This window comes from Cricetulus griseus (assembly GCF_003668045.3).
Source record: "Cricetulus griseus strain 17A/GY chromosome 1 unlocalized genomic scaffold, alternate assembly CriGri-PICRH-1.0 chr1_0, whole genome shotgun sequence".
NCBI classification, from domain to species: domain Eukaryota; kingdom Metazoa; phylum Chordata; class Mammalia; order Rodentia; family Cricetidae; genus Cricetulus; species Cricetulus griseus.
Genome location: NW_023276806.1, coordinates 135,536,711 through 135,680,889, shown reverse-complemented (window position 1 = coordinate 135,680,889; position 144,179 = coordinate 135,536,711). Strand labels below are relative to the sequence as shown.

The window sequence follows — 144,179 nt, the reverse complement described above, 5'->3', positions numbered from 1 at the left end:
CACATTACAGCGACATGATAACACTCAGCATGATAACAAGCAGCACAAATGGGCCTGGTTGTGGGACTCTGACCACAAGCAAAGTATGAGGACCAGCTGCTCTGACTCCAATAAGAGGTGAGGAGTTGCAGAGCTTCACTCACACACACACACACACACACACACACACACACACACACACCCTTTGGATTCCTTTGCTTCCAGCCACTAGGCTTAAACAGCCAAGAGAGGGTGTGGTGAACAGCAAAGCACACGGAAGTAAGATTTGTTTTTCGATAAGACCGGATGGAGCTGATCAGTTGCAGGCCCCAAGGAAACAGGCCTCACAAGTGCAGACACCATCTGCTGTGATGTAATTCAGATCTCTACACTCATCTTTGCCAGCCACTGTCCTCTTCCTGGCCTGTTCCTCAGGGTCACCTTAGTTCTTCTCCCAGGACTTGGGCTGGAAGCTCACTGTGCATGGTGCGGCAATCCCAAAACTTGTGAGAAGAGATACTCTTAATTTCTTTTTGGTCATTTAAAGCAAATGACATAGGGTCATTTGTACGTCTTCCCAAAGTACACAGAGCTTTTTCTTTTAAGCCACTCATAATCTACCATCCAGTCATACTGTGTATTTCCTTCAGGTCTTTGGTTTTAGACAAGTGAAGGCTATACTTGCAGTTTTGTTCTTCCCATTTAATGGTCCTTTATGAAGTTTCCCCAGTATCTTAAGTTTTCAAATTTTCCATTGTAGCTGCTTTAGAAGAGTCTGTCATTTACTCATTCTAGAATTGCACAGTGACTTCCTGGAAAATTTTGAGCAGCCTCGGGTTCTGCACTGACTGAGACAAGGACCTGAGTGGAATGGAACGTGACAGCAGCAACCTTCATCCTGAGAGTCCTTGTGACCATGAGAAGGGGAGAATCGGGAAATGCACATGTCATCCTGGAATCTTACCAAGTAGCTCTTCACAGCCTACTAGTTCATTTTCACCTACTATTGGGGAACTCTAGATGGTTCTAACACTGGGCCGGGTGCAAACAACTGTAAGCAAATCCGTGACAACCAATCAAGAGTTAAGAGAGAAAAACACACTCAGTACCTGAGCTCCTCCAACTCATGTTGTAGAGCAGTGGTTTTCAACCTTCCTAATGCTGCGACCCTTTAACACAGTTCCTCATGCTGTGCTGACCCCCAACCATAACATTATTTTCATTGCTACTTCATAACTGTCATTTTGCTGCTGTTATGAATCGTAATGTTAATGTCTGGTATTTCCCATGGTCTTAGGTGGCCCTTGTGAAAGAGTTGTTGACCCCCAAAGGGGACATGACCCACGGGTTGTAACTACTGCTCTAGAGTCTAAGTTTCCAGCACTGCCTCAGCCTCCAGTTTTGAACCATTCTGACCCTTGAAATAATCAATCAGGACAGTGTGCACATGAGGGAACTTCAGGACCATAATACAAGAACCAGAGTGCATGGTGGGATGGTTGCCCTGGGAGACTGGATGCTTTATCCCTAGTCCTCAAAGATTGCTGGTTAATAGTAGAGATAGATCGTGAGTTATTTGTATGGTTTTTGGTGTGTAAGTATTGTGTTACTCTTTTTGTTGCTTTATATTAAAAGTTTGTGTGAGTTAAGCTTGTGTCTTAGTTGATATATACAATCTATTAACTAAGAGTGGTTGCCATACTTTTAAAATGTCATAGGAATGGAGAGGAGGAGGGGAATGAGGAGGAGGAGAGGGAAGAGGGAGAGTACTCTCTGACACCTGCAAAGCCTAAAATACTTCTTACAACACACAAAGGACAGAGGACAACACTGGGTGTTGCTTCTCAGGATCTGTCCACCTTGTTTTGAGACAGGACCTCTCACTGGCCCAAAACCAGCCAGTTAGTCTCAGATACCCACCTGTCTCTGCCCTCCCCAGCACTGGGTTTGCAAGTACACATCAGCAGTCCAGCTTTTATTGTCTGTTCCAGGGTTAACAATCTTGCTTGTGGCAACAAACACTTTGCCACCTGAGCATCACCCCAGCTTTTGTTATCTGTCCTGTTTTGAAAAAGAAAAAATCTTTTCTGCCCCTGTAGTTAAAACAAGCCACAAATCATGGTGGCTTTGCACAATACAGGTTTTTTTTTTCTTTTTTTTTTTTTTTTTTTTTTTTTTTTGTCTTTTCTTACCATGTGACAATTCCATGTAGGTAGCCCTGGTTGACAGGAGGTTTTCCTCCACAGGGTGACTCAGGGAAATAGACTACTTAGAGCTTGAGGTTCCACCCTCCCCTGGAGCTCTGAAGTGCATTCCCTCTGTATCTATTAGCATCCCAGAGGGAAGGGCACCAGAGAAAGCACACATCTGCTTCTCAGAACTCCAGCCCACAAGTGGGACACACTGACTCACTTCCATCACCAAGAGGCAGTCACATGGCCACACACAGGGTAAAGGAGCCAAGAAATGTACTCTGTCTTGGTGGCTTTTCTGTGATGATTGCCTCACAATGCTGCAAGTCATCATGGGCCTCCTCTACAGAAAGGAAAGAATATGAGGTAAACAGATCTCTTGGCTAAGATTCATGCATATGTATATGTGTGTATATGGAGACACTTATTTTTTTAAGTGACTGTGCTGCTAATTTCAATTTTTTTTAAAAAAAAAAAAAGGTTAATTTACAAGGAGTTGGTCTATAAGGAGTTTTTCCCAGAAGCAAATTATTACTGGAGTGCTGGGAAGTGGGCTGTGACATCCCCAGTGAGGGGAAGTCAGAATCAGACAAAAATCTGTTGAAAACCATGGAGCCAGAAGATGCCCGCACAGTCTCTGTGGTCTCCCAAGCCTCCAAATAAGGTCACCTCCATGGTCTGCCCAAATGAGAGTCTACTCATCCTAAATTATGGGAGAAGATGAAAAAGATCCCCCGTGAAATGGCTCGATACAACCGCCACATCGCCGCAGCTCTGCACGCTTCTCTCACAAAAAGTGCAATTATGAAAAGCATTTGGTGAGGGCTTAGGAGAAGCCACGGTGCCTTAGCTACTCAGTGTCTTCCAGACTAAATACGATGTGCTGGTGAAGAAGCAGATGAGATTCCACGCACTCCTGAAGCACTACGGATCTCAACACCGTCATGCCTGCGCTGCGCACACTCTTCATTATTGAGCCAGGCTCAACGGAAAGGTCCCCCCACTGCAGCTGGACTGAGGTGGGAAGTACAGAACTGAAAATCTGTTCAGTGTGCTACCAATGAAGGGAATTAGCATGGGGATTCTTTCAGCTGGATTTGTAAAAAACATACTTACTTTATTCAGAGTGTCTACACATACCATGACGTGTGTGTGGAGGGCAGAGGACTATTTGCAGGAGTCTATTCTCTCTTTCTACCATGTGGGTCTTGAGGATCAAACTCAGGTCATCAGTTCTGGTGGCAAATTTCTTTGACTGCTGAGTCATCTTGCCAGCCTAGCATTTGGGATTCTTTTTAATGCAGAAAGTAGATGTTAGATGTGTTCAGGATAATCATAGTGCTTTATCTTGTGCCCATAGGTGCAGAAGTCATTTGCATTTTGCGGCCAAGAGCTCAGGAAGCAGAAGCCCAAGTACTTAAACCTACCTCTACTCTTGAAAGGTTTGAATTCAAAACACTAAAGAAGTGGCAGTTTAAAAGACAGAAAAAGGAAACCGAGTCACAAAGTGATCGAAATGTATAATCAAGTACCCTGGGTCTTCACAAAGCTTAATTAAAAAGTTTTGTTGTAGAACCTTTGATGGATCTGCTTCTGTGGTACTATTAAGTCTTAGAAAGTTAAGCAACATTCTACAGGGAAGACTAAAAAAAAATTTGAGTACTGGTGTTTTACAAATGCAAGGTGATTATCTATATATCATTTTAACTTCACTGTGACACCCTCCTACTCTTTGAATAGTTGTTTAGATATCAATTTTTCACATCTATTGCTCCCCAATTTCCATTCCCTACAGGTAACCCCAACTCTTGGACACCTGGGAAAACTCATAAATGCCACCTGGGTATTGATGTTCATTTGGTTTTAAATTCCTCATGATATCACCATGGTGGGGTTTATCCTGAATAATCTGGCAACCTCTTGTCTCCACTAGACATAATCTGAAGGCACCATGATCTCAGAAGCAGAGCAGCATCAGCACCATTCTGGTCTAGAATGAAGTTGTAGTGTGAATCAGTTGTGTTGGAGACCCTTCATCATTCCTCTATCCCCTTCTAGTGTTGTACCACTTCTCAGAACATCATATGCCCTGTATTACCACACCTTACCCAGACATGTCCTAGCCAAGTACCCTGCACCCCTAACCTCATCAAATCTGTCAGTGAGATAAGTCGGTTGATGCTAGATTGTGGATGAATGTTCTTTTATGGGGAACTGTCTTTTCTAAAGGGTTTCCATCTTAGGGGGAGGACTCTTGAGGGAGGCTGACGGGTCCTGAGGGAAAAAGAGTTACTCTTCATTGGGGTTGTGGTTGATGGTAAGTTCCCATGCCCCAGTGGATAGCCTCACATCTCTGCACATATGGGCAGCACTAATTGGACTCAGGGTTATTAATGAGTTAACCAAGAAATGGAAGACACAGTGTTGGGAAAGAAATGGGGTGGGGGAACTAGGGTGAGTGGGAGGGGGTAACAGTAAATGGTATGATCAAAATTCATTTTACAAATGTACAACATTTCAAGGCTGGGCGTTGGTGGTGCACACCTTTAATCCCAGCAGTCGGGAGGCAGAAGCAGGTGGATCTCTGTGAGTTCAAGAGCAGCCTGGTCTACAAGAGCTAGTTCCAGGATAGCCTCCAAAGCCACAGAGAAACCTTGTCTCAAAAAAAAAAACAAAAAAAAAAAAACCAAATGTACAACATTTCAAAGAATTAAAAAAAAATGCTTAAGGCTTCCATTGTATAAAAATAGTGGCTTAGTCAAAAAGAATCCGTCTGGATTAATAGTTCATAAACACGGCGGGTGGTTTCTGTCTGCCGAGCGCAGAACAATGGGACAGAAACTTTTAACTGAAAGGACAAATGTCTGCTAGGAATAGATCCCTAGGCTTGCAGCAGGAAGGCCTCATGTGACTAAGATGGTCACTTAAGAGTAGAAGAGAGAAGAGACCATCCAAATTGAAACTGTCACAAACTGAAACTTCTTGTGTCTTGTCATTGTTTTGGGTTTCTGTCTGGTGGAAAATTGTGCTATTCTTGCTGTCACAAAACAGATGGAAGTATAATTTATGAATCAGTTTAAGGGGCTAATTTAATAATTCTATCATGCATCATGCTCTATCACGTTTCCCTCATTTCCAATGTTTTTTTTCTTCTAGAACATTTGTCACAAAACATTACAATGCTGAGATGGAAGGGATTTGGGCATTGTAGAATATTGTTTGTGGTCTCTTACTGTGCCCAGACACTTCCCTGAGGACTAAGGATCCAGTGGACAAGTCAGAAATGTCTTTGATCTATGACAGAGAAAAGCTAAATAAATAAATAAATAAATAAATAAATAAATAAATAAATAAATAGAAATCGGTAAGCAGATAGGAAAACTTGATTCAGAGAGGCCCTTTGAAGATGAGCTAAGGTAGTTCATAAGATGGTTGGATTAGTCATGCCTTCCTCCTTCCAAGGGGCCTTTTAATTGACATGGAACTGGCTTATCAAAAGTCACAGGAAGTGTGTCCCAAGAAGAAAAATAGAAAGAACAGATGTCCTGAGCTGGAAACAAGATTGAGATGCACTCCATGTGAGAAGGAGGGATGTGTGCTACACTTTACTATCCCTCTATATGACCCTCCTGCCCTCCTCTCCATCCAGCTGCTGATGCTAATGCCTCTGGGACCATGGACCAGTGTGTTGGCATCATTTTGTTTAGTGCATCAGATAAAACCTGTCTGACTTCAGTTCAGAAGTCTTAGTGGGACTCTGGTAAATCCTGTTCCTTCCTTCATGTTACAGTTCTGAGGAAATGAACCAGCTGAGTGATTCCAACAGGGCACCAGGCTGGAAGTCTGGGGAAAAGAATGCAAATGTGACAACAGAGATCATGGAAAGTGTTTTGCCTGCTTGTATGTCTGTGTGCCATATTCATGGCTAGTGCCTGCTGAAGCCAGAAGAGGGCATCAGATCCCTTGGAAGTGGAGTTATAGACAGGTATGAGCCAGCACGTGGGTTCTAGGAATTGAACTCCAGCCCTCTGGAAGAACAGCCAGGGCTCTTAACCACTAAGCCATCTCTACAGCCACATCACTTCATAACTTTTTTTAAAATCATATATTAGTATGCCAGCAGAGCTGGAAAAGGCCACCTACATTGGTGTGTTGCCCTGTGAGAAAAGCTGCTAGAATGGGAAATCTGGAGGCTGTATGATAAGCAGCCTGAGGCACTGGATATCATGTTGGGTGTGGGAATGGATGAATATAAGAAGGAAGCCACTAAGAAGACTATCAAGTGACACTTTTGGTCTCCGACTTCTCTCGAAAACTCCAGGCCCATTTCTAGGAAGGCTTCTGGCCAAGACAAATAAAAGTCCAAGATCCTGGGTTAGAGTCTCTCATAGCCCAGAATGCAAAAACCTACAATAAAAAATTTTACCACCCTCAATAAAGACACGCCTCAAAAACTCATGCACATACATGCACATACACAGTTATAACGGCCAGCATTTTATCATTACCCAAACACCACAGATAGTACCAATTTGGGTAGCCCTCAGAATGCTTACAGTTTTCAACCACAGTCCTACAGTTTAAAATCAACTCTCTGGACACGTATGGTGGCACATGTCTGTCAATCCAGCACTTGGAAGGTAGAAGAAGAGACATCAGGAATCCAAGGCCAGCCTCATCTTACACAATGAGTTTGAAGCCAGCAGGAGCTGTATGAGACACTGTCTCAAAAGGAAAAAAGTGATCAGCACTCCACTTCACCGTACTGATGACATTGAGTAGTTACCGCCCCATCCCCAGGCAGAGGGAAAAAAAAAAAAAACTGGTCAGGTCCAAAAGAAAGTCCGGACATATGGCTAACTGGTGCCTATCAATCTATGAGAGTGACTGCTGGCCTTCAGGCTCATTCAGTACTGTGACTCTCTCAGCTCTTCTCACCCTACCTCCTCCCCTAAACTTCTCCAGCTCAAGGGCTTCCCTCCTTGCACCTTCTCATTCCTATTGAAAGACCCCACCCCTTGGCTCGTTCTCTCTCTCGGTGACACTCCCGTACGTGCGCGCACCCACACGCCTGGCGGCTGGCTCCCTCCCAAGCAGGTTCACCCAGGCAGGGCGACCCAGGCCCGCCCGCCTGGTGCCGCGCCCCGGGGCTGGGGCCGAGCAACGAGCACCAGGTGGGCCGGCACGAGAACGAACACCAAGTGAGCCGGCCTGGAGCCCTGCCCCTGAGCCCCGCCCGATGAGAAACACTCCGTCCCAAGGTCTCCGCCCCCAAGGTCAGCCATCTGGACGCGGAGGGGAGGGGAATTGAGTCTGCTGTACCAGACACCAGACACCAGACCTTGAGAATATGCTGATCTGGAATGGCTCTGTGTCTCATTTGAACCATCCAATAGAAATGATTCTGTATTTCGCCTCATTTGAAAGACTCTGTGTTTCACCTCATTTGAATAACTCTGTACTTTGCCTCATTTGAATAACCCTGTATAGCGCCTCATATACATTGACCAATGGGAATAGCTCTGTACAATGCCTCATTAGAATTATCCAATAGAATCCCTGCTCCTAGCTTGCGCCTTTTTCCCTATATAAGGACCCCTTTCCCTTGGCTCGGGGCGCTTAGCCACACAGAAGCTAAGTCGCCCCGGGTACCCGCGTCTCCAATAAAGCCTCTTGTTTTTGCATCCAGTTCGTGGCCTCGCTGATTCCTGGGTGTGGGTCTCCCTCTACGAAAGTACCTCTTCGGGGGTCTTTCACTATATAACCCTGCCATTTCAGCCATGTGCTGCCCTCTTGCTCTCCTCTCTCTTGGTCCGCTCTTTTGTCTTCCTCTCATGGGCCTCCTCTCTTGCTACCCCCTCCCCTCTTATGGTCTGGTTCAGTCTACTGGCCATGTTTGATCTACTTCTTTCTCTCCATGCTCTAGATTCTTCCAGACACCTCTGGCTGTATTTTCCCTCATATATAATAATAAAAACCTTCGTCCTCAACCATGCTTTGGAGCGGTCATGCCCTTTATACATGTGTCTCCCTATGAAGGAGGAAAGGCCGATGGTTGAGGCTCCCTCTCGTCAGAAAGTTCAGACTTAAGAGAAAGGCTCTATCCTAAAGCTGGGTACGTCCATACCCTAGTCCTTTCTTCAGGGTAAGCATGCGCCTTCATTTCTTTAAGCCTAGCCACTTCTGGTTGGAATTATTAAGACCATTACCAGGAACTCGAGGGGACTTCCTAACAGCATCCAAAGCCAACTATGTCCAGGAAGATGGAGAGTGCTCTGCAAAGACCCTGTGTCAGACATACCTAGTGAAGGCCAGCATCTGCCTCCACTGCTTCATGATGCTCCAAGGACAGCCTGGATTAGAAAGTTTCGATGAGGCTTCCTTGCCCAGAATTCCAGGAAAACCTGGGCGAAAGCAGGACTTGCTTCTAGTAAGTCTAGTACCTTTAGGCCTAAGCCTACCCCAAGACACAACTATAGCCAGTGCTGGTCACTCCTGTCCTGAGTCAGGGGGTGAAATCAGGACCGTGAGGGGTAAATGATATAATTTCCCTCCTGGGTAAACATGAGCGGTGTTCACAAGTTAGTAGAGAACAGAATTTGAGCTGAACTTTTCAGAAAAAATTATTCAGTATCACTCAGTGATTCCATGACCTTCATTTCCAACCCTGAGATTGCCAAAAGAAAACCCAAAAGGAAATCATTCATTCCACCATTTTTTCCTGTAGACACATGCTGGGCTGTCTGCAGGTAAGTGTGCCAAACTTGGCAGGTGCTCAGTTTCACCTGGCTTATTAATCAGCTCAGGTTTGCAGATCCTGATATAACTTCAAATCCAGTGGCTTCTCATTGAGCCCCCTGACCAATGAGAGTGATAAAATTATGCTGTTATCACAGAGCATGCATAATGTAAGTGATGTGAGTTATTTAACCAATTGCCTTCCTCTGAGTGAGCCATCATAGATCAATATTTATTAAGCATGAGACACACAGTAAACTACAGGGGCTAACAGAATGGCCTTATTTGTACTCATGGGTAGGTCTTCTGCTGTCTCAAAGGACTGCATTCTAGCTCTATCCAACACACTCTTCTCAGCTATGGCCTCATACTCACCGCACACACACAAAGCCAAGACAAACCCAATCACAATCACCCCCTCTCTTGGCAGCCATGGCTCCAGGCAGCAACAAGGCTCCCAGAGGCCTTTTGTCATTGAGTCCCCTGAAGAGAATATAAACATCTCCATGCTGCCATTCAGTGGACATCCTGTTTACATGGTGAATGGGGATCTTGCTTGCTTTTCCTCTTCTCTTTTTCAAGCCTGTAATTATGTTTACCCAAGTCCAACAGTAGGTGCCAGGAGGGCTATGAGTTGATTTCCCTGGCTAACACTGCAGACGACTGGCGGCAGCCCCACTGACCCTTGAATCCAGGCAGAGCGCCAGCCCTGCACACACCAACACTCCTCACACAAAGGAGCCATTCTCACCAGGCTGTTTTCTCTGTGGGCATGCTGGGATGCTCTGGGTAATTGTCTAGCAAATGTCCAAATATGCTGGTGCTATATACTTTCTGGTCAACTAGATGATAGAGGAAAGGGAAGAGAATGGCACTGGGCTCTATGGTATGCCTCCCACAAGCAATGCGGTGGGCTGCAGCCATCTTGAATATGCTGTTTGAGCCAATGCCAGCACCACCCAGAGAGTTCCGTATTTTCTTGGGTGAGGAAACTAGTCATATGAGCATTCTGTTAGTGTCTGGAAGATCCAGAATCTAAGCTTGATCCATCAAGCCTTATTATCCTTTTGGGGGGTGGGGGTGGAGGGTGTATGGGAAAGGATGAATTTTAGAATCCTTACAGTCCTTTATAGAAACACAAATAAATTGCTCTGAGTCAATGAATCATGAGTGTTTTCCTCCTCCCCCATCACCTACTCCAATGTATTTTCAAACAACAAACTTAGCAGGATAGACAGTTCTGCTTCTCGGGCGCCAAAACTGCCTACACTGACTAACCTTGGAGGTCACACCAGTGCCCTAAGTCAGTAAGAGCTACCCATCCTCAATAACCCCATTGAAAGAACCAAGCTAAAAGTGGAAAGCAGGGCCAGGCAGTGGTGGCACACGCCCTTAATCCCAGCACTTGGGAGGCAGAAGCAGGTGGATCTCTGTGAGTTTGAGGCCAGTCTGGTCCTTAGAGGAAAAACCTTGTCTTGAAAAAAGAAAAAAAAAAAAAAAGAGAGAAGTGGAAAGCAGAAATAGGAGATTTATCTAATGAGATCATATTGGGAAGATGGATTCAGAGAACCCCAGCCAAAGTCTCTATTCAGGGTATTGAAGTGATATCAAAAATTAAATAGAGGGTCAGGAATACACACATCTAAGCAGTTCTGATCAGTGTGACCCCGCCCACCACTGGCCCCACCACTGGCCCATCTTCTGGCCTTCAGTCCCATTCCCAAAAGGTGGGTTTGACAAGTTGTTAGAACTGTGTGGAATCACAAGTTCCACAAGTACTGGTGGTACCTTTACCTTTCCAGCATGAGATACCTAGGGAAATCCCTATTTCTTTGGGGTTCATTGTTTTCAATAGTTTGAGAAACAAATTGTTTCTTTCAAATATCTTTATTTCTGCCCAGCCACTTCCATACTGATAATACCTTAAAAGTCTAGACAAAATAATTTTTAAAAAATATGAAGATTTTGGAAGTAAACAGCAGATCAACTGTTCAGAATGAAGAAACTTGGAATCTGGAAAAGTGTTAGCATGGAGATGGGTTCTCCTTGGCTTGGTTTGTTGGTTGGTTGAACTGGCATAGTTGGTTTGTGTAAAGGTTTTATTTGTTGGATTAATTCAGTTGATTGGTTTATTTGATTTAGCTTATTGGCTGGTTAATTGGTGTGGTAGGTGGTTGGTTTGCTGGATTGGTTTAGTTGGTCAGGTGGGTTTAGTTGGTTAGTTGGTTGTTTGGATTGGCTTAGATTGATTAGTTGGTCTAGTTGGTTTGGTTGGTTACTTGCTTTGTTTGGCTGGATTAGCTTAATTGGTTGATTACTTGGTTGGTCTCATTGGTTGGTTTGGTCTGGGTGATCAGAGTTAGTTTTGGTTGGTTTTTTAGGTTCTTGGTTAGATTGGTTGGTTGATTTGTCAGATTGGTTATGTGGGGTTGATAATGAATTGGTTTGTTTAATTGTATGTGCAGGTGTCTGTTTTGGGTTAGTTGGTTGATTTAGTGTCTAGATTCTAACAGATGAAATAGACAGGGTGATAAGTGCCACTTCCAAGACTGGGTTATAAAAATATCATATTCCCTCAGTGTCTTAGTAAGGGCTTCTATTTCTGTGATAAAACACAATAACCAAAAGCAACCTGGGGAGGAAAGGGTTTATTTCACTTACAGCTCTCTGGTCACTGAAGGAAGTCAAGGTGGAACTAAAGCAGAAGCCACAGAGGAGAGCTGCTTACTGGCTTGTTCCTTGTAGTTTGCTCAGATTGTTTTCTTAGACTACCCAGGACCACCTGCCCAAGGTATCAGCGACCACAACGGGCTGAGCCCTTCCACATCAATCATTAATCAAGAAAATTCCCTACAGGCTTGCCTGTAGGGAAAGTCCTGTGGAGGCATTTTTCTCAATTGAGGTTTGTGTTGTTTATTAAAACAAAACAAAACCTAATAGTTTCTCTCTCCCCTCTCTCCTTCCATCCTCTCTCTCTCCCCCCTTCTCCCTCTGCTATCCTCTCTCTCTCTCCCCCCTCTCTCTGTCTATCTGTTGATATGTGTCTTCCTCCATTCCTCCCCTCCCTCACTCTGGGGAAAACAGGCTGCTGTCGTATTGTGAAGAGTCCTACAGAGACTCTTCACAAGAGATAAGCTTTTCCATACAGTGAGCATGTCTCCTAACAGACTTCTGGGTGAACCAGGAGCAGTTTCTCCTCTGGTTGAGCAGTGAGATGATCCCCACCCTGGATAACATCTTGATTATAGGTTTGTAAAAGGTGACAAGTCAGAGGCATTCAGCTAAACCACTGTACACAAATAGATTCCTAATCCACAGGGGCACTGAAACAACGTTTGCTATTTTAAACTACTATAGTTATAGCTAATTTATTTCATGGCAATAATTAACTGACACAGAGTAGGGACAGACCTTAAAGGAAAAGCTATGGGGGAATACCAAAGTAGCCTATCGCTGTCTCTAATTCTATAGACAGCCCCCCCCCCAGGGGGCTGGCTTTAACCTTCACAAAACTCTACAAAGTGTTTAAAAACATTAAACCTGTTTAAAGATATTGCCTAACAGGGCATTCACAATTGTGAGTTTGATTGGCCTTAGGGAAAAGGTGGGAGTAGCCTAATGAGGAGGCATGTGATAGAGACTAACACAAAGCAGAATAGAATCAGGTATGGCCACTATCCTCAAGGAAGAGTAACCAACAAACAATAATACTATCATTATAATGTGTCCAACAGTGTGTGGGAAGAACTTGGGCTGGGTAACAGGTTGTACCTACACCCTGAGATGTATTACCCATAATACATCATTGTGACTCTGAGAGTCAGTCCACAGGAAATACACTTCCCCCTTCCAATGTTAATGGTAAGACACCCATTGTATCCTGCCAGGGCTGGATGCTGCCAAGGCTATTCAACTGTGGACTTTATGGGGGAAGAAAAAAGAACCCAAGAAAAGTCTAATATGGGCCAACATGGCAGGTCCTAAAGAAGGACTGTGGTTTGCTGGGCATAGCAAGAGAATGCGTATTGCAAAACAGCAAACCTGGGCCTCATCAAAATGATTCCTTGCTGTGGTTAGGAACTGTGGCAAGTTGAATAATGGGTCCCCAAATACACCCACATCCACACCAGCAGTGTTACCTTGTATAGCAAAAGGGACTTTGCAAATATGATCACGTGAGGAAGGTAAGCCAGGGAGTAACCCTGAATTGTCTGGGTGAGCCTAGTATCACTACAAGGTTATGATGGGGGACCAGAAGACATAGTCCCTGCAGGAGTTGTGGTGGGGGTAGCAGATACTATAGTGATTCACTTTGAGGATGAGAGAGGGGAGTCACAAGACTAGATACACAAGCAGTTGCTAGCAGTGGAAAAGGGGCAAAAGGAAAGAGTGTCCCCTAGGAATCCCCAGAAGGAACCAGCCCTCAGGAAATGTTAACATTCACCCTGTGAAACCCATCTCAACAGTGCTGACCTCCAGAAGAATAATAGGATTAATTAGCGTTGTTTCCGCCACTAATGTGGCAAGAACTTGTTGCAGCAGCCACTGGAAGCTAATTCAAAAACCATCAGGAAGCAGTCAGAGCAAAGCACGGAGGCCAATTGCTGGAGCTTAAGCAAAAATTGCAGAAAACAAGGGCAAACCGATAATAAAGAACTCTGTCCTAGGGAACCCACACTTGAATCATGTCTGATGCTGGAGCTGAAGACTGTGAGCCACAGCTGTCATTTCCCTGGGCATCCTCCTCCAACCTCAAGAGCATTTCTCAAGAGCAGTTCATGATGGACGCATGAGAAAGGAATGACATGCAGCTCCAAAGATGCTGGCTGTTCCTTGGGGGCCAATGCTTGTCCCATTTCCATTCAAATGGGACCTCGTCTTTCCCCACAACAACGTCCATCCGCTGTGACTGACAGATGTCTACACAGACAAATATGTAAATGTAGAGCCTTTGCCTGTGCTTTGCTTGATAGCACAAGCAAACAAATAAGAATATTCTGTGACATACTTGACTATACAAATACCCCAGATTTACACAGATTAAAAAAAAAAAAAAAAAAAAAAAAAAAACACCTTAAACTAAAAAGCTAAGCAACAGAGTTAAAAGTATACATTTGTAGCTAGTATGAACTATATAATTGTAGTTTATTATTGTTTGTTGATACACTTTGTATAATATGGATAGTTCAACCAATTACAAAATTGTGATTAAAACAATGATCAGAAAAAAGTTAAATTTCATTGACAGATAGTCCTTTAAAAGTACAACTTTGGCTGGTAAATATATAAAGATATGTTATCCTCCCAGGATAACAGGAAGGTCCATTTCTTTCAAATCTCAATTGCAAGTCATATACGGAGGGCATGCTGAAAGACCCCCACCCCCGGGCTGTAGCCTTTCTACTCTGGTCGGCAGCTGGCGGGGCGCGCGAATACATCCTTCCCTCCTTAGCACTTCCCTCCTTAGCACTTCCCTCATTAGCACCCTCCCCGACCTTTTGATCTCTGCAGCTGCTGGCTCTCACTCCCCGCCCCACGCAAGGCCAACCCCCGCCGGATCGCTCGGTCCCAAGGCCAGCCATCTGGACCGGCAGGAGATAAGGCCATTTCGCCTGGCTATTAAACCTTGAGAAAATGCTGATTTGATGCTTTTCGCTTCTGTACTATGCCTGTTTTCCCTTATAAAAGGACCCTCCTTCCGGGGCTCGGGGCTTGGCAAAACAGAAGCTAAGCCCCGGATATCCGTGTTATTAATAAATCCTCTTGTTCTTACATCCAAAGTTCGTGGTTTCGCTGATTCCTGGGTGTGGGTCTTCTTCCACGAAAGAACCTCTCCGGGGGTCTTTCATTTGGGGGCTCGGTCCGGGATCGAGACCCCCGCCCAGGGACCACCGACCCACATTTGGGAGGTAAGTGTTATGTGGATCCACTGTCTTGTCTCGTCTGGTCCTGTCTTTCTGTCTGAAACCATTTCATGAACTGCGCGCCCGCGTTGGTAGTACACAGCTGCGTACATTTGTATTTGACGGGTTCGGACTCCCGACCCTGGCTCCAGGAGACGTCCTGGTAGCGATTGAAGCATTAGTGGGCTCACCTTTGTACTTTTGTTTTTGAGCTGAGATCTATGACTGGACAGCTTCCCAACCTCTTTGGAGAGGGTCCTCGGCTTGAAGGATTTGCAATCCTTACCGGGGACGAAGAAGGCTGGCCCCCTTCTTCAACGCCTTCTCAAATCTTACTATCGACTCTGTGTCGAAACCGCGCAGCGAAAGCCTGTTCTGTTTTGCTTAGTCTTTGTATCATAACCATTATCTGTGTTCTACTAAGTCTAGAAACTATGGGACAAACTATCACCACTCCCTTGTCCCTAACACTCTCACACTGGAGAGATGTGCAGGATTATGCTCATAACCAATCTGTTGATGTGCGTAAACGCAAATGGATTACTCTTTGTTCCTCAGAATGGCCAGCCTTTGACGTTGGCTGGCCGCGAGATGGTACCTTTAACCTCCAAACTATATTTCAGGTGAAAGAGAAGACTATGGATCCTGGACCACAGGGGCATCCCGACCAGGTGGCATACATAGTCACTTGGGAGGCCTTGGTTCAGGACCCCCCCCCCTGGATACGTCCTTTCCTACACCCCAAGGGCTCCCCCTCCCTTCCTCCCTCTAACCGCTCCAACCGGCCCATTCCCTCAACCCCTAGCCTTTCCAATCCCCAGCTCCCTCCCCACTCCAGCCTTTACCCTACAGCGGTAAAGGACGCTAAAGCTGAAGAGAAGAAGACGCCTGAGGTGCTTCCCCCGGGAGAAAACCTGTTGGCTGACCTATTGACTGAAGAACCCCCGCCATACCCGGCGCTGCCGCCCCCGCCAGAGGCAGAAGCGGCCCCCGCCGTCTCGGCAGAGACGGCTTCAGCTCCCCCACCTGACCCTTCCCCAATGGCTCACCGACTAAGAGGTCGTAGGGAGCAGCCCGCTCCAGATTCAACCGCCTTGCCCCTCCGAACTGGACCGAATGGCCAACCTCAATATTGGCCATTCTCAGCATCGGACCTCTATAACTGGAAAAATAATAATCCTTCCTTCTCTGCAGACCCTGTGAGGCTGACATCTCTCATAGAGTCGGTACTCACAACTCACCAACCTACCTGGGATGATTGTGAGCAGATTTTGCAGGTTCTTTTAACCTCGGAGGAGAAACAGCGTGTTCTACTAGAGGCACGAAAGAATGTCCCAGGAGCCAACGGGCAGCCCACCCAGCTGCCCAATGAAATCGATGCGGCTTGCCCTCTTGAAAGACCTGAATGGGATTTTACTACTGAAGCAGGTAGGACCCATCTGCGTCTCTATCGCCAGTTGCTGGTAGCGGGTCTCCGGGGGGCAGGACGCCGACCTACCAATTTGGCCCAGGTAAAGCAGGTAATACAGGGGGCGGAGGAATCGCCCGCCACTTTTCTAGAGAGACTAAAAGGAGCATATAGAATGTATACTCCCTATGATCCGGAAGATCCAGGGCAGGCCACCAGCGTTTCTATGTCCTTTATTTGGCAGTCAGCCCCGGACATAAGAAACAAGCTCCAAAGGCTAGAAAATTTACAAGGATATACGCTCCAAGACTTGTTAAAGGAAGCAGAACGTATTTTTAATAAGAGAGAGACACAGACAGAAAGAGAAGAACGTTGGAGAAAGGAAGCCCAGGAGAGAGAGGAAAGACTGAGAAAAGAAGCAGAGGAGAAAGAGGCTGCAAGAGACCGTAAGCGGAATAGAGAGATGAGCAGGCTATTGGCCACAGTAGTGACAGGTCAGAGACAGAATAGGCAGAGGGATGGCAGAAGGGGGCCCCACCTGGACAGGGATCAATGCGCTTACTGCAAAGAAAAAGGACATTGGGCAAAAGAATGCCCTAAGAACCCCCGGGCCAAGCCTCCACGGCCAAGAACCTCTGACCTTCTAAACCTAGAAGATTAGAGAAGTCAGGGCCAGGAGCCCCCCCCTGAGCCCAGGATAACACTGCAAGTCGGGGGGCATCCGGTCACCTTCCTAGTAGATACAGGGGCACAACATTCCATTCTGAATCGGTCACCCGGACCCCTGAGTCACCGGACTGCATGGGTACAGGGAGCTACAGGCGGAAAGCAGTACCATTGGACTACAAATCGGCAGCTCCAGCTCGCGACCGGTAAGGTTATGCATTCTTTCCTCCATGTGCCAGATTGCCCCTACCCCTTACTAGGACGGGACCTATTGACCAAATTAAGAGCTCAAATACACTTTGAGAGGTCAGAAGTCAAAGTCACAGGGCCAGAGGGAATTCCCCTTACCATCTTGACAATGTCCATAGAAGATGAATACAGACTCCATGAAAAGAGGACTAATTCGAACAATCAGGAAACCCTTGATCACTGGCTTGCGGAATTTCCCCAAGCCTGGGCTGAAACAGGAGGAATGGGCCTTGCCATCAACCAGGCCCCAATTATAGTAACCTTAAAAGCTGCCATCCTTCCTGCATCCGTCAGACAGTATCCAATGCCTAAAGAAGCCCGCGAAGGAATTCGGCCACATATTAAAAGGTTACTTGAACAAGGGATTCTGGTGCCCTGTAAATCTCCTTGGAATACACCTTTGTTGCCCGTCAGGAAGCCAGGAACCAATGACTATAGGCCAGTACAGGATCTGAGGGAGGTCAATAAAAGGATAGAGGACATACACCCTACTGTCCCCAACCCTTATAATTTGCTGAGCGGATTGCCACCCAACTATACCTGGTATACAGTCTTAGATCTTAAAGATGCCTTCTTCTGCCTCCGCCTGCATCCCACCAGCCAACCTATATTTGCCTTTGAATGGCAGGATGCCGACCTTGGAATCTCTGGGCAGCTAACTTGGACTAGGTTACCTCAAGGGTTTAAGAACAGCCCCACCCTTTTTGATGAAGCTTTACATCAGGATCTGGCAGGATTCCGGGTCCGGTACCCCGCGCTAATCCTCTTACAGTATGTAGATGACATCCTCCTGGCAGCCAAAACCAAGGAAGAATGCAAGGAAGGCACTCGAGCCCTCCTCCAGACTCTTGGGAGCCTAGGATACCGGGCATCCGCCAAGAAGGCCCAGATATGTCAGAAACAGGTGACCTATTTAGGATACAAGATAAAGGATGGACGGCGATGGCTAACGGAAGCCCGTATGCGAGCCATCTTAGACATTCCCACCCCACAAAATCCCCGCCAACTGAGAGAGTTCTTGGGAACGGCAGGCTTCTGCCGCCTATGGATCCCCGGGTTTGCCGAAATGGCGGCTCCCCTCTACCCCCTCACTCGGCCAGGGGTTGCTTTTAAATGGGAAGAGCCCCAAAAGAAAGCCTTCACCAACATCAAAAAGGCTCTCCTTGAATCACCAGCCCTGGGTCTACCGGACTTAGCTAAGCCATTTGAACTCTTTATAGATGAGAAAGGAGGCTATGCCAAGGGAGTCCTCACCCAAAAACTGGGGCCTTGGAGAAGGCCCACTGCATACCTCTCCAAGAAATTGGATCCTGTAGCATCGGGATGGCCACCCTGTCTCCGAATGATTGCCGCCATAGCCCTGCTAGTAAAAGATTCTTACAAGCTAACCTTGGGGCAGCCTTTGACCATACATGCCCCTCATGCGGTTGAGGCAGTCATCAGACAGCCTCCAGACAGATGGCTCACTAATGCCCGAATGACTCATTACCAGACTATGCTGTTGGACAAAGACCGGGTCCACTTTGGGCCTCTGGTGACTCTGAATCCAGCCACCTTGCTCCCTCTCCCAGGGGAGCCAGAGGCTCATAATTGCTTACAGGTACTGGCTGAGGCCCATGGGGCGAGACCCGACCTGACTGACCAGCCTCTACCCAGCCCGGACCACATCTGGTTCACGGATGGAAGCAGCTTTTTGCATCAAGGAAAACGAAGGGCGGGCGCAGCAGTCACCACAGAGAATCAGGTCGTCTGGGCTCAGGCACTCCCTCCCGGAACCTCTGCGCAGAGGGCAGAGCTCATTGCCCTCACGCAGGCTCTAAAATTGGCAGAAGGTAAGAGGCTCACCGTGTACACAGACAGTCGTTATGCCTTTGCCACTGCCCATATACATGGAGAAATTTACAGACGGAGGGGGCTGCTTACCTCCGAAGGGAAAGACATTAAGAATAAGGAGGAAATCCTCGCTCTCCTAAGAGCTCTTCATCTGCCCTCCGCCTTAAGTATCATACATTGCCCCGGACATCAAAAAGGGGATTCTCTTGAAGCCAGGGGCAATCGGAGGGCAGACTTGGCTGCCCGAGAGGCGGCCCTGACCACAGACACCACTAGCCTCCTGGCTCTGGAGCCCACCAACGACCGTCCCTCCCCCTCATGGGACTATGAACAAAGAGACATCCAAACCCTAGAGAAATTGGGAGCCACAAAGGAACCAAACGGGGATTGGACTTATGAAGGAAAGACTGTCATCCCCTACCGGGTAACCAAGTACCTAGTGACATTTTTACATAAGATGACACATCTGAGCTCCAAGAAGATGCGGGAGCTCCTCGAACGAGAAGAGGAATTCAATTTCCTTTTGGGGAAGAATGACATTTTAAAACAGGTAACTGAACAATGTGATGCGTGCGCCCGAGTCAACGCATCCAGACTGAAGCTTCCTCCTGGGAACCGGGTCAGAGGCTACCGGCCCGGAACACATTGGGAGATAGATTTCACTGAGATTAAACCAGGTAAATATGGATACAAGTATCTATTAGTTTTTGTAGACACCTTTTCAGGATGGGTTGAAGCCTTTCCTACTAAACATGAAACAGCCAAGATCGTTACTAAGAAATTGCTTGAAGAAATCTTTCCACGTTATGGGATGCCTCAGGTACTGGGAACAGATAATGGGCCCGCCTTCACCTCCCAGATAAGTCAGTCAGTGGCCACCTTGTTGGGGATTGATTGGAAATTACATTGTGCTTACAGACCCCAAAGTTCAGGACAGGTAGAAAGGATGAATAGAACAATCAAGGAGACTTTAACAAAATTGTCGCTTGCAACTGGCAGTAGAGACTGGGTCCTCCTACTCCCCCTAGCCCTCTATCGTGCTCGCAACACCCCTGGGCCACATGGGCTCACACCTTTTGAAATCCTGCATGGAGTACCTACTCCTATCATTAACTTTCTTGATCAAGATGTCTCAGATTTTGCTAACTCCCCTTCTCTCCAAGCTCATTTACAGGCACTACAATTAGTACAACGGGAGATTTGGAAACCCCTTGCTCAAGCTTATAAAGACCAGAGGGACCATCCCACCATCCCCCATTCCTACCAGATCGGGGACACCGTTTGGGTCCGGCGTCACCAGGCCAAGAACCTTGAACCCCACTGGAAGGGACCCTACATCGTTTTGCTTACCACTCCCACCGCACTCAAAGTAGACGGCATTGCCGCTTGGATACATGCTTCACATGTAAAGCCAGCCCGACCCACCGATTCAGCCACTGCATCAGAATGGACCGCACACCGCACTCAAAATCCTTTAAAGATAAGACTCTCTCGTACACCCTCCTGTTGATTGGTTGTCTGTTTACCCCCCATGTAGCAACTAACCCCCACAGGGTTTATAATATCACCTGGAAAATAGCCAATCTAGGGACCGGGGAAATAGCCAACCTCAGCACTTATATAGGGACTCTACATGATGGGTTCCCTCCTCTCTATGTCGACCTATGTGACTTAGTAGGGTCTGATTGGGATCCCTCTGACCAGGAACCATTCCCAGGGTACGGATGCCACCACCCTGGGGGAAGGATAGGGACAAGAAGCAAGGATTTTTATGTTTGTCCTGGCCATAGACCAACTCATGACTGCGGGGGGCCACAGGAAGGGTACTGTGCAAGCTGGGGATGTGAAACCACAGGGGAGGCTTATTGGAAACCTTCTTCCTCTTGGGATTTCATCACTCTCAAACGGAGGGAGATCCCAGGGTACACAGGGAAAGGACCATGGAGATGTGGGCAAAGAGCCTGCGGACCCTGTTATGATAGTGCCGGAGGGGGAGGTTTTCAAGGCGCCACCCCCGGAGGAAAATGCAACCCTCTCATCCTAAGGTTCACAGATGCTGGAAAAAGGACTACTTGGGATAGTCCTAAAGTCTGGGGACTCCGGCTGCACCGAGCAGGGAAAGATCCGGTGACCTTATTCTCCCTGTACAGACAAATTACTCCCCTAAGTCAACAATCAGTTGGGCCAAACACAGTAATAGCGGACCAGAGGGCCCCAACCCAATTCCAAGTCCCTGAACCCCCTACCGTTCCTAAAGCTATCACTCCTACCCCAGATGCTGTCATCTTCTCCCCCACCCCAGACGCCCTAAACATCGAGTTAACCAGAGACCCTCCAGGTACCGGAGATAGATTATTACAATTAATCCAAGGAGTTTACCAAGCCTTAAATTTTTCAGACCCCAACAAGACTCAGGAATGCTGGTTATGCCTAGTTTCCCGGCCCCCATATTATGAAGGCGTGGCAATACTGGGCAACTACTCCAACCAGACCTCAGCACCTACCAGTTGTGGAGCTGCTATGCAGCACAAGCTCACAATATCTGAGGTCTCAGGAAAGGGGCTATGCATAGGCAGGATCCCTCCCTCACATCAAGAATTATGTAACCAAGTAGAGCCATTATCTCAGGACAGCCGATACCTTGTTGCCCCTTATGGAACTTATTGGGCTTGCAGTACTGGGTTGACTCCCTGTGTCTCTACCACTGTTCTCAACACCACCATTGATTTTTGTATATTGATAGAACTTTGGCCCAAAGTCACATACCACCAACCTGAATATGTTTACAGCGTACTAGGGAAATCAACCCGATATAAGAGGGAGCCAATATCCCTTACCGTGGCCCTATTATTAGGAGGAATAACAGTGGGGGGCATAGCAGCCGGCATAGGGACCGGAACCGTTGCCCTACAGGGAATTAATCATTTTAAGCTTCTACAACAAGCCATGCACACGGACATCCAGGTCCTGGAAGAGTCAGTCAGTGCACTCGAGAAATCCTTAACATCACTCTCTGAGGTGGTCCTGCAGAACAGACGAGGATTAGATTTATTATTTTTACAGGAAGGGGGGCTATGTGCTGCCCTCAAGGAAGAATGCTGCTTTTATGCAGATCATACAGGAATAGTAAGGGACAGCATGGCCAAACTTAGGGAAAGGCTAAAACAGAGGCAACAGCTATTTGAGTCTCAACAAGGATGGTTCGAAGGATGGTTCGCTAAGTCCCCCTGGATCACTACTCTGGTATCTACTCTCATGGGACCTCTGATTATTCTATTATTAATCCTTATACTTGGTCCCTGCATTCTGAACAAGATAACTCAATTCATTAGAGAACGATTATCTGCCATACAAACCTTAGTTTTAACTCAACAATACCACCAGCTAAAGCAGATAGATCCAGAATATCCAGAGACCTCTGAATGAAAGATTCCATTCAGTAACAAGAGAAATGGGGGATGAAAGACCCCCACCCCCGGGCTGTAGCCTTTCTACTCTGGTCGGCAGCTGGCGGGGCGCGCGAATACATCCTTCCCTCCTTAGCACTTCCCTCCTTAGCACTTCCCTCCTTAGCACCCTCCCCGACCTTTTGATCTCTGCAGCTGCTGGCTCTCACTCCCCGCCCCACGCAAGGCCAACCCCCGCCGGATCGCTCGGTCCCAAGGCCAGCCATCTGGACCGGCAGGAGATAAGGCCATTTCGCCTGGCTATTAAACCTTGAGAAAATGCTGATTTGATGCTTTTCGCTTCTGTACTATGCCTGTTTTCCCTTATAAAAGGACCCTCCTTCCGGGGCTCGGGGCTTGGCAAAACAGAAGCTAAGCCCCGGATATCCGTGTTATTAATAAATCCTCTTGTTCTTACATCCAAAGTTCGTGGTTTCGCTGATTCCTGGGTGTGGGTCTTCTTCCACGAAAGAACCTCTCCGGGGGTCTTTCAATGCCAAACCTGGTTTGTATGAGAGTCATCTCATATTTGTTTTGCTGTATCAGATGCACTCCTGTGCTCATCTGGACCAATTCTACAGCCTGCCTTCACCAGTCACCTGATGGGGGAAGTACTTCTGTGTATGTTTATCTTTTTGATTGTTAAATAAAATACTGTTTGGCCAATGAGACAACAAGTAGACGGGACTAGGAGTCAAAGAGGATTCTGGAAAATGTAGTAGAGAAGTGCTGATCCAGGCAGGAAGTGACATAGCAAGGAGACTCATATTTAAGCGAAGTAGAAACAGGAAGGGCCCCTTTTTTCCCCTCCGCTCCTGCTCCAGTGGCAAGATGTGATCCCAGCAAGGAGGGATGCCAATAAGGTGTCCGATACGATAAGTCTTATAAAATATATAGGTTTATGATAGTTAAGACTGAGTTAGCAGATGAGAAGTCCTAGTCATTGGCCAAGCAGCTTTGAACCTAATACAAGTTTCTGTGTATTCATTTGGGCCCTAACTTAGGCAGGCGGCTGGCGTAAAGCTCACACGTGGTGGTGGGGCTCAGGCAGCATTTGGCAGAAAGATTTATCGTAACATTCACCCATATTAATGTGTGCCAATATATGCTCTTAGATAGGTTTTGCTCTGGAGGGCAAAAGCCCCAAACTAAGATGCCAGTGTGGAGGGTAATTGAGAGAAAAACAAAACAATATGGTTGTATGAAGACATAATAAAGAAGCCCATTGTTTTGTGTTCTGTTGTGGTTCAAAGGTGAATTTCCCTCAGAGGCTTGTGGGTTTGGACACTACTGGGGGTACTATTTGCAGAAGCTGATGGACCTTTAGGAGGTGGGGCCCACTCAGAGACTGTGGGTCTCTGGGGACGAGCGTTATGGGTTACAGCCCTAGTACCCTCTACTTCATGGCAGTTGATTAAGAGCTGCCTCACACTCCCACAGCTGCAAGCAACCCTCGGCCATGCCTCCCCTACCATGATGGCCTGTATTCTTTTAAAACAAAAAACGAAGTAAGTTGCTTCTTTCAGGGGTGTTTTCACAACAACAACAAAAAGTTAACAATACATGTGCTATACTAGTAATAATAATTGTGGTGGTTTGAATAGGTATGGCCCCCATAGACTTGTGTGTTTGAATGCTTGGCCAATAGGAAGTTATACTATTAGGAGGTGTGGCCTTGTGGGGGAAGTATGTCACTGTGGGGGTTGGCTTTAAGGTCTCATATGCTCAAGCTACGCCTAGTGTTTCTACTGCCTGTGAGTCAAGATGTAGGATTCTCAGCTCCTTCTCCAGCCATGTCTGCCTGCATGCTGCCATGTCCCACCATGGTGATAGTGGGCTAAACCTCTGAACTGTAAGCCATCACCTCAATTAAATGTTTTCGTTTATAAGAGTTGCCATGATCATGGTGTCTCTTCACAGCAGTAGAAACCCTAATAAGATAATAATGATGATGATGATAGACAGATAGATAGATAGATAGATAGATAGATAGATAGATAGATAGATAGGTAGAAAGAAAGAAAGAAAGAATAATGACACTTCCTTTAGCAGCCCTAGAGGAGATTCCATTCCTAACCTCCTTCATGTTCTGGTGGCTCCAGGTCTTCCTCAGCCTGGTGCTGTATCACTCCTACCTTTACCTATAGTTCATGCTGCCATCCTCTCTGCCTTTACCACATGCCTCTTACAAAGACACTTATCCACACAGACCACCCAGAATGATCTTATCTGTGGTCCTTAATTAATTACGTCTGCAAAGATCTTTTTAAAAAGAGATACATTCACTGTTGTGAAATATTTTACCTATGTAAAGGTATGTTACATCTGTTTATGCTGCGGAATATTATTTTAATGGTGTAAAGGTGTATTGCATTTGTTTATGCTTCATTTGTTTAATTATGTAAAGATGTATTGCATCTCTTTCACCTTGCCTGCCTACGGCACCTTATTGGTCTAATAAAAAGCTGAATGGCCAACAGCTAGGCAAGAGAGGGATAGGCAGGGCTGGTGGGCAGACAGAATCAGTAGGAGGACAAATCTAGGCTGAAGAGAGAAGGAGAGAATGAGGGAGAATTAACTAATATCTCTAGTGGATCTTTTTTATGAGTGTTATATGTTTTTGCTATTTTTATTTTTTTCACTTTTCCTTCTGTGAAGATATTTGTTATGTCTATTTTTTTTTCTTCAGCTTGCCCCTGCTCAGTCCCACTTATTCAATTTATCCCCAGATATAATTTTCATCCTGACACCTTCCTGCTGGGACATATTCAATGGGTCTTCACTATCCACATCATTAAATAAAGACTCTCAAACACAGCACTTGCCTCTGTGTGGAATCCTCTAACTTCCTTAACTGTTCTTCAGTTTACTGCCTATAGTCCCAGGTAGCCCTCACACTGTAACAGCTTGTTCTTAGTGGAAGCAAATGTGTGTGTGTGTACATGCATGAGTGTGTGCATGTGTGCGTTTGTGCGTGTGGGTACATACTTCCTAATTAACTGTAAAAAGCCTATAAGCTAATGATGATAACATAATTGCTCTTAGCTAAGAAAAAATAGAAAGTCTATTTCATGTACAAAAAGGGGAACATGTTTCTCTATCGGTAGGGTACTCGTTCACTAGTGTCAGAGACGAGTGAGCCAGCCCAGCCCTAGGACCTCACAACTGATCAAGACTTCATATTTCCAATATGTCTTACTAGTGTGAGGCTGCACTTTGGAAGTTAAACCTCATGATGTTGATCTCCCCCAACAACCGCAAGCTAACCTGTGTGAAAAGGGTGCAGAAAGATGACATAGCCTACCAAAGCATTCATATCTAATAGCTTCCATTGTTGAGCTCAGGACCGATGTAACAGTCTGCAATTATGATCCCAATGTTCAATCACAAAAATATAGGAGTTCAGTGCAATGCAGAATGGGTGTCTAAGGACTTCACGATAAACTCAATCCGTACAAGCAAAGCACAAGTTTGCTTCCAAAAGAAGTTGTCTAAAGGCAAGTCGGCTCCATTTCTTTGGATGCTTTTACCATTTGGCTCTGGAACCTGGGTCACTTCTTTGTCAGCTTGGCCAAATACTTGGAGAAGGGTAGAGTTGCCAAGCAGGACTCGGCCTCCATAAAAGTCTCTTTATGTCTACATGACAAACAGTGCTTTTGTGTCCTGGGGAGGAAATGCCAACCTAACAAGGGGGACCACGAATCCACAACATTTTAATTTCTACTTTGGGGAGAAGCTAACCTCCCATTCATGTTGTTGTATTACAGATTCCTGTGACGACTTTAAAGTTTGCCATGGTAGTTATGGTAATTTCATTACAGACCACATCTTCATCTTTTAATTTCTTTCCTATTTATAATTATACAACGGTAATTAAAAGGTATTACAGCTACATGCTATCCTCGCTTGAAACTCCAGCCTGCCAGGCTTATAATATTCAAGACATTGCTCTGTCTTTATTTCTTTTCTCCGTTTTGGGAGGAAGAATGGGGGAGGGCAGGGAGTCAGCAGAGACTCTGGTCATTATAACCTCAGGATCCTTTCATCAACTTCTCTTTGTTCCTTTAAAAAAAAAATAGGATTTTTCCGAATAGTCCCCCCACCAAATGAACTGTTTTGATGTAAGAGTTTCCATTTCGGCTTCTCACCACATCTGAAGTGAAGTCCGTTCAGACTCACTAGGAGCATGCAAGAACTTCAAGTGTTGTTGAAACTTGGAACAAATTCCATCTTCCGGTGCTGATGCCAGCAGCCTCGGCCTCCATTGCTCCAAAGATCTTGAGGCTGACACCACAGGCAAGGAACCTCTTAGCTTTCTCTTTCAGCACATAGAATGTACTTGTGTGTAAAGACTTGTCTACTTTTTAGTGACTTGTCACTCATAAATGCAAGAGAATGAATGACTTGGAACCAAAAACACCAGCAGCTCAGACTGAACCTCAGCTGCAATGAGTGCTATGAACCAATAATTAACCCATTCTTAGTATCTTCAGAGAAGGTCGAAACGGTAGAGTTGTTGACCTGAAGGAATTCACACACTAGCTGGAAGAAGGATGTACTAGTCTCCTACCATCTTTCCACTAAAGAACTCATGTTCTTGCTCTCCAAGTCCATGCAAACCTGATATTAACCATCCACTCACAGGCAAACACACTGAAGCAGACCAACAGAGACTGGAAGAGTCCTAGGGGTGTCAGTCACTATTTTTGTAACCACTGCTACAATATGGTCTGTTTTCCAAACTCTCCCTTGCCTCCTGAAGATGCTTCCTAAGACCTTTTCCTACTGGTGACATTTACCGGGACCATCTCAGTCCACTTGAAACTGGAATCGTAAAAAGCAAGGGCTCAAGTCTTGAATCCAAACCTCATATAAGCGTCCTAGGTTGCCCTCTGTGAAATCTCAGCAAAGATACAGTCTCTGTGGCAAGGAATTAACAACTAGTATCTGATTCTGAGACACTACTCACAAAATAATAAAATCCTTTGCTTCCTGCTCCTAGACCAGTGCTCTGCAACCTTAGCTCTACTTTGGAATAACCCGATGAACTAAAATGACTTCTAGCATGCCCAGACTCCAATGCTGGAGCCCTAGACACTAAGTTGATTTATTTGAAGATGAGGCCTTTGGAGAGGTAATTCAGATTAGAGGCCCAGGTGTCTAACCCAACTGGCCTGGTGTCATTATAGTAAGAGATTGCAGAGATTGCTTCCCGAAGACACAAGGAAAAGAGGCAGCCATCTGTAAGACAGGGAAGAGGAAGCCCCACCAGGAACCAGCCCTGCCAGCAATTTGGTTTTAGACTCCCTAGCTAGAGCTGGGAGAAAAATAGTTTCTACCATTTAAACTATCTGGTGGTATGTTTGTTTATTTATAGTAGCTTGTCCAAAGAAATATGCCTGCGGGACTCCAGAAAAATCAATGCCAGAACCACACCCCCAACCAGTTATCAGAATCTCCATGTGAAGGAACCCCTTTACCCCAGGATGCTCCTGTCTGGACCCTGGATGAGGCACAGATCACACCCAAACACCATTTTCCAGACACTAGGAGATCCTTTTCTAAGCAAGGAAAAGAGACAAAATGGCTAAATGTGACTCTGGCAGAAACTGAAGCAAATAATTTTTGCAGGTGTTAATTTTAAGGGAGAGGGGAAGAAAACTGCCACAGTAGGCCTAGCTTGAGCATATGAAACTTCAAAGCCTGCCCCCACAGTGACACACTTCCTCCAACAAGGCCACGCCTCCTAATAGTGCCGCTCCCTATGGGCCAGGCATAAAACACAGCCTGTGGGAGCCGTTCCTATCCAGACCACCACAGTATGCATGTGTGTGGAGACACACCCAGACATATCTGAGCATACACAGATAGACAGGCCCCTCCCTTCTCTACCAGGATGGAGAAGTGAGCAGAACTGCAAGTTGACAGGAGTAAGAGCAGCAAGTTTTCTAGCTGGCCTTGCAGCCCAGTATCTCTTTATATTTTTTATTTATTTTTATTGTTTAGTACTGTGTCTCTTAACTCTAGAGTGACCCTACAAGTTCATTCACAGAAGTTTCAAATTAATATTTTGCTTAGTTGTGCAAAATACTACCGGATGCTGGGGACTCAGTAACCACTTAAAACTGATCCGGTTGTGCCTAAGTGGAGTGAATAACTCATGGATGGAGGTTCCCAGGCATGCTGAGGTCTGTGCCCTGGAAGAGGGGAACCTGAGCAAATGCTTCAAAGCCCATGACAGCCTTAGAAATCAAGGAAAGTGTCTGAGACCATCCCAAGGGCACCCCTCCCTTATACGGCATTCTTTATTAAGCTCAGTGGCTAAGAGCACTGACTGCTCTTTCAAAGGAATGGTGTTCAATTCCTAGCACCCATATGGTCCCTCACGACCATCTGTAACTCCAGTTCCAAAGGATCCGATGCCCTCTTCTGGGCTCCACTGGCACCAGGCACAGACATATATGCAGACAACACATTCATATACATAAAATACCTAGGCATCGTGATCCATGTCTTTATGTCCAGCACTTGGAATCTGTGAATTTGAAGCCAGCATGACTTACATAATAAGTTCCAAGCCAGTCAAAGCTACATAATTAGACCTTATCTAAAAAACAAATATAGAGATAGATAGATAGATAGATAGATAGATAGATAGATAGAAATAGATATTGCTTTACCACATGGCAGTCTAAAATATATTGTGTAGTGGGAGGCAGGGCTTCTGTTTTGGACTAACTCTGGACTAGAAGATACACTGCACACTTCAGAGGCATGGTGCCTGGCACTATGAGCTGCTCTGGAACAGGTCCCAATGCCATTGGCCTTAGATATGCATCCCAATTTTGTTCCTAAGGAACACATCTGTGGTATGTTTAACACACAGCCATTCACTAGAGTCATCTATAGAGAGCCATGGAGTAGAAAACTCCCCTACCTGAGGCTTCAATTGTTCTCATAATCGTGGGATTCTAAGAATACTAGGATTTAAAAAAGTTACACTCGAGTGACCTATGGCCTTTAAAGAAAGCTGCCAAACCTATAGGTACATCCTGATAATTGGCCCTTCCTTAGCATTAATCAAATGTCCACCACAAAGTGAGCATAGCCCTGAGAATCTGAGTAGAAAAGGTTCAGTCTTTCTGCTGCTCCTTCCTTTTGGGAGAGCAGGGGTGCCTTTCCCTCACATCTTAGTCTCTATCTTCAGACACTGCTGGAGCCCACACAGGAACGAGCATTCATTAGACATTTGAAGAACTTGAAGTCCTTAGGGTCTCAGGTGACCACTGATATGCTTTGGGTCAAGGTTTGGGTCCCACAAGGTCATGGCCTTGGAATTCTTGAGTCAGGGTGGTAGTGGCTGTAAAGGTAGAGGTGGTGGTGATGGTGATGGTAACGATGCTGGTGGTTGTGTCGGTAATTGGTAATTGGTGGGTGGAGCATGAGGGTGGGAGTGGTATGAGGGTGGTGGTGGTTGCAGTATGTTAAAAGTACCAGTCTTTTACACTCTGAATTTTCAGGTCTCCAAGCTAACAGACTGTTCGCCAGTGAACAATGAACTCTTGTCTAGTCACAGAATGCCTGGGACATCAGTTCTCAACCTGTGGGTTGCAGCCCCTTTGGGGGTCAAATGACCCTTTCACAGGGGTCACCTAAGATCATCCTGCATATCAGGTATTCACATTACGATTTATAGCAGTAGCAGAATCACAGTTATGAAGTGGCAGTGAAAATAACTCTATGGCTGGGGGTCACCAGGACATGAGGAACTGTGTTAAAGGGTCGCAGCATTAAGAAGGTTGAGAAACACTGATCTAGAAGGTCCTCAGAAAGGCACCATCTCAGTGGACCCTGGGAGGGGCAGCACCCCAAGGAAGACTTAAGGGAGCTAACATTTGACAGCCCTGCCTTCTGCCATGCTTCCCTCTCCAACCTTGAGGCAGCTCTGTGTTTAAGGAAGCATGGAGGGGAGGCCTGGGCTTGAATTTTCAACAGCTTCTCAACAGGAGTCATGTGATCCTAAAGGGGCTACAGCAATGAGTCAGGTGATTCCAAAGTGGCTACAGCAATCAGTTGTGTGATCTTAAACTGGATACAGCCATGTGATCCTAAAATCACTACCTTCCCCTTCATTCCAGCCCACAGTGAAACAGAAAACTAGGAAATAATTCCAGGATCCATTTCCTCCAGCCCTCCTAATGGGACAGGGAAGTCTAACACGTCAATGAAAGAAGCTTCCAATGGCTGTGATAATCACTAGTGTCACCCTCCATGCCACTTCATCTTGGGCACCATGCTACATTTAACAAACATTTGCTATGTGCCAGATACTGGAAGAAAAAAAAAAAAAAAAAAAAAAAAACAGCCAAGGTTCCTTCCCAGGACATGTGGTCAGATTTCTCCAGTAACAGATGCTGTTGGCCTCTCTCAGAATCCCCAGGCTGGGTTCTTTCCTCCTTTATCCTCCCCTCGCTCCCAAACCTGCTGTGGAACAATCTTTGTACACTGTAAATATGTGTTATTCTCATTGCTAATAAAAAGCTGATTGGCTGATGGTTAGGCAGGATTTTCCAGACAGAGAATGCTAGGGAGAAGGAGGATGGAGTCAGAGGAGCTGCTAGTGAGAAATGGAGAGGAAACGGGGGTAATGCCATGTGGCAGAAAGTAGATTAATAGAAATGGGTTCATTTATGGGGAAGGGCCTAGGCCTGGCCCAGGATGATGTGGAAGACTTTGGGGAGCCCCTTTTGAGGGCCTTACCCTGCCTGGGGAGTGGAGGGGGGATGGCTAGGGGCAGGTGGGATGTTGGGGGGGGGGGGAGGGAGAAGGGATTGACATCTGCAGCAAGCTTGTTCCTAATTTGAACTAATAAAATAAAATAAAAAAAAGAAAAGAAAAGAAATGGGTTCATTTAAGTTGTAAGAGCTAGTCAGTATAAGCCTGAGCTATATCCACCAAGCATTTATAATTAATACTAAATCTGTGAGTTTATTGGGGAGCCATTGGCCCTGCTGAAAATTGCCACCTACACAAATCCATCTGTTTATAGAACGGAAACGTGCCCATCAACCAAAGACATTAGGAAAAAACACAAAGACCCACTCAGCCCTCCTCTCTCCCCCCTCCTCCCTGCATGGTACACAGCCCATCCATACAGGGGCATTGTATGTAGCGAGTGGATTGCTGCTGTGGGCTCAGTGACTCTCTGCCTCCTTAGAGCAATGCTTTTATTAATCCCTTTGAGACCCTGAATTCCATGTGATGCCCTCACCATCTAATGGGCATAGAAATACATTATTCTCAGACAAAGACAAGTAAAGATACCAGCATTGATTTTAGACTTCTCAGCCCGTAGAACTGTGGGAAACAAGTTACTACTGCCTATGGGCCAGCCAGTTTACAGTATCCTGGCACAGCAGGCTGCTTGGGTTTAGACACGGACAAACAAGAATCAGAGAGAAGCCAGGCAAATTTGGAAAAGTGGTTTGATAAACAGTCACTGTGCCCGAGAGCAGAATTAACACAGGATAAAGACCCCGAGATACTGAGGTGTAGTCTATAGACTCTGCTCCACCAAGGCAGGGTCCAGCCTCCCCCCCCCCCGGCACCGGGAGGTGACTTTCTCTAAGCTCTGCGGGCGACAGTGTGATCAGCCACACCAGGTAAAGGGAGAGTGTGCTGCATTTGCTTTTTACTGACCACCTAGCAGCCGCAGTGCTGTGTAAAGCCTAAGAGTCCCTGATATATTTTCCACCTGCTGTTGGCCGTGCCTCCAAAAGCCCTTGCTTTCTCGGAACGATTCCAGCTGGCAGGCCCTTCGTGCTGGCTTTTATGAGCTGTGAGGACAGACACAAAAGGTGTAGTTCAGCCTTTAGGGAATGTAGAAGTCTTGCCCTGGCAACTCAACACATGCTTTTCTTTTCTTCCTCTTTCCCTTCTGGAATCAATACGGATGGGAGCTGCTTAAATGTTGAGTGTAAACTTCTCAGACAATCCTGGCCAACGGGTAGATACACAGAGGGCTGCAAAGACTGCACTACCTGGGGGAGGACGGGCGACGGCGATATTTATGTTTTCCTGTCTCTTGTCTGAACCCATAAGCAATTTTCAGAATAAAATCCTCACATGTTTCTCCCATCAGTTCCAGAATTTAAATGTGTACTGTGGGCAGAGGTTTTACCCTCGTCAGCCCCCACCCGGTTCCTTGCCTCACCATGCGCTGGCTGCAAGTCTGCATCATAAATCCCAGTGTAAAATTCCCTACTGCTTAAGTTACTCATAAATGTGAGCACAAAGTCACACTATTCGATTCCTGACTGGAACAAGAATTCACTGTTGTCCAATGGTGCTTCAAGGGAGACCAAATGCATGTGCCTATTTGTTTTCTAATCTATGAACCCAGAGCAGGTGAAATAGAGGCAATTTCAATGTGATCTAAAGGTAGGTTCAAAAGAACGGACAGAACCATCTGGAATGCCTTACGGCTACCAATCTCATACATAAGCCCAGCAGAATCTAAGTGGGATTTTTCATTTTCCCTTCTTTTCAACCTTAATTTGTCTTTAGGGGGAATTCAGACACTAGTTAGGAAAAAAAATCATTTCTTCTCAGTCTAGAGTCAAGAGATTTGTTTCCTCTGCACCCTGTACCCTTGTCCCTTCAATACATTCTTAGTCCTCTTTCTAATTTTACCATGGACAATAAGCTCAAGGAGTTTGGAAGGTAATGGCGGAGTTCTTACGGTTATGTTTGTTTGTTTGGTTGGTTGGTTATTTTGTTTTGTTTTGTTTACTTTAGACTTCAAAATACTCCGCACATAACGGCCCTGAAGAAGTTGATGAGCAAGGCATAATTATTTCTGTGGGAGTGTATACATAGCCTCCAGTACAATTTGACAATATGTATGATCCTTATAGAACCTACCTGGCCCACCTTAGGAAATACTTTGGTTAACAAAGCAAAGTGTTGTGGTTTCAAAGAAAATGGCCCCCAAAGGGAGTGACACTATTAGGAGGTGTGGCCTTGTTGGAGTAAGTGTGGTCTTGCTGGAGGAAGTGTGTCACTGTGGAAGCTGGCTTTGAGATTTCATATGTGCTCAAGCCATGCCCAGTGTCTTAGACCAGTTCCTGTTGCCTGTGCAAGACGTAGAACTCTCAGGTACCTCTCCAGCACCATGTCCCACTGTGGTGATAATGGACTAAACCTCTGAAACTGTAAGTCACCCCAATTAAATATTTTTCCTTTATAAGAGTTGCTGTGAGCCAGGCGTTGGTGGTGCACGCCTTTTATCCCAGCACTGGGGAGGTAGAGACAGCTGGATCACTGTGAGTTCGAGGCCAGCCTGGTCTACAGAGCAAGTGCCAGGATAGGCTCCAAGGCTACACAGAGAAACCCTGTCTCAAAACACACACAAAAAGAGAGAGAGAGAGAGTTGCTGTGGTCATTGTGTTTCTTCGAAGCAATGAAACCCTAAGACAGTAGATATGTGGACAGGGACATTTATCACAGTGTTGTCTAACATAAGAAACTTTAAAACAACCTACGAATCCAGAAATAGGATCCTCATTAAATAAATTCTGACATATCCATAATGAAAAATACTATTTAGACATAAAGGTAAATGTGTATATCATAGGTTTTTGACAAGAATGAATGCTTACCACACATTCATGACATGAAAACAGCAATCTACTATATAAGTTGCATAGCTAACCTTCTGAAATGATATGTGTACATATGATTTATGACATTTCTCCTCTGAAATTCATTCTGCAGACCACACATACTGGGGTTCAACAGACACATTAGGCAATTTTCATGCTGAAATTCCATTATGTTCTCCCCTCCAATTATAGTCACGTAAAATCAACAAGAATTTCCCATGAAGGCTTGAGCTTTCAAAAACTTCTCCCATGCTGGGTTCATTATAGTATGCTATTTTAGGGTAAATATGACATACATCCCTCTTCCAGTTTGGAATATTTCTCATTAAAAAAAAATAGGTCTTGTTTGTAGAGGCTTTTAGGAACCCGAGCATAAATAAGGACACACACATCAAGGACAGCTATTTCCACAGAGTGTCACAAAATATTTCATTGTAGTGGCTTCTCTTGAATGGGAGCCAAAGCCAGAATTGGGATTGGGTAAAAAGAAAACTTCTTAGAAGATTCTCTGAAGCAGATTTAACAGACATTTCTGTGAAAGAACTTAACACACATTTCCACCCTAATTAAAAGCATAATTGGCAACATGTATCTTTCTGCTATGAATATTTTGGCAAAAGGAGTGCAAAGACTAGCAATGACATCCATCTTTAAAAAAAAAAAAAAAAAAACTAATTATTCACCTAGGGCAAAACCTGCAAATCTTAAGGCTGCACCAAAATTAATCTTAAATATTAACTTTCGACATCAGATTCTCCATTTTGGTGGTTTGCTATAAATGATGAAACAATGCTACAAGTGGAACCCGAAGGCAGAACTCTACTGTCGCCACTATTGTCACTTCAACTCTGAGGCTCCACAAGATGACCATTCCCTTATTATTCTCGGTGTATCTGGAATGAAACCCAGACATCAGGAAGTGTTGAAAGTATCCTAGCATCTCTACTGTGTAACCAGAGTTTAGAGTTCTATACCTTTATTAATAATAGCCCTGGGGAGTGAAATATTCTGGAAACTAAATGAATGACTCATTACAGAATGGTTTTGGTTGGTTGGTCAGTTTTGAGGGCTGTAAACCAAACCCAGGGCCTTGTGCATGCTGAACACTTACTTGCTCTGAGTTATATCCACTCCAGAAATGTTAAAGATAAAATACAATTAAAATTTCCATTTTGTCCCCCCTTCACTCTGCAGTTGAAGAACCGAGACTAGCAGCTCCCTCTATTGTTCTCTTACTTAGGTGAGAAAAAGGAAGGCTACAACAATCTTTCTTGAGCGGTCATCGGCACTGCCTCATGGTGTCTATTCAATTTCAACCATCACCCCGCCCCCGAAAGCTAGAAACACAATTCTACAGCTACCATCTCTCTTGTGTGACCAAGGACTGTGAGTCCCACGGGCAGGTCAGGATAAAATGTGCCATGTCTTCCTGCATCAAGAGTCACCTTCCAGCAAAGCACTCCAAGATAGGCACTGTATTAGATCCACCTTAGACAGGCAAACTTAGACTCCAAGGGAGTGCATGCTTTACCCAAGGTCAGACGGCTGGTGTACAACAGGTGTGCAGCAGGGGTGTGAACTCAGATCTATTCACCTTCACAACATCAGGAGAGAGAATGACGAACACTTGCACTTTGAGTAAATCAACACCCAGCACCCACTTTTATTAATTTAGACATGAACTCTCAAGAGAGCCCATTCAATCCACTCCCACCACCCCACCCCCACCCCACCCCACACCCACCCCCACCCCACCCCATGGCCTTAGATACTGTCTTGCTTTGCTTTCTCTGTCATAAAACACTGACCAAAGCCAACTTGGCTTACCCATCATGACCCATTATTGAGGGAAGTCGGGACAGGGCAGGAACCTGGAGGCAGGAGCTGATGCAGAGGCTATGGAGGTGTGCTGCTTACTGGCTTGCTCCTCATGGTTTACTCAGCCTGCTTTCTTATAGAACCCAGGTCCACCAGCTCAGGGATGGCACCACCCACCATGGGCTGTGCCCTCCCCCATCAATCACTAATTAAGAAAATGTTCTACAGGCTTGACTACAGCCTCATCTTTTGGAGGAATTGTCTCAGTTGGGGTTCCTACCTCTTAGAGCCTATGTTAAGATAACATAAAATTAATTAGCGAACGCAATTCACCCCTTTCAACTTGATACATAATGCTTTTTAAGACAAAATCTTTCCTTTTTTTTGGTTCATCTCCAAAATCTCAAATTAATAAATATCACATTAAATATAAAACATTATAGTCAGGTGGTAGTGGCATATGCCTTTAATCCCAGCATTTGGGAGGCAGAAGCAGCCAGATCTCTGTGAGTTCGAGGCCAACCTGGTCTACACTGAGTTCCAAGACAGACATCCTGGGCTACACAAAGAAACCCTGTCTCAAAAAACAAAAAACAAAAACAAAAAAAAAAAAATTACAAATTTAGAAGTTCCCGTCTTTACCAATTCAAACACCTTAAAAGTTCAGTGACTGTAAAACCCCAAAGTCTCTTAAAATTTCAAAGTCTCTCAACTGTGAACTCATATAAAATAAAAAATAAGTTAAATACTCTCTTACTTCAAGAAAGAAGAACCAGGGCACAGCCACAACCGACTAAAAACAAAACCAAACTCCAACAATGTAAATAATTCAAGGTCCAATGTCTGAGACTCACTCGCTATTTTCCAGGGTCCTCTGAGAGCTTGAATCACTTCTCTGGCTCTCCCCTCTGCAGCACACAGCCTGTCTTCCAGGCTCCAGGTAGCTCTACTCCACTGCTGCTGCTGTTCTTAGTGGTCACCCAATGGTACTTGCACCTCCAAAATGCTTGGGTATTCTGTGGCAACTGGGCTGCACTTTCACTACTCACCTCTCTTGGGCTCTCTTCGTGGTGCCAAGTCTCAATTTTCCCTCATGTTTCGTCAATCCTGGGTCTCCCACCGCTACTCAGGTTGCACTTTTACCAATGGCCTCTCCTGGCCCCTCACAGTGCCACGTCTCAGCAGCTCTCCATGACCCCATCATTCCTTCAAAACCAGTACCTCCTAGGAGAGGCACCCACATGACCAAGTCTGGCTGCCAGCATGAGGTACAACCTTGGCCACCTCTGAACACAGCTAGTATGTGCGGTCTCTGAGGAACACTTCTCAGAAGATTTCACCTCAATGGCGGAGGTCTCTTGTTAATCATGGTTGATTCTTCAGCCCCAGCTGATCAGCATCCATTGTCCCAGCAAAGCAAAGGTTTCACTTTAGTGGTTCTGGTCTCATTAATCACAGGCGATTCTTAAACTCCAGCTGACTAAACACTACAGGTTCTTCACACAAATAGCCTGGTAGAGTCTTCGCTTTCCTCTGAACCTTTACAAGCCAGGCCTCCATCATCTGCACTGGTTTCAATGACGACTGTTCTTCTAAGCTTCTACAGGACAAACTGCTGAGCTCTCAACACTCAATGGCTTTCCCAGCCCAAAGTTCCACAGTCCTTCCACAATCCTTCCCAAACAACATGGTCAGGTCTGTCATAACAATTGTCTTACTGTAAATGGAGCTCTTAATTGGTCTGAGTAATAAAAACCCGGAGTCAGATACAGAGGAAAATGTTGAGAGATCAGAAAGAAGGAACAAACCACCGCCACATCTTACCTCTATAGCGTCTCAGTGAACAAGAGTGTGAATTCGTGTTTCTCCCTGCTTGTATCCTGTTTCCACCCAGCTACCTTACTTCCTGTCTGTCTGTACAGACCTCCAGATCTCTATGGTTAGCTAGTGACAAGCTCCATTCTCTGACCTTCAGACAAACTATTTGCACAAGCAAGATACCACATCTTAGCTTGGTTTACTAATTGCTATGATGAAACACCAACACCAAAAGCAAGCTGGGGAGGAAAGGGTTTATTTGGCTTACACTTCCACATCACAGTTCATCACTGAAGGAAGTCAGGACAGGACCTCATGGAGGGCAGGAACCAGAAGGCAAGAGCTGACACAGAAACCGTGGAATGGTGCTGCTTACTGGCTTGCTTTCCCTGGCTTGCTCAGCCTGCTTTCTTCCTGACCACCAGACCAGGGAAGGCCCCACCCACAATGGCTGGCCCCTCCCCCATCCATCGATAATTAAGAAAATGCCCTACAACCCAGTAAGGATTGCCTACAACCCAGTCTCAGGGAGGCATTTTCTCCATTAAGGTTTCTTCCCCTCAGATGACGCTAGCCTGTGTCAAGGTGACATAAAATTAGCCAGCACAGGGGATAACTAAGAAATGAAAATTGTGCACATTCAAGGTGGACAGAGTGGTATTCTATACATTACATACACATTATGTCATGATTACCACAGTCCAAGTAGCATACCTGCCATCTCATTTAATTACATTGGTGTGAGAGGACCCTTAGGACTGACTCAAGAAACAAATGACAAGTGTGTGACACAGTACTGCTAACTAGAGTCACTGGCTACACAGAAAACCCCTAGAAACTATTCACCTTATAGTGACAAATTGTGCCCTTTAGCCCCAATCTCTGCATTTTACCCACACCGGATGATCACTAATCTCCTGCCTGAGTTTGTATGATAAACTCAGGAATTCTTTTTTTTTTTTTCTTTTTTATTTGAATTAGAAACAAGATTGTTTTACATGTCAATCCCAGTTCCCACTCCTTCCCCTCTTCCCCTACCACCCCCCCCCCAACTAACACCCTACCTATCACATATCCTTTAAACTCAGGAATTCTTAGTGGACATGGTTTTAATACTTTGTAAATGAGAAAGAAAGAAAGAAAGAAAGAGAGAGAGAGAGAGAGAGAGAGAGAGAGAGAGAGAGAGAGAAAGGAAGAAGAAGAAGAAGAAGAAGAAGAAGAAGAAGAAGAAGAAGAAGAAGAAGAAGAAGCAGAAGCGTGTTTCATGCTGGAGTTGGAGAGTGAGGTAGAAACAGCCCACTAAGATCAACAAAAGGGCAACACACTGGGGTTCTTTGTTTGTTTGTTTGTTCATTTGTTTGTTTGTTTTGTCCTACAAAAGTATTTATTGTTTGACATTTTAGGTCTTGCATTGTCCAAGGTCAAGGAACCAACAGTGCCTGATAAGAGTTGACACCTGCCTCCCTGTGCCCTGTGTTGTATTACAAGGTTTAAAAGGGCGTGATGTGAGAAGTCCTTCTGTGTATGTCTTATTGGTTAGTGAATAAAACACTCTTGGCCAATAGGGAAGCAAGATAAGCGGGACTAGGAGAGAAGGGGTATTCTGGGAAATGTAGTAAAGAGGAGTTGCCATGTGATCCCAGGAAGAGAGGATGTATAAGGCCAGTGTCCTCAGTAAGATAAGTCCTTATAGAAAATATACAGATTAGTAGTTACGGTTGATAATTAAGACTGAGCTAGCAAATAAGAAATCCTAGTTATTGGCCAGCAGCATTGGAACTAATATAAGATTCTGTGTGTTATTTGGGGGTAAGACTCTGTGTGTTATCTGGGGGTAAGACTCTGTGTGTTATTTGGGGGCCGTAAAGTGGTGACAGAACCCAGGCAGCTAGTGAAAATAGTTATCATTACGGGGGTGGGGGGGGAGTGAAGGAGCTCCAAGGGTCCCTGCTGTGATCCCATTGATGAAGGCTCCACCTTGATGACTTAGTCGCCCCCACCCAGGCCTCACCTCCTAACACCCTCACAATGGGAATTACATTTCAATATATGAATTTAAAGGAATGATGCTTAAAAAGCATTGTCTACAAGATATCCAAATGAAAATTCTTCCCCAAATAATATTCTAAAAACAATGCCAATGGTCAACCTCTTCTTTATTGTTGTTACAAACATATGTACATTAGTATGAAGCTACAACCTACTGACTCCATTCAGTGTTTTATGTACATGACTTCAGAACTGTCCATTTAGTGTTGCATATCCCACTAGAGGGGGAAGACTGCCTCTCCCACTCTCAGCATCCCTTAGTCACCTTTAACTCAGACACAGGGGCCCTTCAGCATAGCGAGTGTATTTGTTCAGGTCTTATTTAAACAGCCCTATTGTTGAGGTATTGACTGTCAGTTTGACACAGGCTACAATCACATGAGAAGGGAATCTCAACTGAAAAGATTTCCCAGGTCAGATTGACCTGAAGACATGTCTATGCCTATTATCTTGATGGCTAATTGAGGTGGAAGAGCTCAGCCCACTGTGGGCGGCACCATCCCCTCGACTGGCGGTCTCGGGTGTATAAGAAAACTAGCTAAGCATACCAGTGAGAGAGCCACCTAGCAGCATTCCTCCGTGGTTTCTACTTCACACTTTTCAAGTTTCTCCTTGAGTTCCTACCCTGATTTCCCTTGATGATGGACTCTGATCTGGAAATGTAAGACAAATAAATCCTTTCCTTCATTTGCTTTTGGACTGAGTGTTTTATCAGGCAACAGAAAGGAAACTGGGACAGAGCCTTTTGTTTCTACAGGTTAAATACAACTAAATGTGGCCAATTCCAAAGTATCAGTGTACTCTTGTGCCAAAAGACAGTTCAGCACACAAAATACAGGTTTTTTTGCCTACACCATTGTAACATTAATGGTGGCCACAGTTACTACATGAAACAAATAACCCAAACATTCTGTTATACAATGTCTACCAGTTGAGACTGGGGAGAAAGACAGAGCAGCTCAGATATGTCCTGGCAGGCAGGATTGTGTTGTGTGACAAAACTTTCCTGGGAAGATGCTACATGCATCCACTCACTCAAGATAGGGAGCCCACCACAGACCAAAGTAGGATACCACCAAAATCCACCTTGGGGAACCAATGAGTGTTATTAAGGTTATTTACAGAGGTAACAGTGAGGAGTTACTTACAAGAGAAGAAATGACTCAAAAACAGCTGTATTACCAAAGCCCACGGCAGCTCACAGAAGCTGGGAAACCAGCTACACAGCCTTCATGCAGCTCAATGGGTTGGAGAGTGTCCTTTCCAAGTGACTTGCAGGCTGTTGGTCTGGTCTCAGTCTTATTTGTAGCTCTTCCCTTCCTGTCTGAGAGAGAGGGACTCTGGGTTTTTATTGCTTGCTCTGGCAGGAGTCTAGTGAATCTGTTGCATTTCAGGGACTTCCTGAAGCTATTTTGAGTTGTTTACCATTCTGTTGAAGGAGCTCCCCTGCAGGTTGGAATGTTTCCATCTGAAAGAAACTATAACAGAGCAGATGAACCCAAGACTGGTTGAGGTGAAATCTCTCAGACTTGCAAAAAAAAAAAAATGAATTGACAGGCAAGGCTTCAAAAGGAGATGTTTGCCCAGAGAAGACAAGACCTGGGTATGAGAAAGATGTGAGGGGAAAGAGAAACTCCTCATACTCCTGAAATGCTGATCCATGAAGGCAAAACAAAATGCTTCCCATATGGCTCTGGAGGGCAGAGCTATGATGGATGAGTACAAAGTTCAAGAAAGCAAAACTGGATTCAAGTAAGGAAACCTCATGGCCCAGTATGGTCATTTTCCATGGTGATGGTGCTTCCCCAGAGCAAACATTTTGTAAATACATAGTAGACTTCTTGTAGAATCACAGCCAGAGTGTTCACACGTGTAAATGTACGTTTTTATTACAAGTTTCTCTCCTATTACTTCTCCCTGTGTGTTCATACTAAGGCACAATATTTGCTATTTTTAAGTCATTTCCCATTACATTTTGCAATGGGAAAGGAGCTGTCGCCTACTATGATCAAAATGGAGCTTTCAGGTTGCTTGCAGTGAGAGCCACTTGCCCAAAGGAAAAGTGATAAACCGAAGAATCTTCAGCTCAACTCAGCATAGTTGTTGGGATATTTCAGTCTCCCATAAAATTTTGTATCAGTTTCTAATATTTAGATGCTGGGCATCAGACAGCTTCATTATTGATTTGCAAAAATTCCCCCTACAGAAGGAAACACGGGCCCCTGTTGGAAAGGACATGGATGTACATGGCCCACATCCTCCCCACCGAGTCTCATGTCACTCACTGCACCACCTGCTGGCTCTGTAAAGAGTCACTGAGTGTGGTCCCTACTCTCACTGGCAGGCTGGCATCCCTCCCCGGCAAGGTTCATCTGTGGGTGATGCTGGGGCTGGTCCTCAGTATGTGGAAGACTGAGTCATCCGTGAAGTAACAGCTCTCAGCTTTTGGGGGGCGGTGTGTGGCTCTTTGAAGAATCTCATAGAACCTAGGCACACTCTTGGGGGGGGGGGCAATCAGTGCACAAAATGTTGCCTCTTGTTTTCATAGCTTAAGACTCCCCATTTCTTATCATTCAACTCAAAATTAAGATTCCAATTCTAAGGCACCATTGTGCCTAGCTGGTCAAAACATACTCCCCACCCGGAATAATTTTGAAACATTCATTTCTTTACTATTTTTCTGTGTATTTCTGTGCCTGCCTGAGGTTATGTGTGCCACATGCATCCAGGAGCCTGAGAAACCAGAAGAGGACATCATTTCCCCAGAAACTGGAGCTACAGACAGTTGTGAACTGCCATGTGAGTGCTAGGAACTGAACCCAGGTCCCCTGCAAGAGGTACAAGCATTGTGCACTACTGAGAACCAAAACTGCACCACCCAGAAATTTTATAGGCTCTCAGTAATGAATAATGGCATTCAATAGCTACACTTGTGGACAGTCAGGCAGCTACTGAGTTAAATCGAGCAACTAAGCAACATCTAAAATCTGTTGTTCTTGGCAACTGCCTGCTTCCCAGAGGTCTCCCACATGACCACAACCAATAAATAAAATCCATTCTGAGACCAGATGCCCGTTCTCTCAAATGGTTCCCCGGGCTTACGATTAAATAATGAAGACAGAGATATCAACTATGCTGGACAGCAGACTTCAAGGAATGAAATATGGCAGTGTTTGTTTTCAGGAGAACAAATGCCTTGGAACTCACACTCTAAAGTGTCAATATTTCATTTTTATGCTTCTTTCTCACCCCAGCCTTTCCTGCACTGCAGAATTTTCAGACATCTCCAGGACTCGGGCACCCAAGTATCTTAGGGCCGACGATATTAGTTCAGAGGTAAAGGAGCCTGCCACCAAGGCTGACAACCTGAGTTCAGTCCCTGGAACCTACATGGTAGAAGGAGAAAACTGACTTCTGGAAATTTCCTCTCACCCCCACACATGCACGCATGCACACACAGAGGCAAAATAAATAAATGTTTTTTTAAAGGTGCCTTAAACTATATATTCTTTTATATTTTTAAAAATCTATTTTCTTCTAGGCAAGAGTAGAGTGTTTAAAACACAGCATAAAAAAATTACCAACAAGCCTTTAATTTGGCACATATCCTTCCTGTGATTTAAGCCCATCAAACCGCAGCCGTCCCTAGATAAAATTAGAATCAGACATAACAAAAACAAGATCTATAGAGGACTGCGACGAACAATCTTCAGAGACTACAAAAAATTATATAACAGTAATAGAGGAGCTGTGCCTAAAAACCGGACAGTGATGTGATTTGCAGAGCAACATATCAGTGCTTGTGCAGAGGGGAGATGGTACCGTGGTGAATGTCTTCTGAAAAACAAGACAAGTGCTTGCTTTTTACATAGCGCCTTTCATGGAGCAGGCTCATGACTTCAGAAAGCACTGGACAAAGTTCCCCCAATCCAATAAAGCTCTGTTGCACCATTTAAAATAACTGCCAAGAAACAGGACATTCTGGGACAGAAGCTTGGATCCAACTACCATGTTGTTATATCGCAGAACTGGAAAACCGAATTACGCCACTGAATGGCCTGCCTGTTTGTGAATGACTAAAGGACTTGGAAATCGTAGATGCAAACTCTCCTGTCCACTCTCACTGAGATGTGGCCACTTTCTCGGCTCGGCACTCAAATGCACAAGCTTCAGGCCTATGCCTGTGATAAGGCAAAGACTGACAGTTTTTACTTCAAGCCTGCACAATGGCAAATTTTTATATAGTGAGAACAGCTCTGAGAAATGGATCTCGGGGGTCACTCTGTGTTGTGGTTACAGTTGTTGACTGAAATTACATAAGCTCTGTGTCGCTCAAATGCCGACTCTTCTTTCACCTGTAAGTGTGCCACGAAGTGTGGCAATAATGCACATGTCATGCTGCCCAATCTCCCAGATACTGCTAGCTAGTATACATGCCAAAAGACTACAGTGGAATGAAATGCTTGGCCTTAAGAAAATTAAACGAAAGAACTGTAGGGAAGTGGGAAGTGGCCAAGACCACCCAATTACAGTGAATTATCCATAGGTCAAGTTTTGAAAGCAATAATAAAGATAAATTTTTACTTACCTTTTGGCATTAAAAACTGGAAACTCCTTCTCAACTGGGTTTCTTTTGAACAGAAGTATGAACCTAAAACCAACATCAGGTCTATTTGAAACTATAGGACCATGAGCTGAGTCCTAGATCAGAAACACAGCCTTGGTGTCCACAGCACAACTGCCCAGGAGAACTAGAAGGTAGTGGTCACTAGAGACCATCGTGTAGCCCTGTACCTTGGAGGGGACATGTCAGCTGATACACTGACAGTGTCTCCAAGAGGAAGTAGAGGAAGAAACTTTGGGGTCCAGCACCATGCTGTCTTTCATCCATTCCAAATTTTCCAGAAAGAAAGGGGAAGAGTACACCCCATGAAGTGAGATTTAAGGGGCAAGTCATGTAGCTTCCATTACCTAGTCCCAGAACCCAACCTCTCCTCCAAATTGTCATCCAATTCAGGTCCAGTCTAGCAGTGCCCATCCTCTCCCCAGTCCTGGGAACTCTAGTGATTTCGGGGAGCCTGGAAACACCAAATAGTACAGGTCCACTAACTAGTACAGGTCCACTTTCTCAGGTTGGGTCTAGCCAGCCCTTCAAAGTGGGGTAGTCACAGGATGTAGGCCATAATTCCTCTCTCATATGAGGCAGTTTTAATGTGTCCCAAAGACTCTGGTTGCAAGCATAGTTTATAATCCAAACACCCAACAAACCGACGCTGCACCTCACGCATGTCATCCATTTCCTGCTTGGTTTTATCTTGTGAGGAGTCACCCCATCTGTACATTAAGATCACCACTATCACCGGTAAGCAACCAGATCCAATCCAGAAATGAGTGTTCAGAAAAAAATCTAGTCTGTACCTTTCCCCTTCGTTAGCCCTGAGTGTATTGAAATTGTGTTTCCATAATGCAGGACCCTGCCTAGGATTTTTCGTTTAGATATTATTCAAATAAAAAAAAATTATGCTGAGGGCAAAAAAAAAGAAAAAAAAAAAAAGGATACAGAAACCCTGGGCAGCCAGAACGACTCAGGGGCATGTAACCTCTGGGTCAGTGCAGCCTAGAAGCTGAAAGAGATCATAATAAGACTTCGTTTTATCTTCAAAGTCCTCTGTAAGCCCTAAATCATTCATCCCACCACACTACTGTAATCACTCGATTTGGCAGAAGCAAAAGACCTTTCATCTTTGAATCACAAAGCACTCTACAAATGCCAATTAATCCTAATGCTCCCCTGGGAGGTGACGGGGATCAGCTCACCTACTTTGTACATGGAGAGGCTTAGTGATCTGGTCCAATCCCACACTTGGAACACTTGGTTTGGGAGGTCTTGTCCCTCAGCTTGGACACTTGAGACAAAAGAGTCAAAACTGCGTATAAGGCACCCTGATGGTGGCAGGCACACGGTATCTGCTTAGGTAATCGTTGGTGAGTGGGTGACTAAATGTGGTATCTGCACTTCCAGTGGCCTGAAGAACACATCTGAGTCCTGCTAGCATCCTCAACTCAGGTTCAACCTTATCCTTCAGACCGGCTTTGGCTCATGTGTTTCATTCACTATCCTTCAACAAGAGCACTCCCTATATTATGGGACAGTAAACAAGGACCACTGCTGGTACTCTCAGAGGCTGAGTCATTCAGTCACCACCACAGGTGCAAAACAGCACACGCCAGAACCTGAGGCACTCAGAGTTGCTCAATAGCCTAGTAATTTAGAGCACAAAGTCCTCATTTGCATCTCCCCACCTATAATAGACAGCAAAATTCCTAAGGCTAGAAAGGGCTGACCACTTGTGTTCAGAGATAATAAAGGTCTCCAGGAATGAATGAGATGGGAGCATCTACTCATGGACCACAGAGGCGGCCTGCACCTAAGAATTGCCCCAAGACACGATATCAAAATTATCCAAGTACCAACGAAGACCTTTCCTCCTTCATTACCTTACTGTTCATTCATCGTATATTTACTGAGTACCTGCTTTGCACCAGGTGGATGCTATCAGCCCCTCGGCAGACCCCTCAGGAGCCAGGCCAACTACTCTTCAATCAAACAAAAACACCTTGTTTTCCATATTATGAAGTGATTGTTGGCCTAATATTAACTGTGGTGGTGTTTTGGTTTCAGTTTTCTGTAGATATCTGTTGCTGTGCATTTTGAGTTCTAGGCTGGCTGGGAACTCCAGAATGTAGACCAAGTTGACCTTGAACTCTCAAAGGTTCCACAACCATCCTAGTGCTGGGATTATAAGCGCATATGAGCACATCCACACTGATTAGCAGTTTTAAGACGAACTACCCAGAATCCATTGTATTTTTGCTTTTTGTATAGCTGTTTTACGATTACAGGGAAACTGATCTGCAGAGTAGACAGTTCTCAGACACTGTCTCACTTCCCACAGCTCTGCTCTCGGTCCCTTTTGAATGTGTCTGCTCCTGTAAGATGCCAGCAAGACACTAAGAGCATCATCTGGGGCTTCTCAGGCCCTCAGATGTCACCTATAGAAGAACTCAGTCACAGAAAATCTAGTTGTATTTCTCTGGCCTAGACCTCAGAGCCATTAGTGTCCACCTAAAAAGCTCTAGTAACGTTTTCTGGGTCAAACTAGCATCATTATTGAAGCAAACTCTAGCAGATCTTTCAGGCTCACTTCTTCCCTATCATGAATTTAATTTAATGAAGTGAAAGAGATGATGGAGATATGCCTTCCAAGGGACCGGGCTAAGGTCCCAGAATACCTGGGGGTTTGCATTGCTGGTCTATTTCATGGACTTCACCATGAAAGTGTTACCATTTTTCTCAAACCACATAGGATTGCTCCAAGTCTCTCTCTCTCTCTCCCTCTCTCTCTCTGTCTCTCTCTCTCTTTCTATCTCTATCTCGCTCTCTCGCTCTCTCGCTCGCTCTCTGTCTCTCTTGCATCGATATTTTGTCTGCATGTATCTCTGTGCACTGTGTGTATATCTGGTACCCACAGAGGCCAGAAGAGAGCATTAGATTCCCCAGAACTGAAGTGTGACAATTGGGAACCACCATGTGAACACTAGGAATAGAACCAGGGTCCCCTGGAAACACAGCAATTGCTCTTAACCACTAAGCCGTCTCGCTGGCCCCTAAAGACGAATTCTTTAGTAAAGTTCTCTTCTTATTGCTTCTCCAGGTCATTATTGTCTCCTTTCTGAAAATATCTAAGTGCTAAAATTCCATTATACCCATCGCATATTGTATAACGGTCTGATTTTTGTTGCTATGACAAGAAGCTTAAAGCTAGGTAACATTATGAAGAAAAAAAATTAACTTGCAGTTTTGGAGACTGTAAGTCCAAAATTGATTTTTACAACTGGTTCAGCCTCAACCCCAGGATATAGTGCCCTAGACCTGACACATGAAAGGAATCGTGGCAGATGTGAAAAATCACATCACAAAACCAGAAGCCAAAGAATAGCTGATCTCACAGAACTTTTGGTACCCCACAAGCACTTCGTGACTCTTCCAAGAGTTCACCCCCATAATCCAGACAACCACTCTCACATCCCACGCTGGAAACCAAGCCTCTAACACACGAATCCATGGGGGACAAGCCACTTCCAAACTGCAGCACACTGTAAATGTCATTTAGCCGATGGTGGCAGAGGGCATTCAGACCCTTCTGCTTCCGCTTTATCATGGAAGAGTGAGCCTAGAAGGGTAAAGCCGATCTTTAAATTAAAGACTTGCTCCCCGTGAAGGAAGGCTCACAGACAGCCTCCTGCTGAATGTATCTTTCCAAGGTTACAGTGATGCATTCTGAGACCTTCGAAAAAGCTAAAAATCACCCACACACCTCATAATTTATTCATAAAGCATCTGAAACTGCCAGAAGTGCCCTTCCTTAGAACCTCCTACTTAATCTCCTGAGGAATTTGCCAAGGAGGGAACAGAGGCCCCAGACAGCGAACCCTATATAGCATTGTGAGCTGGAAATTAAGTGCCCTGGCTCTTCTGTTATATGTACCTGGTGTAGGTGATTTTTCCTTTGCCCTCAACACAGTCTCTACTTTCCCATGAGAAAACAAAATGAGAATACTCAAATTCAATTAGGTTAATCCATGGTCTCCCTCCAAAATCTTCTGCTGCCCTGTTTCAGTCAACCAGGACTTGGCTTTCTCTATATTCTCTCCAGCAGGAAAAAGGAGCTAGCTGTTGGGGCCCTGCAGAAGTTCGGGACCAGACCTGAGCAAACACATTTGGTTAGGTTTCTGCTGTAGGAGGTTCGGCGAGATATTACTAAGCCCATAGACTCAAAAATACTCACCTTCGACAGCCAGGCACACAGGAACTTTATAGCCAGTTAACCTTGTCTCCAAAGCCCGAGATCCAGGTTCAACATTGTACTGAGGGGTTCCAGGTAGGGGTGGGGGGATGGGGTATCTCTTTCTATGAGAACCTCATTCCAACACACCTATTCCCAGGCCAGTGCTCAGCCACCGGTGATTATGCATGCATTTTATGAAAGTTGTCCTCTATATCTTTGCTCCTAGGTGACAGATTAGATTGGCATCATGATGATACTGGCCATGTAAAACCAAAAGTACCACTACTGCCCCTAACGTTTGCCCAGTTTCTGCTTTGGCTAGAGTCTTCCATATGATGTTAAAGATCTACTTCTTTTTGCCTGTTGCGATTTCTCAGAGAAGGGGGGTTGGTGTCTAGAGTGGGCCAGCCCATTTCTGTAGGTACACATGGCAGGAAATTTTATTTGAACCTAACTCCTACTTCTGTGATGATCTCAACTCCAAGGTCACCTCAGAGATGGCCTTTGAGTCCAGCTTAGCCTGGCTAACAGCTCCTCACTCACTGAAGTTGCGCCCTATTTCTGGAACTTTGTCCTTTCAGGTTTTCTGTCCTATGTAGATGCCTCCCTGCCCTTCCCCCATCCCTGCCCGATGTACTGTTTGCTGTATCCCGGTCTTTCTCTTTGAGAAGCACACAACTCATTTCAAGGCAAAGTTGAAATGGGTCAGGTGGCTTTCTGTGACCACAGTGTCAACACAGCTATGAACAAGGAAATAAATTGTTTATTAAAGGTAGTCATAGGTGGTCCCCATGGAGGTTGCACTTAAGGGGTATTTGTTGTTGTTTGTCTTATCCCGTGCTGAGGACCTACCTCTGTTATGCCAGATAAGCATTCCACCACCAAGCTACCTCTCCCATTCTAGGTGTCTGAAAAGCATTGAAGAATTCAGTATATTGGGCATCTTATGGTGAGTGATAAAATGTGGTCATTTTGAAAATCAAAATGTAAAACTTCTTACTGAGTTCACTAGGATTCCACAGCTATGAACGCCCAAGAAACCCATGTGGAGGTGAAGGTGCGGTCTCTTTCTCACAGGTGGGCATAGGAGGCCCCAAGGGACTTTGCAAGTTATTCATGCACGTTCAAGCACCCACATGTTAGGAGAACAAAAGGAGCAGTTATTTGTAGTTAACATTTGCCGGGTACGCACTTAAAACATCGGACGTTTTCTTTACTAGCCCTCTAGCCATCTTATAAGCTACGTACTATTATTACCTGCACTTTCACTGAGGGGGAAAACCAAAAGTTAGACAAGTTGAATAGTTTGGCCAGCTCACATAGCAAGAAGACTCTCTTGTCTAGGACTAAAGCCCAATTCACTCTAATGTGAGCACTTCAAAGGCTGTCTGTCACGTGCATCCGGCTGGAAATGACAGTGTGGTCAGCCTTGGTTCTCCCCACCTTCCTAGTATCACCTCTAGTTCTCCCAGCACTGACTGTGGGCACCACACAGTCCTCACAGTGCCAACTCAGCATCAAGCCTATGAAACTCCTCGATAAACATGGATTATGAAGAGTGTGGGGGAGGGGTGCATGCGTGCTTCAGCTAGTCTTTCTGCCCTAGTTTCCACTTTATAGGTGATCAAGTACTGTTTGGAACAAATTCAAACAAATTTATTTCCTATTCGTATCAAAATCAGGACCACAGCCCCACACAGGGGCTCTCCGCTCCTCCTGGGACCTGCTATCTCAATGACATTTTGATGAAATGAAGCTCCCAAGCTTTGGGGTTAGAGGATGCTTTCTCACAGAGAGGGGTGCCCCTGACTTGGAGCAGATGGGCTCCCTGCCTAACTGTTTCTTTCCCCTGTCTTCTTTCATTTGTTTAACAGACACTGGAGGACTCTGGAACACCTCCATTGTCTACCAGAACAAAGGCAGTGGCATGCCGTCCACATCACCGGGACACAGTGTGGGGGAGAGGATTGAGAAAGCACATGTTCCTACATGATTCCAGTCTCCAACTTGACGAGGCATTAAAGCCAGGAAATGAAGAAGAGATGAGCCATATTACTTTACCTTTGGAACCCTGGACGGTCTGTTTATAGGGTCACCAGGAGGCAACAATGTGGAAGGGCTTTGGCGTCTTGGCATGACTTAACCTGTGAGACTATTTTCTTATTTTCCAGTCTGGAACTCCTAACCTCTCTTCAGGCGCTCCTGAGCAAACTCTTAAGTCCAATTCTACCCTTTCATTTCATTGCCATTGCTTGTTTTTGGTGGTTTACACCTTTCAAATATTTGCTGTCTGTTCTCGTGTTCCCTGAAGTCATTTCCGGGTCCCGGCTCTGGGTTTTCGGTTACTTTAATCTCTCCTCGTAAATCAGGCCCTCTGTTCTCTTCATCATTTTTATAGCTGTTCTCTGAACTCTCTCCAGTTTGTCTACATATTTCTAGTACTGAATATCTAAACAGAATTTGCTGGACCAGAAGCCATATTTGGAGGGACTGAATCAATTCATCTCCTGCCCTGAATACTTTCAAAGGGCCTTTGGTGTGGCTGTAAATGACACCGACTTGTTTACCCCACTAGTGCACAATACACATTCCTAGAACAACCTGATAATGTCCTAAGACCACACATTGCAAGGCTATCTCATGAAGAAGCTAATTTGGGTCAGGTCCACCCCCACCACACACACACCCCGTGGTCTTTTGGTACACAGTAATTAAATCAGTTTACCGGACCCACTGCGCATCTTAGTTCCATTTAATTGTGTGGCATTAAAGGAAGAGCCCAAGCTCTTTGTCCTAGTTTGGTTTCTGTCGCTGTAAATAAAACACTAACCCAAACCAACTTGGGGAGGAAAGCGTTTATTTGACCTACAGGTCCATCAACGAGGGAGCTCAGGGTAGGCGCTAGAGCAGAGAACACAGATGAATACTGCTCATTAGAGCTTCAGACTTCTCCACCTAGCTTGCTTAGTACCTTTTTTATTCAGCCCAGGACCTCCAACCAGGGATAAAGTGGGCTGGGTCCTCCTACATCAATTAGCAGCTAAGAAAATACCCCCAAAGGCATGGCTACAGCCCAATCAGATGGAGGCAATTCCTCAATTGGGATCCCCTCTTCCTAGGTATGTTTGTGTCAAGCTGACAAAAACGATGCCAGTATCACAGTCAGCCACACACATACAGAGGAAGGTCGTTCCTAAGCTGACATTTGGACCTTGTGGAAGTTTGTGCCTGTGGCTGGACACCAGTCCACAGAATGGATTCAGCAGGTTATACAGAATGCTCTCGAATACAAATCCCAGACTACGGAGAGAGCAAAAAGGAAATCCACATTACATTGGTAATAGCTGTGCAAATTTGCACAACCTTTCTAAAGGCTAATTTGGCAATTTGTATCCAGAATGTTTACAAAGTACATTCTCTTTAACCAACACATAACCAATGGTGCTATTTCTAAAATATTACATGAAGAAAATAGCTGGAAAAGCTATAAAGATATGTGTACAAGGAGGTTTATTAATGTATTATTTATGGTAGTTGGAAAAACACTTTATAATTTTAAGGCATGATTGTAAATGTAACTGAAGGAAAGGGGATCAGGTTGTATATACAAGGACATTTCATGCAGTGTTATTTGTAATATCAGAAAAAGACGGAAATAAAATCCACCACCGGGTGACTGGTTAAATAACAATGGTTTGGCTCCCTAACTGTTCACACAAAACATGGCTGTGGTGAAGGGAGCAGCTCCCCTTTCGGCAGCCATAACAGCCGAACACGTGCTTGCCATAAACTTGCCTTAGTCACTTAGAGGTCAGATGCCTGCCTTGTGACAAGGAACCCATCAGAAGTTAGTCACTAGAAAGTCAGATGCCTGCCTCGTGACAAGGAACCAATCAGAAGTTAGCTGGTGGCGCTATGCTTTACGACCCTGGGTGTGCTTTACAGACAAGCGCACAGCAATGACGCACAAAGCATAGCAACCACCCTGGGAGGGCCTATGGGCCATAACAACCAGTTGGCCAATCAACACAGGGCAAGCCCTCCAAGCTTGGAGGCACACCAATCGTGAGCCTGTGCGTACCCCTAGACACTCCCCTTATGCTGTTCTATAAGATCTCTTGGGAGGCCCTAGGAGCTGTCTTTTCTAGCCATCCGCCATGGCGGGTGGGTGAAAGACCGGAGCTAACATGGGGTTAGCTCGTTAAATTACAATAAAGCCACATGCAGTTTGCAGCAAGCTCTCGAATCTGCCTGGTGATTGGGGTGACCGCGAAGGTGGCCTGGGACCCCAGATACTTGAGTTTTCTGGGGGTCTAACAGTGGTTCATGGAGTAGTTGAGAAAGAATTTGGAGTCACAGACTGAGCTTAGTTTTATTTAGAAAAATCTCTACCTCCATGTTCCCATGTACATAAAAAAGATCTGGAAGTAAATATGCTGAGCATTCATGGTGCTTGTCTGTAGTTGGCCAATAGAGGTGGGATTCCACTTTAGACTTCATCATCAGCTCACTGCCCAACAAACGAGTTTACTTGCAAATTTAACAACAACAAAAACATCGTTTTGTTTTACTATAATTTAAATTACAAACAAATCAGGATTTATGGGGCTTCTGCCATATAATAGAGCACAAAAATAGGATTGCTCTCCTTGCCTGGGTGTGAAGCTGCCTGCATCCAGCCATCCTCGGGCATCGGGCATCGGTAGTTCTGTGGCCTTGATAATGGAGGAGACCTGGGTGTCCTGGGAGGACTGTTTAAGAAAAGAGTTGACACCTCATTCAGACCTTGAAGGCTAACCTGACAAAGATGAGAGGAGAAATACAAGACCACCACAATGCCTGGTGCATGTTCATCATGTAATTCTTACTTTAAAAATACCTTCTTCCTTATATATCATTTTCACTTTCCCTCTATTGTTCACATTGCTATAATCATCAACTATATAGCACATGGTTTTCTCTTTTATTTAAATAACAGTTTTTGTCATTTATTTTACATACCAACCAGTTTCCCCTCCCTCCTCTCCTCCTGTCTTCTCCCCATCCACTCCTCCTCCATCTCCATGCAGAAAGGGACAGGACTCCCATGGGCTAGCATAAAGGGCTTGCATAAGGCACATGGAGTTGAGGGAGGACCGAGCTCCTCCCCTTACATCGAGGCAGGGCCAGGTGATCCAACATGGGAAACAGGTTCCCAAAAGCCATCTAAGCACTAGGAAGAGGTCCTGTTCTCACTGTTAGAAGCCTTACTAAGAGACCAAGCTACACGATTGTCACATGTATGCAGAGGACCAAGGTTAGTCCCGTGCAGGTTCCCTGAATGTTGGTCCAGCGTCCATGAGCTCCCACAAGTTTGGGTCAGCTGTCTCTGTAACACATGATTCTTAATGATTGTTTTTATTATCAATGATGCAGTCAGTCAATGTATGCGACTATTGACTTGTTAGTTTTTCTAACAGCGTACCAACACGGTGAAAACTAGAAGATCAAACAAAATAGTTCAATGAAAATTAGAGGGAGGTAGGTGTAGCAGGGTGTCCCTACTCTCCTCACTCAGGGGCTGAGGCAGAAATGACACAGTTTTGAAGCCAGCCCTGGCTATGTAGTGATACTCAGGAAGATGAGGGAAGAAAGGGGAGGGGAAGGGGACAGGCGGGAAGTGGAGGGGGGAAGGGAGAGAAGGGAGTTGGTCCATCAGACTCCCAGGAAGAAGTTTTCCCACTTAGACAATAAACACGTGCCCACAATATTTCAGCTATGTACTGAAACAGCCTCATAAACTCTCCAGCCCTGGACCACACTCACACCCTCACATGTATCCCATCCCGCCTCCATCATCTCACCCCGTTGAGCTGCTGCCTGTTCACTGAGTGATGACAAGTTCTCTTCAGTGCCATTGTGAAACATTGCATCACATCTGATGTCCCCACCCCCTTCCCAGACTCCTGGCTCTAAGACAGAGAACAGTCCATTGAATTCCAGATGCCAGGAAGCACATGTCTTCAAACATAGGAAGAACTCTTGTTGAGAGGGGGGATTTCCTTCTCCCCAAATGACCTGGGAATACAGGGAGATGCTTACTTGGGGACATTCACTGGTGCCATGTGGGTCTCTGGTTCTTCAAGCAGATTAATGAAAACCCTGCAAAAAATCTTTGGTTGCCTTCAGAGAATTTGGTGCCTTCTCTCCAAAATAAAGCTTCTGGCTTAGCAAAGAAGACCCTTACATTCCAAGGCAACCATGAAGGGTAAGAAGAGAAAAATCACAAGAACTCATTTTCTGCACTTTCCTGAGGACTCAAACTCATTATGTGATACATGAGTTAAGACGTTAATGCCCACTTTTACACATACAAGTGGAGCCAGAAAAATAATCATGATGTACTAGAAGAGAATCTTCTTGAATTAAAAGAGGGCCAATGTTCACAGGTAGATGTAGTTCAGAAAGTATCAAGAGATTCTGGCCTGGAGAGATGGCTCATTGGTTAAAAATACTACCTGTTCTTCCAGAGGACCTGGGTTCAATTCCTAGCTTCTAAATGGCAATTCACAACTGTCTCTAATTCCAGTTCCAGGGAATCTGAGGCACACACATACGTGCAAAATATATATGCTAAAGATAAACATTAAAAGTTTTTAAGTAGCAAGAAAGCATGAGTGTACTTATTGTCATGGAGCTGTATACTTATCATGATGGAAATGATAGGTTTCATGGTACACACATGTGCTGACATAAAAACCGATAATACCATGAAGCTGTACATAAGGCTGGATCCTGATTATTTAATATAGTCATGTTGCTTGGCATAAAAAAACACATTGGAAACTATTGTGCAATATAGTAGACCTTATCTCTAAATGTTAAAATATCTGGAATGTTTTTTATAACTTTGTTTGTGCATGTATCCATGTGTGTTGGTGTGTGAAGGCAGGTATGTGTACCCAAGTGTGTACATGGACACCAGAGGTTAATGTCATGTGTCCTACTCAGTCACTCTTCACCTTAGTCTTTGAGGCAACTTCTCTCACCCAACCTAGAACTCTGTGACTGGTTAGACTGCCTGACCAGCATCTGGGGGGGGAGTGTCAACCTGTCTCTGCCCACCCCCGGCACACCACTCCTTTCTCATGGTTTTTGAGGACATTAACTCAGATCCTCAAAACCATTTCCCCAGTCCTATATTTTTCCCAGTATTTTTCAAATTTTGTGTGAATGTATATTTATTTAGTAATCAGAAGAAAATAAATAACACTCTTCAGCCTGTCCCTTTTCCATTACAACCATATTAGTCAGAGTTCACCACAGAGAAGTGTGGGGGGGGAATAGGCTCATGAAATTGCCGAGTCCATGTTCCATGCTCTACCATCAGTAAGCTCTATATTCAAAAAAAAAAAAAAGTCTGCATCATAATTCAGTCCAAAGTTCAAGTCTGAGAGCCTGATACTGATACTCTCACATCCAAAGACATTCTCACAGAAACACTCAAAAGTCATATTCTGCCATCTATCTGCATATCCCTTAGCCTAGTCGAGTGGACAACTAAAATTACCATTTCAATAGCCCTTACCAAGATCCACTTGGATTTTCGTCATAATTTCCTGACTAATAGATAAGGTCTTCTCCTCCCCAGTGCCTCCAAAGACAGAGCTGAATGTCTGAAGGAGACATTGAGACATGTCACATGGTACCCTTTAATATGTGCAGTGATTCCCACCCCATTCCTCGTCTCTCGCCTGACTGTTGGCCTGCCCTTCAGCTCATAGTCACTGACTTTGGAAGAGCCAATGAGCAATGATGATTTTGGTTTGGGAAGTGGGATGGAATCAAGGCCATAGGGAAAAGAAGTCTCTAGGAGACACACCACATTATACTTTGAAGATTAACTTGACATGCTAGGGATAGAAAGTAAGGCACTTGTAATAAAGTGATGTTTGCCTACCCATGCCGGTAGGATTTACTTTAATTGTTAATTTACTTGGAGTAATGTAGGCTAGGGTTAATGACAATTAAAGGAAGTCCTACTGCCATCAAGCTGCCCCAGGTTCTCCTCACTTTAGCCTTCTCCTAGTCTGTCATCACGCATTTCAGACATTTTTTTTCTTGAGATTCTTCCTTGACTCCAAGTGTCAATCATTTGCTCCTCTTCTGGACTCTCGTGACATTTCAAGCACACCAAATCTAAAAACTGGGCACACTCCATTCTGCCACTTCCCTTCCATGCCCTGGTACAACTTCTTTAGAACAAGAGATGTATTTTTTCCCCAGTGTCCTGAGTATCAAGCAAATGACAACTACTTAGCAATTATTCCCTAAACAATAATTAAATAAATGAACAAATAAGAATTAACACTATCAGCCAATCATCCCAAGACTATGAAAGATTACAAAAAGTCAATAGTTGTGGTGTTCGATGCTTCCAGCAACCCTGATGAATAAGCCAGAGGGGTCTTTTTACATAGTAGTCACAGTGAGACTGTAGTCATCAAATGAATTAATGAACTAACAAATTAATCTATAATAATATCCAAGATAAAATGTGAAGCAAACTAAAGCAGGAACATACGGTTATTTAATTCCTTAGAGTTGAAGGCACATACTATGGCAACAATATCATTGCAGCCCCAAAACCTAAGAAGGATCAAGCTGGTATTCTTTAGTCCCTGTTAAATGATAATTGTTTCAAGAACAGATTCTAGAAGCATCTCATGTGGACCTAAAACAGCCCCCTCTTTCTCCTACTCCAATTCCAGGATGGAAACAAATTGTTCACTGTTATGTTTTGTTGTTGTTGTTGTTATTTGCAAGCATATTTAATCCTAATTTATACAGCTTCCTGAAGGGTTTTGAAGACTAGGGAGTGGTTGTTCCAATGCTGCAGAGAAGCAGATAGGTTGTCACAGAGGGCTAAAGGATTTGAGCATGAGGGCAGAAATCTGAAGCATGGTACAGGTCCTAGAATAGTGGACGCAGCTGTGGGGCAAAGGTGAAGAGAAAAATGGTCTATAAGGCTAGAAGACAGGCAGGGAACTGAACTGAGAGAGCACGGTGACAACACAAGCCTCATGGGAGCCTCTGTCCTGACGATGAGGGAGGGAGAGCATAAATGGTTTTTTTAAACAGGAAAGTGATGTGTTTGAATTAGCACTGAGAAACTCTCTGGAATTAAGGACTAAAAGGAAAGCAAACTGGAGTCACTTAAGTGGCTGCTCCAATAGTTTAGACCAGTGTTTCTCAACCTTCCCAATGCTGTGACCCTTTTATTACAGTTCCTCACGCTGTGGTGACCCCAACCATAAAATTATTTTTGTTGCTACGAATCACAATGTAAATATCTGTGTTGATTGATGTCTTAGATGACCCTTGTGAAAGGTTCATTCAACAGCTCCAAGGGATCACAAGCCACAGGTTGAGAATCACTGGTTTAGACATCCACTACCAGGAAACACCTGTAGCCTCGAATGTATCTCAAAAGATTTAAAGAGACAGGAAAGGCGGCAGATTTGTTGTGAAGATTCATATAGCTGGCTCCAGTCCTTTATGTGAAATAACATTTTTTTTTCTTTTTCAAAACAAAACTCTTCTCTATCTGTTTGGTCTTGTTTGGCCCAAGTCATCAGACCTGTTCCTAGCCTATGAAGCCAAGTCCCAAAATAACAGATCCCTAGACCTTTGCCTTTTTCTGCTTTGCATTCTGAATTATTTCAGCTTGAGTCTGGGACCCTTGCTTGTGGTCAGGCACCTCTCAGAACCGACTCAGGAAGTATGTTTGCATATTGTTTACATAAACAATAAATCATTTGCATACCCAAATGAGGTACACTAGACAATACATCTTCCAAGACTGTGCCTGTTTTTAGCACATGCAGTCTTGCAGTTCTAACTCATTTCTCCCTACAACGCTTGTTTTCTTTTTTGTGGAAATAGGGTCACAGTTTCATTAGCTAAACTGGGGGCCCAACTAGGATGTGACTAGACCATATGATTTGGAAGTATTAAATAACATCTGTGACAAATATCTGATATCTAGCTAAGGACCAAAACTAAGGGCGGTGGAGACTTTTCCTTACTGTAAACATCATCAGAGTTAAACCACAAAAAGCACATGATGGCTGATATTTAATTTAGTATTTTCCTTGCATTTATTTATTTATCTTACCCTTCCATTGCCCCCTTTTATGTTTGCCCTCTGCCTTTGAGGTCCTCCTGCTTCCTCTAGTGTTCATCTTGGTATTAACTATTCATTCCGTTTCCTGGGGTTCCCAACACTTAGAACCAGTTGGCTTGGCTGATTTAGCTGTTCTCCCAGTGATAAGAATTCATGTTGATACTGCCAGTGTGATCATGATGGTTGCTCTAGCAAGTGATAAATAAACCTGAAGTGGGATTCAGGTCACCACTGTAAGAAAAGATGGGCTTTGTGTTTAAAAATTTACTTCTGCCCCCGCCGAAAAGACTCAGGCTGCCCACCTGATCACCCTTTTAAATCAGAAATTCCTAGAGATTGTTACTGAAGAGGCCTCAAAGGCCATGTTCCCTCCAAACAGTAATTGAGCTCAAGGGACTGAAGATCAGACATGGTGGCTCACAACTGTAGTCCTAGCATTCAAGGGGTTGAAGCAAGAAGATTGCCACAATTTTGAGACCAGCCATGGATACAGACAGACAGACAGACAGACAGACAGACAGACAGAGAATGAATGTGAGAATTGAGAGAAAAAGGAAAGGAGGGAGAGGGGGAGGAAAAAGAAAGACACAGCAGACTTCACATGCATAAGATGTGTGTCCCTTTGTGCTACCTATTTCTGATGTCTGTCGCCCACGCTTTTATCCCACACATTCCTTGAGCAGTCATAGGCACCACATTTTACTAAGAATATGGAGCTAGGCCACAGTCTGAAGTTTGCAAAGCATGGATGATGGATGGGATCCCAAACCTAAGCTAAGCTTCACTCACATTTCTTGATACTGAATTGGATTCTGGAAAAAAAAAATAGATCTGTCTAAAGTTCCTATGGGACAGACACACACAGGAGGTCATGCTTTAGCAATTAGGATGAGGTCAGAGCAGACAATGGTCTCAACCCAGGGAGAGTCCATTAAAGACGGAAAATGTGCAAATGTAGACCCTTGCTCAGTGACATGTATGACTGTAAAGTACTCACTGGTCACCATGTAATGTTGTGATGAAATTTGCTGTTTAAAAAAAGGCATAAGCTAGGAAAAACACTACAAGGATGTGGAGTGGGCCATGGGAGGGGGCAGACCAGGAAACTTAAATCTACCTTTAATTCAAATGAATTAGCATTGTTGCTGTTTGTAGCACACCAATACAGTCTTCTTGGACAGAATCTTCTAGATTGAGTGCCAACATTGTGCCTACAATTGATATGAATTTGACTTCTCCCGAATGTCACGTTTCTTCCTAGGAAATATATAGTAAGAAAATATTGACAGTCCCAGTTGAGGGTGGAACGTCAAGACCTATAGAGAACATCCATCTCCGTTGTTAGCTCAGCACCCAGTGGGGCCACCTTTACTCCTATCCTCAATGTGGCGCCCTATCCTACACAGTGTTTTCAAAGCAGGGCTGCTGCTGGCCTTCAGGCTGCATCTCTGCCTTTTGTACAGGCAGGGACAGACACCTTGTGGGACATCTGGTGACAGAGTTTTAAAGGAACGCGTTATTTTAAATCATTCTTCAAGACAGGGTAGTCTTTGGCGGTGAACTTTGTGTGCCTGTGCTTCTCACCCAATAATCAAGTTTGCAAATGAACAAGATGGGCACGTGGGCATAGGAGAAACAAAGGAACCGTCCTGTAACCCACAGGGCAGAGGGACGCATCCACACTGAGGCATCTGGCAATGTTCTCGTGAAGCAACAGTGGCATCTAGTGGTCAAATCAATCAATCGCGCATCTGCTCGGCGCCCGCGCCGGAGAATGGAAAACCCTTTCACCTTATGGGAGTGAGTGGAGCAGATGATCGTTAACACGACCCATCTGGAAGTTTCTGAATACCTCAGCCTAGAACTTAGGTTAGCTCTACCCTTATTCACCAATATTTTATGCACAACCAGGATTCATTTCCAGATTGTAGAGCCACTAGGTAGCTGCTAGTGTGTACGGCATATTAAAACCTACTACAGAGCACCTATAATGCCCGCTCCACATCACAACTCTGATGCCCAACTGTTTGTTTACTACATCAGGTGAAACTTTAAAACACCACATGTAAAAACCACACCCACTTCTAACCCTGGGTGTATGGGGTGTGACATGGGATAGACTCAAGGGGCTGGGGGCTTGCAAGCTGCCCAGCCAGCCTAGCTAGGTTGAGTGAGAGATGCAGTCTCAAGGGAATAAAGTGTGAAGTGACATCCTCCATCTGTCTCTGTTGTACCTATTCCTATTTCCGCATCTGTAAGTGCCCAGAGACAGAGGCAGACAGACATAGATACATGGAACTCTGTGCGTGGCTGTCCCCTTTTCCTGGAAAATTCTCCTCTCCAACATGAGGACCTCCATAACTATAGCTGTCCTGGACATGAGCCAGGGGCTCTTCACCCCACTTCATGTGACTCTCTCACAGGAGTATATCTCCATGCACATGGGGAGGGAAAGAGCATCCACAGTACATCTTTATCTTCGGTGAGAAACGGACAGTGGCCAAATCAGTGGCTTTCAAACTCTGTCCTCTGTTAGTATTCAGGCACCTGCACTAGCCTGCCCTTGGGGTTCTGACAGGATACGCCCTCAGCTGCAGCCATTAAAGGGACCCTGCTCACCTCCCATCTTCCCCATTTCTCTCTCTCTCTCTCTCTCTCTCTCTCTCTCTCTCTCTCTCTCTCTCTCTCTCTCTCTGCCTCCTCCTCCACCTCTTCCTCCTCCTCCTCCTCCTCCTCCTCCTCCTCCTCCTCCTCCTCCTCCTCCTCTTCTTCTCTTCTCTTCTCTTCTGCTGCTCCTGTCCCCAGAGGCTAGTCTCTCCTCTCCCATCCCGCCTTTTCCCATCCACTTTTCCCCAATAAAAACTCCTCCACCCAAGCTCTGTCACCTGGTGTCTTCCTCTCATGTGCCACTTTTTAAAATTACAATATCCTCCAGAGCCCAGCTTCTGGGCTATTCTTGGCAAGAGAAGGAATGAGGAAGGGCTTGGCCTCTGACCCCCACCTCCCCGAGAGTAGCTCTGATACTGGTTGGGTGGTTTAGTTTGAACACAGGGTTCTGTTGTAAACCTGAAGTCCAGAAATCTGCCTTGAACATACAGAGACTTAGCATGGTGTAAAGATGGGACTTAGATGATTAAAATGGATCACCTGACAAATGACACGGCAGCCTGGGTAACCATTTGGGAAAATATGTTAAGACAAGGCTTTACTTCACATCTTACATACAAGTGAACTTCAGATTCAAAAATACAAGCATAAAAAGGAAGCCATAAAAATAGCAAAAGGAGGGGCTGGAGAGATGGCCAAGTGTCAAGAGCAATAGCTGCTCTTCCAGACCTGAGTTCAATTCCCAGCAACCAAACGGCTGCTCACAACTGTCTGTAACTCCAGTTCCAGAGGATCTGACACCTTCACACATACAGGCAAAAACATCAATGCACATAAAATTTAAAATATCATTTTTATGTATAGGACTTGTATGTGTGTATACACATGCATGCACATGTATATCATGCATACATATTTATATATATGTATTTGTGTGTGTGTATCCAACTACTACAATGATTATATAAATTATGTTCAGTTAAAAACAACAAAAGATACTAATTTTAATCTAATCATAACAAATACAGAAAATTTCTTGACAATGACATCTTTGCTTTAAGATTGATTACTGAAAGTGGTTCGAAATTTAAAATAAGCTTCCAAAACAAGATAAGCAATCATATGTTTGGACAACAAAAACAGCATTTTTCTCGAAAAATAATGTGAACTTCAGGATTTTTCTCTATGTTGTGAAACTACAGATTTACAGATCATGTACCTGACTCTTATCTATGTAACATCTATAATACATTAAATTGTAGTCTATAAACAAGATGAAAAATATCATTTTTAAAAATAGCAAAGGAGAGGGAGGAGCTCCCTGCTCCCTGAATCTGGTAGCATCCCACTCTTCCCCTTCTGCCTACCAACCCAGGAATGAGGTAAGTGAACCTCTGCCCTTTCCCAACCCCCCTCCCAAACCACCATTCACCCCACCACCACCACCCTGCCCTGTGCCTGCCTGCTTGGGGTAGACACACCCAGGCAGGGAGGTGCTCCCTGCTCCCTGAATCTGGTTGCACCCCACTCTTCCATCCCTTTCTGCCCCGACCAATCCAGGAACGACGTGAGTGAACCTCTGCCCTTACCCAACCCCGGTCCAAACCATCATTCACCCCGACCTCCCCGGGCCTGCGCCTGCCTGCTTGGGATAGACACGCACAGACAAGGAGGAGCTCCCTGAATCTAGAAACACCCTACTCTTCCATCTCCTTCTGCCAACCGACACACAACAAGTGAGGAGATTACCAGGAGAAGCAAGACCATCCAGAGTTTCAGACATTGAATTCCTGGCCCTCACACACCACTGGGTCACAAGAGGAGATAGAGAGACCCCACCTGCACCCACTAGAAGAAGATATGGGAAGAAGACAGAATAAGATTTCACTCAACAACAGAAAGACCAATATGAGACCACCAGAATCTAGGGACTCCACTCCAGCAAGATCTGAAAAGCCCAACACAGAGCATGAAGATGAGATGGGCCTCAAAAATTATCTTGGCAAGATGATAGACACCTTTAAAGAGGAAGCAAGAAAATCCCTTAAAGAAATAGAAGAAAAAGCATACAAAAAATTACATGAAATGGAGGAAAAGACAAACCAAAAAATTCAAGAAATAAACAAATCTCTTAAAGAATCTAAAGAAACCCAAAAAACAACATCCAAATAAGTGAAGGAAGTTCTTGAATCAGTTCAAAGCATGAAAGCTGAAATAGACACAATAAAGAAAACACAGAATGAGGCGATGCTGGAAATAGAGAGGCTGGATAAATGATCAGGAACTAAAGATGTGAGTTTAACCAATAGAATTCAAGAGATGGAAGAGAGAATCTCAGCCACTGAAGACTCGCTAGAGGATATACATTCATCAACCAAAGAAAACCTTAAGTCCAACAAATCCCCAACACAAAATATCCAGGAAATATGGGACACCGTGAAAAGACCAAACCTAAGAATAATAGGTGTAGAAGAAGGTGAAGAAACACTGCTCAAAGGTACAGAAAACATATTCAACAAAATCATAGAAGAAAACTTCCCCAACCTACAGAAGGATATGCCTATGAAAGTACAAGAAGCTTACAGGACACCAAACAGACTGGACCACAAAAAGAAGTCCCCCCGACACATAATAATCAAAACACCAAATCTACAGAATAAAGAGAAAATATTAAGAGCAGCAAAGGAAAAAGGCCAAGTAACATATAAAGGCAAACCAATCAGAATCACACCCGACTTCTCAATGGAAACTCTGAAAGCCAGAAGGTCTTGGATAGATACCCTACAAGCACTAAGGGAGCATGGATGTCAATCCAGACTACTGTACCCAGCAAAACTTTGAATCACTATAGATGGAGAAAACAAGATATTCCATGGCAAAACAGATTTAAACAACACATATCCACAAATCCAGCACTACAGAAGGTTCTGAAAGGAAAACTCCAACTCAACGAACATAACTACACTCACAAAAACACAGGCAATAGATAATCTAATTTTACCAAACACAAAAAGAAACAGGAGGGTGAAATCCACACACAATGACACCACCAATAAATCCAAAACAAACAAGAACCAATGAACAATGGACATTAATATCCCTAAATGTCAATGGTCATAACTTACCCATAAAAAGATATAGGCTAGCAGAATGGATACAAAGACAGAATCCATCCTTCTGCTATTTACAAGAAACACACCTCAACTTCAAAGACAGGAGATACCTCAGAGTAAAAGGATGGGAAAAGATTTTCCAATCAAATGGGCTCAAGAAAAAAGCTGGTGTAGCAATCCTAATATCTAACAAATTAGACTTTAAACTAAAATCAATCAAAAGAGATGAAGAAGGGCATTTCATACTCATCACAGGAAAAGTCCATCAAGATGAAGTCTCAATCCTGAACATCTATGCTCCAAATATGAAGGCACCCACATTTGTAAAAGAAACATTACTAAAGCTCAAACCACACATAAAACCACACACACTTATACTAGGAGACTTCAGCACCCCCCTTACACCACTAGACAGGACCACCAGACAGAAACTTAACAAAGAAACAAAGGATCTGACAGAAGTTATGATCCAACTGGGTTTAACAGATATCTATAGAACATTCCATCCAAACACAAAAGAATATACCTTCTTCTCAGCACCACATGGAACCTTCTCAAAATTGACCACATAGTTGGCAGCAAAGCAAACCTCCACAGTTACAAAAGAATTGAAATAACCCCCTGTATCTTATCAGATCACCATGCTTTAAAGCTAGAATTCAACAGCAATACGAATTGCAGAAAACCTACATACTCGTGGAAAATGAATAACACCCAATTGCACCATTCCAATGGTTGAGGAAGAAATAAAAAAAAGAAATTAAAGACTTTCTAGAATTTAATGAGAATATAGACACAACATACCCAAACTTATGGGACACTCTGAAAGCAGTGCTAAGAGGGAAGTTCATAGCACTAAGTGCCCACATGAAGAAACTGGAGGAAAGTCACATTAGAGAATTGACAGAACAACTGAAAGCTTTAGAGCAAAAAGAAGCAAACACACCAAGGAGGAGTAGACGCCAGGAAATAATCAACCTGAGAGCCAAAATCAACAAAGTAGAAACTAGGAAAACAGTACAAAGAATCAATGAAACAAAGAGTTGGTTCTTTGAGAAGATCAACAAGATAGACAAACCTCTAGCCAAACTAACCAAAAGGCAGAGAGAGAGCATGCTAATTAACAAAATCAGAAATGAAAAGGGGATATAACAACAGACACTGAGGAAATCCAGGGAATCTTCAGGTCATACTTTGAAAACCTGTACTCCACAAAATTGGAAAATCTAAAGGAAATGGACAATTTTCTGGATAAATATCACTTACCAAAATTAAATCAAGATCAGATAAACAGTTTAAATCGACCTATAACCCCTAATAAAATAGAAGGAGTCATCAAAAGCCTCCCAACCAAAAAAAAGCCCAGGGCCATATGGCTTCACTGCAGAATTCTACCAGAAACTCAAACAAGAGCTAATTCCAGTACTCCTCAAACTGTTCCGCACAATAGAAGCAGATGGGATATTGCCAAACTCTTTCTACGAGGCTACAATCACTTTGATACCTAAGCCACACAAAGACAGGACTAAGAAAGAGAACTACAGACCGATATCCCTCATGAATATCAATGCTAAAATAGTCAATAAAATATTGGCGAACCGAATCCAAGAACATATCAAAAAAATCATCCACCATGATCAAGTAGGCTTCATCCCAGGGATGCAAGGATGGTTCAACATACGAAAATCCATCAGTGTAATCCACCATATAAACAAACTTAAAAAAAAAAAAAAACACGTGATCATCTCACTAGACGCTGAAAAAGCCTTTGACAAAATCCAACATCCCTTCATGATAAAGATCTTGGAGAGAACAGGAATAACAGGAAAATATCTAAACATGATAAACGCAATATACACCAAACCAATAGCCAACATCAAACTAAATGAAGAGAAACTCAAAGCGTTTCCTCTAAAATCAGGAACAAGACAAGGCTTCCACTCTCTCCATATCTCTTCAATATTGTACTTGAAGTTCTAGCTAGAGCAATAAGACAAGAAAAGGGGATGAAAGGGATACAAATTGGAAAGGAAGAAGTCAAACTTTCACTATTTGCAGATGACATGATAGTCTACATTAGTGACCCGAAAAACTCTACCAGGGAACTCCTACAGCTGATAAACACCTTCAGCAAGGTAGCAGGATACAAAATTAACTCAAAAAAATCAGTAGCCCTACTATATACAGATGATAAATCCAATGAGAAAGAAATCAGGGAAACATCACCTTTCACAATATCCACAAGCAACATAAAATATCTTGGGGTAACACTAACCAAAAAAGTGAAAGACCTGTACAATAAGAACTTTGAGACTTTAAAGAAAGAAATTAAAGAAGATACCAGAAAATGGAAAGATCTCCCATGCTCTTGGATAGGTAGAATTAACATAGTAAAAATGGCAATCCTGCCAAAAGCAATCTACAGATTCAATGCAATCCCCATCAAAATCCCAACACAGTTTTTCACAGACATTGAAAGAACAATACTCAACTTTATATGGAAAAATAAAAAACCCAGGATAGCCAAAACAACTCTGTACAATAAAGGATCTTCTGGAGGCATCACCATCCTTGACTTCAGCTCTACTATAGAGCCATAGTTCTGAAAACAGCTTGGTATTGGCACAAAAATAGACAGACCAATGGAATCGAATTGAAAACCCTGATATTAACCCATGAACCTATGAATACCTTATTTTTGACAAAGGTGCTAAATCTATACAATGGAAAAAAGAAAGCATCTTCAACAAATGGTCCTGGCACAATTGGATTCGGACATGCAGAAAATTGCAGATAGATCCATACCTGTCACCATGCCCAAAACTTAAGTGCAAATGGATCAAAGATCTCACCATAAATCCAGCCACACTGAATCTTCTAGAAGAGAAAGTGGGAATTACCCTTGAACAAATTGGCACAGGAGACCGATTCCTGAACATTACGCCAGTAGCACAGACATTGAGGTCTGCAACCAATAAATGGGACCTCCTGAAACTGAGAAGCTTCTGCAGGGCAAAGGAAGCAGTCAGTAGGACAAAACGACCACCCACAGAATGGAAAAAGATCTTCACCAATCCCACATCTGACAAAGGACTGATTTCCAAAATATATAAGGAGCTCAAGAAGCTAGCCACCTGTGCACATGCACAGACTCTGTTTCATGGTGGGTGCAGCTTCCAGGTTGTTATGTTCTGGACCCTGACGGTAGACTTGGCCCCATCAAATGTCACAGTGTTCACAGTGACTTAGGGAGTAAAACAGCCATTATCAATAATGCTTTATCACCGAAAGTGATAGGTATGTACAAATTACTCAGAAGTTGGGGGTTTGTTACATTTATTATTTATGTATTTACTAATTTAGGGGTGGGTCACAGGCCACGGCACACATGTGGAAGTTAGAAGACAACTTGCAAGAGTCAGTGATGGACCCCGGAAATCCACTCAGGTCATAGACTTGGCAACAATCGCCTTAACTCACTGAGCCATCCCACCAGCCCTGAAGATAGTGAGGCATTCCTACTTGATTATTAAGGGTACTGCCATACTTCAGCTTTACCCCATGCATTGCATCCAGAGCAGAGGGGTGGAAAAGCCAAACTTTCATACATTCCTGTCTATTAATTTCCACAATAAAGTGAATAAAGTCCCTCATCTATTTTTTAAATCCTTGAATGGCTTCTTAAAACATCTCAAAAAAAAAAAAAAAAAAAAAAAAGGAGGCTCCAGATCCTCTCTAACTCCAGTCTCAGATGGCCAGACCCATTCTTCTAGTCTCCTCTGAGAACCTGGGACAGAGTGGTACACAGACATATATGCTGGCAAAATACCCATACTGTGGAATACTTGTTTTTAATTTAATCAAGGTAGTTTGGTAGGTAGAGTTGCCAATTTTAAATCTTACACTTTGTAGATGGATGACAAAACTGATGTGCCAATATGGTTCAACTTGCTGTTTTTATTAGGAGTGCTGATGACAAATGTAATGTCACCAAAGACATAGCTTTAGTACAGTTAGAAGACACAACTCAATCAGGAGATAGACACAAAGCAGTGAAAGATATGTTAGGGACTCTGTCAGTTGTCAACATGCCTGGTACAGTTACTGGTGATGCCCCAGAACTTCAAACAATAGTAGAAGGCAATTCAAGGACCATGCAAAGCCCAGGCTTAACATCATCATTACATGAAACAATCACACACATGAAAGCATTAAAAATGGATAGTGTTGTGTGACTAGTCACTGATGCATCTCATGAGAGCGGGGAACTAAATTGCCAGCAATTCCAAGAATTCCTTAAAATGGCTGATGTTAACTATGGTGACATCATTTGCTTTTCTGAGGAAAGATGACTAAGTCAGGACCAAATGTCGAATGATTATTTGCGACATGCTGTCAAGTTGTTTATAGATGGCATCAAAAACAAAATCTGTGCCAGGCCTTGATGACAACTGGGTTACAGGTTTTTCATTTTTAGTGGATCTTAACACTTGTGTTAAGAAGTTGAGCATCTATCTTAAAGGTAAAAGATACAACCCCTCAAATCGTACTGACATTCAAACTGAAACTAAAATTATAGCAAACTTGAACGAATGAAATTTCAGGCACACCAACACACAGGATAAACACATTCCTGTGGATAGTGAAATGTGTATAGCCTTGCTTTTTATTTGATAAAGGAATCTGAAAACAGATTTCAGGATTTCCAGGAAAGAACATTTTGGTATATTTGGGACTCCATTTTCAGTTGACATAAACATGTCAGCCAGTTTTCAAATGGAAAAGAGAGCCTGCCACCCGGCATGTAGATGAATATTTGATGATGTCCCTGCTTCTCAGAGATAAGCACTCCTTATTCATGTCACCACTTTTTAGAAGTGCCTATGTCTTCTGGGTTTTTTAATTTTATTATTGGTAGTAGTAGTATTTACTCATGATAGGAGGAGGTCTCCATGTCGTTGGGGTGTGCCCTTGAAGAGGCTGTAGACTTCTGTCTTTTCCCTTTGGTGTCTCTTTTGTTTCTGGCCTTGAGGTGAGTGGCTTTGCTCTCACCATTACCACCATCTTGTCACATACCCCAAACCACAAAGACCAACCAACCATCAACAGGTTTTAGAAGCATGAGCCAAGATATACCTTGTACTTTTTGTTTATTAATTCAGGTATTTGTCACAGTAACACAAAATTCACAAATGCACCTACTTGTTGGGTAGGTAGTAAAGGAAACTATCAGGCCTCAGTGTCAGACAGTTCAGAGTCTGAGATTTAGCAGCCAGGCGTCAATCAACAGTCAAGAGCATAACCAACTTGCTCCATCACCTGGGACAGTGAATGATCCCAGGCTTCACAGTGTTCCTTGAGGGACACATGAGCTTGCACATGTGATGAAGCTAGAATAATGCCTGACACACAGAGCCCAAAAAATTGTCAACAGTGCTCTTCTGATGGTGTTAGGTCAAGAGTGACAACAAAGGGGACAAATAATGAGAAGACAATGCAGAGAATTATTCGTGGTCTGGATCATGCTAATGGTTTTGCTTTTTATCATCTTCCAGAAAATCTGAGTAATAGGAAGATGGGCCTGTTAACTGTTTAATTTTCCAAATACCACCCTGGCAACACCAAACCTGCCAATACCTTGACATGTGACCTCCTCCTCCTCCTCCAACTTCAAAACTCAGGAAGAGAAGAAAACGTGTCTGTTGTTGAAGCCACCCGGTTTGTGGTCTCTTGTTATGGCAGCAGGGTCAAGACACTCAGTAACCTGAGATGGAAAGGAACTACATGGGAGCGGATGCTACACCTCCATCTGCCAGTCCCTACCCATGCCCCAGAGCAGTGAGCACAGGCTGTCCTCCAGGGACACCTCCCATCCACAGCTGGAAAGCAGACTTTGCTGACCATGACCTCATAGGAGAAACAGAAACTTACATTGCCATGGTCCAAACGCTCATGGGCAACTGTGTTTCCATCCAGTCTGACCACTGCACCCGTTTTTAATTCTACCATTTCTACATCTTATTTGTGCAGCCCTGGTGACCTGAGTTGGATCCCTGGAAACAGTGTGAAGCATTCACACTTACTGAAAACATATATGCCCGAACATGAATGAATCCTTGCATTTTCTGAAGTTTCTAAAACATGCTATTTTTCTAATTAGGAAAATCCATGTATCTGAAATGCTGCCAAATGACTGCTGTTGGTGGCAAAGAAAGTATTTGGAAATAATTACAGAATTTATGCAGAGAGGTGGTAGCAGCTGGACACTTGATCCTAGCTCTCAGTTCATGCAGACTTCTTGAAAGACCAAGAAGTAAATTGGTATCCATGTTCGCTTTTACTAAACAAAGTAAAATGGTAGGTCTAAAAGTCAATTTATATGTACACCATATACATATTTAGTCTCTCTCCCTCTCTTCCTCTATCTGCCCATTTCTCAGGAACCTGCTCTCTCCTGCCTGGTTCTGGGCAACAACAGGGAACCCTGATACCCACTGGTAATGGAAAAAATGGAGCCGATCCCCTGATTCCTGTGACCAAGTGGGACGTAGGAGAGAAATGGGTGAAGAATGACTGGGAGAAAGGAATGCCACAGCCCTGTTTCCTGCGAGCACTGGGACAGAAAACCACACGACTATTACAACAGTGAGAAACTTTATGCATATATCTTCATCGTCAGTACAGTTCTTCAGAACGAGACGAGAGAGAGAAAAAGGAGAACATTGTTCCAAACAGTTACAGCCATAGGTCGACATTACAAAACAGGTTTAGATCTAGAGAGGGCTGAGGTGCAGTGTTGTCTCCCCCAAAAAAGTGCTGAGGGGACACGGGCAGATGTGGAGATAAACTCCTACAGTTAAGTTCTTCTGGTGTTTGCATACAGTGTCCAACAAGCGGGGAAGACGGCGAGTCGGTACGGGCCTTTGTACATGCTGTGTGGGAGAGGCTATGAGTTCTAAGAGGCAAGGCTCGCAAATGGGCCTGCTCACATTGTGACTACTTGGTACAGTGCATGCGCGGTGTTGGTACAGGGAGCTTTAACGGGGATCTGTTGCGTTTTCTAAAGTAACATGGTCATTTTTACTGCAAAAAACCACTTCCCTTCCAACTACCCATTCAACCAACACTCACCCCATACCCTGTATGGGTCTCTTTTGTCCCTTTCTCAAAAAGGTAAGAGGAGATACTGATAGAACAGCTGGTAGTCAGCCCTAGCTGATCTCCTGCCTCCAGCCTCCAAACATCCAGACTCTCAGGAGCCAGGGAGCTTGATAGAGAGAAAACAACTTCCTATTCAAGTCAGACATGGCTGACAGTTGGGGGAGGGGCTTAATTGGGATGATCAGGAGAAGAGATGATAATGAGATGAACAGTTGCTATCTAAAGTTTATCAGATAAAAATTCTTTTCTTGTGCTTAGCTTTAGGAAACAGTGGGTTCTATCACCTGGGAGTGGTATGCAAAGCAAGCCCAATACCCTCACCCCACATCCTCTGCCCCCACCCCAACCCACATCCTTCCTCAGGCTTAGGAAAAACATGGTTGCCTGTTAAGATGCTGCCAAGCTAACTTCAGATAGAACTCCAACCCAAACTATAATAACTTATTAGCTATTTATTCCATCTCCAGGTCCTTTGGGACAAAAATACCATATAGGGGATGAAATGTGTCATTCCTGTACAGGGTTTTCATTCACAAAAGCCCACACAATTCCACAAATGAGTACCTCTCATTGTAAAAAGCCCCCTCTGAAACCAGCTCTGGCTTCAGAATTGGAGAACCAACTTGCTCAAATGAACGCTTGGCTTCACAATATTCCTGCCTACTCGCCAAAGGCTTCCAGAGACAAAGGTAAAGATGTCACACTATTCTGCTAGTGACAGTGGCGGATTGAGTGGGGAATCCTTCATTTAGGCAAGGGAGAGGTGCACAAAGCATTTTGAAAAGGAACCAAATTTTCATGGTGAGGAGGTTTCACAGCTCATCCTGTAAACGCCATTCCAGGACTCTGTGCCATGGAGAGAAAGAGCCGTTGAGTCAGGAGGCTGCGTAGTGAATGGCTTCCTAGTCTTGGCTCGGACAAGCTCTGTAGCCAGTGCACATGGACAAAGAGCAGTAAGCCAGCTTATCGTACTAGAAGATACATAGTGAGGTCCTATGGTACACTGAATTATTTTATTTACCTTGAGTAACTGAAGCGAGCGCCACTTCGTGTGTGCGTGTGGTGGCGCAGAGTGACCAACTGCATAGTGGAGACAATGCTACCTCGGACCTGCTGGGACCAGGGTAGGAGCCAAAGGAGAGAGGGGAACACGAGGGAAAGAGCTGGGGCCTTCTCCAGAGAAAGGCAGGGTTCAAGTAACAAAGAACTCCAACCCAAAAAGAACGAAATTCAAGTAACAGTCCTGGGTGCTGTGTTCTGGCCGTGAGCAAGGCTCTGTGCATCTATCTGCAGTGGAGAGAGCTGGTGGGTACAGGAGCCACTTTCAGAGGATGCACAAGTTCCATGCGGAGGAGCTCACCAAATCCTTGAGAGAAGAAAAAACGGGCCTCAGGAAAGGTTGAATTCAGCAAGCAGTTTGGAGTCGTTGCTTAATGCATAGCCCACGTGTGTGTCTCTGCATATGCTCTTCAATTTGGTTATTAACTTCAACTGATGTAAAGGTTTTCTTTTTTACAGGTAGAAATAGAAAGTTAAAGAATCTTGATTTTTCTGCTATGCTTTAGTGTAAGAATAAAAAACAATTTGAAGACAGGTGGTAAAGTACACACACACACACACACACACACACACACACACACACACACACCATACACACACAAATTCCCTCCTCTTTCCAGCGGAGCAGAAAGAGGAACATCTGGAAAGTTGGTTGTTTTGTTTTGTTTTGTTTTGTTTTCAAGAAACTTACTTTCTACAGTTTCAAATCTAGCAAGCTGGTGTGTTCATTCATGCTTGAGTATTAGGGGTGTCCAGAGGACAGGAAGGCCAGGGGGATGTAGTGTTTCAGGGATCCCACAAAAAGGCCCTGAGAAGAGGGCTTAACAGTCTACATATTGTCTTTTGTAAAGAGCTCACAAGGAAAATTGGGGGAAATCCACAACTGAGAAGCACACGATTTATTTAGTCACAAGAATCCACTTTATGGTGAGTCATCTGGTGCATGGGAATAGTCCCTACCCTGGGTTCCCACCACGACACTTCCAATTCCGGTTTGGATGAGCTCTTGGTGCTCGGCTCCAAACCTCTCGATTCATGTTTACTGGACAAACAACACAGGAAGGGTGCGGCTGGCATGCTAATGCTGCCGTGCTACGTGGGTCCAGACACTGAGCCACTGGGAGGCGTCATCGCTTCTTGGTGCTGCTGCTGCCTGCAATGCCCGACTTGCTGAAGCTCCTGCTTATCTGAGGAAAGTGCATGGTTGGGGTTCTTTCTGTAGGGCCGTACAACCCCAAATTCCTGGCCGTGGCTGACTTTCGAAGTGGCTTGACGCTAGGAAAGGGGCTGAAGATGGGGGCTTTTGAGTTGCTGCCAGGGAGAGGTTTGCCGGTAGCCTGGTTTTCTCCAGGGGCATCGGCTGACTCTGGGGCATGCCGCTGGCAGGGAGGGTGCACCTTGGTCTCAGTTTCTTCGGGGGCATCCCTTTGGTTCAGTTCCAAGGCTTCTAATTTCACCTGAACTGCAGCCACGTCAACCACATCAGCATCCCCAAATACTGGCTCTGGAGACTGCCCTTCGATTGTCCTCGGAGTGCCACCATCACAGCTGCTACCCTCACCGTGAGCTGTCGCTGCACAACTGGAGGGAAACTCTTCGGCTGCCCCCAGGCTGCTAGCCCTGCAGCCTTCGTTCTGCTCTTCTATCAGCCCTATGGTGTCCCCACAGCCCAGGTGACTCTTGGCCCTTGGCATGTTCTTTTTGTGGACTCTGATGTGAGTCCGCCATGGAGAGTTGAGTTTCGTCTTAAGGTCTTCGTAGGGGACGGGAGATATTTTGCCTCCTGCGTGGCCGGGGATGTGGATGACTGCGTTCTTGGTGGTTCTGTTTGTGATTTTCATCTTCTTCCCTAGGAGGAGGTGATTAATCACTGGAGAATTGTTTACCTGAGATGGGAGGATGCTGGTGACTGGTCCTTTGTCTGAAAGAAAGGGTAAAAAGAAAGGCTGTGTGAAACACACCACGCAGAAACACATCTATGGGAAGGGCAATTTCACAGAGCACTAGACTCCCAGAATCTTTGCCCCATGGATTTCCCAGGTGGTGGCAGAGCCATGTGACTGAGGACAACCAAAACTGAATCAAACCTTAGCACTGGTGACGACCAGTTCCTCCTCCTCTGAGAAGACAGCACTGGAGGCTGGGGACGTGTTATGGTTTAGATGGGGTGTATTCCCCAAAAGGCTTGGTCAAAGCTGGTACATCCCATCACTGACTCCATCATCGTGGTTTTGACCTAACTGATGGTAACCGCCCCTCAAAGAACCTACAATTGCATCAACTATGTGGAGGTGGTTGAAACTGTAGATGTGGGTCACCAGTGGCAAGCTGTTGAAAAGTGTCCCATGTCCCCGGTCTCTCTCCCTCTGGCTCTGCATCCTGGCTGTGGTGCCATGAGCAGCTTTTCTCTAGCCATGAGGGAACCAACCAGGCACAGCCTGAAACCCTGTAACCCACAAACCAAAATCAACCCCGCCTCCTTCAGACTATTTCTCTCAGAAAGTGCTCAGTTAACGAAGTCTAACACACACTGACCTAAAAACAAGGACCCTGCTGATCCCAGGCACTCCTAATGAAAGTCTGATTCCCTGATGATCCTTAGAGTTTCTGTCTCCGAGAAACAACCTTAGAGATCAGGTTATTGTAGGGAGACACCCTAGCCCAGCCCCAGGCAACCTGGACAGGTGACACGCCCATGAGGGCGGGGTGAAGGGAAGTCGTCGTCGTCGTGCCCCCCCTCCCCACCTCTCCTCTCCTTTAGAATGGTAACGTATATTCATGGTTGCTTTCTTAAGGGTTCAAAGTGGAGTTAGATCCTACGAGAGTTCCCTATTTCTCCTGATGGTGAATTCAGTTTTTGTCCAAGATCAGTCACATGCTCAGAAGCCACGTTGTCTCTGTGAATTCTGGATGGGCAGCATTTTCATTAGGAACAAAAGACCCACTCCCAACCAGCGTATATTAAACAGCACAGCTGATTGTTCACTGTGATTTGGGCAATCATAAAAGACAAAAAGGAGCTTGACAATCCTTGGAAAAGAGCATTTCAGCCGAATGGCATCGCATTGCTCTGCTCTGCACACTGCTGAGGCATGGGGAGTCAGCTTATTGGTGACACAGTTTCCATTCTCCCTCTCCCATCTTCCTTGATCAGGACATCTGCTGAATTACTACCTGGCTTAGTTTGCAAGTGCACAGATGACCAGATTCCATTTCCAAACGCTTTCTTTTTGTTGCTGTTGTTTTCATGTGCACATTCGCGTGGGTGGAGGCATACATGGACCACTGCACACACGTGGGGCCAGAGAACAGCTTTTGGAGTCATTTCTCTGTGGTGTCCAGGGACTGAACTCAGGTCGTCAGACCTGTGCATAAGCACATCTACCTCTGTGTCGTCTCACTGGCCCATGGGTTTGGATTTCTAAAATTTCTCAAATCCAAGGATTGAGTAGCTCAGCCACATTTTAATCATTTGTAAATCCCTCTTGACAAACACACTTATGTAGTAAATGGGATATAATACCATCCACAGCCTGTTCCTTGGGCCCTAAATAGAACCCTAGGTCCTTTTCTTCTTTACACCCTGATAAAATAAAGTTGAAAATGAGATTCTAAATGTGCTACTATGGGATACAGGTGTGACGGCTAATCTTCATTATCAACTAGACTTGGAATCCCCTGGGAGACACACTTCCAGGCTTGTCTGTGAAGGTGTCCAAAGAGGTTCCCCAAGGAGAGAAGACCCACCCTGAAGGTGATCATCACCATCTGTTGGGCTGGGGTCTTGGACTGAATAAAAGGGGGGAAAGAAGAATATAACCCCAGTATCAACATACTTCTCTCTCTGCTCCCTGACTGTGGACACAATGTGATGGCTGCCTCGCATTCCTGCCATCCCAGCTATAACTACTCAGACCACCTCACTTTCCCCACCACGATGGACTGTGAGCCATCATGAGACAAAGTAATCCCTTACTTTGCTCTTGTCAGGTATTTGCCACAGCAACAAGAATTCTGAGGCCATCCCAGGGTCACAGTGCCCACACTGGGGTCAAGTTCAAACTGACCAAAGAATCCAGTTACCTGCCCTTATGTACACCTGGTGGAGCTGCTGCTGTTGCTTCTTCTGAATTCGAGAGTACTGCCGCTTCAGGGCGTTGATGTCTGTGGTCATCCGCTCCGTCATCATACTGTTGAATGCTGCATGGTATTCACTGCGGCAGGAGTTGATCGCTCCTGGGCTCAGCTCCGCAATGTTGTTGGATCTCAGGCTCTGTTCCTCACTCACTTCTGCACTCAGGGGAGGAAAACAAGGTCAGTGGGGGGGGGGGGACAGAGCAAATGGGAACAGATCGCCCTACGTCCAGTATATAGTGCCTTCACTGCCAAGAAATTCTAAACCAGGAAACTGCACTCTAGCATTTACCTAGTGCTGGCTTTGATTTGCTCCTGCAGTCCCTAATGAGCCAGAGGCTCATTCATTTTTATGGCCACTTTCTTCATGATGTAGACATATGGTCAACTACCTCCATGTAAAAATCAGTACCACTTTCTAAAAATCCCTCAGAAAAACACAGTACCAAGATGTCCTATGGCAATCACTGCGTGATGTCCTCACATCAACACAAGGACATATAAGGGATTAACTATTTGTAGACTTAACAAGTACATTTTTAAAACCGGCACCTTTTAGGAATGTCTGAGACTTTGGCTCACTTTGTCACCAGAAGTGAATCCTCCTTCTGCCTATTTAACAAGTGTCCTGATTGTCTGTCATGGATGTTATGTTTGATATAGTTTCTTACCCTGTGACATCTATAGCCAGCAGAACTTTCCCTTTGGCAAAATCAAAATTGCACCCCAAGAAGAGATGCTCATGCTCATGCTCACTGTTCTGGTGAGCATGCGCACTCATGGGCTGCCTAGATGACCCGAGAGAAAATCAGACTTCCCTAAAACAATATTTGAAAGTGAGTCTGGGAACTGATGGAAAAAAGATAGATTTCAGCTGTGCTAGTATCTGCTGAGAATGTCTCCAGGAAAATCTGGACATATTGTGAATTTGCTTCATTCATTACTGAAATTGCTTCTGGAAGGAAAAGACAGAGAATGGATAGTTTGAACAAAATCACTAGGAAGAACTATTATGAGAAAGTGATGGCCACTCTGGTCTATAATTGCACAGAGAGAAAAACTGACCATAAGCTAAAACCATAGGTCCAAAACCTTTAGCCCTGGGGCTGGAGGGATTGTTCAGTGGTTAGGAGCGCTTGCTGTGTAATTAAAAGGCCAGAGTTCAGATCTCAGAACACATGTATGTAGCTCAGAGACACACAAACACCTGTTACTCCAGCTTCAGGAAACGGAAACCCTCTTCTAGCCGCTGCATATACACAGGTATCTACACATATATGTGAAAGGCACTCAAACACACACGTATGTACACAGGCATCCACAAACAGGTACAGAGGCACTCAAGCAGACACACACACACACACATGTTAATAAATCTTTAAAAATGAAAAGGGCCAATAAAAAATTACATATCAAAGTAGTGATAGATTTTTTAAAAAACCTCTAACATTAATAATTGATTCCATGTCTAAAAAACTAAACACTGAAATTCAGACAAGAAAGGGTGTAAAAAGTCTTAGAGGAACCAAGAGGAATCTTGCTGGGCTCAGATTTCCAATGGTCATTTTAAAAGATGAGAGGAGAGTATATATCACAGACATACACACAAAGCAGAGTGAACCTGGCCTTCTTCCCCTCAGTGAAACTTTAACTTTATAAACTTTATTATGTTAAAAAAAACTTGCAAATAAATAAGCATCCATCATACACCAAAATTAACCAGACCCGAAGTCTATACAACTCACTGAATTTCTATACATGAACCCAGTCTTAAAGCAGGTTAAAGCTCAAAATGAAGCTGGGTGGCGTGCACCTCAGATGGTACAGTGGAGTTTGTGTGGCAACAAGAGAACCGATGGATACTGCCAGAAGATAAACCATGGAGAAAATGTTTCTATAAAGACTACGAATGGTGGTAACCAGTCAGAAAATCAGTCAGGCAATTCTACAACACAGTAAAAACACCCTAGTTTGAATGAACCAACACTCTATCATGCTATGAATGAAGGACCACACTTTACCTTTAATCTGCTTTTGGTACTTTTGCAGCTCAGGTGCCAGGAGCCCACTGAAAGGTCCGAGACACCCCACAGCACTAGCAACAGCATCCTCATCATCTGGGTCATTCTCTTCATCGCTATCCTTGGCCTTACCGTGTCGCCTTGGAAACATACAGAAAGAAAAAGCTGTTTAAATTACTGAGATTTTAAGTATTTGACAGCTTTAAGTAAGTTGCAGGTTTGTTAAATTTTTCTTCAGTGCATGTCCCACCTTGTTTGGAATGCACACTTTGAAAAGCTCTCTTGAGAATCTAAGTCTATAAACCTTTGGGAAACTGTCATTCAGATTTTAAGCACCAAGTTAGTTTACATATATTGGAGGGCTTGATAAACATCAATTTATAATAACAAATCAAGATAGTAAGTCTTTCATCATGTAAACAAGGAGAAACAGACAAACAAAAAGCCCACTTACCCAGAAATGGAAGTGGGTTTAACTGTGGCTGGGAATGGTGTAATGTTGTAGGTATATTTTTCCCTCAACTCAGCCAACTGTGGGAAAGGGAATGGAGCCATCGAATAAACCGTCTGAAAAACAAAAGAAAATTGCTCAGTCTTAAAGGGTGACCTAATGACTCTCATCTACTATAGAGAAAGACAAAAGTGTGAGGCAGGGGTAGGAATGTAGTTCAGTCAACAAAGTGCTTGCCTAGATGTCTGAAGCCCTGAATTCAGTCCCCAGTACCACAAAAACATGACATGGAAGTACATGCCTGTAATTCAAATACCCAGGAGGAAGAGACAAGAGGAGCAGGTCATCCTTAGCTAAGCAGTGCATTTGAGACCAGACTAGGCCACATGAGATTCCATCTAAACAAAATGAAGCAGGCTGGTGCATACTGGGTGTTATCTCTTAGCCTTGATGCAAAGTCTGAAACATTTAGATCACCAACATCATGCCAAAAAAAAAAAAAAAAAAAAAAAGTCCACATCTGGCCCACATAATGGGTCACAGACAAAATAGGGATAAACTCAAAATATGGTAAAATACTACATTCAGATACAAGTATGAAGATCATATAACATAGAAATAAATTTTATGATATCTTCTTTAATTTATTTCTTTAAAGATTTGATGTTCTTGACATACAGGTCTTCCTCTTGTTTGGAAAGATCTCCCATGCTCTTGGATAGGTAGGATCAACACAGTAAAAAGGCAATCTTACCAAAAGCAATCTACAGATTCAATATAATAAAGGAACTTCTGGAGGTATCACCATCCCTGACTGCAAGCTCTACTATAGAGCTATAGTAATGAAACACCAGAATTTCAAAATTGCATATCTTCCAATTAGCATAAAGGCAGGGATCCCGCTGGCTCTCTTACTCTTAAATTTTAATTGATCCACACTAATTCAGCCCTTTGGTTTCACTCACCAGCAAACGCACATTAATAATATTTTCATTTCTTCACGGAAGCCAATCAAATACCCTGATAAGGTGCTGGAAAATGACTAAGCAGTTAAGAGTACTTGCTGCTCCTGCAAGGACTGGGGCTCAGTTCCCAGCACCCACGTGGCAGCTTGCAACAGTCTGTAACTCCAGTTCCTGGGGACACCACCATCTTTTGTCCTTCGTGGACACCAGGCATCCACACAGTGAATATACATTCAAATAGATGAAACACGCATGAATATTAGTATTCTGGCCTGCCCTTGGGGTTCTGACAGGATACACCCTCAGCAGCAGCCACTAAGAGCACCACCAGTGCACATTCACTACGTTCCCTTTTAAAGGCGCCCTGCCCACCTCCCATCGTTCTCTCTTTTTCTCCTTCTCCTTCTCCTTCTCACTCTCCCTCTCCTCTACCCTCGGCTTAAACCCTGTCGAATGGTATCTTTTTCTCAAGTACCACTTTTCTTAAATTACAACAAATATAAAATAAAAATAAATCTTTTAAGCTATACATGCTGATGATTCTTTTCTAGGAAAAATATTTTGAAGTGGTTTTTGCATTTCAATGAGACTGTTCCTCTGGAGCTGAGCTGTTGCATGGGTAGGAAGCGGCAGGGATCTGAATGAAAGGTGACTGGTGCCACTTTGTATTTTGGTGATGCTGCTGTAACAATTGACTGCAATAATTTTGATGCACCTATCCTTCTGACTGTCCCAGAACTTCATATCAAGCACTTATATGCTTTATATACCAATTCAAGATTCCAAACGTGTTGGCTAGAATCCCTTCCCTTCGATGGTTTATACAAAGCTGCATAGCCTCCAGACAGCACCACCATTGTTTTTAAGCCATCTGCTCACAGACACTACATAGTTGATTATCCACAAGGCTGAGACACAGCCTAAACTTAGCAACACTACACAACTCTTCCCACACCCTCAGAAGAAATAGAAGGCTCCTCGTGGCTCCCATTAGCATGAAGTGTGAGATGACATCAGTCCCCAGCCTCTCTGGGCTTCTCCTTGCCCCCTCTGAAAAATGCAGGATGTGGAAGTCAGGATGACAAACCCCTCTACCAGGAGCAGGGAGTTAAAGTCAGGGAAAAGTACATGAGGTGTGTGCAGGAGTGTCAGCACTTAGATTCTTAACCTGAGTCACATCTGTGTAGATTTTGTGATACTATGCTTAACACACACTGTGTGCCTAAGTGCTTCATATAATTGCATTAAGAGTGAATTCTCATGTTTGATTTCACAAAAATAGCAAACAGTTGGCTCACGCCCAGTGCAGAATTCTCTCTCTGCTCCACACAGCCTCTTGAAGGTATGCAGGCTGTGCAGTCCTATTCTTGGCACCCTAACTTTGGACCCAAGGAAGTATTTCCTCTTAGATGTCAGTCAGGAGGAATGGAGTCAACTGTGTCTGACCACCACACATACCAAATATCATCCCAAAACTGAGCCAAGAATCACCTGACCCTGTCATTCCTGTAAATTTTTGCCTTAACAACCGAGAAACTTGAACAATTAAGAAATTCACATCATTTATATTTTGTTTAAAAAAAATTACCCCCCCCAAAAATGTGATTACCTTCACTAGGAATTTCAAAATTGCTTAAGAATTAATCTAGATGTCTCAGTAATAACTAAAATCTGGGGCACTGGCTGAAGAGTCACTGGTGTTTTACTCTAGCCAGTTATATAACAGGGAATTGGAGTCGCCTAATCCAGCCTTGCAGAGGATGTTTACAAGGGGAGATGAGCAGTTGCCACTTCATGCCCCTAGTGCAATCCCATCCTGCCTGGGGCAGATGGCTGGGCTCCAGCCGAGTGTCATCAGAGCCACTCAAGTGAAAATACCAGATCAAAAAGAAAGGACCCTCCTTGGCTTGGGATTCCCCTTGCTCCTTCCTTCCTCTTCTGATTGTGGTTAATGCCTTGAAGCAGCTGCAGTGCCCGAAAGCAAGCTCAACCACAATCCCTCTTCACCTGGATGGACACACTTGTGTGTGTGACAGTCTCACATGTCTGAAGGCACATTCGTCCCACAAGCGTGAGCATCTGGGTACATCACTCACAGTACTTGACACATGGAAAGCTCTAGGTGTCCAACTTATAGACTAGAGATTTACAAGAGATTCCAAGTAAGGCTTTTTACTAGGTCTCCTGGCGTCCACATGCAGTGCAGTAATATAATCTTAGAATTGGAAAGGAACTTAAATATAATTTAGCTCAATACCCCTCCTGTTCCCACAGGAGCCCCTCTGGAGCGTCACCAACAGATGGCCTCAGAGGCACTACCTAAACACTTCAGTTATGGGCATGCACTACTGTGTAGGGCAGATGACTTCAATTTTTGACAGAGCTAATTAGTCAAACATTGTCCTTCTATTGAACAAGCATCAACATCCTTGACATTTCCAATCCCTGGCTGATGGGGGAAAAGGGAACAGTGGGTCCAAGAGCTGTCATATATGTGACAGCTGCCTCCGGATTATAGTTTGTCATTCCCAAACAAAGTGAGGGTTTCAAAACACCTACAACCCTTCCCTAAATTGTCCTCAAAAAACTTACCCAGGGATATTGTCCAAAATCTACTGTGATCCAGACACATTGTATCATTAGCATTCCAAAATCTCCCAGTCTAATACTATCAATTAAAGAAGATCAGAAGGGATGGTAAGATAGCTCTGCTGGTAAAAGTGGGCACCACTAAGTCTGCTGACCTGAGCTGAATCCTCAGGACCCACATGGCAGAGGGAGAAAACTTACTATGGAATGTGCACCATGGCATGTATATACCAGCAAACACATACACACACAAATAAATACATAATACATACATAATAAAGTTTTTAAATATACAAGCAGATGATGTAAAATCAATGTCATCTATGCAGGGAGGAGAGGTGCAGGTCCATTGTGTTTTAGTTTGTGTACGGGGATTTAGAAAGGTCTAGGGGAGGTCCAAATCGGACACTCCCTGCACCTTATATTTGGTTCACATTATTTCACATGGAGCTATTTCAAGTTTGCTGACAAATTTACGATCCGCTATAGCTGGATCAACCACTGATTCTTTTAAGGGTGAATAAAGAAAAAGAAAGTTGGCTCAAAATGGCATTTGCCATTTCTGCCTCTAACATTCCTTCATGCCAAGGAAAACCGACAAGTTTACTCTCTGAACTACTAGCGTGCATTTAAATAGTCATTTATAATTAGGCCCTGCTGAAAAGGAATTATGTTTCCTTTTGCACTGTTGACACGTTTTTATGGGAGACATGAAAACATAATGTATGCAATAGGCTTTGCTCGTCTTCCTGCAGATGACAGGAGAAGTACTTGCTGCTGGTGTGAGTCTTGTAGACCATCCAGAGCCTACGGTGCTCCCTCTAAGCTGTCAGAAGACAGAGGCAAAAGCCTATCCTCTCCCCTAATGCCTAATTAGAAATCTGGCTCCGGCACAGCTTTCATTCCTTCCGGCAACATTTAAACTCTCGGTGAACTGATGTGTGACTTATTCTTCTAATAATGACTTCATTTTTACAAAGACATCTTTGGAATAAGGCGCTGCAGTTGTCAGGAAAAGCATTAATTGGGCCAGGAGTCAGGGACATGAGTCTCAATCGAGAGTCCACTACTAAACAAAAAGAAACTGGCAAATGGCTCACATTCCAACTCCTGGCTTCCTCTCTAGGAATTAGTGTACTTAGGTAAGTTCTATCTGTAAGCTCCTTATAAGTCATGTTTTTCTAAGAGGTCTAATACCCACCTGCATTAGAAGGACCAACATTTACATTGAATACATTCCGGAAACGTTTTTTTATACACAGTCGCTTTGAAAGCAATTGCCTCCTGGTTCAGCATTCTATGATTCTGTATCCCCCACTAAGCAACCAGTTACGTGTTTAGCACTCCACTGGGTGCTATAGAGAATGTAACATGAAGCCCTTTCATTAAAGGACCGAGATGTTACTTAGGAGGTTTGCACACTCCACAAAATAGCAAACAATACCAAATGATCTGCAAGTAATGTGCAATCAATTGCTGAACATCTTCCACACCAAAGATGTACCAGAGGAGGGCTGAGGTAACAGAGGAGAGACAGATGGCACAGGTGGGTGAATAAGAATTGTCCTGAATGGACCATCAGCAGGGACATGGTCTACGGAGGCTTGGGCAAAGACAGAGCTGTAGCTGGAGTGACAGCTGCAGCTGGGAGGCAGTGCAGAGAACCACTGATAAGGCATGGGGAAGCTGAAGCACACCTCCAGGCACCCTGTCTGGAAACAAGCCCACCGTCCTCCCTCATAAACACTGCTGTCTCGCAAGACAGAAACTGTAGGCTGCCCATTGTTTCCCCCATTTTTCCCCCTCAGTCCTAGACCATGTCCACAGCCTCATCCAGCCAATGTCACTTTGCATGTACTGTCTCTGTCCTGTTCTTGTCCTCACCCTTCACTGCCTCCTTCAAAGCCCTTCCTGGTGTCAGATTAACCCTTTCAACTCGACGCCTCACAGATTTTCCTGTATAGCTGACAGGAAGCACAAATCAGGCCATCTTCCTTCTGCACTTAAAAATCTTCTAGATCTACAGCTCCTGTTTCTCCCTCAGTCCAAAGAGACCCTACAACTGCAGTAAGTACAAACACTGACCTAAAGATGGAGCTGGCCTCCTTGTCACTTCCATAACCCAGGGCCTGAAGAGCAAACGCTTGTGGGGTCCCTTGACCGCCATGTATCATGCCAGCGTCATCTTTCGCACCTGCTGCTTCCCTGGCCACCATTGAGATTTACAGTGATATGTCTGGTTTTCAGGTGGATGAGGGGTGGACTTGTCAGTCTTCACTGTCAACTTGACTAGATTCAGATTCACCTGGGAAACACACCTCTAGACACTGGGGAGGGAAGGTCCATCCTGAATATGAACACCACCATGCATGGGCTGGCATTTGAAACTGAATAGAAAGGGAAATCCAGCAGCCCTCCCCTCTTCTCTGCTCCCTGGTCCTCCCAGATGTGAGAAATTCCATCTTTGTTTTCCTGATCACATGACTCTGCTGTGCCTGCCCTGGAGCCTGCCATGCCTGCCCTACCACAACGGACTGTGCCCATCTAAACCAAATCAAACTTTGTCTCTTAAGTTGCTTTTTTGTCATATTTGTCACAGGGAAAGCAACCAACAGAGCCACCAATAGCCTATTGTCTCTGCACTGGTGGCTTCAACACACACTGTCAGAGTGTGTGTCTCTGTTGCTGTGATTAACATCATAACCAAACCCAACCTAGGGGGAAAGGGCTGAATTCACCATACAAGGTCCTTTGATAACAGAAGTTGGGGCAGGAACTCAAACAGAAACCTAGAGGCAAGAGGAATACTGCTCACTGATTTGCCCAGCTTATGCTATTTTTTTTTTCTTTTTTCTTTTTGGTTTTTTTTGAAACAGGGTTTCTCTGTATTGCTTTGGAGCCTGTCCTGGAGCTTGTTCTGTAGACCAGGCTGGCTTTGAACTCACAGAGAGATCCGCCTGCCTCTGCTTCCTGAGTGCTGGGATTAAAGGCAAGCGCCACCAACAACTGGAGCTTATACTTTTATACAACCCAGAACAACCCACTCATGAGTGGCACCACCCACAGTGGAAAGAGCCCTCTCAATCAAGAAAGTGCCCCACAGAATTGCCTACAGGCCAATCTGATGGAGGCATTTTCTCAGTTGAGGTCCCCTCTCCCCAGATGACAAAACACACACACACACACACACACACACACACACACACACACACACACACACATTGACAACACACACACAGATATGCTGTGACATGTGTGCAACCCCAACACACAGGCACAGGGCTAGACAACTCCTATTCATCTTTAAAGGTAAAACCAGACATTAATTTCCTCATGGAAGCACCCTCTAACTTATCTCCTTCCCTGTATTCCCTTGGGACCCTGGGAATTAATTCTCCTTCACCTCAGTCCTATACATACCTCTCAATGAACAACCCCAACTTCCTCTTTCTATATGTTTCTCCAATATCTAAGCCCAGGACCTAACTTTTGGGATGGTCAATATTGGAGAAGTTCCAACTCATAGGACAATATAACAACCAAGTGACCAAAGCCAGAAGAGAATGATCACTCCCCGGCAGTAAAATGCTGACTGTATCAGAGCTGCAAGAAGATAGGAGGGCCATCCTCTATGAGTTTGGTTTAACTCAGCAAATGCTGACTGGAAAAAAAAAAGGCAAAAAACAAACCATGGATTCTCAATAAACATTTACTTCAGGAATTATTAGGCTTTCTGAGCAATTTTCATCTCAAGAACAAAAAGCTAAGCACAGGCTGTGTCCTCAAGGAACTTGCAACATTGCAGAGGAAATAAGATGCAGTCTTCCTACTCGGAAAAATGAGGTCAAAGCTCCCATGAGAGGCATAAAGGAGAGCATGAAATGAACACTTCTAGTTTAGAGGATGAGAGAAACTTCATGAAGGGCAGAGACTTCCTAAAGGAAGACATCCGAGGTCAGGAGAAGCAAGACTGTACAGGAGGTAGAGGTATGGAGGTGGGGTGTTTCCAGGTCCAAGCATGGAAAACAATCTGATCCAACATGAAGACACAGGCTACAAATGGGATGAACACTCAGGCACTCTGCCTGAAGGGAAAAGTCAGAGCATGGAATGATGACTCTGTGCTGCTCCATGGGCTGTGAAGAGCCCTTGGCGTTTCATAGAAGAAAAAGAAGAACTCGTCTCTCTTCAAACCCTGCTTTGAGCCCATAGTTCCAGCAGTTTTGTAGGACTTCTAGGATTTCATGCATGGAAAATGCCAGGCGTGGAAGTGGGCCACCGAATGATGCTCAGTAAAAGATGTCTCCCTCTCGGAGAGGAGAGCAAAGACCAGGATACATGAGAAAGGCTAGAACCAGAGCCCAGCCATTGGGGTCAGGCAGAACATTTCCTCTTTTGAGACAGGAAGAAAGAAGAGTGAGAGTCAACAGGGTACTGAGATCCAAATATGGATACCCAGGGAAGTCATATCACACTGTGAGTGTTCCCGGTAAATCAGACAGGTTCAGCTAAGAGCAAGAGTGCCTGAGAAGGAGCTGTGGTACCAGGAAGTGAGGACAGGGATGAGGATGATTTCTCCAGCCCTAGGAGTCTTAATTATATCGTTTGTTGGCTGAATTCCAGCACCCAATAATGACCACAGGCAGGGACCCCAACATGAAGGTGACACCAAGAGAGAGAAAAGAAAGCAAGTCCCAAGGACAGCCTTGTATACAATCCATAATTAATCTGGGACAAGAGGGAGAGACAGAAAGATTAGAAGGGACCCAAGCTACTAGATGGCAATGAGGATAAAATGATGTCCCAGAATCTAGTGGAAAAACATGCCAGGAAAATAACAAGCTCCTCATGTGTCTCCCACCCTGAAATGGACAATTAATATATAATATCACCGGTTGAACATAAACCAAGATGCAAACTGATCTTCATTTCACACACAGTAACTCCCTCCCCCTCATAAATATGTCACCCATAAGTCTCTTTCACAGGTCTCGGAAGTCCAGCCAGCAAGATGACTGAGCAGGTAAGAGGGATTGTCACACAAGTCTGACAAGCTTGGAACACTCAGTGGAAGGAGAGAAACAACCCTTGAGGGTTGCCCTCTGACCTCCACAAGTATGGCATGGTATGTGTATGCACATGCCTGCACTCACTCATATCAAACAATAATAAAGGTTTCCTTAATCTCAGAATCAGATTCACAACAAACAGCTGATGGTTTTGTTTTTCCCAGTTTGTTTTTGTACCTTATACCTAAACATGTCTAGGGAACAAATATCCATTGGTTTCTTCCTTCCTCTTGTGACAAAGATTCCTGTCAAATTATAAATAGATTCTTGGCCAACGGAAAAACTAAGTTGGAGGACTGGCCCAATACATTTCCCCAAGGTCAGGTTTCAAAATAACATTATCAGTCATTCCCTTGGTCTTGGGCTCCCCGTGCCCACAGTGCCCACACTGCCCATAGTACCCACACTACCCACAGTGCCCACACTGCCCACACTGCCTATACTGCCTACACTGCCCACTCACCTGCATGAGTTCATGGCTCTGCAGGAGGTCATTCTCCAACATCTCCTGGGTGAGGCGTCCCATGGTGCTGTAGAACTCATCCGCTGTTTCGCAACACTCTATCTGCCTAGATTTAAAAACAAAGTACAGAAAAGGGATTAAACCAGGGCATTCATGCTGCATCACAGATCCAAGACCACACGCTACCTCCCTGATCATAAAGTTGGTCAACAGAAGTATGAAGTTTTGCCACACTCTTGCAATATAGTCTGCTGTGGAGGAAAGAGCAGAACTACCAGGGGTGAGATGGTGACGGCCATTCGTACCTACCATACCAACTACTAGGAAGGCTGGCTCGAGAGGGGTCACTTGAGCCCAAGAGTTCAAGACCAGCCTTGGAAACACAGCAAGACCTAATTTAAAAAAAAAAAAAGACGACAAAACAAACACCAAAAGTAATTTTGAGGGAGTCATTATAGAACGATTTCCCATCTTCTCTTCACGGCTCCCTGAGCCTCACAGCCTCAGAGAGTGTCTTTATTCTTCCCATGTGACTCATTCTATACATCAGAATACACACCAGTGGCCAGAAATCAGAACCACGAAATTGGGAACCGAAAAGCAATTATCCCCTGTAGAAAACTAGTCAGTTCTAATCTGCAGGGACAGTGTGAATAGGCTGAATCCAAACCACAATCGAGTTAAAGAGCGTAGGAACTTTACATCAGTCTACAGATTCTTTTCACTGACCATCCGAATTCTTCTCGGGGAAGTGGCGGTCTCCTTGGAAACTATGAGACTGAGATTTTAACCTGTCTTCTAAAGAGGGGGAAAGGGAATAACACAGGACACTGGGCTCTAGGTGCCTCGGTTTCTTCATTACAATGGTTTTTGCATGGTATGATAATTCTATTTGCCTGCTAACCATAAGGCATGTTTTGATAGGTGCTGATGTTGGGCAATTTTCAGAGAGCCATTAAAAAAAACAAGAAAAACACATGTAATGAGAAGATCTTAGGCTCAAGTCCCTTCCGTACCACTGTGCAAATAAAAAAGTGAAATAAGGGCTGGAGAGATGGCTCAGAGGTTAAGAGCACTGACTGTTCTTCCTAGAGGCCCTGAGTTCAATTCCCGGCAGCCACATGGTGGCTCACAACTACCTTGAATGAGATCTGGTACCCTCTGCTGGCATGCAGGCAGAAGACTGTATACATAATAAATAAAATCTTTAAAAAAGGAAGAAGTAAAATAAAATGAGGAAGGACTATTACAAAATATGGCAGAGCCAGTGGACATAATAGAAAAAGTTTACGCTCACCCTGGGAAAATGCTTGGGATGGGTTTTGCAAAAATGTTCTGTGGCTGCCATGGAAGAAGAAGCATCGCAAAGACCTGATGCAGAAGACAGCAAGGCTGTCTGGGGAACCTCTTTGCTTTTCCCCAAGCTCAACTGACACTAATGGGAGGAAAATCATTGCAGAGCCAGTGGGAGCCTGTGAGCAGTGAAGATTGAGAGCTGCAGATCACATCTACCTTCGAAGCCTCTTCAGGACACAAGCAAGCCAGGGGGTTTTAACAGGGAGTGATGGAAGAGCCATGCCCTTGGCAAGGTTGGCCTCGTGGTGGCTTAGAATGTTTGGGCACAATTAGCAGGACCAAGGAGGACATATGCCAAGTGTGAGGTGATGAGTGTGGCAATATGGGAAGCCGTAAGAGAAAAAGCAGACAAAGAGATACTGTAACGGTGAGGTGGCAGAGAATCCAAAATGATTCTGCTACGTGGAAGGAATTCCAAGCTGCAGAAACCAGGTAAATAGAGGGGCCCCTCAGACGACAATATAAGGCACAAGTGTTACCTCGTTGTTCACAGACCTGAGGTCACCTACACACCTTGGATGTTTCCTCACATCTGTGGGGAAGCTTTACAGACACTGTAAAGCTCCAGGCTCGAGTCCCAGCCTGGCTCCCTCATTAGCTGCACAAACTGTGAGTGAGTTAATTAACCTTCCCGGGATGATTTTCTCACTTGAAAAGGCAGGGAGGAATAATCTCCCCCGTCCTGCAGGGTTATTGAGAGAACCAAATGAGATAATATACTCAAACTGCCTACTTTAATGATAGCACTGTCAGCACTGGATGGATGTTGGTGGCCTTCCCTTGCTCCTCACAAAGCCACAAGCTGAAAATATGTGTAATTATCACGAGCAAAACCCCTGAAACATTTACAATTCATAAACAGGAGCCATTGCTTAGTGTGGGGATTTACATAATGAAAAGCACAAATTCTAGAGCTGGGATGTCTTGGTTCAAAACTGCATCCCCCACTTACAAAATGGGTGATTTCAGCCAATCCATTAAATTCTGCGCCTTCATTCTCATATCTGTAAAATGAAGGTGGGCTAGAGAGATGGGCTCAGCAATGAAAAGTGCTTGCTGAGTTCAGTCCCCAGCACCCACCTTAAGTAGCTCACAACAACCATAATTCCAGCTCTGAGAGGATCCAGTACTCTCTTCTGACCTCCCTAAGCATCTGCTCGTGGGTGCACACACACACACACACACACACACACACACACACACACACACACACACGCACACGCACACGCACACGCGCGCGCACACGCGCGCGCACACACACACAGGCACATGCACACATATACACACATATGTAAATGTGCACTCACGCGCACACACACACACACACGCACACACACACGCACATGCACACGTGCGCGCGTGCACACACACACAGGCACATGCACACATATACACACATATGTAAACGTGCACTCACGCGCACACACACACACACACACACGCACGCACGCACGCGCACACACACACACAGGCACATGCACACATATACACACATATGTAAACGTGCACTCATGCACACACACACACACATGCACACACGCACACACACACACACACATGCACACACGCACACACGCACGCACACACACACACACAGGCACATGCACACATATACACACATATGTAAACGTGCACTCACGCACGCACGCACACACACACACACACACACACACACACACACGCACGCACGCACGCACGCACACACACACACAGGCACATGCACACATATACACACATATGTAAACGTGCACTCACGCACACACACACACACACAGGCACATGCACACATATACACACATATGCAAGCGTGCACTCATGCACATACAACACACAGGCCCATGCACACATGCATACATATACACACACATATACAAATATGCACTCATGCACACACATAAGCAAACATGCACTCATGCACACACATACATACACACACGATATACTCATACACATACAGATACATTTTAAAACAAAGACGGTAAAATACCAAACCATGTAGGATGATGAAGAAGCATTAATGAGCTAACATATGCAGAGCTCTTGGAAGACTGTCTGTACACTGCGAACACTCCGTGAGTTCCAGCTTTCATGTGCTGCAGTTATGATTTCACCAGTGACAATCCTGCTGCCACCCAGGGATAAATTCTGACATGTCAGAAAGTGGATATAGAGGAGCAGTAGACTCATCCCTTTTGCTCCCGCCTCATCATTGGGGACTAACAGCAAGGGACCAGCACTGGCCCATCATACAGTACAGTATAGCACTCTCCTATCTGAGTGCTCTAGACCATTGCCCAGTAATGGACCAGAATGTTCAGAGAGCTTACAGTGCGGAGTGTCTGGAAATACAGAAATGCATACTGGGCAAAAGTAAAAAGATAAGTAAAGGCCCTGCAAACCTCACAGAGGTAAATGTGTTGGATTGTCTGGAAATCATCATACAATAAAGACAAAAGCAAACAGCTTCGTGATGATTACAAATACATACATTAATGATGTTTTTAAACCCCTGAATTGATAGTTCCTGGATCTTCCCTTGTTTAAAAAAAATCTTTCCAGAAACAAGTTACTAATAAGAAGGCTAGTTAAAAACTTTCAAAACAGAGTGGGCAAGAAGGCTCAGTAGGTAAAGGGGCTTGCTGCCAAGTCTGGCAACCTGAGTTCTATCCTCAGAATCCAATTGGTACAAGAAGAGGACTAACTCCTGGAAGCTGTCTTCTGACCAACACACAATATGTGTGTTGGGCCATGGCACTGTGCACCCATGCACAGAAAGACACATAAATAAGTGTAATTTTTAAAAATTTAAGACAAAACACTGACAGTGGCTTATTAGTTTTCTGACATGTTATCATGGATGCCTACTCAAGTCATTCTCTATAAATTTCTCTGCTTTTTTAAGTTGGCAATAAAAGAGCAGAAAGTGCCATCTTTCTCGATACTAGGAAGGGGTAAGTGAAGTCTGGTTGGTGTTATGCTCTGGCAGAACCAGATTTGAACAGTCTAAGTAGTTCCTCATGAACGGAGAAGCACATGGTATAGTACTACTCACTATAAAAGCATAGACACACCTCCTACTGACTCTAGAGGAACAGGCACACCTCCTTCTGACTATACTGGCACAGGCACACCTCCTTCTGACTATACAGGCACAGGCACACCTCCTTCTGACTGGACAAGAATAAATACACCTCCTTCTGACTGGACAAGCATAAATGTACCTCCTACTGACTGTAACAAGCACAGGTATACTTTGCGTAGGGAACATCATTTAATTTGATCACAGCTCCGAAGGTAGAACAAAGTAAATTACAAAGATTCATAAATAACCAAAGAGCCAGGTATAGTGACATGCACCTATAGTCCTAGCATTTGGGAGGTAGAGCCTGGGGAGGAGGGGTGGAGAGTGGAAGGCCATTCTCCTTCTCATAGCGAGTAGAGGCCAGCCTATGCTAGATAAAACTCTGTCTCAAAAAAAAAAAAAAAAAAAAAGGAAGGAAGGAAGGAAGGGGAGGGGAAGGGGAAGGAAAGGGAAGGAAAGGGGGAAGGAAGGGAAGGGAAGGGAAGGGAAGGGAAGGGAAGGGAAGGGAAGGGAAGGGAAGGGAAGGGAAGGGAAGGGAAGGGAAAAGAATGCCAACTGTAATGTATTCCAGCAAGTCTGCCTATTTCTTTCCAGAAACAGCAGTTTCTTCTCTAGCTGTGTCACTTTCCTCTTCCATGGGCTTGTCTGGAAAGTCTCTGAGGATGGTCAGATACTTTGGAGAGGATCTGGAGGAAGCCTGCCATCCCTGACTAGATTCCCTTTCTCCCAGAGAATCCAAGGAGTCAAATGATGCTCTACACTGAAGAGCCCAAAGGCAGCTAGAGCCAGAGTACAGCTAACACTTACTCTCCCAGTTTTGCCCAGATGGCCAGTGACACCCTCAGGATGATCTCTGAACCTTCAAAGAAAACTGAGTCCCAGATCTTCAAAACCGTGTGGTTAGGGAGGCATGTGGCGAAGAGAGTGAGAAACCACTGCATTGTGAAGACGTTGGTGAGCGGGGGCTCATATCCACCTGAAACAAAACAAAACAGAAGTCCTCCAGAATGTTGTGAAGGCAGGTTAAAGGAAGTCCACAGACACCCGAACACAGAATAGCAGATATTTATTTAGGGAGCTCTCACACAATAACCACTTTGGTCTTCTGCCCCTGGAGGCACAGGGTTTGTATGCAATACAGGATGCTCAGACAACAACCCAAGAGAGAGCCCAAGTGAAACCCTACTCTCCCTTATAGGCCACATCCTAAGGCCCTTACCCCAAGTCTATTGGCGGAACAAAATGCCACTACATTTCCCCTTTTTTTCTAAATAAGAGAGTTTTAAACCTAATACAAGAACTGTATACAATGATAACAAATGTCAAGTATAGTCCAGGAGAAGGAAAGGTAAAAACATACATAAATTTAGACCTACAACCAGCAAAAGTAGCATTAAGCAAGAAACACATACTAACTGTCCAGGCCAAGGGTAATGACATATAACAGAGATTACTCGATTAGCTGTCCTATTCTTGTAATCTGTTAGACGCACAGTGCCTGTTCTTTCTTCCACACCTACTCAAATAGTGCTGCCTCCTGGCTGCTTTCGTCAAATCCCTTAACGATTCTTTCTTCCTTTTTCCCCCTCCCATGTTTCTAGAAGAAACATTTTTAACAGAAAACTCCAAGAACACTTGAGCATCATAAATTCTTCACCATACTTCAGAAATCTTTGCCTGAACTAAATCTGGGTCTACTTATTGAAGTCTTCTTAAAGTTAAGGAGGAAGTTCTCCTCACCAAAACATTGTAAAAACAACCAATTGCATCACCTCAAAAACAAACACCAGGGCTGGGTGTAGAACAGTAGTAACCTAGTGCTCACCGGGCACCTCAGAGACCCAGGATCAAACCTCAGCACCACCCAAATGAAAAACAAAAACAAAAATGCCAGCAGACTTTCAAAATCTTATAGTTCCTACTTTAATTCAAATGTAGCTATTATAACTAAAATTATTTAATAAATTACTTATCTCTTAAATTATATAATTCCCTTATCACAACTGAAAGAAAGAAAATAAAGTGGAAAAGTTCCAAATTATTTAGATGTTAGACAACTTTAAGATATTTTGAACTAAGTGATACACAATTTTAAAGACAGATCTAAGGTCCAGTCCATTTTGAAATTTCTGAATTCACTAAAAGCTCACCACTCCTTCCCACTCTGATTGACTATAAATTTGTCTATTAAATTTTTAGATGGATGCTTCCAATGGCTGTCAATAATATAACCTTCTACAGATAAGTAAAAACAAAACAAAGAAAAAGGCATTTTCTTCTCTCCTGTGAACAAATATTTGTGTGGAGACTAGATTCTGAGGTAATTGTGATCAGGAACAAAGGCACTGGAGGAAAAACATGTATTTCAATAGCTTGTGTTTGCCACCACCATGAAAATATAGTCATAGTACCACCAAACCACACAAGAAGATCATTAGACGCACTTGACTGTCTCAAAAACCTCCAGTGTATTTTAACAACAACTAGACCTTCAAAACCTGTTAATATAGCCTGGCATGCTGGTGCAAACTGGTAATTTCAGCACCAAGAGGCTGAGGCAGGAGAATTTCTGTTAAGTCTGAGGCCAGCATGGGATACACAGTGAGACCGTGTCTCAAAAACAGCACCAAAATCCTTTATGGTGTCGTCCATCATTTCATTTCACCTCCTTTTTTTCTGGTGGTGGTGGCACAAGGGATCAAACCTAGGGTCTTGACACATACTGGATAAGCACCGTCATTGAGCTGCAACCCCAGTCCTGTGTTCCCAGCTTTAAATGATGCAGGCCAGGCTTCAAGCGCAGTCCACCACAGTAACTGGCAATCACAGACACTCAGCAAATATCTGACTATTCTTTCTGGCGTTCAGAGTGAACATGGTTGAGGAAGTGCCCCAAGTAGGCACATTATAGCTAGGAGGAGCCAGTGACCTCCAGAGCCACTCTTCTATAACCTTATTGCTTCTGCCAAGGTCATGTCTGTGCCTAACTGTCCTGCACCTGTAGCTTAGTTTTAACAAAGTTCTACTGGTGCCAGTTTAGTTTAACTGACTCAGAAAGCATGTGCACCAGTCTCCATGCAGAGTTCAACGGACCCCATTAGTTGCTGATCTGGAATCAGCTCAGGGTTAGGCTCTCACCCAACCACCTGCCCATGCCTATTCAAAGTTTCAGCACATGGCCCTACATATTTTCAGTTCTGTGTCTGATATATGAGAATGGAAGTATTTGATGGCACTGCAGTCTCTAAACAGAAATACCTGGCAACCTATGCTTCCACCCAGAACTTAAGCTCATAGGTAGAGTGGAACCAGACTAGCAGAATACTTCCAGAAATGTAACAGCCGTGAGCCGTCCTCACCTCCGCTCTCTTTGTTTGCCGTTCTCTGAAGGGCATCGAGGTGCTGAGACAGCTCGGGGAGCTTCATCCTCAAGAGGTCTCTGAAGACAGCCATATCCACAGACAGTGCCCGAAGGTTATTGACAAAGTAGCTCTCAGGAAGTACCTTATCGATCAGGTAAATCATAATCTATAAAAAAGAAGGTAAAAAGACTGCTTCATATCTACCAGGATCCCAACACTCCTAGAAGAAAAAGCACATCCAAACAGACAAAAAACGCTAACCAAAGCACACATTCCTCCCAATGCCTCAGAAACCATTTCAGGACTCACCTACACCTGCTGCAAGGAGCGGGTGGCATAATTAGCTTAGTAACCCAAAGTCAGCTGTGCTGCAAAGTTTCTAGAAGGACTGCCAGACCTGAGTTCATCCCATCTGTAGCTGTGATTACACAACCCTCGGCCTCATGGAGAAGCACAAGCTCCCTGCATTCAGCAGGATCCTCGATCCTGGCTCCTTGATGTCATCAGTTTTACAACCTGGATACAAAAATCCCACGAGCTAGCCTGTCGTAAAACACCCACATAAGGCAGGCCTCACCATGCACTGCATGCACTTCATGGCCACCTGGGCTATCAGAGTGACCGACACCAGTTGTAGAGAACCTAGCTAGTTTTTGTTTGCACACTTTTTTTAAAAATTGGTTCTTCTCATAGCTGTGTCACATGAGCTCCTCAAATTACCGTTTTGTTCTGACCGCTGTACTTGTGGTGCCTTTTCTAAAATGTCAAAAGCCACTCAAATGACCCAACAAAGCAAACACCAGTTCAGTGCATAGCCTTTCCCAGTCTGTTTGATGCTGTGTGATACTCCAGCTCCCCAGAACACCAGAAAAGCAAAGACCCAAGCCACAGCTTGCTCTGTATGCTAGTGGAGAAATCCCTGTCTCAAGATCCCACAAAACCCATTTTTAAAAAAAGAAGTTACCTTTTAGTCCTGCCAAGGGCCCATTTTTCCCCCCTTGTGGTTTTTTACTTCTATTTGTCAGGTCTTATCTCTGTATGTCAGGGCAGATGCCGGAGAAATCCCTTTGCAGCCATCCACAGAGGTTGGGCAGGCCCAAGGAGTCATAGCTTTGTTATATTAGGACAGGACTTACCAAGTAAACAGATCACCTGAGAGGCAGAAGCTCAGCCACAGGGAAGAAAAGAAAAAAAAAAAAAAGTCCACCTAGTCCCTGCAGAGGGAGAACCAGAAGAGGGAGGAGGGAATGGGGTCAGAGCACAGAAGAGCAGATTCACAGTAGAGCAGACGGCTGTGGCTGGCATGGGTCATCAAAAGATGAGGTGGTAAAATAATGGACACAAACTCAAAGGTCATAATCTGACACTGTTACACTTCTCACCTAAGTTATATAGCACTGAGAAAATAGATTTACTTATTTATGGTGCTGAGGACCTAACCCATATACTAAGCAATATGAAAATCCCAAGAGCTGGCCAGTCGTAAAACGCCCACAGTAAGGCAGACCTCAAGATGCACTCATTGCCACCTGGGCTACCCGAGGCCCATTTTACTTGGCCTCCCATATTCCAGGCAATCAACTTCACTCCGGAGCTGCAGCCCAGCCCTAACCCATTTGTATTAAGAAATTATGACCTCTTTAAAGCTACAAAAGATTCTTCAGTTGTGCTGGTAAAATCTGTGCATATGCATGTGTGATGGGGAACCTGTGGTATATGCATGTTTACACGTGTACAAGTACACATGACGGGCCGAGGATGACACGGGGCACCTTCTTCTATCACTCTGCACATCATTTATTGAGGCTGAGTAACTAGTCTGACTAGCTAGCTTGTTCCCTTAGGGACTGCCTGATTCTGCCTCTGACATGCAGGAGTGACAGGCAGGCCACCACATCCGTCCAACTTTCATGTGAATTCTGGGGGTCTCAACTGCTGTACCCACTGTGTTACTTTGTTCTTTGACATCTGAGCCATCTCTCTCACCCCAATTATGCTAGTCATTCTATGACACAATAAAATCTTCAGTCTAATGTCATCTCAAATTCTGATATGAAGTCATAGGAGACAGCCCCCCCCCCACTCACTACCCACGACTGGATTCCAAACACGGAGTATTACATCATAGATTAAGATGAGGAAGAAGGAACGGGAGCACTTGAAAGTTTTAACGAACACTTCGAAACAAAACAGCTAAAAGGGAAAAGCGCGGTAATTGCTGAGGAAGAGGAAAAGCAGCTGGCTTGTTTTTATGGATTTCCCCCATCATTTATCTTGCAAAAGCTAAAACAGCTGCTAGAAAAACACAGACCTGCAGTAAGTCATTCCCTGGGCATCAGGAAGGTCCCCTCACGAACCTCAGCTTCCTCTGCCTGGGCAGCATCTACCAAGGTCCACACGTCCTCATGCGTCACCACATGAGGTATCTCATGGCGCTGAACTCATTCTCGGTCTTATTTTGTTTAGTATTGGTTTTATTTCTACTTTTTCTTTTTAAGCAGGATCTGACTTTGGACTTGTTACGTAGCCAAGGCTGCCCTTAAACTCCAGGTCCTCTGGCTGGAGAGATTTCTCAGTCAGTAAGAGCACTGACTGCTCTACCAAAGATTCTGAGTTCAATTCCCAGCAACCACATGGTGGTGGCTCACAATTGTCTATAACTCCAGTTCCAGAGGATCCAACACCCTCACAGAGACATACATGTAGGCATAGCACATAAAATAAAGGTAAGGTCATTATTTAAATAAAAAAAAAAAACTCCTGATCCTCATGCCTCCATTTTCCAAGTGCTTGGATTATAATGTGTTCACCACCAACCTTAAGCCCCAATATGTTTTGTTTTGTTTTGTTTTGTTTGAGACAGTTTCTCTGTGCAGCCCTGGATGTCCTAGAACTCACTCTGTAGACCAGGTTGGCCTCAAACTCACAGAAATCAACCTGCCTCTGCCTCCCAAGTGCTGGGGTTAAAGGTGTGCATCACCACCCCTAAACCCCAGGCGGGCTTTTTTCTGTGTTTTTAAGCCCTCAAGGATTATTGATCCATTCTGTGGTCTGACTGGCACGTACACACCTCCCCTAGAGCTCTCATCCTGCCTCCACTCTGAGACACTTATTCCAGCTTTTCAACAGAATGCTTCCTACTTCAGACACACAAACTATTCCTGAGGAAAAACAAATACTAAAGCTGTGGACTGGGCTAACCTCAAACTCACAGACATCCTCCTGTCTCTGCCTCCTGAGTGCTGGCATTAAAGGCGAGCACCATCACGCCCAGCCTAAATTGCTTCTGAATTTTAAGCATCCCCAAGTCACACACAGACCCATCACTGCCTTTCCCTCTAGCTGCCGCTGCTGCCTTTTAGATGAACGGGTAGCTTTGAAGCTATTGCCTTCAATACATAAACAGAAAAAGTGAGAGGGTGTATGCACTCCAGGCTGGGTTTATAATTAAGTCTACAGCAATATGAATAAAACCAGGTGGAGCATTTGTTTATTTTTCCATGTCACCAAGATATTCCCCACAGTCAAGCAGGTGGAGGCTTGAATACAAAGATTAAATCTCATACGTCACAAACGCTACAGTCAACATCAGTTTGGAGTTCAGCTATGACTTGGAAAAATCACACTGCCTTAAGCAAATGAGGCAATGGTGCACTCCATGTGTGCAAGGCTTCATTTTTCATGTATACTCTGTGATGGTTTAAAATTCAGATGGCCCCCATAGACTCATAGATTTGGATGTTTGGCTCCCAGTTGGTGGGCTGTTTAGGAAGAATTAGGAGATGTGGCCTTGTTGGAGGTTTCAAAAGTTCAAACCAGCCTCCCCTCCCTCTCCCTCTTTGCCTCCCTTCCTCTCCCTCGCTGCCTTCCTCCCTTACCTCAGATTAGGATATAAGCTCTCAGTTACTACTCTAGCACAACACTGGCCTACGTGCCACCATGCTCCCCGCCATGATGGTCATGGACTGACCATCTGAAACTATAAGCAAGCAAGCCCCAATTAAATGCTTTCTTTAATAATAGCTGCCTTAGTCATGGAGTCTCTTCACAGTGGCTGACTTACCCACTCATATTCAGATCTCTAATCTTAACACCACTAGTGTCTTCAGAACTACTTTCAACTACAACAGGCCTTAGACATCAAAGACACCATTTACTGTCATAAGCATTCTCCATGGAGACACCTCCCATAGACACATCTCCTTACCTCCTCTCCACTTTGTCTCCAAGACCAGACTAAAACATTCAAGTAAGACAGTCCAACCAGATTAAACATAACTGTGTGCTAGGCAGGCAACTTCAAATCTGATCCCCAGGAGTCTCCATCTTCTGCTTGTGTGTGTGTGTGTGTGTGTGTGTGTGTGTGCGCGCGCCATGCCCCTCTCTGTCAACAGGGTCTCAAGTGGCTTGGCCTGGCCTTGAAGTCATTATGTAGCTGAGTATGGTCTTGAACTCCTCCTGACACTCCTGCCTCCACCTCCACCACATATCAGAACTGCAGAAGTACACTAGCATGCCGGGTCTATGCAATGCTGGGACCTGAATCTTGTGAAGGTTATGCCAGCCGTCTACCACCCAAGCAATATCCCTGGCCTGAAAGTCACTTCTATAAGTCCTCCTTCCCCTGAGGTATAAACTGACCTGGTGACCATGGGAATGGAAAAACAACAGCAATCACAGGGGACATTTGGCTGCAAATATATAACCTCTTCTATCTTACAGGGTGTCATGTTTTGACCAGTTTGGGCTGGGGGACCTTACAGGGCAAGAAACTAAAAGGCCTCCAGTCAATCACCATCAAATACCTGAGACCCCCCTCACTCAGTTCAACAGCCTGTGAGGAATTCAGCCTTGTCAACAACTGCTGAACATACTCAGCAAACACCCTTGACATTCAAACCTTCAAGTAAGATCAAAAGGGTCACCATCATGAAAGCCAGAGCGATAGGCCCTTGAACTGGCTAAGGCATGTCACCTGACATGGCTTTAACTTGGGGAAATTCCACCACAGGTAATTAATTACAAAGGGATTAGAAGGGGAGAGACATCAAAGGAGAGAGTTAGGGTCCCAACTTCGGCATCCAGTTGCCTGTGTCTGAATTTGATACTCACTTTCAGTGCATCCCCCTCGTTGCCTTCCATCACTTCCAGAATCAGAGCAGCTAGGATGTTGAAGCCTTGGCAGTACCCCACATTCTTGTTCCAACGGGCGTACGCCAACAGCACCCGCTTCAGTACCACCCTGTCCTGCTCAGCCTCCTGGCCGCAGTAGGAGCTACAGCCCGTGCGATGCAGATCCTAAGGGGGGGGGGGAGTTTTAAAAATTATCACCTGCTATGGTTTGGATCCATGCTCTTGAAGGGGCTACTGAGAACCTCTCTCCTCTCTTCCTCTCCCCTCCCCTCCCCCCCTCTCTTTTGCTGGTCTTCATGAAGTGAGCAGTATTTCTCCTCTGCTCACACTTGATGCCACCATGATGCCTGCCTACCACAGACCCAAAACAATGTGTCAAAACACCCTCTCAAACAATGAGCCAAAATGGATTTTTCTCCTTATGAGTTGACTGTCTCAGATATTTTTCACAGCTTGGTCACTGTGATTGAAAGCTGACTAGAAGAACTGCTAATATACTTCCTCAGGAAAAAAAATATATATATATTTTTTTATATATATAAGATTTTTATTTTATATAAGATATATATATATATCTTAAGTTCTTTCCTCACTTTGCCTTCATCTTTATCAACTTAGATATTGAATTTTGAATTTATATTTGAATGAGAGCCAGGACACTCTTTTGAATTGTGTTTTCCTACTGCCTTCAACTATGCCATCTGAGAAAGAGTTACAGAGACATGTTTTAGTCAGGCAGATGTTCTGAGAGTGCTTCTAGAATCAACACAAAGAGGTACTCAATGAACAAAACTCCATTACAATTTCCTGTAAGTCAAGAGCCTTTTTAAAGGTGTCCATTAGTCATGTTTGCATACATAGCCATTTCAGCATGTAATGTGGGGTGCTAACATTAATCCTTTGAACAAAATATGGTGTGAGGCTTATCTGCTAAAGCTATAACACTAAAGACTAGATTAAAACAGCAAAGTCATTATGTTGTACAGAGACATTATCCTATGCAGATCACGCTATACATTTCTACAATACAGACCGTAACACCTGCTGCTCTTCAATGTGCAATGGGGCTAATATCTTTAATTATCAAGATGACCATGGTTTTCAGGAGAGAAGATCATTTTCCTGATGGAGCATTTGTTTCAATGAAAACAATTAATTTTTATATATTTGTATATGATTATAAAATGTGCATTGCCTAAACCAGTTACTGACGTGCACCCCTTTAATCCCAGCACTCAAGAGGCAGAGGCAGAAGCAGAGGCAGGTGGATTTCTCTGACTCTAAGGCTAGCCTGGTCTACATAGTGAGTTCTAGGCTATCCAGGGATACATAGTGAGATCCGGCTTCAAAAAGAAACAGGGCCGGAGGAGAGTTGGCTCAGAGGTCAAGAGCTCTGGCTGTTCTTCCAGAGGACACGGGTCCAATTCTGAGCATCCAGATGCTGTTTGTAACCGTCTGTAACTACAGTTCCAAAGGATCCATTGCCCTTATCTGACTCAAGTAGGTACCAGGAATGGCAGTGATACACAGGCATACATGCTGACAAAATACCCACAGACATAAAATAAGATAATGCCTTTTGAAACCGCATCCATTGCCTTAACTCATAACAGAAAGGGATTATTCCAAATATGAAGTTTTGTCTTATGCGGAAATTCCAAATAACGTATTAGAGCATGGATAATGCAAAGGGTTTCAGTATGCAACGTGCAATGCCACGATTTTTTTTTAAATGTTCGTTTGAAACAAACCCAGTTAGATCAGAAAGTAGCTCGTTTTAGTTTGTTCTTCCTCCCTTTAAAAAAAAAATGGATTTAAATGTGCCAACACATTAGCCATCTTGTGGTGGCCAAAATGCAGATGAGACAGCCTTCCTTTTCATATCCCAGCTTAGCATCCCACTGTGGAACACTCACAAAATCAAAGCCCACGTGCCCGAGCCTTATGTACAATGATTATTCTGGTACCAAATGAAATCAGCATTGTTGGCTCTCAGCATCAGCTGCAACAATGAAGACATACAGCCACAGCTGCCCCCACAGCTGACCTGAACTGAACACCAAACCACCTGGTTTAACGAAGATCTCTCAGCCAACCCCAACTATCTATAAATTAACATTTAGATTAGCAAAGGCTCTAATAAGAGCCAGACATTTCTAATACGAAATATACCCTCCTCTAAATCGCTCGGTCCAATGATTTTAATTTGAAAGTACAATTGGTATCCCTGACCTATACTAAGGAAAATTAAAAGGAACTTCAATCTCCTATTGTGTAACAAAATTAGATCAATCAGATATGCATGGAAGCTCATCCATATTTTCTCAATTTTTTTTTTCTGGCAACATTTAAACTTATGAGGCAAGGCACAGTCAAGTTCTCCACACAAAAGCTACTAAGTGCTGGGATAAAGGGGCAGATCATATGTAGATGATCAGACACGGAGGTCATTCGACCCTCTGTCTAGGAGACGTTTGGCTCTGTGATTCCTTTTTTGCTGCATTTGAACAGGAAGGGGAGTTCATGAGTGTCACCTTGACTATCTGGATCCCCATAGAGTCGTCATCAGGATTGCTTCTCTCATTGAAAGTGAAGCGCATGGTTTTGTCCCAGTCGATGGCTATACTGTGCAAGTAGTGATCTGCCAACGTCAGCCAAACCTAAAGGGTCGAGTAAATAGAGAACATCAGTGAAACAGAATGCCTGCTTTTATTAGAAAACTAGGATCACATCCAGGAAGGGATAGGAACTGTTCCGAGGTCAGGGCTAGCTCGTACATGCAAGTCTGGTTTGCCGTGTTAAAAGGAACCCTGGAGGGTCTTTCATTCTTTCTTGCAATAAATATTTGTTGAGGTCCTACTCTGTGCCAACTAACAAACTAATCATAGAAAAGAAAATTTTATTTTGGTTCATTGAATAGGCTGAATAATTCTATAACCTTGTGGGTTTTTTTTTTTTTTTTTTTGGTTTTGGGAGGCTTTTTGTTTTTTGTTTTTGTTTTTTGTTTTTTTGTTTTTTGTTTTTTGCTTAATCCTAAATCATTCCCTGCTTGGGCAACAGCTACTTGGTCACACGTGGATGTTTTTTTTTTCCCCCACAGAGGACTTAAACCTCCTCCCACACACAATTCTGACAGATGGATTCCCAGAATGAATAATTTTTTTTCAAGCGTCAGTAGGTATTTTCACTCCTTTACCTGACCAAGAAAATCTAATTCTGAAAAACAAATTTGGTAAATCCATATTAATATTCACTTGAGGAAACACTTGTGTTCAAATTCCAATGTTAAGATTGCATTTTTAAAATTAATAACCTTCGAGTACATTTCAAATTTCATGTATTTGAACATAGCTTGGCAACCAGCTTCTATGCATCAGAACCCTGCTCAAAGGCCCACTGGATACCTTTGTGTTAGATACCTATAGGGCATCTCAACTGCAACAGATGTCAGATCAGTTACCCCACCCACCACTACTCCAATTATACACACAGACATACACACCTGTCCCTCCCGTCTGCACCAACGGCAGCTCTCCCTTTCCAGCCACTTGGGCCAAAATCTTCAGGTCACCTATGACATCCCATTTACGTCTGGTATTCAATCCATTGGGCATTCATCTCAGCTCAGCCTTCAAAACACATCCAGAATCTAACCCCTCTCACCGCCTCTAAGAACCACAACACTGGTCCTGTTCTTGTCGGTATTAGAGTCCACATGTTTCCTGGTTTGCACCCTCATGTCTCATATGCTCAAGGCAACAGAGTATCCCATCTGACCAGCCAGTTTGGAACTTCCCAGTGTTCGTGTTCTCTCTCTGTCTCTGTCTGTCTGTCTGTCTGTCTGTCTGTCTGTCTCTGTCTGTCTGTCTCGGTCTCTCTGTCTCTCTCTGTCTCTCTCTGTCTCTCTCTCTCTCTCTCTCTCTCTCTCTCTCTCTCTCTCTCTCTCTCTCTCTCTCACACACACACACACACACACACACACACACACACACACACACATACACACACACAGAATGAAGAGCCCTAGTGCTTCTACAACCTAGGAGGGCATTCATGACCTAGCCACTCACATGGTCTCTAGACCTGTCCCTATTGCCTCCCCCCTCCTCAATGAACCTCCCCTGTAGCTCTCACTGAGAGCTGAGAACTGAGTGCCTTCCCTCAGGCAGCTGCAGCTGACTGCTCACTTCCTCCTTCAGGGCCCTACTCACATGTCACTTTCTACATAAAATTCCACCTCCTTATCCCTATTCTCCCACAGTCTCGTTTCTTTCTCTGCTTCCAGCCCTCTACAGCACTTATCCCTGGGTGGCACACCATATTTGATTCACTGTAAGTCCTGTGAGGAACAAATATCCCATCTGCTGTTGTTTCCACTGCTGCATCCCTAGCAAATATTACCTGGCACGAATAATAAATACCCAGCACATGATTAATGAAGAATATTCTTTTGACTTCCCAGACATTGGAATGGACAGAATGATGGTCCTTTTGCATTTTAGCCCTGTGGGCCCACTTACCTTTCTCCTCCATTCCTTTGGGATCCCTGTTGATAGTCTGGCAACTGCTTTGAGGGCATCGTACCACTAGGACCAGAGAGAAACATGAGAGAAGCAATAATACGGACCTGGAGCAACACTTGTCAGGCTTCCTCCATCTGGACATCTGTGCTAGCTGTTTTTATGTCAACTTGACACAAACTAGGGTCACTCAACAGGAGGGAGCCTCAATTGAGAAAATGCCTCTGTGAGATCTGGCTATAGGCAGGTCTGCAGGGCATTTTCTTAGTCATTGAGTGTGGGTGCTGCCATCCCTGGGCTGATGGTTCTGGGTTCTATAAGAAAGAGGGCTGAGCAAGCCATGGGGAGCAAGCCAGTAAGCAGCACCCCTCCATGGCCTCTGCATCAGTTCCTGCCTCCAGGATCCTGCCCTGTGTAGTAAGATGTTTTTTTTTCTCTTTGGGGGGACCTGCCACCAGCTCCCCAGTGAATCACACATGGAGGCTTTTCCTTAGCCTTAGCTTGGCTTGTTTCTAGCCAGCTTTTCTTACCTAAAATTATCCCATCTACCTTTTGCCTCTGGGTTTTTCCTGTTCTCTTACTTCTGTAAATCTTACTCTTACTCCATGGATTGCTGTGTAGCTGGCTCCTAATGTCCTCCTCTCCTTGTTCTCTCTTTTCTCCTCTTCCTCATTTCTCCTTCAATTTAGACTCTCGGCCTGCCAGCCCCACCCATCCTTGCTCCCGCCTTGCTATTAGCTGTTCATCTCTTTATTAAACCATCAGGTGTTTTAGTCAAGCAAAGAATCACAGCTTCACAGAGTTCAACAAATGCAGCATAAACAAAAGTCTCACCCCTTAAAATAATATCCTACCACAGCCCTGTTTGAGTTCTTGTCCTGAATTCATTTGATGATGAACTATGATGTAGAAGTGTAAAGTGAATAGACTCTTTCCTCCCACAACTCACTTCAGTCATGGTGTTTCATCACAGAAATAGCAACTCTGACTAAGACAACATCCATAGTACATGAGAAAATTAACACCGCACCCTAAGACACAGGGCTCCTCTCTGTCAGGAGTTATCTTTCTTCGGTCTGTAAGGATCTCAAGCCTTAAGTGTCCTAACTAAATACACCTGTTACCCATTTGGCCCCAACTGCTAGAAAGATCTGAAACAAAAGGCCACACATGAGTTAAAAATCTGCCCGTGAGCTTTCTGTGGTTTCTGAAGTAAAACTGTAACCATGTCATTCACTCTTGTATCACTTTATTTTAAAAATGCAAAATTTTTCATTGCAAGCATAAACCTAGGTTACTTATGCTTTAAAAGGGCTGAAGAGATGGCTCAAAGGTTAAGAGCACTGACAGCTCTTCCAGAGGTCCTGAGTTCAATTCCCAGCAATGACATGGTAGCTCACAACCATCCGTTATGAGATCTGGTGCCCTCTTCTGGTGTGCAGACATCATGGAAGCAGAATGTTGTATGCATAATAAATAAAATCTTCAAAAAAAGTTACTTTATTACAAACTGAAAAAAATGACAGCTCCTGGGTATCAAAATATATTTGAACATTTTCATTTTAAGAATGTATGACAATGTGCCCTGCTGGTACCCCCAAATTTTTTTAAAGTCTTAAAAGCCAAAGACAGAGTTACCTGCTGAAAACCATTTTGTCCTAAAGATGGCTCAAGTGTGAACTTCAATTTTGTATCAACTCCTAGAAGAAAATTAAGTAGTTGTTATTTATAGAAATCATAACAAAGTTATGTCATAAATAAATTCAACACTTGGCTCTACTGAATTGTGTTAAAAAATTTAAGTGTTTTTACTAAATTTCAGTCAATTCCATTAAAATTAAAATACATTAACTATAACAGAGAAATAATCTAAGACTATAAAATGGAGTTTGAAACATTGATGGTAGCTTCTACAAATGCCTAGAGTAATGTAAAAACAAAACCAATAACTGGGTCCTAAACTCAAACTCCTTAGCCTGTCTGGACCTCAATTCCCTAATCGATGAAGTGAGGATAGCTGCTTCTACCCCAGAGTTCTATTGCAACAACTGGCTGTAAAGCTCCTCAGCCGGGTAATTAGCAGTTATAAAACACAAAGGGGGAATTCTCCACTTACAAAATTTGTTTTTCTGCAACACTTACATAGACTTAAGACAGCTAAAGAAACTTCAAGGCCTGGAGTTAAGACTTGGCAGTCTTTTGACTGTCTAGCATGTGTGAGATCTTGGGTTCCATTTCCAACACCGGGGCCAGGGGTACTTCACTAGACCATGAAAAGCTATAAAACACCATTGTGGCATTGTGAATATAGCAGTGAGACAGAGCTAGTGCCTGGTGTACAAGACTCTCAACTAGAGTCCTAATAGTACTCCATCCGTGTACCTCTTTCTGCTAGCTTCGATTTGGCAATGCTGGGGATTGAACCTGTAGCCTACTACATGCCCTTTCACTGAGCTACACCCTACCACAACTCCTTCTGCTTATGGAATGATTTACTATAACAATTCCATTTGATGACATCCAAATATTTTAATTCTGCTTGATATACCTATTCATTGATGAATATATTAAATTCTGACTATAAACTAAACATAGGACTGAATGCTAATCCTAAGTAATCCACCACTTTAATTTTCTTTAATTTAGATCCTAAACCTATGAAACAGAAGTGGGAGAGTACATTAAAAAATAAATTTTTATTACTTATATTTAGCCTTTATTCACAATTCTGTAATAGAATTATGTGTTGTTATTGAAGAGAAATTCTATATTCTTATTCTTGTTCATTTTCTATTACCAACAATCAAATCCGAAAATAGAATATATTCTTTTTCTATAACTTCAAAATCATTTGATAACATAGTTTGATTTTTGAAGACAGGGTCTCAGTATTTCACCTTTAATGTCCTGGAACTCACTGTGTAGGTCTGCCTTGTATTCACTTCCTGCATCTTCTAAGTCCTGGGATTATAGGCAGGCACCATCATCATGCCCAGCTTTAAGCTCGCTTGCCCTCTCTCTCTATTTCTCTCTCTCTCTCTCTCTCTCTCTCTCTCTCTCTCTCTCTCTCTCTCTGTGTGTGTGTGTGTGTGGTGTGTGTGTGTGTGTGTGTGTGTGTGTGTGTGAGTGTACTCAGGTGAGTGTTCCACTGGTGTGTGCATGTGTGCAAGTAAGCATGCATATTGGGTTTCTTCCTCAATTGCTGTCCACCTTATATCTTGGTTCATAGTCTTTCGCTGTGGAGCTCAACCATGCTGCTAGGCTAATCAATAAACTCCAAAGGTGTGTATCTATCCCATCTCCACCCCTCAATGCTGGGGCCACAGACTTGCATTATGCAGAGTTTGCATAGGTTCTCCGGATTCGAACTCAGGTACACAAGCTTGAACAGCAAGCACTTTGTTGTTAAGCCATCCCCCTAGTCCCTTTAGACAATTAAAAAAAAAAAAAAAGACTATTGCTTACAAGTTCAAGGACCAAGAAATATCAAACATTCTCAATAAATATTCAGAAAAACCAAATGATAACATTGTTGCTGCTAAATAGACTGTAGATTACACACATTAAAAACCTCTCAACTTCCATCACTTAGATATTGGCATGGGTAGGAACACTTAGAGGTTGGCATGGATAGGAACAATCTTCAGGACTTGAAAAATAATAAAGTGGCCTTTTTAAAAGCATACATAAGGAATCAAGAATCAAGAAAGACACATGTGGTTTGCCCAAGCCCATGACTGTAGCAGATAGGCAGAGGTGATGTTGTTGTTCTCACTGGTGATGATGTGGAGCCCCGTACAAGTGATCTGGATATGTGTATTGAGACCTAGATCTCCTAAGTCAAAAATCCTGGGCATCCAATGATACCTTGACATTTCAAAGCTTTAAAATCAAAACCAGTGTTATACCTGAATAGGTGATTTTCTTCTCTAAGGGAATATCAACTACCCACTGATTCTCATCTCTGAGAGATGGTTTTAATGACTCCCTGCCTCCATTGTGGTACCAAGAATGCCTCCAGTCCCAACCAATGAAATGGACTTTGTAGAGGGGGTGCTGTCCAGGCTTGGGGTGCTGAATGCAAGCGCTTTTAATTAACAATTCTTGCTTTATCACAAAACCAGGAAACTCAGTCCTATGGTGACTTTGCCACTGCCCTAAAACCATTGAATTCCCAGTATGTTTTGGCCAAATATGCTGGTCTGACTTTTGGGGGCCACTTGCTGGGAGTTAAACAATTGCTTTCCTGCGCTGAAACCCAACTGGGGCTAGTTAGTTAAAACCACAACTATTTTCTCCTGTTCAAAATTGAGTCAGGTTTTAAGTGGAATTGATCATTCGCCGCCTGCATACAAAGGCTCAAATCGGGTCATTTTCACGCTCTTTTCTTCTAAGTGAAACGAGACGAGAGGAGGTTTACGTTTCATCTGATAATCACAGCTGTTCCGGATTCAGAAATACAAAACACTGTTCAGCGTGGGAAGGAGATTTAAAGGGAAAAAAAGGTAAAAGAAGACGGTGAATAAATACTACACTGTTTGCAATTAGATACTTCAGTAGGGGAGAAAAAAACAAAGAGACCACGAGGTTCATAAAGACAGCAACGCATGCCACCCTTTGGGACTCAGTGCCTGGGACAATCTGAAGTGGCTGGGTGACAGCAGGTCCCAGAAGGGGTGGGGAGGTGGGAAAGGAGCGTACTGTGGAGACCACAAACTGCCTGGAGGCAGCTGGGGCAACCCCAGGGAAAGGTGAGCGCCCTGAGATCCAGCTCAGCGAGCAAATAGAACTGCTCCCTCTGCGGCCACCCCTTGCCAGAACCCTCAGCGGCCAGGCGCCGGTGCCAGGGTTAGGCTCTTAAAACCCTGAGCAACGATGCCAGGTGACCGAGCTGGTGCGGAGATAAGCAGAGCCTGGAGAAGCGGGGATGTGTAAATACAAGGTGAAGGTAGGAAGGGCCTGCTCTTACAAGGCCAGGCGGGCTCCTGGACCATTACCTACATTCAGCAGGAGCTCGTGCGCCCTCTCCAACCCCAACACAAACACACCACAGGGACTCTCGGGAAAACATGCACTCGATCGTCCTTCGCAGTCGCTGCCTTTCCCTCTGACCCGCAGGGTCAAGGCCAACCCACACATCTCTTGGGAGGTCTGACTTCCAGGGAGGCCTAAGCACAATAGGTGACGCAGCCTGGACTGGAAGGGGCAGCCTTCCTCACTTCACCACCCCGAACGGAGGCCGAGCACACAGGCCGCGGGGTGGCTTCTGCCGGGCGACAGGTTGTCCTCGCCCTGGTGGCGGCTGAACGCACCCAGGCCGGCATCTGCTCCCATCCCTCCCACCTGCACCCCCAGCGCCTATCCGCAGCCCGCGCCTCACCCGGCTCCAAGGTGCACAGCAACCGGGGCGCGGTCCGGGAGATGCAGCTGCGCTTCTTGAGCACATTGCTTAGGATGGTGCCCACGCCGCCGCCACCGCCACCCTGGCGCTTCAGGCATCGCCCGCCGCGACGCAGGGAGCCGGTCAGCTTGTCCTGCCGCATCCGAGAGCGCCGTCGGCCTCCCGGGTCCTCGCTGCTGCTCCGGAACGACTCCGTCACGCAGGGCTCAGAGAGTCCAAGCCCGCGAGGCTCCCGGGCGAGCGGCGAGTGCGCAGCCGGACCCCGGAGACGACAGGATCAGAGAGACTCACTGCGGGAGCAGCAGAGCTCTGGGAGACCGGTTGACATCTGCAGTGCGGAGCCCAAACGGCTGAGACCGGAGCGAGCGGGCTGGGAGGGGAGGAGGGCGGGAGCGAGCGCGCGGGCGCGCAGAGACGGAGGCGGTGCCTCGGTACCCAATCCCGGCATCAGCCTGAGCTGGCAGGGCGGTCTGAGTCCCCGAGCCAGAGCCAGCTCCGGAGGACAGAAACAAGAAACAAGGCAGCGGTGTCGCACTCCTCCTAAGCCTAGGAGGGATGGAGGGGCCGCAGGTGCAGACACCTCCAAGAGCCCACCTAGTCTGAACAGCCGGGGGGGTTGGGAGGGGCGTTGGAGGGAGGGAGGGCAAGGCTGTCCAGGGACGAGCAGACCCCGGGGCGGAGTAGCTAGCAGATGGTGACCTCAACCTTCAGCCCAAATTATGTTCATGCCTTTCCTGGCCACTTCGAAAGAGGGCAGAGAGCCATGCTTAATAATTATAACAACAACAATAATATAGCTCCTCTTGGGGAAACGAAACCCTAAGAAAATGTTCCCATAGAAGAAGCAAGTTTTTGAAAGAAGTGTTTCCGGGGGCGTGGCGAGGCCAGGTTCTAAATAGGAAATATCTGCCAGACTTGAAAACCTTAGAAGAGACTTGAAAATGTGTAGTATTGGGTCAAGGCTTTAGGTGGTGGGCTGGAGAGAAGGCATAACTACAGCAGGACTGGTGTCTTGGCAGTCACCTGGGCGGTGACTTTGAAGGTGTGAGCTCACCCAGACAGATGATGGCCACATCCAGACAAGTCCCATCCGGCCTAAGGCTACCGATGTGGGCGGTCCACCTGCCATGAGCTGCCGCTGGAGCTGCCTCAAGCTATCCATTCCAAGGAGTCAGAGAGCCCAGGATACTGCCAACCTGAACGTGGCTCTGCTAGCTATGCCCCAGCCCTATATTGCTTTCAGTCAGGGTCTCACTTAAGCTGCGCTGACTGGCCTTGAACTTGTGATCCTCCTGACTCAGCCTCCTGAGTAGCTGGTGTTACAGTAATATATCCCCAGACCTGATTTGACTGATTTTTTTTCCTCTGCCTATAATACATGTAAATATAAAATCATATGATAGCCAGGTAAAGGTTGTAAAGGAACTCCCCAAAATCTGTCTTTATGGGTCCTTCAACGTGTCCTTTTTCTTGTTGCACTCTTTGAATCTCAGCTTTCAAATCATCCAATGCTCTAGATAACAGCAAGTTTAGTTTCATAACCATTAGCAGTCCAAACACAGAATTCTTCAAACCTCCCTTGACATGACCCTTCTACCACCTCTTTTCTTAGGACCACAGTATATCCTTCTAGACATCTTCGGCAAAGTTCTCCCAGGAATACTGGTCAACCAACTTATTCTATCCTCTCCTTTCCTTTGCCTATGAGACAAACTTTTCTTCCTATGGAAATTTCAAAAGCTTTAGGCAGTCCTGCAAGTCACTGATCTGGTTCAACGGCTGCTTTACAAGCCCTGTGTATTTTTCATTCCCACGTGGTACCAAGTCAACACTTAAGATACAGTGTTTGTCTTAAGACCTGAACTCCAGAGAGTACAGAGAGTACATCTTCCATCTGAACATTTTCATCAGGAACAAGACAATGGCCCACAATTATTTCCACAACAATTTCTTCATAGCAAGTTCCCAGGCCATCCAGGGCTATCTAGTGAGACCCTATCTAAAAATAAAAGACAGAGAGGAGAATATTGTTTCTTAGCAACCCTTGAGATATAACTTGAGAGTTACCAAAATAGAATATATGGTTAGTGCTAAGACACTTAATTGAGACTCTCCCTTGGGAAGCCTGTTCCACACTTGAGTGTGTCCTATTCTTTCCATGAGCACGCCCACCATGACTCACTCTCTCTCTCTCTCTTCACCCACATAATTAAAATCTATGTGACGCTTATCATTTACGAACTCTCTCTCTCCTTTACCGAGCCCACATCTGTACTCTTGCCTAAGTCGTGAACTGGTCCTGGGCATCTCTCCTCTGCTTCATCTTCCTGTTTAAAATCTATATTAAAATCTCTTTTAATAAACTGCAAGTCTGCTTCAAGCAACCAAAAACTGTCTCTCCAGTCCTTCCATGCTCCTGAACTAGGACTAAACACCGTTGCTATTAGAAAACAAAAGGCCAATGGGATATTTCCCTCTCAAAAGCAGAGGGAGAGGAGAACATTAAGATTTTTGTATTTGGTCATCTTTATGGGGGGAAGTGAATTTTTAAAACTTGATGGGGCCTGAGGAAGAACTGTCTTCTGGCCTCCACACACACATGTACAATACACACATGTCCATACACACATACATGCCCACACTGAAGAAACATTAACTGTCTTTTACGTGCTCTCATAATGCTATTCTGAGCAGGCCTGGAAAAGGAGTTAACCTGGCATGCTTACCTTGTAGTCCACACAGCATGGGCTTTGTGAGGCACCCCCGGATATGAGGACACAGTCCAAAAGGATATAACTAAGAATGAAATTTATAAAACTCTGCTAAGACTCTGGCATTTATAAAACTCTGCTAAGACTCTGCTAAACTCTGGCATGCTTACCTTGTAGTCCACACAGCATGGGCTTTGTGAGGCACCCCCGGATATGAGGACACAGTCCAAAAGGATATAACTAAGAATGAAATTTATAAAACTCTGCTAAGACAAAGCAGGCTGCAGTGTGATAGATTAGCCATGTGGATTTACTGCCTGCCTGAGGACTCTCAGAAAGTGTCACTTTATAAAATGAAGTCATTATGTCCTCCAGATTTGCCTCAGATTTCCCAGCCTCCTTCAACAAGCTCAGGTACAGAACTCTACCCTTCACTGCCTGCTGCTTTTACACAGCATGTATTCGTCATCCTTTAGTGTTCCTTAGCCATCTGGCCTCTTTCAGTGATGCTACGGACTATAGGAAGGTCTGAGGTTTTGTGCTTATCTGGCCAATGTTTTAGATGTTCCAGCAGCTGGAGATGGTGAATGAGCAGGAGCAGAAAACTCCAGGAGGACAAGTGTTCAGTGAGTGAGGTCTTGCCTTCCAGAACTCTCCTCAGCTCAAGACTTAGAGGGCTTTGTGTCTTCCTTTAACAAAGGATGCTATTCACAATGCACCTCACTGGGCCAGTGGGAGAGGCAGCCTCATGGGCCAAGAGGAGAGCCTCTTATGTGGGAAGGACACCCAGCACCCCAGGCTGTGTGACACATGCCACTCAGAGTACCCTGCACCTTTGGCTCAGACTTGACGCTCATCAGGCAAACCTCTGATTCCCATTTGTCTCCAGAAGGGAATGTACTGCACACAGCAAACAGCGGCCAGCACCCAAGTTCAGCTGATGCTTAGCAGGCTGGAGACCAAGATCCTGGGCAGCCAGAGATGAACACTGGCCCTGGATGGGGTAAGCGGCAGATCAGGGCTGAGAAAAGACTTTTCTCTGAAATTCTTCACAATACTTTTCTTCCTCATAGGGGAGGAGCTTACTTCCCAAATGAACATTTCATTTTCATTTCTTTCAAGGGAAAACGGGAAAGAAAAAAAATGGGGTGGGAGGGGGACTTCCTTGAAACCTTTCCGTTCTAAAATTGCATAAAAGTTAGCATCGTGTGTGTGTGTGTGTGTGTGTGTGTGTGTGTGTGTGTGTGTTTGTGTGTGTGTGTGTGTGTGTGTGTTTCTACTACTATAGCAATAAATAGCAAAGGAATTAAACAATATTATTTTGTTTACATTGGGGAGGAAAGCCGAGGCTGCCAACTTTTGTAGCAAACAGATAATTAAGTTAGTGCTAAAATATAATACTCTAAAAGTAGCCAATGGCACAAGCCTGGTATTATATTTATTATGTGACTCATCGTTTCTTATTTCATGTCTGGGATATTGTTTTCCAAAAGCAAAACACATCATCTGAAGTCAACTCAGAGAAAACAAGCCAGTGTGGCATTTGCCTGAGGCTAGCAGCAGCAGGTCCCAACCCATCATTAGACTTTTCTCATCAAATGACCCTTCCTGGCAAATGATGTCAGTGAATTCCCATTTGAATAAATTCCACCTTGCAACTGTCTGGAATAGCTCTGATTTGAGCTGAACATGGGGGACAGCTCAATGTAGATTGTATGCTGGAGGAGTCTGATGTGACATAGGAGGTGATCACAGGCAGAAGGATCACAAGCTGAGGCCAGCATGGGCTCCATAGCAGGTTCCCGGCTAGCTTGAGCTACAAAGTGAAACCTTATCCCAAAATAATACTCCTTCACACCACATGAGAAAGTGTCCCTTGTGTTGCTAAGGAAAGGGAAATGCCCTGAACACAGAGCTAGAAACTCTCAGACTGACAAGTGAATGAAGGACCATTTGCTCAGGGACACTCAGTGAGTCTTGAAGGGGCCTACCTGAAAACAAGCTGTCTTGAATGGGAGAGACAAGCAAGAAGTCTGAAGGAAAGGCAAACCCAACGTCGGAAATAAAAACCATGTCCCCAGGGGCTTCCAAAAAGGAATTGGGTCTGAGACATTTCTGATTTCCTATTGCTATTTTTGCTTAGCAGCAAAAATCTCAAAATAAAAAGGGCCTACGTGTTTATCCTCAGGGACAGAACAAGACTGGTGCTGGCAATTACTAAAGAGAAAAGGCCCAGGAAGTCTGCTGCTAGGAGAGTGCAAAACCACAGGGAGCCAGGCTGCTCTAGGACGCTGAGCCTGGATCAGCAGGGTTACTGCACACCTGCAGAGCTCCCTGGCAGTGGCCACAGGAATCTCACAGGTCGTCATTGTAGCTGGGGCAGCTTATGAGTAGGTACATTTTGCTCTCACATTTACTAAGAGCAAAGGGGAATTGCCAGCATAAAAACTGCTTCTTCCTTTCCCCTTCTCCTACAATTATTGATAACCTGTAAACTGCATAGTAAATAGCAATGTTCCCATGAGCCTCCCACTGTCTGCTGTAGCAGCAGACATAGTGAAGCAACTCCTGGGTGACTCCTAAGAAGGCAGGAGGTAGAACATGCCTGGCGCCCAGGTCTGAGCCTGTAGGTGGTCTTGAGCAGTTCCCAGGGAGGAGCTTTCTCTTCAGCATTAGTGACCCAGTCGGCCTTTAGGAGATAGGGTGTCTGAATGGGTACCCCTTAGGTCATTGGGACAAAGAAAGTGAGATGTGAAACTCTGGTCCTTTCTTTTCTTCTCTGCCTTGTAGCTTGTGATGAGGCAGGGAGTTGTGCTCCACAGGCACTCCTGACTTGTCACAGCTTCAAAGCACAGACAGCCAAGTGGACCATAGGCTGGAGCCTCCAAGACTGTGAGCGGAATAAACCTTTCTCTTTATGTATTAATTATCTCGAATGTTTTGTTAGAGTGATGGAAAGCTAGCAGAATAAATAGGTAGCCACTTCCCTAGAACGCTAACAGTCTCCTCAAACCTACTAAAAAATAGAGTCTTAGTAAGTAGTTCCTGTTGGGAAGCTCCCCACTCCTCCCATTCCAGACCCTACCCCTGCAGACCCCGCCCCTCAGAAAGCTCCGCCCTGGGAACTGCTCAAAACCACCTACAGGCTCAGACCTGGGCACCAGGCCATGTTCTACCTCCTGCTTTCTTAGGAGTCACCCAGGAGTTGCTTCACTATGATTTGCTTTGCTGTTTATTAAATCCAGATTTATTAATTTGGTCTGATTCGACTTAGTGCATCCGCAGAAGAACCCAATAACTGAGGATCCAATACTTATAGGTTCCTCATTACCCAGGACCGAGCCCACATATGGTGAACTCCCAGTGATGACCATCAGAGCCATTTTCTCCCACCAAAGAGACACAGGGGCAGAATGACAGGAAGGAATTGAAAGGAAAGGAAAAAAACAAACAAAAAAAACTCCACAATTTCCTGACACATCACATGACATACATGGAATATTTTACTTTCTTTCTATATGATTTTCCTCATCTTAGTCATAAAAACTCAGGCATTCTTTAAGACAATGAGGTGTGGTTTTGCATGCTGTTAAATGCAGAGAAAAAACACCATCACAGGCAGAACAAAGGAGCTCTCAGATTCCAAAAACAAATCACTCAGCCACATTCCTCTACCTCTCCCTGGTGCTGTTTATGCTTCTCAGAAACACTGTCTTCAATAAGATTTAAAAGGGAAAGGAAAACCACTCCCAAGCATAAATTCTAACTAAACACACTTAAAATTTCTGGGAGAAGTATTTTAAGACAAATAAACCACTTCTATTTATAGATCAGATGCTCAAAATCTGCTATTATAATTTATTTCACAGTGCAGAGTCCACATTTCTTAGTATTCTACTGGAAGTACACTTGAACCCTCTGCAAACCACGGAATGACTAGCCTGGCAAGATAAGCTGGCTGGTACAATAGGCATGGATGACTGGATTTAAAGCCCATTCCACAAGACCATGCCTGGTACCATTAACTAAGCCCAAAACATATGGCTGGCTAGATCATAGGCAATAAGGGAGAACCTATTCTATTCTACTAAATGGACATGGTAATAACTGCCCCCTAAGTTCTTATCTTTATACCCATAGATCAGTGTGTCTCTCAACCATCATCAGAGAAACTTGTGTATACAGTACATGGCAACTAATACTGTAGTCCAGAGACTAGCAACTTGTCAATGTGCAGGAAGTAAGAATCTTCGAGGTGCTTAGCTCTAAATGGGACATCTGACTCTGTCTCTCTCTCTCTGTCTCTGTCTCTCTGTCTCTGTCTCTCTCTGTCTCTGTCTGTCTCTCTGTCTCTGTCTGTCTGTCTGTCTGTCTGTCTCTCTCTCTCTCTCTCTCTCTCTCTCTCTCTCTCTCTCTCACACACACACACACACACACACACACACACACACACACACACACTGTGATCATCTTGTATGAAGGGTTAGAATGATGGTCAGAGACAGAGACAGTGCACACCTGTAGCAAAGTACTATTTTCTGAAAGGCTGCAGCACCCAGAAACTCTCAGTGGCTGTAGCTACATGGATGAGATCAAGCCATCCAAACATCCCAGCACTGAAGAAGTGTGTGCGTGTGTGTGGCGGGGGGGGGGGGGGGGGGGGGGGTCATGAAGTTCCGCCCCTGCCTGAGGAACTATTGGTGATTGGTGGCTGCAGGGGAGGGAAGTCAGTTTGCTTCAGAGATGTAATCTCCAACGGGCTGTCTGTACTCCAGTAGATGATCCTACACCCATGCACATAACAGACTGCATTACATGGACTCAGTAGGGTGTGTGTGTGTGTGTGTGTGTGTGTGTGTGTGTGTGTGAGAGAGAGAGAGAGAGAGAGAGAGAGAGAGAGACAGAGAGAGAGACAGAGACAGAGACAGAGACACAGAGAGAGAATCAAAGTTGGGAAAGAAAAGTGGGGAAGAATTGGAAGAACAGGAATAGGGAATGGGTTTGATCAAAACACACTATATGAAATTCCCAAACAAACCTTTAATCTCAGCAGTCAGGAGGCAGATCTGAGTTTGAGGTCAGCCTGGCCTACATAGTAAGATGCAGGACACTAGGGGGCTACATAGAGTAACCCTATCTCAAAAAAAAACAAACACTAAAAACTAATTTTAAAAATGAAATATGAGCCGGGCATTGGTGGCGCATGCCTTTAATCCCAGCACTCACGAGGCAAAGTCAGACAGATCTCTGTGAGTTCAAAACCACCGTGGTCTACACGAGCTAGTTCCAGGACATCCTCCAAAGCCACAGAGAAATGCTATCTCAAAAATAAACCAAAAAAATGAAATATGAAAGGCAGTTTAATGTGCATGACCTAAGGGAACATGCCTGTGTCAGGAGTCAAGTGACATGGTGTCAAGCTGATAACATAGTATCCATGTAGGGCAACCGCTGGCACACACACTGATAGAAAAGAAGCCTGGGGTGACATAAGCCACAGGTGTAGCCTAGCAAATGGCCACATTTGTGTTCTTGAGTGCCAAGGTCCACAGAAGCCTTAGCAATGGAGAGGAACTCTAAGGAAGCAGACAGCTTGATAGATGCACTTTCTGTATTCTCTCTCGCTGCTAGAAGCAATGCAGGGTGGCGGAGTCTACTTGTGAACTTAATATAGCAACAGCAGCACCTTTAATTACCATGTCTTTAGTCCCTGCTTGCAACAGAGCATCACTTGGCAGGATGTCAGTCTGGCATAATGCCAACACCAATCATATACACCAGCTCCTGGGGAGGAAACACATTATGTCTTCTAAAAAGAGAAGATTACCTCTGATAATTTTAAGCCTTCCTAACACTAGATGCCTAATGATAGTTTCTGTGTCCCTTATCTAAATGGTTGTGACCACAAGTGTTTCAAATTTGGGATTTTGGGAGGTTTTTGTTAAGACATATTTGAATATATACAGTGAAGAATCATGGGAATGGGGCCTGCATTTCGTTTTCACTTTCTACATGCCCTGGAAAGGCCTCAACTATCTTGAGGCCAGGTGTGGTGATCCATGCCTATAATCCTAGCATTCGGGGGTCTGGACAGGAGAATTGAGAGTTTGAGTTAGGTTAGGTTACCTAGCAAGACCCTGTCTCAAAAAACAAAAGGTTTGTACATAAAGTTTATGGTATAGAGTTTTTCTACTTGTATTATCATCATATTGGGGCTCAAATCTTCTAATTTTGGACTTTTGGATTAGCGGTGATAAACCTGTATATTTTGAGAAAATTTGAAATAGCTTTCTAACATAGAGACTGATACAGTCATTCTCTCCATGGCTTTTTTTTTTCTCCTCTCACTGTGTAGCCCTGACTATCCTGAAACTTGCTATGTAGACCAGGCTAGCCTTTAACTCAGAGAGATATATACTTGCTTCTGCCTCTGCCTCCTGAGTGCTGGTTAAAGGCCAGTGTCACTGTGCCCAGCTTATAGATGTCTTTTTAACTATACCTAGAAAACACAAAGCACATAAGAGTAGGGTCCTTCCTCCCTTAACACCTATATTTCACACCCAACACTTGCCATCCTCACGTGTAGTTCATCTGTGTGCCTGCATTATTCATAGGAAGCCTTTGATCCCCTCAATAAATCATAAGCATCTTTGAACACACAAACTAATTTTATTCATTGTTTCATGTCTCTCCACCCGTGCCTGCAGCTATCACGGGGCCGCCTACACATTTGCTAACTGGTACATGAATGTTAAAAATAAATAAAATCAGAAAGTCGTCGTGTCAAGAAGAAAACCCTGACTTCCCACTCACTAAAAACTGACTTTTTAATTCAGTTACAAGAGGAATAAGCAGATGTGTTTATGAACAGTTATTTTGACTAACATTTGTGCAATGAAAAAAATCCACACGCTATTCTTAGTCTCCTGACAAGTTTCCAAAATGTGTGATACTCAGCTATCACAAGCTCGCCCTGCTCATCCTGTACATGCACATGCAAAGGGAGTTGGTATGGGATAGTAGCTAAAGCTCACAGTCTACAATCCAGTCGCCAGACAGCACTTGGGAGGTAGAGGCAGGAGGATTTCTGTGTGTTTAAGGCCAGCCTGGTCTACAAAGCAAGTTCCAGGTCAGCCAGGACTGTTTCACAGAGAAACCCTATTTGGAAAAAACCAAAATAATAATAATAATAATAATAATAATAATAATAATAACAATAATAATATAAATTTAAAAACAGTTGCCAGGGCTAGAAGCCTGACTCTATCACTCAAATGGGTAACATCTCGGTTTCCTTACCCAGAAAGTGAGACAAATGAAGTACCAGCTCCTTAGCTGTTGTTCTTGGGAGCAAGTACTACAGACAAACATCTACCACATGCTTGCCACACAGCTAGTAGCTCTCAAAGAAATATCACTTGTTCTATCATTAGTAGGAGTGCATAAAGGCACTTGGGTTACTTTTGAAGACTTGTTTTTGTTTTGTTGGTTGGTTGTTGTTGTTGTGCAGTGTTGTGTTGTTTTGTCTTTGAGAGAGGGTCTTACCACACAGCCCTGGTTGTCCTGGAACTCACTTTGTAGACCAGGCTGGCCTCAGACTCACAGAGATCCGCCTGCCTCTGCCTCCACGGTGCTGGGATTAAAGGCGTGTGCTACCACACTGGCATTTTACTTTATACAGCAACACTGTCACAGATTACTCCGCCAGGTCACTTGAGCTCCTGTACATTTTAATTCTATTACTACCCAATCTGGCCTAGTGATCATGTCTAAAATGTCAGGAAAGTAATTTTTAAAATAAGCATTCATCTCTACTGACAAATTGGTCACATCGTTCATCTTGATTTTTTTTTTGAATTTGTCAAACACAGTCTTGCCAGTTTAGGGATTTTTTTTATTCATTCTTTGAAATACAAATAACCGTGTGTGTGTGTGTGTGTGTGTGTGTGTGTGTGTGTGTGTGTGTGTGTGTATTCCACGTACCTACATGTACTAACATCAAAAAAAATTGTTCCAAAACGGGGCAGGAGAGCAGGGAGGATGTGGGGTCTAGAGACATGGTTCAGCACTGGCTGTTCTTCCTGAAGACCCAGTTCAGTTCCTAGCACCCACATTGTGGCTCACAACCATCTGTAACTCCAGTTCCAATGAGATGCAATTTGACCTCTTTTGGCCTCTACATACATTCAGTGCAGACATACATGCAGGCAAAACACCTATACACAGAAAATAAAAATAAAAAATATTTTTAAAAAAGCATTTTTCTAAGTTCCTTAACTTGCCCAGGAGTATATTCCTAATAGAGATGCATACATACGGCAGCAAGCATGGGAAGGGAATAACAATATGAACAGTCAGAGGTCAACTGCTGACTATGAGTTAGATACCAGACTTCGTGTTTTAATTATTTAACTCAACATTCCAATTTTTTTTTTTTTTTTTTTTTTTTTTTTTGGTTTTTCGAGACAGGGTTTCTCTGTGGCTTTGGAGGCTGTCCTGGAACTAGCTCTTGTAGACCAGGCTGGTCTCGAACTCACAGAGATCCACCTGCCTCTGCCTCCTGAGTGCTGGGATTAAAGGCGTGCGCCACCAACGCCCGGCGACATTCCAATTTTTTAAAAAAGATGCATATATTAGTAGGGTAACTTTCACTAGGAACAGGAAAAAATGACCAAAAGATAACATAGTCAACAGATATAAGTAGTTGATTCTGGGTGGTGGGATTACCGAAAATTATTGGGATTTTTTTTTTCTTGACTTCATTTTGTCACTATAGGCAAAGAATGTTGGGGGCTTCCTGAGACCCCCCTCCCCTCGGCATGGGCATAACTGGCAAACAATTGATGGAAGAAGCCTCCTTGGTGGTGCAACAGTCCATACGCTGTCCAGGGAACTTCAGGGATGCAGCTTTTGGGGGCCGTCACTCATGCGAGGGTGGGATCTCCAGCCACACAGCTGCTTTATGTTCTGTAAATAATGCCTCATTTATGCCTGGTAACCACAATAACTCTTTGGTTCAGCAAGCTAAACTTAGGTGGAATCATCTTTGGCTTTTGGGTACCCTATCTGAGATAAACAGACATCATTCATCTCTCCTCAGGAAAGTCATATCACAGAGAGAAATAAAAAGAGATTAAATGAACAAAGAGATTAATGAAGTCCCCTCCCACCCCGAGTTGGTCGTTGGTGGTGCACACCTTTAATCCCAGCATTCAGGAGGCAGAGGCAGACGAATCTCTGTGAGTTTGAGGCCAGCCTGTTCTACGGAGCGAGTTCCAGGACAGGTTCCAAAACAATACTGAGAAACCTTACCTTGAAAAACCAAAATAAATAAATAAATAAATAAATAAATAAATAAATAAATAAAGTCCCCAAGTCACATGACTAATTATTTAGTTGGGATATGAACCCAGTTTAACTCTAAAGCCATATTCTACCAACTATATTAATAAAATATAAGCAGATAACTTTACTTAAACAAGATCAAAGCATTCTGGGAGTTCTAAAACAGACTTGTTCTCAGCCCTACTTGTATTCTCCACTGAATCTGATATCCATCATTTCTGCATATTCATATATTACTTACTAACTAATACAGTTACAACTGTCATATCATTTACTAATTAGTATTAACACAAATAACCAAGAAGCAACTTCAACAAGGTCAGTCTAGCTGTGTCAGTTAGCCCAAAACTCCAGAATAGCAGAGGGAATGAGCAAGCTCGTGGGTGAGGGCAACAGAGCTGGTTTTGCACATGTGGCACCATGACAGGGCTCACAGGAATCAGTGAGGACATGAGAGATGGCTTTGGTGACATCCAGAACCTTCCTCTCTGCAATGACCAACCTTGTGAGTTACCCAGGATAAATCTGGTCAACCTTCACGTTTCCCAAGAAACTTCCAAAATGGTTTGTTTCTAAAATTAATTCATCCCATGTGAAAAAGGCAGAGGGATGCTGGTTAGTTTAACTGAGGCAGCAGTAAACCAAGAACCCTCTCCACAGACAGGTGATGTCCAAGATGCAGACCCAGGATATAATCAGTTTGAAATCATTTTTGTGCTAATGTTGTGTTCCATCTTCAGCAAGAAGCAGCTGTAGCAATCACTGTGTGCGCAGAATTAAGATAACTTCTGAAATGATTCAACCCGAAATGCCCTGGGCTTTTTAAGTGCTTAAAAATTCTTGCATCATATTATACATACCAGAGGGAAAAAAAAAAAACCTTATGAACCACTCATCATGTCAAAGTTCTGATAGAGTCAACATACACTGTATGTACAGTATCTGATGTTCAGTTTGACTGAAAATGAACTTTAGTTAAAGAGAAATGTTTGGGAAGTGTGGCGGTTAGCTTTCATTGTCAAGTTGACACAATCCAGATGAGGGACTACCCACATTGGGTTGACCTGTGGGGGAGAGTCTTAATTAAGTTAACCGATGTGCACTGCCCCATCCACTGTGGGTGGCACTATTCCCTAGGCAGGGGCTCTTTGTAAGAGTGGAGACATACAGCTGAGCACAGGCAAGCAACTGACTCTCTATTCCTGACTGTGGGTGTGGTGTGACCGTTTTAACATCCTGCCGCCTTGACTCCCCTGCTATGATGGAATGTAACCTGGAATTGTAAGCCAAAATAACCCTTCTCCCTAATTTGCTTTTTGCCGGGATTTTTTTGTTTTGTTTTTTTTTTTTGTTGTTGTTGTTTGTTTGTTTTTGACAGAAATGAGACTAGAACAGAATGCCTTCACCACCCTGTTTGAACTCATCCAGGTAAACTGCAGCCACATGGACAGATGTTATAGACAGCCAAGTCCACAGCTGACTCTTCCAAGGGAGAAAACTTAGGTTAGATCACGATGTAGGCTTGCCCCCTAGGATAGGAAGCCTTTGACTTGCTATATTGCTGGGTTTGGTTTCTTTTGGGGAGGTGGGGGAATTGTTTCTGCTTCTCTGCAGCACTTGGGATTCAAACCAGGGACTTGAGTGTGCTAGGAAAGCATTTTACCACTGAGCCATAGCCCAAGCCCTGTCTTTGAATTCCTAAAAATAAGGATGGCTGAGCTATAACATAGATTGTGAAGACCTAAAGGAAAAGGTTATTAGAGAATTCTACATCAAAGAACATCTGAGAGCAACATGGCCTAAGACTCAATTCAATAACCACTTCTTATTTTCGTCCGTGCTACAGTGTCCCTCCATCACCACGAACCCTTCAATAAAGTGTCTTCCCAGCTTCATGTTGGGGACACTGGAGGATGAAGAGGAGGGGCAGGTGTGGAGTTAATGAAGTGAGGAATACAGGAACAGAAAACCGTGAGTAAAGTAGGGTGACCCAACTCAAAATACTAAAACAAATCCCACAAGCACACGCTGGCACAGCCTGGAGGGGTTGGACTGATGTTGCTGGGAGTAGACTCTAGTTCAGGAGGACAATGCTCATTCGCCAAGGCCTTGGGGTCATGGGAGCAGAAGGGAGACTGGTGGTTATGTAACAGAAGGAAGGACTTCATGCTGAACATGGGGAAACTTGGGTCACTAGATCCCTCTGAAACTACTCTATGTGTGACACTGACACACACTCTAGATACAGTTTCCTGACTGATATAGATTAAAATTGAAGCACAAGGATTGTTAACTAAATTTAAGGAACTTAGGAAACCCTGACCCCAACCACCTGCAGAGGGCTCGTGGCTATGGACATGACACTAAAACAGAATAAAGAGAACGCCCACACACTGGAGTTTCCATTTCACTGCCCTTCACAGGGGTATGGTTAGTTATTAGGACAGCACAGACAACTTCTGCTCATCCAGTCATTTCCCTTCTACAGAAATAAATGGCAGCTATGTTTTCTAAGACAGGGTCCAGCTATGTAGCTCAGGTTGGTCTTGAACTTGTGCTTAATCCTCCTGCTCCAGGCTCACAAGTGCTGAGATTACAGGTCTGTATCACTATACATTACTACATATACATATACATATACACATACATATACATCATATACATATACATATTGTGATCAGAAGCATAACAGGAAGAAATGGACATTTCCCCCCAGGAACTCTGTTTTCTGATGCAGGATTAGCCACCCAGAGATTTAAAAAAAAAAAAAAAAGTACTTTTGCAATGAGACACTCTGAAGAGGAGGCATCAGTCACTAGGGAATTCCTAGGTAAAACACTGCTTTACAAACAGATAAATAAGGCAAGTGGGTGACTCAAAACAAACAAACAAACACAGGCTCCTGAGAGAGAGCTGGGCACAATGGAACACGCCTGCAGATCCAGCTATTTCACAGGCTAAATAAAACAGGAGGCTCGGCTGAGCCCAAGAGTTCTTGGCCAGAATGAACAACAGTCTCATAAAATAGCATAGGCCCCCATGCGCACAATTGCAATCATGGCAGTCAGGTTATGGGGGTGGGGTGGGGGTGGGATCTTAAGTCTCTCTCTCTCTCTCTCTCTCTCTCTCTCTCTCTCTCTCTCTCTCTCTCTCTCTCTCACGCACACATACAGTGTAAATACAGTGTAAGACTCCTTATTTTGCAATCCCACAGCCCAATGTTGTTCATAATTTAGCTTCTTCCTTAAACGGGCTGATGATTGTCACGCCTTCCAAGAAGGGAAGCAGCAAAGCTTCTTTGTATGGATATGTGTAGACTCTGAGCTACATAAACGTCTCTGCGTTTCTGTAGGGGCGCTGCAGTGCTGTGAGTCCTGATGTGGGCAATGGACAAGAGAAGGCTTTCTGATGATCCGCTGACACTTGTCACCCAACATTCGAAGATCCCAAACTTTTCCCATTTATGGAGGCTTAAGGTTGAGTCCTTTAGGCCTGTTATGGAAGACTCTTGGGACACAAAATTTTGAGACTGTCATAAACGTGGACTGAGAGGGACTTTCTGCAACTTATGAAGTTGCATGGGGGAAAAGCAAGGAAATAATTCTGCACCATTTTCCTGCCCGTGTTTAACTACACAACTGACCCTAGGATCTTGGTGGAAAACTGGTGGGACTAGATAGAAACAGCAGAGACCGAATCCCCCGACTAAGGAAAGGAACCTGCTTGCCCTCTACTGGAGATAGCAGGTAGTGTCAGCAAAATGTGCCGTGACTTTTCCTATCCCCTGGAACTGAAAGACCCACAGGCACACAATAAACCCACATTACCCATCTACATCAGCTTCCACCCATTTGACAAGCACAGTCAAACATCACACGTTACTGCTGTGTCCTGGGGGAGCCCTTTCCTGTGAGTGTGTAGAGAAGGCAATACTGGAAGAGGAAATGCGATGGGGTGGGGGAGCCTAGCGAAGAGAGCTCAGTTGGTAAAGTATTTGCAGCACAATCATGAGCTGGGTCCCCAGAACAAAGCCACGCATGGTGGTGTATACATGGAATCCCAGTATTGGAGAGACATCTGCTGGCCAGATAGCCTATCCAATTCAGTGAGTTCTAGTTCATCAAAAGACCCTGTCTTGCTGGGCAGTGGTGGTACACACTTTTAACCCCAGCACTTGGGAGGCAGAGGCAGATGGATCTCTGAGTTTGAAACCAGCCTGGTATATATAGGCAGTTCCAGGACAGCCAGTGCTACACAGAGAAATCCTGTCTCAAAAAACTGAGAGAGGGAGAGGAGGGAGGAAGAGACTGTCTCAAAATTAATCAATAATAAGCTGAATGACTCCTAAGAAATGACATACATGCACCAAAATACAAACAAGAAATTTGAGTAATCTAGGCACGGAATACATGGGAAACTCTTCTTTTGCAACACACAACATCAAAATAGATTTCTATATATATAGCCCATTATGAACAGCTACTTGCTCATACCATTACCAGAAAAAAAAAATATGACATTACTCTTCAGTGGCAAATCATTCATTGAAAGTAAAATATCAGTAGCAAAAATGCAAAGTACACTGCTGTGGAATAATCCTTTTGTACACTATAAAGATTTGTCACTTGAATTGGTTAATAAAAAGCTGACTGGCTGGTATCTAGGCAGGAAGTATAGGTGGGACAACCAAACTAAGGATGCTGGGATAAAGAAGGGTGGAGTCAGAGGAGTTGCCAGGAGATGCAGAGGGAGCAAGACATTCTGGAGGACAGGTAAAGCCACGAGCCACGTGGCAACACATAGATTAATAGAAATGGGTTAATTTAAATTGTAAGAGCTAGTTAGTAATAAGCCTGAGCTATTGGATGAGCATTTATAAATAACAATGTCTGTGGGTCCATTATTTGGGAACTGGTGAGAAGGAAAGAAAAGTCTGCCTACAGAACACAGGTTTTTAAAAAAATACCTCCTCCCACTTGGGAGAGACAGGGTCAGGTGCACACTCAGCATAAAGCCACCATGTTGTACGAAAGATGTTCTGCAAATAGTACATCCCCAATTGACCTATTCTTGCCATTCTGCTACCTCGGAAAGTGATTCTTTCACTCGCTCCTCTCCACCCATGTGTAAAGATTGTACTAACACTGTCATAAGGTAAATGTTTACTAGATCATAGCCATACCTGCAATCATTTTACCCATCTAAGAAAGCATTTGATGCACACTGATGTCAATAGAAAGTTGGGGACTGAAGAGTAGCTTGGCAGTGCCAGTCTGACAGAGGACCTGAGCTGGTTCTTAGCATCCAAGAAAGGCAGTTCATAATGGACTCAAATCCCAGCTCTAGGGCATCCCAGACCTCTGGCCTCCACCAGCATTGGCACTTGTGTAGGTGCCCACCCAGACCCACACATAATTAAAAATAAAAATATATCTTTAAAATGAGCAAGGTTAATTCTAAATGGCTCCCATGAGCTTGAAAATTCTAGAGTATGGAAATCCACAAAACTCAAGCATGTGTATAAACTAAGAAGCTTGCATCTCGACAGAATTCTTTTCCACCCATCCCTTACCCTTCCCCACTTATCAAAGTGGCCACACCAGACACGGTTTTAGCTTTTTGGTTTTTTTTTTAATTTATTTATTATGTATACAACATTCTGCTTCCATATATATCTGCACACCAGAAGAGGGCACCAGATCTCATTATAGATGGTTGTGAGCCACCATGTGGTTGCTGGGAATTGAACTCAGGACCTCTGGAAGAGAAGTCAGAGCTCTTAACCTCTGAGCCTTCTCTCCAGCCCTGGTTTTAGTTTTATAGTCTGTCTTACCCTCCTGGGTGAATCAGCATATAAAACATAAACTTTAATGCCTTTCTATAACAGCCTAAGAGTGCTCCCCCTGCTGAAAGTATTTGATAAGGAGTCCTGATTGTGTCACCAAGCGAGAACTGGCCTCACTATGTTCAACAGATGCTTGTGGGTAAAGAGAAACCACACTGAATTCTCCTCTACCTCCAAATTATAACAACCGAGACCTAGAAACATTTTTTCCTAAAACCCTGGTCCTTTTTAAATGAGGTCACAAGAAGATATATCATTTGTCTCAAAGCCACGGGAATACCTCAGAAATTAGAAGTTCAAGAGGTCTTATTGCATGTCATGTGAGTTTTCAGCTACCTTGGAATAAATTATGAAAAGTGGGAACATAATTCTTAGCTACAGGATGCTCAAATGCTTTATTTTTTTTCTTGGTGAAGGGAAATTGCTATTAATATATACATTTACACACACCAGACACGTTGGTGCACACCTTTAATCTTAGCAGTCAGGGGGTACACACAGGCAGATTTCTGTGAGTTCCTACAGCCTGGTCTATGAGGCAAAACAGCTCAGGACAACCAGAGCTACATAATGAGGCCCTGCCTCAAACAAATCAAAAAACAAGCATGTGTGTCATATGTTTTTCCCAAGCACCTTTTTTTTTCCCTGATCTTCATGCTTAAAAATCTATATTAAGGGGCTGGAGAGATGGCTCAGAAGTTAAGAGCACTGATGCTCTTCCAGAGGTCCTGAGTTCAATTCCCAGCAACCACATGGTGGCTCACAACCATCTGTAATGAGATCTGGTGCCTTCTTCCAGCCTGCAGGTATACATGCAGGCAGAACATTGTATACATAATAAAATCTTTAATATATATATATATATATATATTAAAATCTCTTGCAGTAAACTCTAGTTCTGCTTCATAAGAAAAAAAAACAGTCAATTGCTTTCACCCAGTCATAAGCGACATTACTTCAGGGAAGACAACAAGGCTAATTAGATGTTGGAAACATACTCCAAACTATTCAGTATTAACAAGGTGGTGATAAAAATCTACATTCAAATTCCAAATGTTAGCTTCTTTTTATACATCAACCAAATGAACTTACAAATACACACACACACACACACACACACACACACACACACACACACACAAACACACTCACAGTACATCTGGGTTACAATGGCAGATGGGGAAAGAGTGCATTCTAATTCTAGGTTCCAGAAGAAGAAAAAAATCACACTAAAAATATAGTAAAGGGAGTGTTTAAAATCATAACCTACAAGGAATACGGAAAAGGAGCGATAACCGTGGCTGCTTTGGGAGCTGTAAAAGCATACTGGAAGTAGACATGGGCGCCACAGTCCCAGAAGGTCACATCTCAAACTGAAAGGCAGCCTAGGTCACACCACAGTCTCCATGACTCTGGGACTGACATGCAGGAAGCTCAGAGTGGAGAATGAGAGGATGATACCAACCCCCTGAAGAGCTGGTTCCCTGCCTCAGGCCCTCTCTCCTCAGGCTGGGGCAGTGTCTGCTCCCACACCGAGTCCCATTGCTGGGCAGGCTCACCACACAGGCTGGAGACAAGAGCTTTGATCCTCTAAGATACTATTTTCTCTTTTCCCCACAGATCTTGACTCATAATTTCTGTGGTCCTTATTATTTACTAGATGACTAGAATGACATGGCTAACATGTCCTTGGTTTCGGGTGCAGCATCAGGGCCGTCAAGGAGTAGGTAAGTTTGTTATAATGTTGAAGCCATCTCAATCTCATTCTCAACCCCTCCTCCCCCACCCTTTAACCAGCTCCTTTTTCTCCTCAGAGCCAAAACTAAAAAAAAAAATGCACTGATTTTGCACCACATGTCTGTGCCGGAGCATAAAGCAATTCCCTGATTGTTCACATGTGCTCCTCATATCTGAAGGCACCCTGCCCGGTGCCCCACTCACCCAGAATATTAGCACTACACCACACCTCTTTCTCCAATCCTGTTTCTACATGACTTCCCATGCTTAATAATCTGCATGCAATGAAATCTCCAGAAAATTAAACAAATAAAACAGTCCAGAAAGCTTCGAGATAGATGAATGTGTGGCTCCTGGAATATGGCTAGCCCAGGGATCGCGTGGTAGCACAGACTCTCTTCCCATGTCTTAAGTCATGCATGGCTTGACTTGATGATTGCATAGCGTTGCATCGGCAGTCTTGATGAGGTAAGTGTGTTGTTGCTCTGAGTTCTGTGAACTGCTCTAAGTAATTTAAGCTGTGGATTGTGCTATGGGAATGCTGGGTCTACCCACTCCCTCATAGGCATAAATGAAACAACCTGGGAGTTATTCTGAAGTAGGCGGTACCTTTATCAACGTAGATAGTGTCAGTATCCAACTGAATTAAAAGACATTCAGCTGCTGTCCACTGCAGAACTAATTGCTTGCTTGCTGGTGGGGTAAAATCTCTGAAGGGACTCTAGGCAGCCTGAGCAGGGCAAGCACAGCTCTGGCAGGCCTTGCCCTTCTCCCCCATTCCCTCTGCCTTGCTAAAAACAAAAACAAAACAACAACAAAAACTTTTAGATTACATTTATCTTAAAGCTACCCACCAAGGTTCATTCCTTTATTTGTCTGCTTCCTTCTCCTGTGGCTATCTTAGAACCAGCTATCAAAGTATTGAAGTCCAGAAATCAAAAGCCCCCTTTAGCTCATTTAATTAACATACCCAAGTAAAATTAAACACCTCATCCTAACATGGGGTTTCCCCTTGTACCTTTGTAAGTCACCATTTTCCTATGGGCCATGTCTGTCTCCTCTCTATCCAGAGGCAGTCCTTTGTCACTCCTGGACAAATACCCCTGTCCCCTTTCCCTTGTTCCCTTCCCCTTTTCCCTCATCCTCGGTTGGTAGAGTGTTGATCTAGCATTTATGACATCCTAGGTTTGCTCTGCATAAACTGGGGCATGATGGTACCTGCCTGTGATCCCAGCACTTGGGAGGTAGAGACAGGAGGATCAAAAGTTTAAGATCATATAGAGAAATCAAACTGGAAGTGATCTGGAACCTTCCTCCCTGCTGGCTAGCTTTCATACTGGCAGAAGGTGCTATACAAGCTGCTGGGGCAGTGCGTGGGAGGCACCAATAGTCTCAACTAGTTATGGATGCTGCATGGTATACAATCAAACTGCCAGGTAAAATATGATGCAATAATGGCATGACTGTTATGGGAATAACCCACTGTTTTCTGTTTGTATTTGAAGCCCACTCCACGGGCAGAAATCAATGCCTGGTACTGTAAACCTGGTCAAAAGCCCATGGTGAGGTGGTCACAGAACCCAGAGGGAAAGCTGCTATTGTTGTTTTGCTAAACTGATGTCTTGTGCCCTCAAATTGTCTTCCAAATATTTATTTATAGCCATAGATATGCTGCTGTCAGTCAGAGAAGCCTCATTTCACAGTGGAAAGCAGTTATGACAGATATTCATAACTAGTCAAGGTGATAAGAATAAATGACTGTTGAGTGACTGCTACTCATCCGGACATATCATCATCACCTGCTCCAAGGTTCGGGGAGCACTGTGAAAGAAGAAACAGAGAAAAGTAAGGGCTGGAAGGTGGGAAGGAGGGTAGTAAAAGCCATCTTCTAGATGTGGTGTGACTGTAGCATTCATGAACTCAGCAGCTGTCGTTCCCTACACACCATTGGGCCCATCAGCATCCTGAGGAGGAAGATAGATCACATGGTCCCACCCCTCGCTAAGGAGCTAAGAGCATATGATGGTGGGGGAGGAGGAATCACTTTCTTCAGTGGTGCAGTCACTGGTAAACTGCCCATGCTCACATGAGCAACCCTAATTAAATTCAGTGAGTCACACAAAATTTTTCTTTCACCATGAGGTTAAAAGTAAGGTTAGTTGTGATAAGAATGGTGCTGGATAGGAGGAAGTGGGCAGGAGAGGGCACTGGGGGTGAGTGTGACCAAAATATATTGTGCGAATTATTGAATTATTCAAAAAGTTAACAGATTAAAAAGAAGTTCCAGGTCATTTTCAGCCACATACTGAGTTTGAGTTAAACCACCTGAGAGACCCTAGTGAAAGCACAGGTCACATGACTGTGAAATCTGATAAGTAGGACTTAGCAATGTTGCTTACTTGGTGACATTCGTTTTATGAAAAGACAAAAAACAAATAAGTAAATGGGGGAGACATGTGTAAGACATGTATGTGACAAAGAACACCATCAAATCTGTAAGAAACTGTCAGATTGTTCATGAAGGGAAATGGGTGCCTCATACAAAATGTCACCAGGACAGCCAATAATATCAAGCAAAGGTGCTGAATTACAACAGTAACCAGCAAACTAAACACATGCAGCCACTGCACCAACAAAATTAACAGACTGTCAGTCCCACCGTCCTGTCAAATCCACCTGACCCTTCTTTCTCCTTCTACAGCATTTCTCACTTTCTCATATACAAAGAACCTATTTCTTGATTCCTAGTGAGCAGGAGACACAAGGGACCAAGGGAAGTGAACTGTGGAGTTTCGGAAGCTCTGGGAGAATAAATCCACTCATTCACACGGGATTGCTGGCTGGAGGACAAATTGGTAAGTAGTGACTGTCATTTGCAAAGATTCTGTTCAGGCAACTGGACCAAGTTAGCTGTATCTGCCCTAGATTTTTAATTATGTTTTCCAATCCGCTTAGGCATTTAAGTCTATTTTAGTTGTGTTTCTGTAAGCAGTGACTGAAGGAAAACTGGTCACTATTACAATGCTGTGACAAACCAAAATGATAGACTGAAAAACAGTGTCTAGAGCCAGTGAGGTGGCTCCGAGGAAAAAGGGTCTTGCCTCCAAGTCTATACACCTGAGTTCAGTCCCCTGGTCCCATACAGTAGAGGGAGAGAACTAACTCCCAAAGGTTGGCCTCTGACCTTCACACACAGGCACACACAGTGCACAACATACACACACTTGTACACACGCACACCTGCACACATGCATACCTGCAGCCGTGTACACATGCACACACACACATGCACACCTGCACACATACACACATGTACACCTGCACACATACACACATGTACACCTGCACACATGTACACCTTCACACATGTACACCTGCACACATACACACATGTACACCTGCACACATGTACACCTTCACACATGTACACCTGCACACATACACACATGTACACCTGCACACATACACACATGTACACCTGCACACATGTACACCTGCACACATACACACATGTACTCATGCACACACACACATGCATACCTGCACACATGCATACCTGCACACATGTACACCTGCACACGCATGTACACATGCACACATGCATACCTGAATACCTGCACACATGCACACATGCATACCTGAATACCTGCACATATGCATATCAGCACACCTGCACACATGCACATATGCACACCTACACATATGCACACATGCATACCTATATAACTGCACCCATACACACATATATACCTGCACACATGCACATAGACACCAACACATACACACATATACACAAAGGACACTCAACTATTTGACAAGGCACCTGTACCCTGCAGACATTTATTTGTTTTGGTTTTTGGGTGTTTTTTTTTGTTTTGTTTTGTTTTGTTTGGTTTGGTTTGGTTTGGTTTGGTTTGGTTTTTAGAGACAGGGTTTCTCTGTGTAGCTTTGGAGCCTATCCTGGCACTTGCTCTGCAGACATTTATAAGAAACAATAAGACTCAGGATGCCAGAGTGGATTGGTTACTAAAACAAGGCTGCCAGCTGTCTGAGAAGCCTGTATGTATTGGCTTTGATATGGCCACATACATTCATATTTTGCTCGTGTTTCCTCTTACCACAACTTTAAAGTGGCAACTATGTCTTATTACTTGATAATAAGCCTTTCACCAGCTCAACCAGCCTAACATTTACTAGACAGAAAATTATAAAGTCATGTGACACTAAGAACATGGCTTCTGCTTTCAGGAAAAGGAGATTAAGCAAAACAGGTAAATATCTCAACAGCCATTCCTAGATAGACGTGGGGAAAATATCTCCTCTGTCAGACAAGTAATGCTCCTGCACCACTGGTTTTGCTGGTCTAATTTGCTTATTTGGAATTTTGAGAAGGTTTTGCATTGTTTTTGTTTGTTTGTTTGTTTGTTTGTTTTTGAGACAGTGTCTTACTACGAAATGCAGTATGGCCTCAAACTCTTGATCCTCCTGACCCAACATTCCTTTGATTCCTTTCATTGTCTTAAAGCCTTTAAGTGGGGTTTCCTGCATGACAAACTGCGTTTGTACAAGGCAATCGTTTAGCCAAGATAACTGTTCCCTTCCTGTGCAGGCAGTTCTAAAGCTGTGCATGCTATAAGCCAGGAGTTTAATTTTCTGGTCATTACAGAACTTAGCAATGCTGCAACAAGATCACAGAACTAGGGGTTGTGGGGAGACAGAGCACTTGTACTTTACGGTGGAAAACGTGGAGTTTTGAGACTGCTATCTTCCAATTCTTTCTCAATCACTCAGCAATGCGACTTTTGGCTGAATCTCAGTATTCTAATACCATGTACCCAAAGGAGTTGCCATGAGAGAGAAAGGCAATAGTTGGGCATAAGGCATACACTCAATATATGATCACAGCTGTGCTGCTATTTTTAATTAGTATTAAAATGATTATTAAAAATAGATATTCTTAGGTGATACAGAATGAAAACACATTGTTCTATAAGACAAATACTGATCCTGATGCTCTCTCCTGTTTGATTTTTTTTTTTTTTTTTTTTGAGATAGTGTCTGGCAGTGTAGCCTAGGCTTATCCCATAATCTTGATCCTCCTGCTTCAGCCTCCCGAGAACTAAGTAACAGACAAACCAACTCACTTGGCAGACCATTCTTTTCTTATGCCCACCTCAGTTTTAAAATAAAGAGACACTGCCTATGGTGGTCTGAATGTGAATGTCCCTCATGGTCTCGTATATTTGAATGTTTGGTCCCCAGTGGGTGAAATTGTTAAGAAGGAATAGAAGGTAGGGCCTTGTTCAAAAGCCTACACCAGGCCCTGTCTCTCTGTCTCTCTGTCTCTCTGTCTCTCTCTGTCTCTCTCTCTGACCCTCTCTGTCTCTGTTTCTCTTGTCTCTCTGTCTCTGTCTCCCTCTTTCTCTCTCTCTTTCTCCTGCTTGTGGACCAGAAGTAAGCTCTCAGCTACTGCTCCAGCAACCATGCCATGCCTGCCAGCTGCCAATGCACCCCACCATGATGGTCATGGACCAACCCCCGAAACTGTAAGCAAGCCCCTAATTAAATGCTTGCTTTTTGAGATGCACTGGACATGGTGTCTCTTCACAGCAATAGGACAGTAACTGAGACACTGCCATAAGACTTTTGTAAGAAACTATAAAGTATAAGCAGTTACATGTTTTCACCTGGGTTCTGGGGATGGATCCAACTTACCAGCTCCTCATACAAGTTCTCTTACCCACCAAGTCATCTCGCCAGTCCAAACTTTTGCATTTAATAAAACAAGTCAGCAAGTTGTATTTGAATATGCTGTTGCCAGCTACTACTAAAGTGGGAACAGTTGTTCTGAATGGCAATGGGATTCCAGTTCTTAAAAACCCAAGTGTGGGGGCTGGAGAGATGGCTCAGAGGTTAAGAGCACTGGCTGCTCTTCCAGAGGTCCTGAGTTCAATTCCCAGCAACCACATGGTGGCTCACAACCATCCATAATGAGATCTCATGCCCTCTTCTGGTGTGCAGATATACATGGAAGCAGAATGTTGTATGCATAATAAATAAATAAAATCTTAAAAAAAAATAAAAAGAACCCAAGTGTGTTTGCTGTTGGTTGACTCTGCAGAAAGAGTATGAGGTACTAGAAGTAAACAACGAGTATAAAGTCTGTAACTCTAAAGCATTCATATTATCAGAAATGAATTGAGCTTGTTGGAGAAGGCTCCGGACAGCCCAAATTCTCTGGAATGAAAAATTCTGGCTAGACTTGAAGAGACATTTTTAAAACAGAGGGAAGATGCAGTCATAGACTCACAAGATGAGTTGGGTCCTAGTGGGCACATTTGTCTAAAAGACACAAATGTCAATCCTTCAATCACTCAAATACATCTAAAGTCTACCATCAGTCTCCAGTAAGCACAAAGAGAGTCTAGCAAGCTCTGCCTCCTCTCACCTGCCCCACCTGCCCTGTCTTCCCTACACATCAGAGCACCATGCTTTTCCCAGCTTGTGTTTTTAACTTCTTGCAGAGAAGCTAATAATTAAGTAGATAGACACAGAGTTGAAAGAAAAAGATCAAAACCAGTCTTTCATGCTAGACAGGGGAAATCATTTTTACATGACACATTTGAATGAGTCAGAATCCATGAAAAGTTAAGACACATAATGCATGCCAACTCTATGTAGACATGCATGCATGCAGATCCATGCACATACCCCCTTCTGTCACCCTCCTCTAGCTCTTCAGATAAGTGCCCGACTAGAGGAAAGTCCCTCTGCTCAACTGCATTCCTCTTGGTGTGGGCCATCGTGATACCACTGAGATCACCGACAGCAATCTGCTTTATATGCGTTAGAAGAAACCACTCAGTCAAAACCGTAAATAAGTAGAGGATAGCAAACAGCAATATATTGAAGAGAGGCAGAAAACACAGATGGGATTTTAAGCTCCTCATGCTATTATTGAAAACTAATTAGTCCTGGAATTTGTTTCATGAAAAGAGACACATCTTAATTTTGAAATAAAAACAAGACAAAAAAAAAAAAACCCTTGATCTGTTTACATATAAAAATATGGCAGAGGAAAGTAAAAAGAAAAAGACCCTCTGTCATGCACCCAAGAAACTGCCCCAGGCATTTCATCAGAACAACTCTTGAGCCTGTGTTTGCCATACCTGAGCCCCACTCAATCACGCTGCATGTCAACAAAGAAGGCAAAACAAAAACAGGGACAGGTTAGCAGAATAAAACACAATGCAACTGTATGGAGAATTACAAAATTAATTCAAAAGTTTTAACACCTAAATGGGTCAGTGACTGAACATGTTTTTGTTTTTTTGTTTCTTTTTTTTTTTTTTTAATTTAGTTAACAAGCTAGGCTGCTCTTAGCTAAAAGAGGGCAATTCGAGACCCAGGTTTCATTTGCCCAAACACTTTGCCCTTCTTGGATTTCAGAGCAGGCTGTGAGTGGTTCTCATTGGTTAGGCCAATTGTTTAATGTCCTCAATTAGAGCACAGAGATTAAGGGAACAAGGACACGACTTTAAGTTACATCCATTCGATGCTTGTTAAGTCCCTTGGTATCACCTAAACAGTAACCATTGCCAGAGTGAAGTGTGACCTCAAATCATGAATAATAAAACTAGGATTTAACATTAGACATAAGGCATTCATTTTAAATTATAAAAAATAGAAAGCTGTATTGTTTGGTCTGTTCCTCAACTTTTCAAAATATTGCAAAGCAGTGCCTGCTGCTGTTTCACTACCAGCAAAGGTGGCAAAGGATGGACCAACACCCCGTACCCCCGGACTTACTTCTCTTCTGTGACACAGCCTGCAAGCAGGCTGTCACGATGTCACAGTTCTTCTGGACTTTATGCAGAAGCCTATCTTTCTGCTTCAGCTGCCGGAGTAATTTCGCCGACTGGATGCCAATCCTGTACTTTAGCTCTCCAAGGATTGTCTTCAGCTCACTAGAGTCTATCAAGAAAGAAAGATTATATCCTGTGAGAGGGATATAAACCCCTAGTGTGCTACTCATCAAAAGGTGCCTATCTAGGAGACACAGTTCCTAGGCAGTGATGGCACACACCCACTAATTCCAGGCAGTGATGGCACACGCCTTTAGTCCCAGCACTGGGGAGGCAGAGGCAGGCAGATCTCTGTGAATTCAAGACCAGCCTGGTCTACTGAGGGAGTTCCAGGACAGACTCCAAAGCTACACAAAGAAACCCTGTCTCAAGAAACCAAAAAATAGGGCTGGAGAGATGGCTTAGAGGTTAAGAGCACTGGCTGCTCTTCCAGAGGTCCTGAGTTCAATTCCCAGTAACCACATGGTAGCTCACAACCATCTGTAAAGAGATCTGTTGCCTTCTTCTGGCCTCCAGGGATACATGCAGGCAGAACACTGTATACATAATTAATAAATCTTAAAAAAGAAAGAAACGATCTGACAGTCCGGGCAGTGGAGGAGAGGATGGCCTAGAAACCCTTCCCCTAGAATGAGATTGATGACTACTCTCTATGCTATCCTAGAGTCCTCATCCAGTGGCTGATGGAAGCAGAGACAGACATCCACAGAAATACACTGAGCTGAAATCTGGAACTTAGTTGAAGAGAGGGAGGAATGAAGAACGAAGGGGTCTGTACCTGGTTGGAGAAACCCACAGAAACAGTTGGCCTGAAAAAGGGAAAGCATATCGACCCCAGATGCTCTTTGGGAGGCCAGTACGGGACTAATCCAGCCCCCTGATCATGGATGCCAATGGGGAGGCCCCTGCACTCCTGGGAGCCTCCAGAGGTGGACTGGCGTTTTGCCCTGGTGGGTGGGGGGGACTTCGAGAGCCCATCCCACTTGAAGGGATTCGCTCTGTCTCTGAACACATGGGGAGGGGCCTAGGCCCAGCACAGGAAAATTTGGTGGACTTGGTGGAGCCCCGGTTGGAGGCCCTACCCTGCCTGGGGAGTGGTGGGTGGATGGGGTGGGGGGTAGGTTGGAGGTGGGGGAGAAGGAATGGGGGTGAGGGGAGGGAGAGGGGAAGTACATGTGAAACAAGCCTGTTCCCTAACTTGAATTAATAATAATAATAATAAAAAGAAAAAATAGAAAAAAAATAAAGAAACCAAAATACAAACAAACAAAAAACCTATTTTTCTATTTTTTCACCCAGGATATCATGTACATCTTCAGCTAAGACTTTCCAGTCTTAGGAATCATCCATTCATCCTCCACTTTACTCAGAAGACAAATTCTACATGATAAATGGTATCCTTGATGCTATATGTAACACATCAGCAAAGACTCCTACTTTTACCATAACCAGCTCCAGGGGCCCATTTACCTCTTAATGCTTGAAAAATTAGCACTCATTGAGCCTGACAGTGCAGGCCTAAAACAGCCCCAGCTCAAAAGACTGAGGCAGGAGGATCACAAGTTCAAAGTCAGACAGTATAACTAAGATCCAGTCTCAAGAACTTAAGTGCTGGAGAGACAGTTAAACTTACCATGCAAACTCACCAAGCCCAGCACCCATATAAAAATGCAATCATGGTGGCACACTGTCCTCTGTCCTCTGACTTCTGTGTGCACGAAATATACACACATATGTACATACATATACACAAAAAATAAATAAAAAAGTAAAAGAGGGCTCAGCGGCAGAGAGGCCTTGCCTAACTTGTGCAAGGCCCTGGTTGTTCAAACCCCAAGACCACAAAAATAGAAAACCGGCTAAAAACAACTTTATCAATTGTCAGTTGAAATAATGTGGTTGTGCTAGTTTTGCTTAAGCATGTGCTCTTCTAATAGCCCACCCAGTAAATTTCATTTTAGAACCTCGGCAATTTTCCATATGTGGCAGAAAATGTATTTCCTCTAAAAGGATCAAATAATTCTGCATTCTTGGAGGTACAGACGGTTGTTAGCCAAGCCGTATGGTAGGATGTGAACCCAGTCCTTTGGAAGAGTCAGTAATCTTAACTGCTGAATCATCTCTCCAGCCCCAAGTTGTTTTTCGCTGGAAATAGTACATAATACGGAGAAATGCTGAGTTGTAGGTGCCCTAAGGAACACCAAAAATTGACTGGGTGGTGGTGGCGCACTCGGGAGGCAGAGATAGGAGAATCTCTGTGAGTTTGAAGCCAGCCTGATCTACAGAGAGAGTTACAGGACAGGCTCCAAAGCTACACAGAGAAACTCTGTCTCAAAAACAAACAACAACAACAACAACAACAACAACAACAAAAAACCACCAAATATTAGATAGGGTTTTTTACGTTATCTCACATTGTTGTGAGCAATAGTTTTAAGAATGCAGAATTGCTACTGCTATTAATTATTATTATGGTTATTAGTTCTTTTAGCTGTTTAAGAATTATTTTATGTGCTTGGGTGTTTTGCCTACATGTCTGGTCATCATGTTCAGAGCCCCAGGTAGAAATATCTCCCACAGTAATAAACATACCAAGGGCAGAATCGGCCTCCGTGTCAACTCCGTTTCTCACTAAGTCACAGAGGAAATGGTTGGCTGGAAAACTGACTAATTTCCTCTCTAAGGAATTTTATCCTTATGTGATAAATGGGTTTGTAATAATGAAAATTATCTCTAACATTCCCTGAACATCTAACACACATTAAATTGGGTAAATAGCTTGCCCGAGGCTATACAGCTAGCTAGAAATAGTGACAGTATGTCAACCAGGGAATTTGACTCCAAAGTTCAAACCCCTCACCACACACAGTCCAGTTTCCTTTAGATGCCGTTTTGTTGCTGCCCCTTAAATCACAGATGCACATACACACTAGCTGGACGGGTGCTTTGCTGATGTGACAACAAGGTGTGCCGCATTGAGGAGAACTGACTAATTCACGGGTTATCTGCGTTATGTGAAACCCAAGTGAACACAGTACTTAGAGTAACGTTGGAATGACTTGTTTCTGAAACTGAAAACAACCAAACTCAAAGAGCATTATTTCTGCAGACAACTGCCTCGCTCACCTGACTGTCTAATCACAGTGTTCTAGCAATGTTTATCAACAGAGACAATATGTCACTTTGTGGCACCTTGTCCAACCAACATGTCAACTGCAGGGAAAGAGAGGATTCACTGGCAGCTGGGTTAGCAATGAGATGAAAACTGGGGAGAAACGACTCTCCTGGGGCCTGTGAGGGATTGGTAGAGCAGCTGGTCACAAGGCAGATGGGACGCCCACTTGCAAACTGTGGACCTCTCCTGCAAACTTGGCTGGGCTGCCAGGTTTCCCTCTACCGAAAGGAGATTAGCAGTTCCCAGAGTCTCCTGGTAGTGAAACAGGAATAGGCCTCTCAAATGAGGAAATGCAAATCAAAATTTTCAAAACTGATTCTGTTGGACTCTGAACTACTGCCCTATAACAAGAGTTTGGGCATAAACACAACTCTTAGCACAGTTGGATAGTTATATAAAATAAAAGGGCCCAACTCCAGCCAAAGTATTGCAGTCAGCTGGAGGGAAGAAAACAAAAAACTTCATTAGGAAGCCGGAAAAGCGGAAAAGGAAGCTGAGAACTGTTTTCGCATGTAGGAGAAAGCAGATTTATTGTTGGTTTTTTTTTTCTTTTTTTCTTTCTTTCTGGAACCAGCTAGACCAGTTACAGCAAGTACACGAGCACTGTATAATTCTCTTTATCCCTCCCAGAGTCATTTAGCACGAGGAGGATACTTGCAAGAAATGTGATGGTGGCTTCTGTTCCCCACAACTTACTACACCCTGTAAATTGAGGTTTCCCTAGGTCTATGCAAAAAGACAGCTAGTCCTGATGCCTGAAATCTAAGCTGTCATTATTGAAGGCTAATAATAATCTTCTCGGCCATAACGTGAGCCCCCGGGCTTGATAACAAAAGAAATATCAAATTAGCCTCTCCTCCGAGGAAACCAAGGCTCCACGCTACCGGGAGGGTGGAAAGTGGCAGCAGTTAAATGCACCGTGAAGGCCAAGCCCTCAGACTGTCCACTCAATCCTCTCCAGAGACCCAGATTAGACCAAAGCTGCTGGGAATTTACGCTCTACTGCGAAATTGCATTATCGAATTATTCGGCTTCCCTTGTTAAACCCTATCCGAGTGGCCTGGCTAGGGAAGGGGGTGGAGTGGAAAGTCCTAGAAGTCGTGCGTCTCTCTTCTCCCAGCATCCTCTAGATAACTTGTGATACACAAAGAAGAAACTCCAAACTAGTCTTAACGGCTGCTCGGGTGAAGTTAAGATTCTAGACTGAGCCTTGGACACCAGAAGGGCGTGGGAGGAGCTGAGGAGATTCGGCCAGGCTCTGAGCCACACCTGCAGAGGGGGAAGGGCTGGGCATTAGGAAATACAGAAAGTGTCACAGTAGGTGACCAAAGTCAGATGAAGTGAGACTCCGCATTCTCCGGTGTGCGACAGGGTGGCGGCGTCCAGATGGCGCAGATGAGCAGGTGGGCAGCTGGCGTAAATGGCGCGGGTGGACAGGTGGCGCAGGAGGTCAGGTGGAAAGGTGCAGGAGGGCAGGTGAGCAGGGGACGCAAATGGCGCAGGTGGACAGGTGGTGCAGGAGGGCAGGGGGCGCAATGGCACAGGTGGACAGGTAACGCAGGTAGCGCAGGACGGCAGGTGGACGAGTGGCACAGATGAGCAGGAGTCCCCGCGCCGCCGCTCACCTTTACGCCGCAGGTACTGCATCTGGAGCCGCAGGCTCGGCCGCTCCCGCAGCTCCTGCAGCACCCGGGAGTCGCCCACGCTGCGGCCGCCCAGGAACACGTCGGAACCAGAAGTCTCGGTGGAACTATCCAGGCTGTCGCTGCGTGGGGGGCGGCCCCGGGATGCACGATCCCCGCCGGCTGCCACCTCCTCCTCCTCGGTGCAGCTGTAGAGCTCAGTGAGCAGCCCGCTCACCAGGGACGCGGTACGGCTCGTGCGGCCGCAGGGCTGCGGTTCCTCGTCGCCCTCGGCTGCCAGGTGCCCCGCCGCCTCCTCGGCTTGCAGCGGGTCCCGCGTCCCGCCCTCGGGAAGGACCTCCATGGCTCGCACCGCCGCGACGCCCGCCAGTTCCGGGAGGGCGCGGCCACGCGGGCTGCAGAGTGACCGGCAAGGGTCAAAATGCCAACCAATGGGCGGAGGCCAGAGTTCCGGCTTCAAATCCTCGGGCGCCGCGCCCAGGTCCTCCCACCTGACCCGAGAGTCCGGAGGCTGCACAAAAACCTTCCTAAAACTCTGACCATCTGGCTTGATGTTGTATGATTTTAATGACGTTGGGAATCTTTTCCCTCCATTA

The 144,179-nt window shown here is 44.4% G+C and overlaps 2 protein-coding genes across 4 annotated transcripts; one reads left to right on the top strand and one right to left on the bottom strand.

Annotated features, from left to right (window-relative positions):
* The first annotated feature begins 20,333 nt into the window (after positions 1-20,333).
* LOC118239502 (MLV-related proviral Env polyprotein-like) lies at positions 20,334-22,830 on the top strand. Its single transcript, XM_035451140.1, has one exon. The coding sequence runs from the start codon at positions 20,415-20,417 to the stop codon at positions 22,392-22,394; it is 1,980 nt and encodes a 659-aa protein (XP_035307031.1). The 5' UTR covers positions 20,334-20,414; the 3' UTR covers positions 22,395-22,830.
* Positions 22,831-73,843: 51,013 nt separating this feature from the next.
* Tbc1d30 (TBC1 domain family member 30) lies at positions 73,844-143,926 on the bottom strand. Of its 3 annotated transcripts, XM_027392304.2 has the most exons (13): positions 143,566-143,926; positions 138,710-138,874; positions 107,500-107,561; positions 105,862-105,927; positions 103,876-104,001; positions 101,321-101,506; positions 96,206-96,374; positions 93,654-93,822; positions 88,409-88,514; positions 79,326-79,438; positions 78,872-79,011; positions 76,800-77,006; positions 73,844-74,637 (listed from the first exon to the last, which is right to left on the bottom strand). In XM_027392304.2, exons 1-13 carry the CDS (start codon positions 143,924-143,926, stop codon positions 73,844-73,846), a joined length of 2,664 nt encoding a protein of 887 aa, XP_027248105.1. The 3 variants fall into 3 exon arrangements, with proteins under 3 accessions (XP_027248105.1, XP_027248107.1, XP_035307886.1); XM_027392306.2 differs by lacking the exons at positions 138,710-138,874; positions 143,566-143,926 and adding an exon at positions 111,242-111,404; XM_035451995.1 differs by lacking the exons at positions 138,710-138,874; positions 143,566-143,926 and adding an exon at positions 111,242-111,404 and having other exon boundaries at positions 73,844-74,565.
* Positions 143,927-144,179: the final 253 nt, after the last annotated feature.

Bases quoted from the DNA above. Each gene is read 5' to 3' on its own strand.
- LOC118239502 (XM_035451140.1), top strand. From the start codon at position 20,415: ATGGACCGCACACCGCACTCAAAATCCTTTAAAGATAAGACTCTCTCG.
- Tbc1d30 (XM_027392304.2), bottom strand. From the start codon at position 143,926: ATGGAGGTCCTTCCCGAGGGCGGGACGCGGGACCCGCTGCAAGCCGAG. The intron at 79,439-88,408 runs GTGAGTGGGCAG...TTTGTTTTTCAG, and splicing joins AGAGCCATGAACTCATGCAG to ACGGTTTATTCGATGGCTCC. The intron at 74,638-76,799 runs GTAACTGGATTC...CCTTTCTTTCAG, and splicing joins CCAGGTGTACATAAGGGCAG to ACAAAGGACCAGTCACCAGC.